Raw genomic sequence first — 144,179 nt, 5'->3', positions numbered from 1 at the left:
ATTCCAGGGATCATCCAATGAATCTCCGCTGGACACGCTCCAGGGCTAGTATGTCCTTCCTGAGGTGTGGGGCCCAAAAATTGGACACAGTATTCTAAATGGGGCATAACTAGAGCTTTATAAAGCCTCAGAAGCACATTGCTGCTTTTATATTCCAACCCTCTTGAGATAAACGACAACATTACATTCGCTTTCTTAATCACAGACTCTATCTGCAAGTTAACCTTTAGTGAATCCTGGACCAACACTCCCAGATCCCTTTGTACTTCTGCTTTGCGAATTTTCTCACCATTTTGAAAATAGTCCATGCCTGTATTCTTTTTTCCCAAAGTGCAAAACCTCTCATTTACTCACATTGAAATTCATCAGCCATTTCCTGGACCACTCTCCTAGACTGTCTAAATCTTTCTGCGGCTTCCCCACCTCCTCAGTACTACCTGCCTGTCCACCTATCTTCATATCATCAGCAAACTTTGCCAGAATGCCCCCAGTCCCTTCATCCAGATCATTAATATACAAGGTGAACAGCTGTGGCCCCAACACTGAACCCTGTGGACACCACTCGTCACCAGTTGCCATTCTGAGAAAGAGCCTTTTATCCCAACTCTCTGCCTTCTGTCAGACAGCCAATCCTCAATCCAAGCCAGTAGCTCACCTCGAACACCATGGGCCCTCACCTTGCTCAGCAGCCTCCCGTGAGGCACTGTATCAAAGGTCTTTTGGAAGTCTAGGTAGATAACATCTACTGGGTTTCCCTGGTCTACCATACTTGTTACCTCTTCAAAGAATTCTAACAGGTTTGTCAGGCATGACCTCACCTTACTAAAAGCATGCTGACTTGTTTTAATCTGACCCTGCACTACCAGGAATTTAGAAATCTCATCCTTGACAATGGATTCTAGAATTTTACCAACTACCGAGGTTAGGCTAATCGGCCTATAATTTTCCATCTTTTGCCTTGATCCTTTCTTAAAGAAGGGAGTTACAACAGCAATTTTCCAATCATCTGGGACTTTCCCTGACTCCAGTGACCTTTTGAAAGATCACGACCAAAGCCTCCACTATTTCCTCAGCCACCTCCCTCAGAACTCTATGATGTAGCCCATTGGGGCCAGGAGATTTATCAATTTTTAGACCATTTAAGCTTTTCTAGCACTCTCTCTTTTGTAATGCCTACCGTACTCAACTCTGCCCCCGGCTCTCCTAATTGTTGGCATACTACTCATGTCTTCCACTGTGAAGACTGATGCAAAGTACTTAAGTTCTTCAGCTATTTCCTTGTCTCCCATCACTAGCCTTCCAGCATCAATTTGGAGTGGCCCAATATCTACTTTTGCCTCTCATTTGTTTCTTATGTATTACTATCATTTCTAATATTACTAGCTAGCCTACCTTCATATTTGATCCTCTCCTTCCTCATTGCTCTCTTTGTTATCCTGTCTGTTTTTGTAGCCTTCCCAATCTTCTGATTTCCCAGTGCTCTTGGCCACTTTATAGGCTGTCTCTTTTTCTTTGATATATTTCCTGACTTCCTTTGTCAGCCATGGCTGTCTAATCCCACCCCGGATAATCTCTTTTCCTTGGGATGAACCCCTGTACTGTGTCCTCAATTACACCCAGAAACTCCTGCCAGTGTTGGTCTACTGTCTTCCCCACTAGGCTCTGCTTCCAGTCTGGTAAAGCTTCACTTCTCTCATGCTATAGCAACAATATTCTCTCAGAAGAAAAAAGGCCAAAACTACACATTATATTCAAGGTGTGGTCTCTCCTCGCCCCTCTGTAACTGCAGTAAAATATTCCTGTTCCTTTACTCGAATCCACTAACTATGAAGGTAACGGATCTTCCTTACCACCTCTTGTTCTTGGTGACTTTGATTGAACCTCCCTCAGGTGGCCAGACTCTCAGCCCTTCGAAATGTTTTGAGGTCGACATGTGATTCCTTAAAAAGGAAAAAAAATTTTTGGGCTCCTTCCATGATTCTAGGAGTCCAAATTAAATCTTCTGCTGGTTGCCCCTTGACCAGCTGGTCACCCACAGATTAATGTTTCAACAACTGTATGGTTCTGGACTAGCTATTCTCTTGGAACTGGTGTGACTCCTTTTGTGTTCTTAAGAAAGCTACGGATAACATGAGTGTTGATTGTGAATCATAAAACATTTTTCAACTCTGGCATTCCTTGGTTGCAGAGAAACTTGTAGTGTCAGTGTTCTTCAAAGTCATTCCCCCTACGCCATGTAGTCTCATCTCTGTAGGCTGTGGCTGTTTTCCCTCCAGCCACCATCAACTGGTGTGAGAGTACAGTGACCTTAGTATTTGTATCGATCTTAAAATCTAACAGGATGTCCATTAACACAAGTTCTGTAAAATCTTGGTTCATGGAGTTCACCAAATCCTCTTCCAAATCCAGTTGGTTATCTTTCCTAAAAAAAAAAGGAGATTGCTATGCCATATTAAGGTCTTTGTAACTCTTTAAAACTGTGCGCTACCTCTGCACTTCGCAGCTGATTGAGACAAAGCTGTATCTTAAGAACAGTCATCTCCGCACTGTCAAAATTTTGTATTTTGCAAAGTCCATCTCCAACTTTCAATCTGCTAGTATTCAATATGGTCTTTTTCCATTTATTCTAAATGTGAAGAATCTTATTACTGTCAACTTGTTTAAAATCTGTATCATTGCAGGATTGTTTGTAATCGGCTAGTCCTTGAGCATGATTATGTAATGCTATCTTAGATTGAATTATTGTAAAGTTTGTTGATTTCTGTACAAGAACATTGTTGCAGAATTTGCCAGTTATTTTGTTAAAAACTTTGTATTTCTGAGATACTGTATTGAATTATCCTGAAAAGCTACTTCAACTTTTTTTTTGAAAAGGTTTTTTATAATATGGTACCTCTGCTCACTGGGATTTTCCACCTTCACTAACAATTAAATAGTGACTACCACCACTTCCAGGGATTCCCAGAAGTTGCGAGAGTGTTTTCTTGCATCTGCCCTGGTTAGAATAAAGGCTGTTCTCCCACCTTTCATGGTCTAAAATACCAAGCATTTTCTTCTGTATTTCTAAATAAAGTTCTCTGGCTGCAGCTTGTAGAATAATTAAGCATGATTTTGATGGGCATACAGAGTCATTGTCCTTCCAAATCTTTTTTCTCCTTTGAGTTTTGATCTTCTGATAGATACGTCCACAAAACGTTTCCTTAAATGTTCTTGTTTTCAGGTTAGAATTAATTCTGAGGCCTTGCTGTTTCTGCAGCTCTAGCCTAAAAGATATCAATACGTACAACTAAATTCAGTCAGGTTATAAAATTACTTTAGGCAGATAGAACAGATTAGTAGGACTTTGACTGCAATTGTGTTATCGATAGGATTTGTGGGGCCAGTTGACATCAACATAACCTTTTCAGGATGACTGCCTTCAATAACAAAGCAGTTTGTACACCTTCCCAAGTGAGAGTTGAAGTGGACAATATGGCTGATGTGGACAGCACTGAAATTCAGTGTTGCTCTTTAGAACAAGCCAGCAGCTCAGGCCTCCTACCCTCTGTAGGCCTCATCTCCAACTGCTGCCACGATCGCCTCAACCTCTCCAACCTCCTCCCCGACAGAACGTCCAGCCCTCAGCTCCAACCCTAACCTCATTACCAAACCAGCGGACAAGGGAGGTGCAGTTGTGGTGTGGCGCACTGATGTTTACATCGCTGAGGCACCAGCTGTCCGACACCTCCTCCTACCGCCCCCTTGATCATGACCACCAAAACATCTCCTAGACCATCTGTAACCTTATCACCTCAGGCTCCCACCCACTGCCTCCAACCTCATCATTCCCTAACCCCGCACTGCCCACTTCTATCTCTTTCCCAAAATCCACAAACCCAATTGCCCTCGTTGGCACACTGTTTCTGCCTGCTCCTGCCCCACTGAATGTATCACCACTTATCTCGATTCAATTTTCTCCCTCCTTCCCCTCCCGTCCAGGAACTCCCACCTACATCTGGGACACCAGCCACGTCCTCTACCTCCTCGAAGACTTCCAATTCCCTGGTCCCCAACACCTCATCTTCATTATGGATGTCCAATCCCTGTACACTTGCATTCCCCAGACAGATGGCCTAAAGTGCCCTCTGCTTCTTCCTCTCCCGCAGTCCCAACCAGTCCCTCTAGACAGACATCATCATCCACTTGACTGAACTCGTCCTTACCCTTAACCTCTCCTCCTTCAATTCCTCCCACTTCTTACAGACAAAGAGGGTGGCCACTGGTACCCACATGGGCCCAAGCTATGCCTGCTTCTTCGTAGGATACATGGAACAGTCCCTCTTCTGCAGGGAAGATAACAGTGTGGGGTTGGATGAACACAGCAGGCCGAGCAGCATCTCAGGAGCACAAAAGCTGACGTTTCGGGCCTAGACCCTTCCCTCACCTCTTTCTCCACTACATCAATGACTGCATCGGCGCTGCCTCATGCTCCCACAATGGAGCTCGAACAGTTCATCAACTTTACCAACACCTTTCACCCAAACCTTAAATTAACCTGGACCATCGCCGATTCCTCTCCCCACTTCCTGGACCCCTGTTTCCATCTCTGGTAACCACCTGGAAACTGAAATCCACTTCAAGCCCACTGACTCCCACAGCTACCTAGAATATACCTTCTCTCACCCACTTTCCTGCAAGAAGGCCATCCCCGATTCCCAAATCCTCCATCCCCGCCGCATCCTCTCCCAAGATGACGTGTTCCACTCCCGGACATCCCAATTTCCCCTCCACGGCGGTCAAAAACACCCTCCACTGCATCTCTTGCGTTTCCTGCACCTCAGCCCTCACAGCCCCTCCCTGCAATAAAAACAAAAAGATGGGAATTCCCCTTGTCCTCACATACCACCCCATTAACCTCTGAATTCAACCCCTCACTTTTTGCCCACCTGCAATCCGAGCCCCACTAGGAAGGATGTTATGCCTTCCAGAGGCAGTGCTCTCTCCGCAACTCCCTGGTCTGGTCCACACTCCCCACTAGCCCCACCACCCCGGTACCTTTCCCTGCAACTGTAGGAAGTGCTACACCTGCCCCTACACCTCCCCCCTCACCTCCATCCCAGGCCCCAGGTAAACCTTCCAAATTAAACAGATGTTCATTTGCACATCTGCTACTGTGGTGTATTGTATCCGCTGTTCCTGATGTGGCCTCCTCTACATCAGGGAGAACAAGTGAAGGCTCAGAGATCGTTTTGTGGAACACCTATGCTTGGTTTGCGACAAACGACACCACCTCCCAGTCGTGAACCACTTCAACACCCCCTCCCACTCCTTGGATGACATGTCCATCCTGGGCCTCCTCCAGTGACACAATGATGCCATCTGAAAACTAGAGGAACAGCACCTCATTCTGCCTTGGAACCCTACAACTAAATAGTCTCAATGTGGATTTTGTGAACTTCAAAGTCTCTCCAACCCCAGCCTCATCCCAAGACCAGCATCCCCTCATCCCCACCTTCTTGACCTGTCCATCTTCTCTCCCACCTATCTGCTCCTCCCACCTCACTGACTAACCCCCACCTCCACTAGCTTCATCCCCACCTCCTTGATCTCTGTTGTCTCTCCACCTAGCTGCTCCACTATTCACAGTCTAACCTGTTCCACCCCCGCCCCGCAATTTATTTCAGAGCCCCCTTGCCCTCCCCCATTTCTGAAGGGACCACACCCAAAACGTCAGCTTTCCTGCTCCTCTGATGCTGCCTGGCCTGCTGTGTTCATCCAGCTCTACACAGTGTTATCTCAGACTCCAGCGTTGGCAGTTCCCACTTATCCCTGAGCAGCTAAGACGGTCTGTGCAGCAGCATTCTACTATGGGCACAGGAACAGACAGACACAATCTGCTCTCAGTTTGGACTAGGCTGTAGCTCATTGAGCAAGATGAAAACGTGTCAGTAGATTTAGTGTTGGTGCAAGTGGAGGAAAAAGTGATGAGATACCCTGACTAATTCAGTGGGCAGCACAGAGACCATGCAGGTTTGTGGTGTGGGGTGATTTGGGTGGGGTGAGGGAATATATTGACTCCAAAGTGGTAGAGTATAAGCTTTGATGAAATCCATGTGTGTGGTGGCAGAGATTTAGTGGGTATGTGGTAGCAGAAAAATAAATAGTGGCTGCTACCCTGGCAGAGTGGTGATGGTCATTAAAAACTTTCCTCCTACACAGCTAAGTGATCCTTCTTATGGCCGAGATCACATCCAGCCTCAGGCCAGGCTCTCAAGAGTCTGGTGCTGTGATGTCAGGTTCTGAATCATTGCAAAGAGGACATCCCTCCACAGCATCACTCCACCTACCAAACCTCCAGGAGCCTGTCTCCAAAGTGGGGTATCAACTTCACCTTATCTGCACACCCAGAGCAAAATATCATGATCCATGTAGGGCGGCTGTGAATGAACCGAGTAATTCACTAGGCACAGTGGCCTTTTAAAGATGGTATCAATGAGAATACCAATACATCCTGGGACATCCCAGCAGTGGTCAGCAGGAGAATTGTGATAGCCTTTTGACAAGACAGCACAAATAAGGTTGAAGGTAAATAGTTAATGATATCAGCTTGGGAAGATCCAATGGCAAAAAAAACTCAGGCTCCGCAGAGAAAAATCCTTCATGAAACTGAATAAAATGACTCTTTGGCAAAATACAGTAACATTCAGCCCATTATATTCATATCTGGATCAATTCTTACTGAGGAATCATTTGCATATTTGTCAGCATGCCTCAATTTTTAAAAATGTACAGTTTTGCATTTTAATCATTTATCATTTGCTTCTTCACATTTTTGTTATATCCTGTAGCCATGACAACGAGCCATAATCCAGACTTCTACATTTCACATACCATTGGTCACCATATTTTCAGCCTCCTCAGCCCCAAGTTCCATAATTCTTTCCCAAAATCCAATCCCTCTTTAATATCCTTTAAAAAAAGTGTTTGGCCCAGATTTAACCCAAATCATCTAATGCTGCTGTTTTGTCTCAGCACTTTTTGATTATGTATCTTCAGGACATTTGACAGTTATATAAAAATGCAAAACCCTGATGATTAAGGGAGGCTTAATTTGTTATTGGGATTACATTGCTGGATTTTAGATGTTACTGACTTTAAGAAGCCCAGAAATTCATGAATAGTGTGAAGAATTGGCAATTATGTGGGTTGACGGACTCGCAGGAAGAATTGTTTCCTGTTAATATAGTGGTACCTATAAGCCAACCTGACAATTACACCCTTTTATTGGTGGGAAGTACAGTTCATGTATTTTAGAAAAAAAAAATCACACCAATGGATGATTTTTCTTTTAATGTGCTGCTTATTAGAAAAACTGTTAGTCAGTTTTACATTTTTCTAAAATGACGGATTGTATACTGCAAGGTTTTCACTGTTTTTAAGTTTCTAAGAAAGAAATAATTTCTCTCTTACGACATGGACCATTCCCCAGAGGAGGGCAGGACAGAAAAGTCTATACCAAAGCCTGAACTAATGCTTCTCCTAAACAAAACGAATGATCCCAAAGAACAACGCAAGTTGATTTGCCTTCCTCTCACCCTATCGTCCTCTTCCTTATGGGTGGAAGGGCTCAACTTTACAAGCAAGCCAAACAGCTCGCTGAGATCAGGATTTTGCTTTATGAGTAAGGATGAGGTGTGAAGAGTCCATGTTTCATGATCCAACTACCTTCAAAGCACATTGCCATTTGTTTACTATTAGTGCGCCAAAATCCTGGAACTCCCTCCCTCACACAGCACTGTGGGTAGTCCTACACATTGTGGACTGCAACAGTTCAAGGCTGCAACTCACCCCCAACTTATCAAGGGCAACTAGAGAGGGACAATAAATGCCTGCCTAGCCAGTGACAACCACATCCCATGCATAAATAAAACAGATATACATTCTTCATTTGACTCCTAAGAATTTGGAGAAAGAATGGGTCATTGGAGTTTGACTCGGCTCTCGCCATTCTATACGATCATGGCTGGTTTAACAGTGCCTGAACTTGCTTTTCAGTCTGGCCTTTATAACTTGTGAGCTATAGAAAAACATACAACTCTGGCCAATGCAGCAGCTTCATATCTCAGAGATAGTAGAACTGCAGATGCTGGAGTCAGAGACAACAGTGTGGAGCTGGAGGAACACAGCAGGCCTGGCAAAATCTCAGAAGGAAAATTGACATTTCAGGTCGGGACCTTTCTTCAGGAAAAAAGAACACCACAGTATGGCAGCATCTGTGGAGAGAAATCAGAGTTAAATGTTTTGGGACCAGTGACCTTTTCTCAGAACTGCATGGATGTTGCCAGACCTGTTGAGCATTTCTAGCAATTTCTATTTTTGCCTCTGATTTACCGCATCCACAAGTTCTTCTAGTTTTTAAATCTTGTATTTTGGTGCCTGTCTGAGAAACATCCAAGATCAGTAACCCACATGACTTTTCTGAAACATCCAATCCGCACATCTGTACTGTCCATCTATCATTTAATTGCATCCAAATGCACACCACACACAAAAAAAAAATAAAGACTTGGAGAGCTTTGATGCCAACAGAAAGTAAGTGAGCAAGAATACTTCCTACATTCAATGGTTTTTATTTTTAAACTTGTGGGATATATTCTTTTGACTTGATTTTGACAGCAAGGGGAGACATTGTCCAAGTTTCCTCACGAGTTACTGAGTAGATGTTGAGATCTCTGCTGCCATAAACATGTGAATTAACTAGCAATGCTCATAGCATTTTTTTTTAAAGCTATCAACATCAAGCATCCCAGTACCTTTTTATACTTGGCAACACCACTTCAAGGGTGACTGAATATTTATAATCCTTATAAATTATTATTTGGATTATTTCAAATTAAACAAAATGTTAATGACCAAAAATAAAACATGTTAAAAAGGTGCTAAGTTTATAGCTATGTCTCGGATATATACATCTTACATGGTTCATGTTCACCCAGAAACATTAACTGAAAAGATGCTAAAGATTTTTGGTGATATTACACAATGGAGTTATCGAAGGACAAACAAACAGACTTTAGACTGAGAGCAGGTTTCTGAGGTCATTAATATAACAAAGAACTTGTAAAGGACCTGATAGAGAGCTCGGGGGAACATTAATGCCAATCATATTTATGTTAGTGCAGTAATCTACTCTATGTAAATCTTTGACACTAACCCATTAGATAAGATTGAAGTAATTCACATCATTATTTGATAAGACAATTTCTTGTCGTTCGTCACAACATGAAAAGTTCTTGACAATGTCAAAGCCTTTTTCAGTAAAGAAACATTGCCTCTCATATGTTATCTTTATCAGTGTTGTAAATTTGGTGAATAACTTCAAGTGAGCTGTACAAGTAATATATCTATTTGAAATCCTGACCCTTGGCCATCATTAAATTCATGATGTATTTGGTACAGTAATGAGGTCCAACATTTACAATTCATTAAACTTTAGAACAATGATTTATACTGCTTTGGATGGTAGTTGCTGAGCTTGGGGAAAACAAACAGTCTAATCTCTAAATTGCAAAAAAGTGGCAGCTTTAGAAAAACAGCAAAAACAAGACACTGATGAACCATATGACTCCCTTGGTTTATTGCATTGCTGCAGTATGAGCTATTTAACACCGGTTATTATACAGCCTATCATAACTTTCTAAGTGGATTAAACTATTTTGTCTCAAAAGAAAGAGGTGCCTAGTTGCTATTACTAGATTTTAATTTTAAAAACTTGGGTTATTATACAATGAATATAAGCAGACCTAATAAAACAGGAAAACAAAAGAAAGGATGTAATTGGACACCAGTAGAGATGATAACAGGCAAGATAAAAGATACTTTGGAAAATGAACCATTAAAAAAAGTGTATATGATAATAGTTGACATAGCATTTGTCAAGTGAAGTTTCTCTCACTTCCCATTACCAATAAAGGATTAAATTTCACTACCTACTTCAGTCAAGAGGTAGTGTTACGACTAAGATGGGAAGAGTTCACTGTTTGTTTAGTCCCACAACTCCAAAGCTTCCAACATAAAATGTCATTGTTTTACCCTGTTCCTGATATGGCCAACCACATGTTTTATTAACTTTGGATCGTCTTATAAGAAGATCAAATCAACCAAACTTTAAAAAACCACAATAGGCAGAGCCTTATTAGCAATGTTGGCTATGGTCCCTGCAATGCGACTGCCTTTCAATGCCAGGAACCAATGTGGTTTGCATGGATGATGGTCTTGAGATTTGGGAAGATTTTGGATGCAATACCCATGTGAGAGAGGTGCCTGCAAATTGTACCCGGAGATCTATTTGGTGATGAGTAACTTCAGGTTGTAGCTCGCAGCGATATGAATTCACCAGTTACCTGCTCTAGGTTTCGTGTTGAATTTTCTCCATAGAAAGCTGAATATTAATGAGGTGTACTGTTAATGAGGATTTATGGTGGCTACGGTGGGTTTTATGGTAGAAGTACATGAGGAATCCAGCGAGGCCCATCGGAATGTCAGGAGCATCTTTAATGCATTTGTTTACGGATGAGGAGAGATTCTGACTAGACAGCACTGAGTTGCTAATTGACGGATTAAAAGCTTGTTAAATCCTCATTAACAGTGGCATCCTCATTAAAATGATTGGGAGGGAAAAGCAGAGGCAATAGTTCAGGTGAGAACAAATGCAATAACGAGAAGTTATATGCAGGATACGCAGAACGTCAGCGGACATGGTAGGCTATGGTGTGGGGGTGGGAGTTAGTAGCAATTACTATCACTGTAGCCTCAAATGGGTGGGGGGCATATAGAGGAAGAGGGTGGATATCATTAAGAATCAATGTAGGGACTCAGGGGCAGGGAGACACACAGTCAGAGATGAAATTGGATGTGGTGGGTCTCCACATGGGGAAAATAGGCCAAATGGACATTGTCCTTTGCACTAAAGGGACATGGCTACAATAATGCAAGACACACATTTGGAAAATGACTGTTAACATTCATTTGGGGAAGGCAGCATTGGCTGGTTAGGCAAAAGAATGGGTTCCTTGTCTCCTGAATGCTGGGATACAATTAGGCCAAATACATGAAGCAGGCACTTGCACACACCAGCTATCTTTAATTTGCACATGGGCACTGAAATCATTGTAATGCAGTGCGAATGGAATTACGGTTTGAATACTGATTGGAGGCAAGTGCATTGGTCATTGCAAACTGAACATTTGCTACAAGCTGCAGTGAGATGCCATGACTTCAAAAAAAAGACAGATGCAGGCTGATGGTGAGCCATTACAAGAGGCCCCTCAAGGACACTGAGATGGAGATCTTCACGTAATCGTGCGAGTATGATGGTTTGTGCTGGATACAAAGAGAAGAAGTTGAGCAATTGATGTGGGTCTAGGATGGGAAGTGGTTTGGTGCTCAGCAGGCACTTCCTTTTCTGATGTAATGTGTTACTCATTCAGCCAGCATCGCACCTTCAAGTTAGTGCACATGTTGAGGTTGAAGCAGCGAGAATGATGGAGACATGATTTGTGTTATTGGGGTACTGCATGTTGCACTGGGTGGAATGTGAGCAGCCCTCAACTGCAGGGTTTGCCTGTTGAAGGATTTCTTTGTTATGTGTGTTCAGCAGAGGTCACTTCCACTAAGAGAGACTTGTAACCAGCCAGTGGGATGCTGGTCACGGTGGCCGGTGGTAAAACAAGGACAACCTTAGATTCTATGGTCAGGAGGCCTCACGGAAGCTAAAGAACAACCAGATGATGTAGAAGTGGCAACCACAAGGCACTTGATGGTTCGGGGTAGGAGGAGGTCCCAGGTTTTTTTTCCCAACCTAGACTCAGCTTCCAGCAGATGAGTGGGTTGCAGTTTCAGTGCATGTTGTGTATGCTCCAAGACACTGACAGAACTGTATTGGATGCAGGAGCACAGCAAGGGGGCAGACAGATTGGGAGACCTTCCTATCCTGGTGGACATGAAGGTGACTACTGTTCTGAATTTCTGTATAACTGGCTCATTCCAGAGACTGACAAGTGATTTCTGTGGGATCTCTCATTCATGCTCCCACAAACACAGTAGGACAGTGACCAATACCATCTGCACAAGATCACAAGTGATTTATTTCCTTTCCCTGTGAAAAAGGTCATAAAGCCATTCCACAACATGCCAAATACATCAATAAAAGAGAGTTTCCAATCGATTCATGTCCAGGAGATCTATAAGCTTACAAGTTGGGTTAGTGGGGGGAGGAGAGTTAATCCATTACAGCCTAGGCTTATGATACCACTGTAAAAGTCCCCAACTAAAGCAAATGACAGATACAATGCTGCCCACATGTTGACAAGTGCCTCTGATGGAACAGACAGTTGAGCTGCCGAGGATATCGTTCCACTGGCCACAAGACCAGTTCAAGCAAAAGGGAACTGGGTTGGGATGTTGGTGGGGTGGGGGAAAACAGCAGTCTTTCCAAAATTATCCAGGAGTATGCTGCATCATCCTGGCATGCTGTGCTCCCCACAAATTGGATATAGCAAAAAGAAAAAATTGCTGAGAAGCTGGGAGAAAATAGGAGCGGACTTCTAATGAGGAAGACCAGGATACCAGGAAGGATGAAGCTCAGCTTGTCTATGGTAGAGCTCAGCTGTGTCAGAGGCTGCAAGTCAGACAGGACCTGATTGAAACTCAATTCAATTTCAATAAGTGGTCTGCTGCATCAGCTCTCATTGTGGACTGTACAATTGGTGATGAAGATGCTAACATTTGCATTAAAAATTTTGGCAAGAAGTGCTGCCTCAATTCATCTTGTTTGTATTTATTTCTGCTGACTGCTTATAAATAAGCAAGTTTGGAATTGTCTGCTTGCTTGCCTGAATGTGATGAACTCCTACTGCACAAATGACAAGGTACAATGGGGATAGTAGTGGTGACTTATAAAGGGGGTTTAGACGGGGCTAGGATAAGGACAAGAATGTGACATGGTTATTAAGCAAAACCTAAGACATGAGAATGGATTGCGTAAGGGAGTACAGCCATGCTGGCTATGTGCCACAAATATTTCAGTTTTGTGGCTGCTATACATCACATTTCCGGTGAGGAGCAACAGTTTGCCAATGTTCATCTGGGCGTATGGCAGCCTCTTCAAAGAGATCATGTGACAAAGTCAGGGCAGTGAGCTTAGGAATGCCTAATCATGAGTGTGCATACAACTCGACTGGAGTACAGCATTGATGACCTTTCTGATGTTTTAGAAGGAAACTCTTCTTGCATCTTCAATAGGTTACACTGCTAATGAGTTTGCTTTACATTTCTTAACTAGCTATATCATACAATGGTTATAGGTTTGGATTCCAATGCTTCTGATTTAATTATGGGACATGGATCTGAATATTATGCAAACTGGTGGTGAAATTCATTAGATCCTGTGGGGACTTAGACACCAGGAAGATGTTTCTACTTGTGGAGAAGACTAAAACCAGTGAACAGAGATTTTTAAAATAAGAGATCTCCCTTTGAAGATGGAGATTGTTATGATAGACAGTTAAGTGGAGTTGAAACCACAATCAACTCAGCGCTGCAGTTTTATTGAATGATAGAACAAGCTGAAAAAGAGCAAAGGGCCTGCCCATGCCTCAAGTCCTATGATGCTTATGAATACTGTTTTCGTTTTCTTGGTTATGAAAACCCTACGAGATTATTTCAGGCAGTTCAATCAAACTCAAATTTAGATCACTGATTAAAGATTGGAACCAATTGGCATGAAATGATCATTCTCAATTCAAGAGGTATTAAAAGGCAATTAGCACTGAAATATCATGCTGGTCATACAGAGGGAACAGATTTTGTTATTACTGAGATGAAGTAGAAAGAGAGAGTTGATCAATGACTAACGCAAAGGAAATGTCACCTGAATGTGCACACATGGGTACAAAAAGATTCCCATGCTAGGATCCATGAAAAATTGACAAAAAAAAGTGTTCCATAAAGTAAACATAAATCTGGACACAATTTTCTTCAAAGTGGTTACAGAGCAGAAACTGAATGCCATAGCTTGTTATTACTCAAGTACTAGAGATTGAATTATAATTCCCAAAGCATCTGATTACAGGTTCAGACTGTCAGTTTGGTAAATCAGAAGTCTAAACCTGAATCACTAATCAAGTCAAATCCTGATAAATTCCAATGACTTCATCAACATGCTGAAGTCAACATTATGCTTGAATCAGGGTTTTCCTTATATCGCACGTTAAAAAGAAGAGGTTATGTTACAAAGATTGGCTAGTTTTATCATTCATTCGGCAATTTAGTCCAAAAATCTGTAAATACTTTGGAAATTAAATATTTCAATAAAGCAATGGAATATTCAGTAATTGAAACTAATACTTTCTTCACCAATATACCAATTTGTGATTCTTAGTAATTAGCGTGAATACAAATAGTTCAATTCATTATACACTTGGAGAGAAATAATGCTTATTTTTTTTGTGTGTTACTTTTTTCTTAGTTTTTGATGACTTAGTAATTGTAGCGACTAAACTTGGATTGTTTATCAAGGTGAGCAATATTTCTGCTGAGAAAGAATACTTTTTTTTGATCAAGGAATTCAGCACCAGCAAGGAGCATGAGGATACAGGATAAACTTCCTCCAAAAGAACAATATCCCAGCTTACACAAGTGGAATCTTTTCTATTTTATCCATCAATGCTTTGGACTTATTTTAATTAAAATCACTGTCAATTCTTTCAAAAGTTCATAATAGTCTAGCTACAATGGGTCCCCACACACAGAGATCACTTGAAAGGCATTACTTTCATCTCCCAGTGTGATTGCTGTTATGGAAGTTGCTATCCATATTGACTAAGTCCGTGTAAGGTGCAGCCACTGTGATAATGAAGAGACAGTCAAAGATTGCCATTCTCTGCTGCTATCACGTCTGCACCTTTGTTTTGGTTACAAAAGCCAAAATAAACGTTTGGTAATACAGAACCTGAGTATTGTTGAAATAAAAAAAAGAGACATATCATTGAAGCCTTTCATCTTGCACTTATTAGGACAAAGATCCACATTCAAAGGGAAAAGTAAGATTTACACCACATGAGAGGGGAGTTCTGTGGCTTGGCAAATGGACTCAATAGTTAAGGACTTGCCACGGAGAGTACACTAATTAAATGACTGGCAGTTAACTCTCAGGCTGTTTTAAGAACTTCAAATTAATTAGAGTCAAGCCACCTGGTTTGTCAGGACATTGCCCACAGGAATGAACAAGCAAATAGTTATCACCTGTTGTGGAGTTGAAAAAGACAGTGTCTGCACGAGTCCTTCTGGTCCGCAAAGAACAGGTCCCTGTGCATTAACACGTCTGCATTAGAAGCTGCATAAGTAACTGTCAGCCGGATTGAATCATAAATAGGTTGTGTCAGTGTAATTCTTTGTAAAGTCAGGATTATCCATATCAGAATCACATCTAATGTTGAGTGTACCCAAATGACTCACATTTGCAACAGTCAGCACATTGATTGTTGCGAATCGCTGGACAGACATGCTGTTTGATATGATCCATCAGTCTTAGGGATGAATGACTTACATACCTGCCATTGTACAAATAAACCACATTAGCCATCTGTGATGGGCAGAACACATTTTTAAGCTGAATGACAGCAACCTATTAGTTGTGAACACTCGTCACTGTACAGTAGCATGAGACAGCTAGCTTAATAATATTCCCCTTCAGCATTCAAAATTTTTACGATGATTTTCCTTTAGCTCTTAAAATATATTGCATTTCTAGTCATGCCTCCAATATCAATTATTCTGAGCGTTCCCAATAGTATAATGTAACGCATTAACAAAAGTCTATACTAAGGCAATATGTAAGTATTCCACAGGCAGGCAGAAGGGATTACTTTAATTTGCTGTCATGTTCCGCACCACATTAGTGGGGCAAATGGCTTGTTGTGTCATCTCTCCTTCTGTGTTTGTCTTGTATTGTATGTGGCTATGGAGTCGTTCTGATACTGTGCTATCAGGTGCTGTTATATTTGGAAAGAGTTAAAACTATATCATTCCCAAAATGTCTTTTCTTAATGATGTAAACCAGCAAGCTCTCACTGACTAAATGCAGAGTTTTGAGTAGTACAGGTGGCAATGCTGTTGGGATTTTCTTATATAAAAGTGAAATGCCAACAATTCTAGTGAAACAAATAACTGATGAAGAGAGTGGTATTACTGCACAAGCTTGAAAAAGAATGTGTGGAGCTGGATGAACACAGCAGGCCAAGCAGCATCTCAGGAGCACAAATGCTGACGTTTCAGGCCTAGACCCATCAGAGAGGGGGATGGGGAGAGGGTTCTGGAATAAATAGGGAGAGAGGAGGAGGCGGACCGAAGATGGAGAGAAAAGAAGATAGGTGGAGAGGAGAGTATAGGTGGGGGAGGTAGGGAGGGGATAGGTCAGTCCAGGGAAGACGGACAGGTCAAGGAGGTGGGATAAGGTTAGTAGGTGGGAAATGGAGGTGCGGCTTGAGATGGGAAGAAGGGATGGGTGAGAGGAAGAACAGGTTAGGGAGGCAGAGACAGGCTGGGCTGGTTTTGGGATGCAGTGGAGGGAGGGGACGAACTGGGCTGGTTGTGGGATGCGGTGGGGGAAGGGGAGATTTTGAAGCTGGTGGAGTCCACGTTGATACCATTGGGCTGCAGAGTTCCCAAGCGGAATATGAGTTGCTGTTCCTGCAACCTTTGGGTGGCATCATTGTGGCACTGCAGGAGGCCCATGATGGACAGGTCATCTGAAGAATGGGGGGGGGGGGTGCGTGGTGGGGGCGGGGGAGGAGGGGAGTTAAAATGGTTCGCGACTGGGAGGTGCAGTTTATTGAGAACCGAGCAGAGGTGTTCTGCAAAGCGGTCCCCAAGCCTCCGCTTGGTTTCCCCAATGTAGAGGAATCTTGGATTCTCCAGCATCTGCAGTTCCCATTATCTCTTAACTTTGAAAAAGAATGTTATTACTTTACAGCTCCCTTACTATTTTTACTGATTTTACTTTCTCTGCATTATTTTTGATCATTTTGTGTATATCTTATTCTTTGAGGGTCACTAAGATTTAATGATAGTATCTGTTTTCTATCTTGGGAATGCATAATGATTGCTTTGTAGCAATTCCTATTTAGAGCCAACCTAATATGGAACTAATTGATATTTTAAACAGAACATTTGTATCCTCATCAACACAAAGTATTCCTCTGAACAAACATTCAAGGATAAATCATTGCAACATTGAAAAATCAATCCCAGATCTACACAAAATGACTGACTTTGTGATAATTCATACAAGCACTGTTGAATCAGCTGCCTTTTATGTATTTCTCACCATTAACATTTCCACTAAGCAGGCAGGCAGTACTGCCCATTGTACATTGGCACAAAGTTAAAACTACCCCCATGTTGTTTAGTATACATTTGAACCATCCAGTCTTCTAAAATGAAGAAAGAAAGACTGTATTTATAAAGCACCTTTTTACAACCTTAGGACAGCTCAAACCACACTGTAGTCAATCATATACTTTTGGGGAGTGCAGTCAGTCACTGTTGTAATGTAGGTAACATGGCAGCCAAATTGCCCACAGCAAGTTCGCATAAACTTTGTTTTTTGAGACATTGATTGAGGAATAAATATGGACCTAGATTGAGAGAGCCTGGGGGTGGGGAGGGGTGTGATGCATATAATTCCCCTGTTTTACTTCAAAATAGTGCCACTGGATCTTCAACACCTACGCAAGAGAACAATTAAGGCTCTAGATTAACATGTCACTTCAAACATCGAGGGCTAAAGGGCCTGTTCTGTGCTGTATTCTTCTATGTTCTATGTTCTAAAAGATGACACCTCCATATTCCAAACACTTGTTCAAAGCCGCACAAGAAATATCAGCCTAGGTTTTGGTGTTCAAGTCCTGAACTGACAGTGAAGAGATAAGAACTGTGCTTTGCCTCTTATCAAACATTGCGGCTTTTGGGTTACATAAAGCTATTCTTATGCGAAAAAGAGCTAAGATAAAAAGAACATTGCTTAAAGTTCCCCCTTGAAACAAATCTCAGAACATGACGACGAAACCACACTCTTCCAAACCAAACATTGAAAGTTTGGAATAGTTTGGTAAAAGATTAAGATAGGCCGCGTTAAAATTAAGGAAATGCGGAAGTTCCAATTGACGTCTAAAGTGAGATAGTAAGGCCAAAAAAAAATTGGTCAGACTGCGAGACATAAATAAACTGTGTCTGTCTTTAAAGAATTTAAATAAGGTTATTTGTACTTCATACAAATCAATGTTTACACTTCCTTCTCCAAAAGGAAGTTTCAGAGAATTTGGCTGAAAATTCCTGAAGTTCTTCTATTGGTTGTATGTGCTATATTACATAAAGCCTAAGGACTCAAACTATCGCAAGTAATTTATGCAATTAAAGTCTGGTGCAGTTTAATGCTTTGCCACTAGATGTCACATGCACATTTAAAAACTCAAACACCAAATTTGCAAAATAAGCTAATGTATCTGGGGAGCAAATCATCCCAATATTGCTGACTCTTTGAGGTAGACAAAGGTTGGCAAAGTAAGATTGAGCAGTCAGTTTCTGAATTGCAATTTTTCCTATTTGGTTTCAAAAACCGAAATGGACACATTTATCCCCTCAGTACCTCAAACTTCTGAGGTTTCTGAAATTGGCATTAAATCCTATCAAATTCTAATGGTCATCAAACGTTACATGGTATCTTAACTCTTCAAGAAATTAATAAAATTAATTCTGATTTGTAAACATAAATTCATTTTATGACTCCCAATACAAAGACATTCTGATCCAAGTACAAAATGTTCCTTCAGCATTCCCAGTCATTTAGTATGTAGCTGTCCTGATTCAAACATGAAGTAAGTAGTTTTGCTTTTATCAGACTTTACTTGTACAGGGACATTACAACAAGTAACTAATTTGAAAATATTTTAGAATAGCATTTTTTGGGGGCAAATTCAGGCTGCTCAAGTTCACAATCTGAGCATGTTGGATCCACTTCAATAATCCAAGACATCATTGAAAAATTAGAAGTAAAATAAATGCTGATTACAGAACCAAAGAAATGTTCCAGTGATTTTAAAATTCATCCCAAGTTTTGTTACATACCTCTGGTATTAGAACAGAACACTGGTTACACAACACAAACTGAGATTCCTCTCAGGTAAAGACGATAATTTTTGTGAAATTGTAAATTTGTCTGGGTATGAGGTTTTTCCACTGTGCAAAATATAACAACTTTATAAATGAACAATATTTGTATTGTTACTGGTGTCCACATAAAAAGGAGGTGGTGAGGATTTTAATCCCATCCTCCTCATGGAAATCTTTCCTTCTTTGCTGGCTGTCACCTACAGTTCCAATTCATACCTTTTCAGGTACTTGCTGACCTGGAGCACCTAGTGGATACTTGGAGGCACAAATAACTGGTCTTCATGCTGCAGATAGCGGATTGGGGTTGGGTGGTGGAAAAGAGGGGGAATCTCATGGAGCAATTTGTTGTGAGGCAGAACAGACAGGGATGCATGTGACATTGGACTAAATCCCCTGCTATAGGCTTTGGGATGATTTTGTTCAGTGGTCAGTTCATATCACTTAATTAAAAAGTCTAATGATCAGTGAACAAAACCCTGGCATTTCACTTCTCATACATATGCAAGTGAATCTCTTTCAGTTGACAGTCCTAAGTGTTATTAATTTGTGCAGCTGCAATCCAGTTCCCAGTGACCATGAGAACACAGCACATAACTGAGTAGAATTCACGAGCTACCTCCTTCATTCTCAATTGGCTATCAAATATTCCTGCCAAGTTGTTTTTCCACACTAGGTTGTGTATAGATGCAAGAGTAGAAATACTGTATTAACTCCTAAAACAACTATTCCATGTCACTTCAGGATTTTCATTGACCAAATCCTGAAAGCAAGAAGAGGATTTTCCCTAATATTCTCTGATTAAGCTTTGGATTTTAGTGAGTCAACAACAGCACCTGTACAGTTTCCCACACATTTTACAGCATAACAGGAGCTGCTCTGATTAAAAAGTGCGCTAGCCTTAATTTGACCTTTCAGCCTTCAGTGCTGAAGTAGCACATTATCAAAATAACAAAACCTTTAATACTACTGTTAGAATTTGCCTAAAAATAATTTACATTTTTGCATTTTTTTTTAAGTCTAGGCAACAAGAATTTACACATCTACATTCCAATTGGATTGGATAGCTCATATAGCAATTTTTAAAAAGCTTTTAAAAATAGTTCAAACTATACCTATTTACTGCCGTTTTAATTTCTATTGCAGTGGGCAACATACTTAAAGATGGCAAGTTTAAAAAGACTTCTAACGTATGCCAAAACCATGACCTGCCCCTAAACATTAGCCTAAAAAAACCAAATTTAAAAAAGGAAGAATCAAATGCCACACGTTTAACACCTAATAAGATTAAAGGATAATCCCAACTGCCAGCCTATCACTCCCTTCACCATAACATCAGCACACTTACTAAGAGATAGAAGGAACTCTAAGGTTTGGGGGTAGACTTGGAGCTCAGGTTGTGGGCGATGATGTTGGTTGGCTCGCCGAGCTGGTTTGTTGTTCCGTAGACATTTCATTACCCTGCTGGGTAACATCCTCAGTCAGCCTCCGGTGAAGTGTCGGTGTGTTTTCCCACCTGGTTTTTTAACCCTGGACTCTTGAGCTTCCAATTTTCTTTCGTAATGGAATGTATTAGGGGGTCGACCTATGTGTTTATTAATGGCTTTCTTCATGGAGTGCCAGACTTCTAGGAATTCCCTTGCCCGTCTCTGCTTAGCTTGTCTCAGGATTTTGGTGTTGTCCCAGTCAAATTGGTCCCACATCAACCCTATGACAACTGCCCAGCTGAACTAAAGACCCACTCCCTGCCATGGACAGGACCAAAGTCATCTACAAGATCCCCTGCAGAGACTGAGAATTACTACAAAAATTGGACAAACAGGAAGGAAACTAACAACAAGAGTACGTGAACACCAACTGGCTACAAAAAGACACAACCAATACTCACTCATCTCAATCCACATGGACAAGGAGAACCACCATTTCAACTGGCACAACACCAAAATCTTGCACAGGCTAGGCAGAGACAGGCACGGGAATTCCTAGAAACCTGGCACTCCATGAAGAAAGCCATTAATAAACACATAGAAGTCGACCCCATATACACTCCACAACAAAGGAAAACCGGAAGTGAGGCAATCCAGCTCAACGGACCCTAGAGTTTAAAAACCAGGCAGGAAAAAAAAACGCATACTGACGCTTCATCTGAGGCAGCACTGAGGATATAACCCAACAGGGTAACAAAACATCTGCTGAACAAACCAGCTCAGCAAGCCAGCCAACCTCAATAGTAAGAACGGCCGATGCTGGAGAATCTGAGATAAATAAGTGTAGACCTGTATGAACACAACAGGCCAGGCAGCGTCAGAGTAGCAGGAAAGCTCATGTGTCAGAGCTGGACTCTTCTTCAGACATTCTGAAGAAGGGTCACCTTTTCTGCTCCTTTGATGCTGCCTTTACTGCAGCTACTAAATTGCTCAACTGTCCTGTCACCTCAAACTTTGATGCTACTAAAATAATTACACACTGGTCATCTCTGCTTCCTTTCCCCAGTGCACACTGTCTTCTTAAAACCTCCTCCTCCGTCTCCTTCATTTTTATTTCTAACAATAATGAATGTAAGGAGTGCAGAGTTCTTTGTCACTCAAACTGAAGTCCCTCAGTCAACTGCCTCTGCTACTCTCTTCCTAGCCCCATACCAACACAGCCAAGTTTCCTACAATTGTTCAACCAGCCTGAGTCGTTATCTTTAGTTTATCCGCCCATCCCTCCCTAATTCTGAGCTTATCTTCTCTATGGGACAAAACTCCCGCTCCAGACCTTAACTGCCAGCAATCCAACTTCTCTCCTTGTTATATGATATTGTTAACAGTTCTTTCATCTGGTGCTGTTCTCCTCTCAAGTTTCCTGCTATCACCTCTCTTCAAAAATAAGCCTTCGTCTCACCACCATTCTTGCAAATGTCCACTCATCTCTAACTTCACATCCTCTCCCAAATCCTTCAACATGTTGTCATCTCACACTTTTGGCCATTTCTCTCAGAGTTCCATTTGAATCCTTTCATTTTGCCCTGCCACTCTACCAGTGCTGAAATGCCTGCTCCCTCATGTTTCTAAACTTGCCCACAACCTTCGGCATGCTGACTACATCATCCTCCACCAACTCCTCTACACTGTAGTCCAACTGGGTAAGACTGCACTTGTAATCTTATATCTTGTATGAGGTGAGGGACGCCATTAGTGTCCCATCCAGATACATCTGCAGGAAGTGCACCCAACTCTTGCTCCTCCAAGACCACGTTAGGGAACTGGAGCGGGAGCTGGATGAACTTCAGATCATTCAGGAGGCAGAGTCAGTGATAGACAAGAGTTTCAGGGAAGTAGTACCTGCTAAGCAGGAAGAAAGCTGGGTAACTGTTAGAAGGGGGAAGAAGCAGTCAGTGCAGGGATCCCCTGTGGTCGTTCCCCTGAAAAACAAGTATGCCGTTTTGGATACTATGGGGGGGTGGGGACGACTTACCAGGGGCATGCAGTAGGGTGCAGGTCTCTGGCACAGAGTTTGTCCCTTTTGCACAGAAAGGAAGGGGGGATAGGAAGAGAGTGATAGTCATTGGGGACTAATAGTTAGAGGGACTGATAGAAGGTTTGCCGGGAACGAAAGAGACTCACGATTGGTGTGTTGCCTCCCAGGTGCCAGGGTCCGTGATGTCTCGGATCGTGTCTTTGGGGTCCTGAGGGGAGAGGGTGACCAGCCCCAAGTCGTGGTTCACATAGGCACCAACGACATAGGTAGAAAGAGGGCAGGATTTCAGGGAGCTAGGGTGGAAGTTGAGAGCTAGAACAAACAGAGTGGTTATCTCTGGTTTGTTACCCGTGCCACGTGATAGCGAGGCAAAGAACAGGGAGAGATTTCAGCTGAACACGTGGCTGCAGGGATGGTGCAGGAGGGAGGGCTTCAGGTACATGGACAGTTGGGGCTCATTCTGGGGATGGTGGGACCTCTACAAACAGGACGGTCTCCACTTGAACCAGAGGGGGACTAATATCCTGGGTGGGAAATTTGCTAGTGCTATTTGGGTGGATTTAAACTAGCTCAGAAGGGGGATGGGAAACTGAGGTGTAGTCCTAATACACAGGAGGATGAGCGTAGGGAGGACATGGTCAGGACCTCACTGTCACAGGAGTGTGCTGGCAGACAGCAAGCTGGATTGAAGTGTTTCTACTTTAATGCAAGGAGTATCCGGAATAAGGTAGGTGAACTTGCAGCTTGGATAGGTACCTGGGACTTTGATGTTGTGACTATTTCGGAGACATGGATAGGCCAGGGTCAGGAATGGATATTGCAGGTTCCAGGATCTAGATCTTTCATAAAGGTCAGGGAAGGTGGTAAAAGAGGGGGAGGTGTGGCTTTGTTGGTCAAGGACAGCATAACGGTGGCTGAAAGAACCTTTGATGAGGACTCGTATACTGAGGTGGTATGGGCTGAGGTTGCCGAGGAAAGTTTATCGACTGAGTCAGTATGGGTGGAAGTTAGGAACAGCAAGGGAGCAGTCACCTCACTGGGAGTTTTCTACAGACCCCCAAATAGCAGTAGAGAGATCGAAGAACTCATAGGCCGGCAGATTGTTGAAAGGTGCAAACGTAGCAGGGTTGTTGTTATGGGTGACTTCAACTTTCCCAACATAGATTGGAACCTCCTTAGTGCAGATGGTTTGGATGGAGCCGTTTTTGTCAGGTGTGTTTGAGGGTTTCCTTACTCAGTATGTGGACAGGCCGATGAGGGGAGAGGTCATTTTGGATTTGGTGCTCGGCAATGAGCCAGGACAGGTGTCAGATCTCATGGTGGGAGAACATTTTGGCGACAGTGACCACAACAGCCTCACATTTACCATAGCCATGGAAAGGGAAAGGAGCAGTTATCAGGGGAAGATATTTAACTGGGGTAAAGGAAACTATGACGCTATCAGACAGGAGTTGTGAAGTACAGATTGGGAACAATTGTTCCACAGAAAGGGCACAGCAGACATGTGGAGGCTGTTTAAGAAGCAGTTGTTGCGAGTGATGTATAAATTTGTTCCTCTAAGACAGGTAAGAAGGGGTAAGATTAAGGAGCCTTGGATGACAGGTACAGAGGTGCTTCTTGTCAAAAAGAAAAAGGCAGCATACGTAACGTGGAGGAAACAAGGGTCTAGCACAGCTTTAGACGATTACAGGCTTGCTCAGAAGGAGCTCAAAAGTGGACTGAGGAGGGCCAAGAGGGGGCACAAAATCGGCTTGGCAGGAAGGATTAGGGAGAACCCGAAGGCATTTTACTCAGACGTGAGGAATAAGAGAATGATCAGGGAGAAGGTAGGGCCGATCAGGGATAGTGTAGGGAACTTGTGCGTGGAGTCTGAGCAGATAGGGGAAGCCCTAAATGAGTTTTTTGCTTCGGTTTTCACTAAGGAAAGGGACCTTGTTGTGAATGAGAACTTTGAGGAGCAGGAAAACAGGCTTGAACAGATTGAGATTGAGGAAGTTGATGTGCTGGAAATTTTGGCAAACATTAGGATTGGTAAGTCCCCAGGGCCAGACCAGATTTATCCTAGGTTTCTCCGGGAAGCGAGAAAGGAGGTTGCTAAGCCGCTGGCGAAGATCTTTGCTTCCTTACTCTCCACGGGAGTCATACCGGAAGATTGGAGGGAGGCAAATGTTGCTCCTCTTTTCAAGAAAGGGAATAGGGAAATCCCTGGAAATTACAGAGCAGCCAGTCTTACGTCTGTGGTCAGCAAACTTTTGGAAAGAATTCTGAGGTATAGGGTTTATGACTATTTGGAAAAGCATAGCATGATTAAAGGGAGTCAGCATGGCTTTGAGAGGGGCAGGTCATGCCTTATAAATCTTATTGAGTTCTTTGAGGAAGTCACGAGACAGGTTGACAAGGGTCGAGCAGTGGATGTGGTGTACATGGACTTCAGCAAGGCATTTGATAAGGTTGCTCATGGCAAGCTCATTCATAAAGTCAGGAGGTATGGGATACAGGGAGATTTGGCTGTCTGGATTCAGAATTGGTTGGCTGACAGGAGGCAGAGAGTGGTTGTAGATGGTAAGTATTCTGTCTGGAGGTCAATGCTGAGTGGTGTCCCGCAGGGCTCTGTTCTTGGGCCTCTGCTCTTTTAGTTTTTATAAATGACTTGGATGAGAAGGTTGAGGGGTAGGTTAGTATGTTTGCTGATGACACAAAGGTTGGAGGTGCCGTTGATAGTATCAAGGGCTATTGCAGGCTTCAGCGAGACATTGACAGAATGCAGAGCTGGGCTGAGAAATGGCAGATGGAGTTCAACTTGGATAAACGCAAAGTGATGCATTTGGAAGGTCGAAATTAAATGCTGAATACAGGACTAAAGGCAGGATTCTTGGCAGTGTGGAGGAACAGCGGGATCTTGGTTTTCAAGTGCATAGCTCCCTCAAAGTTGCCACCCAAGTGGATAAGGTTGTTAAGAAAGCATATGTTGTTTTGGCTTTCATTAACGTGGGGAATCGAGTTTAAGAGCCGCGAGGTTTTGCTGCAGCTCTACAAAACCCTGGTGAGACTACACTTGGAATATTGTGTCCAGTTCTGGTTGCCCCATTATAGGAATGATGTGGAGGCTTTGGAGAGGGTGCAAAGGAGGTTTACCAGGATGCTGCCTGGACTGGAGGGCATGTCTTACAAGGAGCGGTTGACTGAGCTCAGACTTCTCTCTGGAGAGAAGGAGGAAGAGAGGTGACCTGATCGAGGTGTACAAGGTAATGAGAGGCATGGATAGACTCAATAGCCAGAGACTTTTCCCCAGGGCAGGATTGACTGCCCTGAGGGGTCATAGTTTTAAAGGTGTTAGGAGGAAGGTTCTTCACCCAGAGTTGTGAGCGCATGGAATAGTTTACCAGTGGTAGTCGTGGAAGCGGAGTCATTAGTGACATTTAAGTGACTGCTGGACATGCACATGGCCAGCAGTGAATTGAGGGGAATGTAGGTTAGGTTATTTTATTTTTGAATTAGGAATACTCCACAGCACAACATAGTGGGCCGAAGGGCCTGTACTGTGCTGTACTTTTCTATGTTCTAAGTTCAATATCTAATTATCACTAAAAAGATCATTGATAATTACCTACACATGCACCATTAGCTCTGCTGTCCCCAAACAATCTATTCCTGCTTTTCTTCCATTTCTCATTTATAATGCTCCCTCTTGGTGCCATCACCTGAAAAGGCAGGTCAACTTTCATTGGTAATCTTCTGACATCCAAGTTAACTTTACCATTATCAATCTGTTTGTCCAACATCCAGTACTGAGTAAGCAAACAAATTCCTCCAATTAAAATTATTGGAAAGAGAGAAATGTCCACTACAAATTTAAATCCCCCAACTACTGACTCCACTTTTTATAACAGGCTAAATCTGAGCCAGATTGAATAAAGATTATTCACACACATGGGATAGAAGTGGAAGTGAGCTAGGGCTAAACTTCTCAACCTTAGCTGGTGTCGATTTTCCTACTTCAATCCAAACCCTCGCCATTTTTCTGACAGCTGAATTGTTGGCAGTTAGCTATTCTGCCCAAGCAGTGGTCTACTTATTAAATCAAAAGGCCAATTAAGGTAAGTGATCAGACAGACTTGTAGTTTCATAGCATATTTCATCAAGATGGCAGTTAAGAGTCAACCATCTGTGGAGTCACACATCTATGGTGTCATTAAGGTGGCCAAATGTCATTCCTTAATATTGCCAAATTCCTTCCCTGCTTCAGGTTATCTACTGTTCATCCAGAAATGTAATGACAGGACTTTTGTCTCCAAGAACTGTGTGACAGTCTCTTCTACTAACATTGCCATAGACTGTTGCCTCTGACAGATAGATTGGTAAGGATGAGGTCGGTTGGTTTTTCCCTCTTTGATTCCCTTACCACTTGCTGCAGAGCTAGTACTTCAGCTCTGCTCTTCAAGATTCTGCATCTCAGTCAGTAGTAATGTTACCATTTTTGCTGTTGGACACTGAAGTCCAATACCTATATTACATTTTTTGCCCCTGCTCCTCTGTCTCCCTCCACTCCCCCCATCCTTGGTTTCCTTGCCCACATTTGACTTGATGCCATGAAAACTTTTTTTTTCCAAAAAAAAGTGGGGGGGTCAGCAGTAAATGTTAAAATGACTTGCATGGTAACGCCTTCCCAGCTATGACACAATAAGTCCTGTGCCATGGGATGGCAGGAGTTCTAATTCTGCAAGTAGAACAATGAGAGGCTGATGCTCGACTAGTCTGTGGAACATGGAGTCTTCTACTAAAATGTGGCAACAAGTGCTTGTAAAGAGGACTTTGCAGGGTAGGTCGTCTTATTTGCCAATATCGTTTGCCTGTTGTTTCTGGTGCCTAATTTAATGCCAAATAGCCCATTTGGTTTAAGTTTTAACACAACTGATGTCTCTGCTTTAATGAAAAATAACATTAAATTGTGTGGGCTTCACTGGCTGAGTAATTTGTTATTTACATTATTTATTTAACCCTAACTGCCCAGATGGCAGTTAAGAGTCGACCATCTGTGGAGTCATATGTAGACCAGATCAGGTAAGGATGGCAGATCTCCCCTCCCTAAGAAAAGGGGCATTGGTGAACCACAGTTATTCCAGAATTCAAGTTTGAACATGCCACAGTTAGAATCCATGTAATCCTCAGGAAGATTACCCCAAGGCATTATCACTACATCATTGTTTCCTCTTAACGCCTGCATTCTTCTTTTGGCAGTATTGTTTTCAGTACATTTCTGATAGCCAGTTGATCAGGGAAGAATTCAACTTCAGTCCTTACATGGGGTGTATATATTCATAGGTTGAATAAACTTCCCAATTTTACTCAGTTCCAGCGTCAAAAGCATCTCTTTATGGAATTTTTATGACATACCTCTGGGGCATATGGGACTTGAACTGATCTTCTGACCCAGAGGTCAGGGCACTTACGTAGCCAATCATCCAGCCCACCACTTGCATGTTTTTTTTTCTTTTATAAAAGTTCAAATTCAACTTCTAAACGCAATTTTACAAACCAGAGTCCATAGAACCCAGGGGTCCCCTTAGACATTCCAAGGGATCCATGATGCAGGGCAAGTGTATTTTTGTTTTTATTCACTCAATGTGGGCATCACTGACTGGGTCAGCATTATTGCCCCTCTCTAGCTACCCTTGAGATGGTCATGGGGAGCTGATGGCAAAGGGGAAGTACGAGATCTAGGTGTTCTTGTACATCAGTCAATGAAAGCAAGCATGCAGGTACAGCAGGCAGTGAAGAAAGCTAATAGCATGCTGGCTTTCATCAGAAGAGGAATTGAGTATAGGAGCAAAGAGGTCCTTCTGCAGCTGTACAGGGCCCTGGTGAGACCGCACCTGGAGTATTGTGTGCAGTTTTGATCTCCAGATTTGAGGAAGGACATTCTTGCTATTGAGGGAGTGCAGTGTAGGTTCACAAGGTCAATTCCCAGAATGGTGGGACTATCATATGTTGAAAGACTGGAGCGACTGAGCTTGTATCCACTTGAATTTAGAAGGATTAGAGGGGATCTGATTGAGACGTATAAAGACTATTAAGGGATTGGACACTCTGGAGGCAGGAAGCATGTTTCCGCTGACGGGCGAGTCCAGAACCAGAGGACACAGTTTAAAAATTAGGGGTAGGCCATTTAGAACAGAGTTGAGGAAAAGCTTCTTCACCCAGAGAGTGCTGGATATATGGAATGCTCTGCCCCAGAAGGCAGTAGAGGCCAACTCTCTGGATACTTTCAAGAAAGAGATGGATAGAGCTCTCAAAGATAGTGGAATCAAGGGTTATGGGGATAAGGCAGGAACAGGATACTGATTGTGGATGATCAGCCATGTTCATAATGAATAGCAGTGCTGTCTCGAAGGGACGAATGGCCTACTCCTACACCTATTGTCTATTGAATTCTTGAACCGCTGTGGCCCATGCAACAAGCTGCAAGTCGACCCACATTGCCATAAGAGAGGGAGTTCTGGGATTTTGGTGTTATATTTCCAAGTCAGGATGGTGACTGGCTTGCATGTGATCTTGCAGATTGTGGTATTCCCATGTACCTTTGGTGAATTTCTATCATGTACCTTGCATATAGTACGTACTGCTGCTATTGAGCTTAGTTGGTGGAAAGAGTGAATGTTTGTGGATGTTGTGCAATCAAGAGGTCAACTTTGTCTGGATGGTGTCAAGCTTAAGTGTTGTTGGAGTTCCACTCATCCAGGAAATAGACAGTATTCCATACGACTCCAGATTTGAGCTGTGTAGGTGGTGGACAAGCTCTGGGGAGTCAGCAGGTGAGCGTTTGTTGAATGTCAAAGGGGTGATGGTCAGACTCGCTCATGTTGGAAATGGTCATTGCCTGGCATTTGTGGCACAGATATTTCTGTCCACTTGTCATCCCAAGTCTTGTCACATTTGGGCACAGACTGCTTCAATATCTGAAGAGTTGCAAATGGTGCTGAACATTCTACAGTCATCACCAAATATCTTCACCTCTGACCTTATGAAGGAGGGAGGGTCAGTGGATAATGCATTGGGCAGCACAGTGGCTCAGTGGTTAGCACTGCTGCCTCACAGCAAAGGTACCCGGGCTTGATTCCAGCCTCAGACGACTGTCTGAGTGGAGTTTGCACATTCTCCCTGTGTCTGCATGGGTTTCCTCCAGGTGCTCCGGTTTCCTCCCATAGTCCAAAGATGTGCAGGGTAGGTGGATTGGCTATGCCAAATTGCTCAGAGTGTTCAGAGAGGTGTAGATTAGGGGGATGGGTCTAGGTGGCATGCTCTGAGGTTCAGTGTGGACTTCTAGGGCTGAAGGACCTGTTTCCACACTGTAGGGATTCTATTCTAAATGTTGGTGACAGGAGTAAGTCAGCAGACTGTTCTTCGCCTACAGACTGTGTTCCAGCTCTCAGTCCCTCATGCTTTCTCTGGGATCTTTCTCTCCCCTGTTTCTTAGGGTGCCATGTCTGTGCTCCCGCTGTCTCATTCACCTTTGGTACTCACTGTGACCCTATTCTTTCCATAATCCTTCTCTTGCCCTGTTCTTCTGTTCTGTCTCCGCTCTGGTCTTCATTCTCATTCTGAGTTCCTGCTGTCTCCTTGTCTGTGCATGTGCTTTGCTCACCACAAATCATTGGCTTTGTGTTTTCCCATTGTATAAATTCTTCTGCTCTGCCTCCAGCAATCTCTGTGCTTTGCTCTCTCCATGCCCTGCCTGAAGCAAAAACTCTACAGTGAGAAACAGGCACACTCACTTTGCCCTTAACTGTAAATAAATACCCATTACCTTGGAAGCAATACGAAAGCACTCTAAAAATAGCATGTTCATGTTATGGAAATTATACAGCATTTCAATTTAAATCAGGAGTTGATGATTACTTATTAAATTAAGGGGGTCCTCATCCAAAGAGTGTAAGAACCATTGTTCAAGTACACACTCTACCTCAAGTGCCTTTTTAAAATCATTGTATTTCGGAATGTTTTGCACTTCTTCCTTGTTTCAGTTTGGTTTCAACACCTGAGTTTCTGTTTTATCTGTGCTGGCCATTATATTGTAGTCATTTCTAAGTATCAAGCTGTACATAGTCAACACAATATTCACTCAGCTGCTTTCTAGAGGTTAGCCATTATCCTTTTGGAAAAGAATAAGAGGTGTACAGTCTATACAGCATGTTTTGTGCTCTACATCTATAGCAACAACAACAAAACTGAGCACAAACAATAGGGATAGTGGATGGGAAGCAGTCACAATCTGTAATTATAGAAGCAGCTACAATTTATAATGATCTTAACCCCATACCCACCACAGAAACAGCCTTGAGTCCACAAAGATTTATTTGAGCTTGGCATGGGAATCTAAACATCTGGCACTCCTGATATCTGTGCAGGATTTCAGGAAGCTAGCCTTTCCAAAACCCTCACCCTTAAGTCACAGGGATAGTTCCCTGTGCAGTTCATAAATTGAGACTCACAATCGGATAAAATTAGAGGAGTGAAACAAAAGTAGTCAGTCAATTTGTAAACTGACTTATAAATTTAAAGATTTTTGTCCGCTTATAGAAAGTTGTTAAAGAATTGTGCTTAGTCTTTCATTTTCTGGTTTTATAATATTGTGTCTTAGCTCTTTCACCAAGATAAACTGACAGACAAAATGATCTTCAGCAGCAAAAACCATTTCGTGTTTGGATTTTAATTATGCTCTTTGAAAAAAAGAACCAATGCAACATGTTAATTATTATAATGAAAAAGTAAATTTATCATAACCAACTTTCTCCCACCCCAGCCCCCAATTTATGTATGCCAATAGTTTGTTGCGTCTCCCTTCACTCCTTGATAACTGCTTACTAGAAGATACTTGTGCTGGCTCTTGAATAGAGGACAATGCAGTCCAGTTTCATTTATTAACACCTTCCTGCTCGCACGAATATTTGCTTAAAATGTACATTTTCTGAACTTTTTTGTCTACACTGCCTCCTTGCATAAACCATTCTACAAATTCTTCATCTTGTGTAAATAGCTAAAATGTTTTAAATAAGTATTTTAACATTTATGAAAAATTATGAATTTCCATTCAAGTTTACTTAAACTGGTGAAGTTTCTCTCTTCTAGACTAAACAATCCTCAACTCTTCTACCACTTCACAGAGGCATCATAAGTTGGTTATCATTCTATTTCTATTGTTGATAAGGCTGCTCAAATAATTACATTTACTGTGCTGGTTAATTTAAGTAATGTCTCACCATACAAAATTAGGATGCCTCATTATAGCATCTTACAGAATGCCTTCTAATATTTCTTCAGCAGACGTTGATCCCACCAGATCTATAATTTCCTTGATCATCCAAATGCCTCCTAAAGATTGGAAATTAGCTAAATAAAACCAGCCATTAGGCAGTGTTGACATTTTTATTGTTCCTCTATGGATAGGCACAATTTTATAATTTCCTCCATATCTTATTTTCATTTACATTTCTCAGTGATCACTGCATTTAATTTTTATTTCACTTAATTTCCCATTACCTCTGAAAATGCAACCTCAGGTGTTGGGAACAACTCTAGTTCCAGGGACAACAGAAGAATCACAAAAATGACCCAGAGTTTACTTTATGAACACAAAAATTATATTTGCTAACGTTTGGTCATTTGATGTTGAATATTCAAAATCCTGTAATTGTCTCCCATTTAACTGAACATTTAGGAAAGAAAACATTTATGGAAGTCTTTAATTTCCACTGCTAGTCTAGTCAATTTTTAGGTCTTGGCCCTTCTGATTAGGTTTTTCATCCTGATTTTATCCTATATTGGGTTCATTTCTCCATAAAATTTATACCAATTTTTTTGTTTTATACTTACTTCCCACATTCATCTATTTCCATCAACGTTGCCTTTTCCTTCTTTTACTCTTGCTCCCTTATGGCCTGCAATGCTCTGCATCTCCATGCTGTCCATCTCTTCCCTGCTTATCTCATCTAACAGAGCTGGTTGGTCAAGTTTCCTCAGTGCAAGTTTCAATGCCTCAAAAATATGACTTGCTAGAGTCCAATAATCTTGTCTTCCAGCTTAAACTAGCAAGGTCTAGTACACAGTCAAGATTGACCAGATTTTGACTTCTATCTGCTATACCTTCACTGTATGCACAAGTCCATTAGTTAATAAACTTATTTCAGCAAGTGGGCCAATTTCTCCATGAAACAATTCAACTGTAAACAGGGTTTATGGTTTCACTCAAGGCACCTTTTAAAAAAATTCCCAGTGCATCCCATTTGAAGTCACCAGTACCAACTCAACCAACTTAAATTCTTCCTTTACTTGCCCATTCAAATCTTGCACCAATCCTTTGCCTATCACATAGCCTCACAGCTCATTTCTTTCCTTGATTTATTTCATCCACAATGCACTCATCATTCTAACACCCGGACATCTCACCTCACGTTGATCAAGCCCACCTTCACATACAGGAAAAGATTCAGCAAGCGATCAGGAGCTCAGTGCTGTCTGTCTCTGGCAGCCTTCACACCAGCCAGCACTGTGTCATGTAGGGTTGGGGATCATGGAAATAATTATTAATTCTTTCACAGGATGTGGGTGTCACTGGGCAGTCTTTTGAACTAGACCTACATGATGTTACATCAAACCTTCTGCTCCAAGTGGTTTTCTTCCCCCCCACCCAAGTTTCCCTTGACGTCCCGGTTTCCCTAGGAATGAGTCTTTGACAACAGATTCTGTCATGAAAGAAGCCTCTTCAAAAAAAAAAGGCAGCCCCAAAGCTTTACTGTGTGGCACACATGCAGCTTCTCTCCTTATGGAAGTCTTCAATCCAGCCAGTCCTCTGTTTTTCCCACACCGCCCCACCCTCGCATTCATTTTTCGTGAGTTAGTACCACCGTTTCCAATGGCACCCTGGCAGTCCACCATTGCAGTCCTCCTCCCGACTTTATTTGCCACCACCTTCCTCAATGGCAATTAAGGATGGGCAATAAATGCTGGCCTTTCCGATGACTCCCACATTCCATGAAAGAATTAAGAAATATTGTGTTCCTCCACCCTACATGGCACAGCACTGGTTCTCACAAAGGCTTCTGGAGACAGCCACTGAGGTCCTCTTTGCTTGCTGAATCCTTTAACCAAGCAGTGCTATAAAGCTCTGTTGTCCCGTCTTAATTAAAAGTCTCCAAAATTTGTAGCAATTACCTCAACACCTTAGTTGCTGCTCTATCACCTCAATGTGCAAAGTCCAACCTTCGGAAGAATATAAATGAATTGAACTGCATTCCAATTTTGAAGACCTCCCCACTGCCTCCAAACCCATCCCAAGAGTCCTGTAAAATTTCAACCCTAACTTCTGCATCCTTTCCACACCTGTTGACTATGTTTTCTGAATATGCTCAGTATGCTGATCCCACATCTTACTAGTCTAAATCATCCCAACACTTCAGGTTTGCTTGCTTCCGAAGCCTTTTCACCCCATGCATAATGTTTCTTGTCCTGGATTCTGGGATTAGCCCATTGTCATGACTAGGAATCCTGAAAGCAATAAAACAGACTCACTCTCTCATTTCAGAACTATTAACTACCACTGCCCAGTTCTCTTGGTCAGGACCATATTTTCTCTGTGGGTAACCCATTGCTTGGCGTTCAGATGTTTCACTTCGAATACTACCCCATGCATCACTGTCCTTGTCCTCATTACAAGTATTTATAATTGGATGAAAAACTTGGGCAAGTCACAGATGCATGTTTTGTTTTTGTACTGGTTGCCGCAGTTTCTTCTGCAGATGGGACCTTTCATTCTCTCCTCCACTATTTCTTTGTTTCAGAGTGGTAACTCCCTTCTGTGACATATTTTTAGAAAGTTTTTGCTTCCTGTATACGTTTTGGCTGTAACCAGTTTATCCACAAATTCAGTATTTTTCTGCTTAAGAAACATAACTTTCTGATCCTTCACATATAATCCATGCCTCTTGGAAACTCACAATGAGGATTTCCCACGTCTCCACCCACTCCTTTGATTATGAGCTAATTAGCATGAGAGCTATTTTCATTAATTAGTTACCTACCTGATTGATGTTTGCTTCTAGACACATCTAAATAACTCTTCTTCAGGCCAAGCTTGTTTTCCTAACTTCTGAAAGCAAATATTTTCCATGACCGACAGTTAATTCAGTTCACATCAATGCGGTTGACTCTTAGCTGCCCTCTGGGCAATATGCTACCTAGCCAGCTATGTCCTCATTCCATAATTGAATAAAGGAGAGCAAGATTGATATGTTTGCTGGAGAAATATCTTATCCTTGCTTAGTGAATCATCTGAGACAGCGAATTCATTCCGAATACTGCAACACAGTATCTAATGGTTCACGCTACTACTCCCCAACATCTAGCATACAGGTACACTGATTCATTGTGCTTTTGGGCTGCCTTGTAGGTTTGAACAGCATTGAGTGAATGAAGTACACATATGGAAGGAAATGTTCAATGTAAAATAAAACAAAAACAACCCTTTCCATGGAGGATAAAAAAAGGAACAAAAATGAAATTCAAACAGAACTGTTATATTGCAATACGTACACCATTAGGCCCGCTAGAGTAAAGAAAGAAAGAAAAAGAAAATATGATAAAAAGAGCTATGAAAATGAATGCAAGAAAACTAAGTTACGGAAGGCTCCAAGATGTATTTCCTGAACTAGAAATTGCACAATGATAAGTACATTGACTGTCATGTAGCTTTCTAGCGTGTTTGCACTTCAGTGTTGATTGTTGTTACTCTTAACATACAAATTAAAAATGTTAAAATATGACTGTTCCTACTTTTATTATGATCCCACCTCTATACCAGACCAGTCAGTCAGTCACATTCCATGGTGAAACCAGGTATTTTTTGACCACATGTTCAGTCATTTGGTACGGTAAAAATTTTAAAAATGTTACGTTTCATTGGATCATTCTTTAAACTACTAACTGGAAGCTCAAATCCCTTCTTTCAAAAAAGGTTGCGGTCACTGTGGAGATTGTAATATATTATGCAAAAGATCTTGATAAAAAAAATGAAGGCTCAGCTGATACTAAACTTTCACTTAAATTTCAAAGAAATTTATCAAATGAGCATTGTTAATGCTCAATGGTACAAGTATTTCACAAAAATAATCCACAAAATTTTATTTACTAATTTCTGTAGGCAGTTCTGAGGTACAAATATATGCAATTTCAAATATAGATCTGAACCAGACTATCTGCCAGTTTACACTTACAGAACCTCACTGAGCTTGCTGTATTATCACTTTCACACTGACAATTATAATCAAATTTTTAAAAAGGCACTTGCAGCGATTTAGTGCTTTGTCGACATCATTAGGGGTTAGCATTTATTGGAGTCATTGTAACATATTACAACAACATTCTTCAGAACTGCTGATCCACACGGGAAAGAACTTACGTGTTTCTGCCAGGCAGCTTTGTGCACAGAGACACCCACATACATTGTGCATCTTATGGCTTTTGGTCAGTTAACAGTGCTGTCAGTCAAGGCACTCATCTGATTATAGTCCAGCTGCTTAGCCTTAGTACACAATCTTACCAGATTCCAGAGATCTGTGGCCTTGGGACTGGGTCATGATCAGGTCCGAGAGGTCAGTGCAATCAATCAGGGGACACAGGTAGATCAGTTGGTGCTCTGTAGACAGCCAACAGAGCAATCATTTATAAGTGCTAGAGTAAACCTCATTGAAACCCACATCCAGGATGAAAAAGGTAATAAAATGTGAGGCTGGATGAACACAGCAGGCCAAGCAGCATCTCAGGAGCACAAAAGCTGACGTCTCGGGCCTGGACCCTTCATCAATAACCACCCGCTTCCCCACCGCTCCCCCCCCCCCCCCCCACAGTACCTATGGTAGTTATTATTCTTTGCAATTCTTGAACTTTACTTTTACTGATTAAATGTTTTTAGCCATATCATTGAAATGCTTGATATCTACAGCTGGGAGGGAGACTGCTCTGTAGTTAGTCCTGTTGGCTTGAAAGACTTGGCTGGTTGTCACTGGAGGTATCTGGATCTGGAGAGGCCATGCCTGCTAAGGGCATCCTGCCAGATGCAGGGTTACATTCTCAGCTTGGACTTTTTACTGGGTTTGCTGTCACAGGAAGTGGGTAGGTGCTGAGCACCTCTGAAGGGTCATGGTCCTGTGCGCAGCTTCTCGTCCCACTGGGTACAGGTTTGCACCATACTGACTCAGATAGAAGGGGTACCTGGAGTGAGGTTTGAGGTCTCACATCCCTCTCTTGCCTAACCACTGACGCCAAGCACCAATGGTGGTAACTATGGAGTTCAGGTTCATGTCCATATCTGGCCAATGCAGAGCATGCTGGACTTGGATTGACACAGTAGGAAACAACTTGTCCACAAAGGCAACCAGATGCACACACGCCAGATCACATACTGATGTGGTTGGAGGATTCCTCCATCCTCTAATCAGCTTGCATAAATTCTCATAGAAAATCACCTTTTGCTCCATGCCTGCCTGTGCATTTGGTGGTAAAGACCATGGGATTGTCTTCTGCATGAGGCTGGGCAGGTGAGTGTCAGAGACCTAAAGCATTTCTTCCTCCATCAGCTATGAAATCTTGGGGTGGGGAGCAGGGGTGTTAAAAAATGTTAGCAAGCTGCTCATCAGATTGTGTTCCAGAGTCTAATTTAGACAGAAAAATCCACTGGGGTCAAAGTCTGAGCTGTTGGAAGCATCCTCTCAAAGTTCAATGTCAGAAATGCAGGTCACCTAACGGTCTGTGATGCTGGCCTCGAAAACGTTTCACAGGGATACTAGTGAAGCCTCAAAATGGATTTAGTTGCTCAAAAGGGATAAAAGCCTGTGCAGATTAGGGCACAGTGCTAACCACTCTGCCACCTTGCAGCACCAGGGACCTGGGTTTGATTCCAGCCGCAAGTGATTATCTGTCCAATGTGTGGAGGTTACCCATTTTGTGTCTGCCTGAGTTTCCACCAGGTGCTCTGGTTTTTTGCCCCATAGCGCCCATGGATGTTTGGGTTCGCCATACCGAAAAAACCCACACAGGATATTGGGGTCTGGGTGAAATTCTTTTCGGGAGGGTGGGTGCAGACTCAAATGGCCTCCCTCTGCACTATGGGGATTCAACGAATTAGAGAGATCAAGCGGCACAAATATGGTTTCACATCTAGATGTGCAATGGTTGAATCAATGGGAATGGCAGTCCTACAAGTGTTAAGCAGCAGAAGGAAATAGAGACACTTATCCTTGCAGAGTGGGGAAGATTTTTGATTTAAAATGGAGTTGGTTGTCTGTGAAGGTCTCTGCATTCCAACAAGTCTTCTCTGGCCAAAGCCAACATTTTCTCTTTGTATGGTGTAAGGGGCTTTGTGAAACCACGCAACACCCCCCACCTTGTAGTCCAACAACTCAGCTGCACACCAACCCTCTGAACAGCATCCCACCCAGACCCACCCCATCCCCATACACTACTGGCCATGCTAAATTGCACACCCAATTAACACTTCACATCTTCTGATGGTGGGAAGAAACCCAAGCACGCGGAGGGAACCCATGCAGACATGGGGAACGTGCGAACTCCACACAGACAGAGATACGGAGTCACTTGAGGCTGGAATCGAACCCAGGTCCCTGGTCCTGCAAGGCAGCAGTGACCACTGAGCCACTGTGCCACCCTAGAAGACAGACAGAGTTGCTGTCCATGAGCCTTGTTGACAAGGTGTGCAATGGCAGAGTTAGTGTGAATGGCAGCTCTTCTATCTTGAAGTAGAGAGAGGAAATAGTGACGCTTACAACTTGGAGTGCAGAGGATCATTCAACACCATCCTGCACTGCTATGCATTTCGCTTAGCCTGGGACAATATACTGAGTGAACCACTATCGTGGTCAAGGCTGGTTGAGTCTGGTGGTGTGTGCTCTTTTGCTAGACAGTAGAAAACAAATAGCACTGCCCTCTTCTCCAACCTAGCACCTCCAGGTCCCTTTTGGTGAAGCAGGGTACCAACATCTCTTTCTGAGCCAGATCACTAACGATGATAGTCAAACACCACAGGGTGAGGGGCAGTTCCTAGCTTTCAGCATCTGAAAGAGTGTGCAGCTGGGATTAAAATCCAACAGCCCTGGTAGTAGCAAGTGATTATCCTGGCACATGATTCAACAAGATGGGCACAAAGACACTGATCACATAGAACAGAAAATTCCAAGATAACAGTCAGTATTGATCATGACAGAATGAGCATCATGTATCTCACTCAAAAATGGGAAAATTAACCCCAACTGCAGTTTAAATAGTGGTTCTGTGTCTAGTACAATTGTTTTCTGCCTTCTAATTAGAAATTTGATTGAGGCTCAAGATGTAATTTTTCAGACCAGTGGCCCCCCCACTGAAAATGCAAGGACACGATTAGTCTGGGCTGTGATAGTTTGCCAATCAATCCTGATGAAGCTGAGAACTTGAATAATTAGATTAGATTAGATTCCCTATAGTGTGGAAACAGGCCCTTCAGCCCAACAAGTCCATACCACCCCTTGAAGCACCCCACACACCCCTGAACACTCTGGGCAATTTAGCATGGCCGATCCACCTAACCTGCACATCTTCGGACTGTGGGAGGAAACCAGATCACCCGGAGGAAACCCAGACAGGCACAGGGAGAATGTGCAAACTCCGCACAGACAGTCGCCCAAGACTGGAATCAAACTAGGGTCCCTGGCGCCTTGAGGCTAATGGCTAATGGTTAATCAATGCACAAAGTAATAAACAGCACCCAGCTCCCCAGGTGAGGAAGCAGAACAACTGAAGAACTATACGAAGCGTTGCAGATTTAACCTTAACTTACTTTCCAGCATCTTAGCAATTAAGTAGCTTATGATGTCTCTTGCAAAAAAATCAAAGAGAGTGTCTATTGGGCTATGCAAGTACACAAGACCTGAGAAAGCCCATTCAGTCTGATTTACATTTTGTGACACAGTCCTATCTTTCAGCCCCAATGGCTATGGTAAATAAATTAAAGCAAATAAGCTTTCAGGCAAAGCCCATGTTTACCTCAAAATTTATGGACTAGGAAAATATATTATTGACAAGGATATTACCTTCTGACTATATGTCTCTTGGTCTGTTTTATCAAAACTGTCAACAGGGTATTTGTTTTCTGTGATAGAATCTGTTAAGTGGCTACATGACATACACTAATTTAGCTTTGAGCCAAGATGAGCATTTCCTCTCAGTGAGTACATTGTTACTGCAGGTTAAAGGTTACTGAGCCATACTTGTAGGCTGTATTTTAAGATCGGTAAGGTAGTCAGTAGGTGTCAGTAATTATGACTAGGTAATGAAAATTCCTGGTGGACTTTTCCCCCAGAGAGGAGTCATTGCAAAGCTAATTTTTGCCATTTTTTACCTCCATTCCACATTTGAATTAGCTGGTGTATATTTTGTGTGGGAAGATTGCAAATAATTTATTGCATAACATAACCATCCATCTAAAAGATTTCAAAAGATAAAACAGTACAAGAATTTTGCTATCAGCACAAAAATTATATCTTAATATGCAGTTATATTTCTGCTATGGTTCTGCTTCTTTTTGTATTAATTTCTTTCTTTAACTTAAGGATAGAAAGATAGATCAGGAACATTAAATATTTGGAATAGAAGCAGAAATATTAACAATCATCATAAATTCATGTCTTTAAGATTCTGGCTGATTTCCCACACATTTCTAATACAATTCTCTTTCTATTAAAGAGAAAATAATCATTGGAACTAGATTAATGGTTAAATCTTACATGCAAAATTTCTGTTTACTATAACGTTTAAAAAAAAAGTAATGGCTCCAATAAGTTACCAGAAAAGATCTTTATGTTAAGCATTTATGCTCTAACAAGATGAACAGTACTTTTCAACCAAACAGTTTATAACAATATCACAAGTCAGTCAACAACTGTGACCTTGAAATTACTTAGTGCTGTATTAGCAGCCAGAAATGCCTGAACAAGGAAATTACAGTTTAGGCCTCAGCAACACACTCAATTGTCACATGTCCTCACAAACCAAAACACTCCTGCTCCTTCTTGCACCACAGAAAAAGGATTTTTAAAATGAAATCCCATACCTCATTGTTTATTCAGGGTTGTTGAAGGCTTGTGAACAGTGCAGGACCAGCACCTACTTCATTTATCATCAGCAAGCTTTAGAAACAGGTCCTTCAACAGCTTTAAGTTTATAATCAACATAAGACATGTTTTAGGCTTCCAACAGAGCACTCAAAGAAAACAATCAACAATTTTAAAAGTCAAATCAATACCTGCGTAGAGTAGGCATGGCTTATGTCATTGTTTCTATCCTTGTACTTAGTAAATCACCTTCCTTCTTTCAGCTGATAGCTATGTAGTAGGGATAATTGTATAAATGCGTACACCTGACTAAGAACCACACTGCCAGAATCACGGATCAGTTTTTTAGGTTATGTTCTCTATAATTTTTCATTCATGTATGTTGCTTTGATGTTCTTGTATTTTAATATACAGAACACATCATAGTTTACAAGTTATGATCTTGATAGACAATGATGTTCCCAGATGTATGTTCCACTAATACCACGCAATGCTTAAACCATCGCTCTCAGATCTTTTGCACTGTTTCCTGCTAAAATCAATTCAACGTTATTCATTAATGAGGAAGTAGAATAAGATTGTGAACCTTCTTTTTCACTGGAATTGAGACCATCTGTCTTTGCCCCAGTAACTGCACCTACTGCTTCCATTAAGTGGCTCTAATGCTTCTCACTCATCAAACTCAATCCCTCAAAACCCTTCCAATCACCAGCACCATCATCTCCAATCTGCCCTAGCTGTGAACTCATACGCTTCTATGGCATTCATCCTATCTAAAATTTGATATTCTTTCCATATCTCTCAGTCAGGCTGAAACAGAGAGATCACAAGCCATATATCATCTTATATATTCACTCCTCCTATTCCTGGTACACTGTTGCAGCCGTGTGTATCAACTGCAAAATACTTTGCAGCAACTTGCCAATCCTTTAGTAGCACCTTCCACCCCATGACCCACCTAGAGGAGCAAGTTGCAACTGTCACATGGGAACACTACCAAGTGTAAGTTCCCCTCCAAGCCACATACCATCTAACTTGGAACTACTGCATTCCTTCACTGTCATTTGGTCAAAATTCTGTAACTCTCACCCTAACAGCACAGTAATCCATACCTCCATCTGATGGACTGTAGTTTTTCTAAAAGGTACTCAGCACCATCTTTCTAAGGGCAATTAGGAATGGGTAATCAATGCTGTGTCTTGCCAGTAATACTCACATCCAATGAAGAAATATAGAAAAAAAAAGTGTTGATCCTATGTGGTCATAATCTCACCTGTTAACTACATTTGTTCTCCACCTGGAGGTTTAACTATCCCCATCCCCTTAACATTGTCTACGTCCATCTCTGGAACACTGCCTAACTCAGTTCTTCTGTCACTGAAAACCTCATCTATATCTTTGTCATTTTCAAATTTGGCTATTTTAATGTCACTCTGACCTGCCTCCGTCGTAAACATAAACTCATTAAAAAAAAGTCCTGCATAATCCTACTAACTCGTTGCCTTGTTCTGACCTACGTTAGTTCTTGATTATTCAACATGTCAAATTTAAACTCCTTGTTATTGTGCTTAGGTCCATTCATGTCCTTACCTTTCCTACCTCTGTAATCCCTTATAGCTTGACACCCATCACAATGAGCTCATTGGCTTTGACATTCTAGATCACATATTCCTTCAACCATTATTGGTGGCCATTTACTGTTCAGTTCTAACACACTGGCATTCCTTCCCTAAACTCTTCTGCTTCCTGAACTTTATGACCCATGTTAAAACTCACTAATTTCGGCAAGATTTAGCCACATCTCCTTGTACTTCATTCTTTATCCCAGTGCTCATTTTGGTTACATTTTTGTATGATTTCACAGCAAAGCCAAATTGGAGATGATGGTGTTGGTGATTGGAGAGGTTGGGAGGGGCTAAGTTTGATGAGTGATGGGAAGCAGTAGAGCCAATTACGCAGATTGTCTCAATCCCAGTGAAAAAGAAGGTTCACAAGCTTTTGGTTACAATTTTTAACTGCTATAATTCTATCCATTTGTAATTTTGTTCCATACTCTTGAAGCTCATTGGATATTATATGCCACCTGACTCCAATGTCTGCAGTCTGGTTATCATTTATGAATCTGATCAATTTGCATTGTATTCCTGAATCCATGTCATTCAAAATATTAGGTGTTACAGCACTCATCCACTCTGCTTAACATGTCTTCCACTTTAGCATTGCTCTCTTAAAGAAAAACGTACTGAAATTCGGATTTTTAAAATTCATTCATTGGAATGGAGGCCTCACAGGCTAGGCCAACATTTTTGTCTGTTCCTAAGTGCCCAGAAGGTGGTTAAGATTTAACTACATTGTTGTGAGTTGGGAGTCACATTTGGGCCAGACCAAGTAAGGACAGTACACAACAATAACAACACACCGGACCTGAAACGTTAACTCTGTTTCTTCCTTCACAGATGCTGCCAGACCTGCTGAGCGTTTCCAGCAACTTTGTTTTTGTCCCTGATTTACAGCACCGCAGTTCTTTCAGTTTTTATCAAGTAAGGGAGGTAGTTTGCGTTGCTACAGGACATTACTGAACAAGATGGTATTTTTCCCAACAATCAAGTCATCATTAGACTCTGAATTTTCCAGATTGTTTTTAATGAATTCAAATTCCACCATATGCCATGGCAGGATTTGTACTTGGCTTCCCAGAACATTACCTTGGTCCCTGGATTAATAGTCAAGTGATAATACTGCAAGAACATCGCCTCTCAATGTTCATAGCAATGAGATTTTCTCATGTGAGAAATACTATTGAGGAATTTTGCCCTCCCTGATAGTGGCAGGTTAGGTGGCAGGAAGGACAAATAATCAGGCAGGTTATTTCTGGCACCTTTGGACGTCCTTGGGAAATCTTCCTGACCCACCAAATAAGACCTGGAAGTGTTCAATTATTGGCCACTGATGGGCCTTAGTCTGACACTGGCCAAACTACCTGACTTTCCAGCAGGTGAGAAAGTACCTGCTTCCCCAACATGAAAACCAGTGTGGCCTACCTGGCCAGGTTAGAGTACATCCAATTGCTCCAATCTTTGGTCAGTGGAGGTAAGGGTGGGATTCCAGGAGGTGGAGACTGAAAGCCACTGACCCTCTTTCACCCTCCCCCTTCAAAAAACACTATGTCCAGATCAGCTCTCCATGGCTGTACAAGCTGACCTCCACCACCCACTCTGGCTCCTAGTGGCTGCTGGCCTCTCATTCGCCAGCAACTTCAGGCAAGGCAGGGCTTTACTGGCAAGATACCCTTTAGAATGAGAAGTCAATGAAGTCACCACTTAAGTGTCTGACTGGCACAATCCTGAGGGTTTTCTCATTGGTTGGGAAGGGGGATTAGACCCCTTGAAGGGGACTTAGTACAGAAGAAGCTCAATCTAGCCCAACGAATGTGCTATAACCTTGAACATTCCACCAACCTTACAGTATTCTCTGCACAGCCAGGGAGACCCACTGAATTGAAACATCTCATATCATTTCGGGTACTTCCAGAAAATATACTGTCACTTGTGTTACAATATGTACTTCTTTCTGATTCAACTCAACAAAATATTCAAACTCATACAGCACTTGCAATTTAAAAATTAGTTTCACAGCTATGATGCTTCTAAAAATCCCAAAGCCTTAGAGCCTGAATAACCCCATATGCAGTAGCCTTCCTTAAACATTACTTATGTGGAATATTATAATTTCACGGGCCACTTGTTCTGCTACTGCTCTTCAACTCTCTGCCTTTTTTTTAAAAGACATCTATACTGTTAGTACTTTGGAATATGATAATGGCCTAGTTGTAAACATCAGTTTTGCTATTGGGTCAATAACACTTTGCAGCACATACCATCAGTTATAAGTAAATTTTACAATGTCTGACAAGATTGTCCTTTGTGCAGCAAATCTCTTAATATGAGCACACAAGGAAACTTAAGCATGGGAAAAGTCTCTTTGTCCCAGCAAGACTGCTTCATTTTACTTGAATACAAATTCATCTTCCTGCAAGTTTGAATCATACAAAGATGTTTCCTGCACCAATAATTTTGTCAAGGTCACTTCTCAAAATAACCATGCCTTGGTCACCTCAATACTTGACTTCCCAGGGTCTTGATGGGTGGTCTTCTGATTTTAAACCACGACAGAGATCAAATTTCACTGTCCACGTACCATTCGATATGAAGTCCTTCATAGATAAATGTCAAAATTTCCACTTGTCTCCTACTACCAATGTAATTGATTAAAAGTTCTCATTCGCTTTTACAAACCCTTCCATGATTCTTTTCAGACACATATCTTTGTAAATGTCTTACAACACAATGCTTTGGCACACAATTGTTGTTTTTCTGAGCCTAGACCGCAGAGTATTTCTCCCCATTAACTTCCAGCCTTCCATTGGTGGAAAGCCTTTAACCCTTTTGGAAGAGCATTCTGTTAGTCTCTTCTCAAACATGCTGCCTGACTGAACCTCCCAGATTTTCAAAAGCTTCATCAACACTTTATTTTAAATCAAATCTTTGGTTACCTCTCTTAAATCTCCCAACATTAGCATCACATCAAAACTATCCTTTGCTGAAGTGTTTGAGAGTTTCATTGTATTAAAGGTACAAGTGCAAGTCATTTTTGCTGTTCCTTTAATACTTTTTGGTTTGACTAATGCCATAGTAAAACCTGATAGATATTCAAAATAACTAACCGGCTCTCAGTTCCTATTTGCTACAGCAACCATAATGCATTTTCATCATAACTTTATTGGCCTTCATCGTCCTAAAAGCAAATATCAGTTCCTGAATAAATTTGCTAAATAGTTAATATGAATTTACACAAATTGCTATCCAAAAAGCTTTTCAGGTTTAGAGGATTTGTACACTAATTGTACATTAATTTCAATGGGAAATCCTCTTGGCACGCATAATTCATTATGAAACTAGTTGAAGACACAAATCTATGCTGAAAAGAGACAATTAACCATTTAAAGAAGGAAGTCCATTAAGTCCTCATTCAGAGGCCTTCTTTACATTTCATGATGAAAAATTCTTTCATTCATTCCCTCTCCACTAGTCTTGGTTAATTATTTCTTCTGTATTATCTGTGTTATAAAAAAAACCTTATCTGTCATTCTGTCAGTTTGTAATGAGGATTTCTTATCATCTTCTCTGAGGTCACCTGACCAGAAGAACCAATCAAATGTCAAGAACAAGATCCTATTTCTCTGATTAGCCCCCATCATGATCTGTCTTGTGCAGTTTACAGCAGCATTGACACACATCCTGATCAGAGTTCAGTAACCAGCCTACCACCTTAGTTTTCCAACTCATTTGATTTTTTTTTAATTGGATAAAATTTAAAACTAGGCCAGAGGTAACGCTGTTTGGAGTGGATTCCTTTAAAGGAGTAATGTCTGGTAGTTCTTCTTTGGTTCCTCCTGGCAGTTCCATCAAACAAACTACTCCAGAGACATGTAAGTATTTTCAAACATTTATAAAGGTGGATCTGTTGCATGTTAGTTTTAAAACGCCATAAGGTGTTTTAAATAAACAAGTTCATTGTACTGCATTTGATTATAAAATTGCACTTCAGCAACGTACTATCTTTGAATTCAAAGTTTATTGAAAGTGCAACTGAGATTTCGAATCAGTGGTTTAGGATGTTGACAAACTCATAAAAATTATTTGTTTGTAAGTTATCATCACAATAGTTCATATGCATCATAAAGATACTCCAGATATGTTGCCAGAAAATGCAAACAAAAGTAAATAAAACCAAACCTGAAGCATTTATTTCATTCTTACCTGGAAAAATGTAAGATACATCTAAAAAGACGTAGACTTTTTTTAAAAAAATGAGCAGTAATGGAAAATTTGAACAATCCAGCTATGTTTTCAAGAGCGTACATGTTATCAAAAAATTAGGTTTTAAGTTGGGAACTATGGGACATAAGTTGTAGATACACAAATTGACAGTGTTCAAAGTATCTAATTTATCAATAGATCTTACAAAGTAGAATTGTAGTTCACGTTATTTTATAAGTTAGTTTGAAATATAGCTTGAAACTTTATACACATAATCTTTGCTTTACATTTATTTAATAGTGTTGTGAAAAATGTTATACTGCATCTAAATCTTAGTCTATCTAAATTAAAAAAAAGACTTTTGCAGACGCAGGCAATGCTCAGAATGTCTTACCGGGTCCTTTAAAAGAAAACTGCAGTTTTTTTAATATAATGCCCTGGCACTTTGTATTAATAAGCAATTACACGTGTTTGCTACTCATTTGTTCTGTTAAGAAAGAAAATTACATTGTGATAGTAGTAGCAAAAATGATTCAATAGAAAACACATTACATTCCAGGGAAGGAAAAGCATTAACAGTGTACATTTTTAAAGGAACTACACGTACCGCAGCGAGAATTAACATACTTTATACAAAGTAGTCATAAAAGTCTAATTATATTGTTTAACAAGCATTTTGTTACAATATAGTGCTTCAAATGGATATTTAAAATTATATTAAATTCTATATTAAAATTAATCAGGTAAATAAATAGTTTTATTTTGTTGGAGATATTCAAACAGCAACCAGAAAGATGAAATACAACTGATTACATGGCTGAGAAACAGATGATATTGATGCTAAATTATTGTCAAATTACTTCAAGGCATTTATACTTCAGGAACTCGTGTTTTTTTTTCTAAATTTCTTTTGTTTCAAAGAAATAATTTGGAACATTAATTTGAGAAATTGTCATTTGTCATGAACTACCAGGTAAAATAGAATTCACATGTCAAGGAAATCCTTTAAAATATATTAATGCCCTATATGCTTTATTTATTGTTCATAAAGATTTCTGAAGTAAAAATGTTTACTCTAGTTAAATACAGCCTCACAGATCTAAATGCATATTTATATTTGAAATAACATTTAGTTAGTTACTTGTTAAGAAAATTATAGCACTCCAAAGATATTGTGTAACTATGTTGAATTCTAACTCTCTTAGGTATTGTTTACCTTGTGTCTTTTTATTGAAGGGAACGGGGTAGGGGAAGTAATTTGCTGTGATATTCAACATTAGTATGCACACAATACATCATAAGTTAAGGTGGAAAAATACATCTTAAATTTGATCAAATTCCATTTCTTTATTTTGAATTTAAATATCTGTGATTTCATTTACAATCAGAAATGGATAAATTTTATTCAATAAAATGTCTCACATTCTAATTACAGTTCACAACTAAACCAAATACATATATTTAATGTTGAAGAAAAATGTCAGCTTTTTTTTTCAGAATATGTTTTAAAGTAGTGTTATCAGTTTATCCTCAAGTAAGCATGAATGTATATTTATAAACTTTATTTAGAATTTAATTTTTTCAAGACTGATATAGACTGAACGAACAGCTTTTTCCTTATATATTTGAAAAATCATAGTGAATTGGAAAATAATGGTCGATATTTAAATAAAATTGGAAAGGTAACTGCATTGAACTTTCTAACAATGTTTTTGTATTCCCTGAGGGATATGAGTTTTGAATGAAACATCAGCAAGTCACATTGAAAAGAAAACAGTGTACTTAATTCAAACAACTAACAGCTGATTACCATTTCAGCATTCATTGGGATAAAAGATTTTAGTTTTGCAATAATCCCTACATCAATGTATCTTATTTTTCATGCTATAACACCAGTGATATTTTTTACCAGTGTGGGAATTTGCAATAAAGAAAGAAAGATTTACTTATGAGTTACTAATAGTAGTTACATTTCATGACCTTAGTAAACTAAAGTACTTTACATAATATTTTTAATGTACACATATGATAATAACACTGTTGTTTCATCATGCTTACATTCTGCTATTCCAACTTTTGTACAAATGAATGAGTAATGCACATTGACAATATTTTTCATTTAATACAAGATTTGTTGTATGAAGAGCTTTGTGGGTTTAACTTAAATTTAATTACTCTTATTTCATTTGCCTTTTTTCTATATACAGGAGAGTATGAAATGAGAGGTAGTTCCTGCTTACTGATGAGGTCATGTTTTACAAGATCTCTGAAATCACCCTCTGCCACTGACATGCATTAAGTGATGGTTTTAGGGAAAAAGACTTAAATTATCAGCATATATTCTGATAAATCTTCGACTGTTTGAAACAGTATGGCTTATGTTTCTTTCAATGATATTTAAAACATGTTGCACTGAGCTGTTGTTTCTGTTCTATATGATGCACCCATCACTGATCGTATGTATATTCTACTATTTTACACAAAAACTTAAAATTATGTTATTGCAGATAATGTCCGATTCAACATTCCTGCTTTTCCCGGTACCTTCAAAATAACCCAAAATAAATAGTAACTTTTGACTTTTTTTAATAAAAGATACTTCAATAGGGATGAGAACAACAACAGCTGTCGGAATGCTGCAGTGGTAACATTCATGTTTCTGTGCTGGTGAACTATACTCAAGGCCTGTAGTTCCTAAGGACAGATTTGGGAGACAAAGACAGACAGAGGAAAGAAGACTATTGGGACAGATCCAGAAACAAAACAAAGCAGCATCCAGACATTTCAGGGATACAGCTAGAAGATAGAGCAGGACAAAGCTCAGGACATTACAGAGTCAGCAAAATTTTTTTAAAAATGTACATAAAGGCACAAAGCTTGATTGAAAGTGAATCCGAAATAAAGAGGAAAAAGAATAAAGCAGAGAAGAATATAGAAGTCATAAAAATAGGAAAAAAATCAAAAGCCCATGCCACATGATAATCAAAAAAGAGAATAAAAAGATAAATATAGAATACCTGAGAGATAAAGTGTGAGCAACGTGGGAAACAAAAGAGTGCACACAAGAACAAATATTCAGAACTAAGTAATGAGGTGAAAGGAGAAAAATAGAAGACTGAAACATCTTTAAAATTTCCTATCATGGAAAGGGATAAATTGATTTGGCAGCCACAGTTTTTGTTAAAAAGGATAAGCCAGGTTTTAAATACTTAAAAAATGTTTAAAATGTTTCCTTTACCCTTTCTTGTTCATAATAAAATGATTAACGTGATATGAACAGCAGATAAGTACCTAACTTAAATTATATCTGTTGGCTTTTTAAAATCTAGATTTTATTTTATTGAAATGTAGAAATGTAATAAATCCCTCTGAAAGAATTGCATTTTGCAGTAAAGATGTCAAGCACAGTTGAAATTACAAAATAGAAAATATAATTTTACATTTGAATTGTAATATCTACTGACCATAACAAATCTTATGAATTAGCATATTCAGGATCAGTTTCATTTTATCAGTATTAAAAGCATTATTTGTACCTGGTTAAAAGTCAAGATAAATCACTGGCAATGTTAAAAGCAAACTGGACTGAAGAGGTCAAATCATTCAGAAAAAAAACTTTCCTTAAGAAAACACAAGTGATAAAAAGAAACCAGTTTTGAAAGGTCATATGAGTTAGTATTTTAGTAATTAGTTTTGAATTGACATAGATACTCATGCCATAGTTCTCCATCAATCCATGACCTTTACTTCAGTATGGCATTAGTCCTGCTCTCTCCTTATGGCCAGATGATGCTTCAATAAAGATTTCCAAAATAATCTGGGGAGAAATTGGTGTTTGTAAAAGTGACTATGAAACTGTCAGATGGTCATTAAAAATCCAACCTGTTATGTGGCTTTTAGGAAAGGAAAGCTGCTCTGTGTGAAATTAGATCTAAACCAATCCAGTTGACTCCTAACCACCAGCTATAGTCATCTGGCAAGATACCCAGTCATCAAAAAGAAGCCACCTCACCATTTTCTTGGTGCAATCAGTTAAAGGCAATTAATGCCGGCTGGGCTGGCGATGCTTACAACTCAAGAACCTAGAAAAAAGTGATATTTACGAAGGAAAAAAAGATTCAGAGGGAATGTACGAGTAGCTAATCATATCAGATATGTCACGAACAGTGATGGTAACGTAACAACGATCAGCACCAGACGTCAAGAAGTAAATGTTAGATTGACCATCTTGCATCCTTCCTCAGTTCAATACTGGTGACAAAAACTAGGGGAATTAAAACCAACTTTTAACATCGCCCAGCCCTCACCTCGCCGCACCGTCTGGTCCCCGGCGCTCAATCACACCCAGCCGGCAGGTGGCGCACACGCGGCTGTCCAGCCGCTCCTCGCTGATTGGTCCCACCGTGTATCAGTCAGTAACTCAGCAGCTGATTGTCTCATGGCCTTGTCACTAGGACCATGTCGCAGCCATGGACCTGCCTACTCCATGCGCGCTTTTTACTTCGGCGCCTGGTTCACTCCCTGGCCCAATGTGGGATGTGAGAGTCAATGTAAAGTCGTTCCCGAGGCTGAAGGTATTGATCAGTCTGGGGGAAAGGCAGGTTGCCAAATATTATTATTTTAATGTTATTTATGAAAGGGTAAACCTCGTAAGCTCTGTCAAAGGATTTTTAAAAGTGTAAAAGAAACCATCCTAACTGCGGCTCCTTATAACCAAATCCCTCCCTGGAAATGCTTTATTTTCTTACCAGAGGAATCAAGTTACTGTGAGGGCCTGGGGCAAGCAATGTTGGTTGACCTTTCAGAAATATCAATAATAATTCAACTCTAGAGCAAAACGACTCCAATTTCCTAGTAAAAATCCAAAGTTTGCAATGAATTTTGTCTTTAAAAAGCCTCTTACTTCAATTCTTCTACGTTATTTTCTGGAATAATGATGATATTAATTAAAATCTAAACTGAGGTGGTAGCTGATGGCAGTGAGGCTTCACAGTGGCTGGTGATTGCCTGGATCTGTATTTTGACAGGTAGTAATTTGAGGCGATTCTCGTCTGAGGTATCGTTAAACTATATCCAATGTTGAACACAGAAATTGTACTCAGAATAAATAAAGAGTTTGGTGAAATGTTCAGTCCACGAATTCAGCCAGTTTGTGTAGCCTGTTATGGCTTAATAAAGTAACTTTAGAATTCGGCCTGATCTTTATTCACGGCCGTGCTCTGATTTCAGAGAATAAAGCCTGTGTTTGTGGATTTCTGAACTGATACAAACATTGGTGGACAGGTGTTTTTGTAACCGAACGCAAAGATATCAGTTTGATTTTTTTCTCATAAATTATGCGAGACAGGAATATTTCACTCGCGGGGCTACTTCGAATTTGACGAATTAAACTCTACTAATATATATCTCTAAAAATGCATTTAACACGTTTGCAATTGTTTGGGACTTATGTGCATTGTTCTTTAAAATTTCTGCACGGAATTGCCCCGTAAGTGCACAGAAGAATTTTGAATGTATTTAATGCCTCCCGGTTCGTTTAAGAACGATTTTTTTTCTGCCCTGTTTGGTCCTGATCTTTACAAAACTGAATTACCCTTGGATGATTATTCTACTTATAAATAAATGTTTCTTGTCCGGGGCCTACGTAGCTGAACATATTTCCCGTCAGCGCCAAATAAAATGTATTTTGTTCAACTTTCCCATTGATGTATTTTAATATGTTTAACATGATCATATTTCTTTTTTGCTATTCTACAAGACTTTTTTTTAGTAAGCAGTATAGGCGTTCCGCTTCACGTCGAAGCCACAAGTCACATAACCCGTGAGAACGACGGGCCTTACAATGCACCGTTGTAGACTCGGAAGCATTCTAATAATCTTCTTCCTATTCAAAAACGATGGAGGGGAGAAACCTCCCTTTTTTATTGAATTATCCAAATTTTCGCCCGTAAACTTTGAATCAACAAGAATATTCGAAGTAAACTTCCGCTTCGTCCTCTTTAAACTCAAGCGATGCATATGTTGATTCGACGAAAGGTGACACTTGTAACGTGGTTTTAGATAAATTGCCCAATTACAGAAACTTTTGGTTTTAAAATGAAAGGTCAATTCCAACGGATCGTGATGATTGAAGCGGACACGCAACTATGTTAATGTCTCACTATCCTAAAATGACACGAACATGAAAATTTGTTAACAATTTTTGGTTCGACTATTTAATATTTCCTGCATGCCAGTATTGCAATATTTAAGTATTAATAACATTTCGAAGGACAGTTGCTGTTCAAAGGTTGAACTAATGAAACATCCGCGATATTTTACGCATATACAATACAAAACGTTATACCATTTACTCGGGATCCACCAAACAAAAAGGGTGTCTGTTAAAACGAGATACTTTTCCTACGTTGATCTTGCGTTATTCGTTAAGACCTCATCTCAGCACAGGCTTTAATGTGACTCAAATTTTCATCAGTAATAAGAATCGATTCGCAGACTTTCAGAAACACCTTGACAATCAGATTTTCTTTTCTGAAATAGGTATATATCCGTTAAAGCTGGTTATGCCTCTCGCGGTCCATTACCAATTACAGGAGTAACATGGTTCATTAACCGAATATTGAATAGTACCTGACACAGGCAATTAATTTTCTTGATAATTGGGGAGCGGGGGAGGATATAATTCAACTTTTTCCAGAGGAATGTTTAGTTAGTAAGAAAAATAAGCCCCTCTCAATTCAAATAAACTATTTGGAGGAGGTCTTAGCTGTCTTTCTTGCTCTGTACGTTCAAAATTATAGCTTGTTTCGTGATTTTGAGTTTTTTTTGGTGTTTGTCTTCCTGATCATACAATTGAATTGAAGCCTGCGTCTCGAAGTATGAATCTTTGAGAGCCGCACTTTTCCTTTCATCCAGTGCATTGTCTTTTCCATTTCAGGATAAACAGGATTTTAAAGTTTAGCGATGTATAGGTTGGCAGACAGAATGAAGATTTTATTAACTTATTTTTCCCTGTGATTGGAAGCTTATTGAATGTGTAGAACATAAATCATGTGTTAAATTTAAGTGCCACCGATTGGCATTAATCCAATCATAGCTTGTGGGATCAAATACCGGGAAGAGCGGGACTGTATTACAATCTTTGTTAATGTTAAATACTATTTTCCCTAACAATGTTGTGGGACACACGTAATTTTTAAAACCTTGTGAAAATAAATTGAATATTCACTTGCTGAATAAACGAGATATTCGGGTTTCAGTTTTCGTGTAATTTTTTTTTATAAATGTGAAATGGAAGTACATCAGTGGAACTGCACAGAACCTCAAATAATCATTTGTTATTGATGCTTCGATAGGAGCATCTCTCAGTTACGTCTGTGGGCAGGTCAACGTCTCCATGGCAAACTGATGTGTGATTTGTGAGCTTTCTATAAATTACTGCCTTCAGAGAGCGTCAGAAGCAAAAGGCATTTCTTAATATCCCGTTACCTCTGAACTTCGGTGAAGCCAGGGACCACCCGGCTCGAGCCCCTTTTGTGTGTGTGTGTGTGTGTGTGTGTGTGTGTGTGTGAGAGAGAGAGAGAGAGAGAGAGTGAGAGAGTTACAGCAAAAAAAATCACTGCCAGCCTAATTTTTATTTCTTCTGTTCAGCCCGTCAGTTCAAGGTGATGGACTACGTTTATGATGATGACCTGGATGAACTGTGTCCAGTCTGTGGAGATAAAGTGTCCGGTTATCATTACGGTCTGCTGACCTGTGAGAGTTGCAAGGTGAGCTGAACGGTACCCGCCGTGTGAATTCTAAAGATGTGTTTTTCTTCCCCAAGTGATGGGGTTTTGGTTGTTTCTAAAACCCCTTTGCTCAATGACAGTGTCCGTTCAGATGGCATCAGGTAGAAACTGAAATGAAGCCCGATCGAGCGAACGAGGAAACCCAATTAACCAGTTCACCATTAAATCAAAACCATTACATATGTACACTCAGAGATGCCAAACGTCGATTGTTGGGCGGGTTTATTTGTGGGAATGTCTGGAAAGAACGCAAGTGATCGATTTGCGTTTAGTTTTGCTGCATTTATTCATTTTTCTATGTTAAGTAACTTTCAAACTTCTTCCCTTAGGGGTTTTTCAAAAGAACTGTTCAGAACAGCAAGCGCTATACTTGCACCGAGAATCAGAATTGCAAAATAGATAAAACTCAGAGAAAGAGATGTCCGTATTGCCGATTTCAGAAATGCCTGACCGTGGGAATGAGGTTAGAAGGTAAGCTGTGAATTGTTGTTTTAGCTGTTTTGAAATGATTTAATTTAGATCGTAAGATCGGGTTTTCACTGATGAATCATATTCGGGTGTGTATTTGGAACCTGACTGTCATTAAGGTGACAGTTATGTAAAGGACAACCGGGGATCCGCAGCAAAATGCTGGGTTACTCAGCGCCGCTCCCATCGATACAAACAAGTTTGTTTTAACTTATTTTTAAAAGTGAGATTTGATCACATTCATGTTAACGGAAAATATGAGGTGTTAATAAGGTTAAACAAAGATCACCTCGATTAGACTTCCCCTCAAAATTCTCAGGTCCGAGAGTGGAGTTTCTTAGCGGATTTTTCAATTTTACCGAGCTGTTGATGAAATGGAATTTTTCACAGCAACATTTATGCATCAGTATATACTATTAGGCATTGATAATATTATATTTATACTGCAAACTCATGACCAGATCTGGTAGGCCTTTCAGAAAATGGAAACAGACATGATGAGTAATGTGTCCCAGATGTTCACTTTGAGCACACAGAATATTCAGCATTTATACTGTGCTGAAGTTCCGTTTGATATGGAAGCACACATCATGGTGAGAATTGGCTCACTGGACTGAGTTGGGATTAGTATTTGATTCATTTATGTATTTTCCAAAAAGTTGCTTTTTAAAACGGACCGTGAATTGCATGCAACTCTCTGACAATTGTAAGAGTCGTGGCTTTTCACAATGAGAGAGAGTGTGAAAAATGGTCCAGGTGAACAATAAAAAAAAGTGGAATAATTAGCAATAATCTCCAGATCAGCATAAAATCACTGACAATGGGAATTTTCTGAAAAGTATTTTAAACATTTTAATATAGGGCAAGTGCAAATGAAATAACTCATGCTAATAATAATACGTACCTGACGAAGTCTTAAAATTAAACTTGGATGGAACCATACTGTATAATTTAAAATAACTACAACTTAATGGAGAAAATTGAATTTTGACCATAATATTAGACCTGCTTTATTATATTTTATTTAAAAATATGTTTAATGACAATTGCACTAAAATATAGCTCCTATGTATAATAAATATAAAATCAAAAAATACATATGCAGAATCCCTACATGTGCTCAATCACATGCACACTTGAACATTTTTAATGAAAAATAATTTAAGATCTCCCTTGCTATGAGGAATTTTAAGGAGTAATTTGAGTGCATTGACACATTTGTAGTTTTATTGAAGTGATATTTCAATAACATGTGTGAAATGCTCAAATTGGATTTGCATTTTCACCCCCTAATATTTAAATTATAACAAAATCCTTCTTGCATTATTTTTTCTGTTTGATAATGACAGGTTTGAACTATTTTCCTTGGTCATTTCTGTATAAATTCTGAGGGCCGCATGCATGTAAACTATACAGACAACTCTCAGTAAAATCATGTTGGAAAACAAACTGTGAGAATTTTCCAAGATACTATTTTGGAGAAATATTTGATTTAAGAATTGGCCTTTCATTACGTTTTATCTGAATTTTTCCACATCTCCTGCAACTCCAGGAGCAAATTTCGTTATAGCAGCCGGATCTCGATGCAAACTAGGAAAGTGAACTAAGGAACCACGAGAAACTGTAGTGGAAGGATGGTGGAAATGTTTTTGTAAAAGTTTGTTAACTAATGCCTAAAAGCATTTATTCATCTCAATCAATCCAATGCACTTGGTGCCTTATGCCAAAAATAGTGAAATTTCACTTTTATGTAAGACTGACCTCCATGTTAAAATTAATTAATATCCCATGCATCTATTCTGTTCCTGAATTATGCAACAGTAAACAATACTGTATAAATGATATTTGGGACCATTTTCAGAAGAATGAAGTTGCATTTTAAGTATTACGTAGTAAAACATTTGTAGTAGTGTAAGTGTGCATTGGTGGGATGGCAATAAAGCAGAAGACTGGCAGTAGGTAATGAGGTTCATTTGAACAGCTGTTACAGGCAGGATGGGTTGAATAGCCTCTCTGTACACTATCATAGTTCTGTGATAATATTAAATCCTTAGTCATGAGGAAAGCGGTGTGTTTAAAGTTTAACTGCCAGAATTATGTGGATGCAATGGCTGGAATTTTTAAAAACTTTTATTTCATGATACTCAGTAGCAGCAATGTGTACCATCTACAAGATGCAGTGCCAAAGTTCACCAAAGATTCTCAAACAGTACCTTCCAAACACATAACCACCACCATCAGAAGGACAAGCTGCAGATACATGGCAACACCACTACCTGCAAGTTCCCCTCCAACCCACTCACCATCCTGTCTTGGGAAAATATCACCATTCCTTCACTATTGTTAAGTCAAAATCCTGGAATTCCCTCCACAAGGGTGTTATGGATAAACCTGCAGCAGTGGATTGCAGTGGTTCAAGAAAGCAAGGAAAACTAGGGATGGGCAATAAATGCAGGATATCCACATCCCACAAGTGGATTTTTAAAAAAATGCTGGTCAAGGAGACTATCTAATCAAAGATTAACGCATACAAAGGGAAAAATAAGTGGTATTCCTGGAAATATTTCAGAAACCAGCAGCAAATGACTAAAATGTTAATAATAATGAAGAAAATTGATAAAAATAAACTGACAAGAAATTAACAAAACAAAGAACATGTACTTCTATGATTATTTAAAAGGACAACAAGTAGCTAAAGTAAATGTGGGGCCTTTAGAGACTGCAATTCATGAATTGATAATGGGAAACAAGGAAGTGGCAGACAATTTAATTCAATATTTGATATCAGTCTTCATGGTGGAGGACACTATAAATATTGCAAAGATGACAGATAACCAAGGCGCTAATGGGAGGAAAAAATCTGGTAACAGCCTCTATCATGTTGGTGGGGGCAAAATATTTGACAAACTAGTGGAACTATAGGCAGATAAGTCAACAGGACCCAATTATCTGAACCAAAGGGATATAAAAGAAATGGCTGCAGGGACAGTGGAGGCATTGGTTGAAATATTCCAGAACTCACTGGGAAATTTTCAGTGGATTGGAAAACTGTTAGTGTGATGCCCTTGTTCAAGGAAGGAGGGAGTCAGAAGGCAGGAAACTATATATCAGTTAGTCTAACACCTGTTATTGGGAAAATGCTGGAGTCCAATATTAAGGAAGAAATAGCAAGCCATTGAGAAAAGCTTCACTTGATCAAAAAGATTTTTTTTTGAAAGGGATATATTGTTTGACATTTTGCTAGAGTTGTTTGAGGATATAGTAAGTACAGTTGATAAAGGAGAATTGGTAGAAGTAGTGTATTTGGATTTTGAGAAGACATTTGATAACATTCCACACGAAAGGTTATTGCACAACATGGGAGCTCATTGTATTGGGTTAAGTATTAGCATGCATTGAGGATTGGTAAATACACAGAAAACAGACAGTTGGGTTTAATTGATCATTTTTCAAATTAGAGAGACAGAAAAGGTGGAATGCCACAAAGATTGGTCTGAGGGCCTCAATTATTTACTGTCTATATTTGTGACTTACAGAAGGGCACAGAGTGTAATGTGTCCAAGTTGAGTGACAATACAAAAAATAGGTGGGAAGGCACATTGTGATAAGGAGTCTGTAAGAGTATATAACTAGGTTGAGTGCATAGGCAGAAATCTCACAGTTGGAGTTTAATGTAGGAAACTGAGAGTTCATGCACTTTGATAGGAAGAATCAAATAGCAGACTTATTCAAAATGGAGAGAAACTCCAAAAAAGTGTAATGCAGAGGAGCTTACGTAATTGTGTGCATGTAACATAATAAGTTAGGATGTAGGTGCAATAGGTAATTATAGAGGCAAATAGAAGTTTGAACTTTATTGCTAGGGGGTTAAAGTTTAAAAACAGGGATATATAGGGTGCTGACTGAGACACACGTAAAGAATTATGTACCATTTTTATCCCCATATTTTAAAAAAGTACTATACTGGTGTTGGAAGCTGTTGAAACAAAATCCAGTAATTTAGTTCCTAAGGTTAAGAGGTTGACTTATTAAGAATGGTTAAACAGGTTAGGCCTTCAGTCATTAGAGTTTAAAAGAATGAGAGGTGATCTTGTTGAAGCATGTAAGATTCTGGGTTAGGGACATGTGCTTGACAGGGTAGATGTTGAACAGATGTTTCCACTAGTGAGGAAATCTTGAATTAGATCACATAGTTACTAAGTTAGGGACTGCTCATTTAAAATTAAGATGAGTAGGAATTTCTTCTCTGAAAGGATAGTGAATTTCTGAAATTTTCTGTTCCAGAGCATTGTGGAGGCTAGATCACTGCAAGTATTTCAAGAAGAGGTAGATTTTTGAAGTAACAGGGAGTTGATGACAATGTTGAGCTGGCATTTAAGAGGAGCTGAGGCTTGGACTGATTAGCCATTATGTTGTTGATTGATGGGGCAGGTTTGAGGGGCCAAAGGGTCTAGTCCTGCCCCTATTTTTTGCATTCTTTTGTTTTAATATTCTACATTAAGTTGTAGAAAAATTATCACAATATATCTCAGTTGCTTAATTTCTCATTTTTAGTTTAAATTTATGATTGAATAGTTGCTTGAAACAGGAAAATATCCATATCAATTATACTGGTTATCAAAAGAACTTGGTTAACTTGTAACTTTGAGTGAGTGAGGAATTTGAAGTAGTTCCACACATAATTCAGTTTACCGTGCAAAGTTGCAACAATAAGAGGCAGCAGACTGAGCGGCACAAAGTTTATTGCAAGTATTTTATTTAAATGAACTCCAAGTAAAGGAGAAATTTTATTTTTAAGGGTCACTTCTTGAAATGGTAACAAGGTATTGAATAAATAATTACAGAAAGTTAAAACTTAAGGTGTATTTTAATTATATTGAGAAAACACAGTCTGAATCAAAACACTGCAAAGAGCTGGCCAAATGTTGCAGACAATGGAGAACTTTGCAGAAAATACTGGGATTGATGCAATGTAGGTGAAATGGCCCACAGAGGATATCTAGCCCATTTTGCCTTATTGAAATAGACCTCCTTTTGTTCAGTTATCAAGTTGGATCAATAATGGCTGGTAATTTGTTCTAGCTGATGTATTCCTTCCTGCAGGCCAGAGTACCAAGTATGGTGATGGGAAAGCTTTGAAATGGAGAAGGTGAAGGTTGATAGGGTTGTAAATAATATTAAAATGCAAGTGCAATCATATATTATGGATGCAGACTTGCAAGTAAATTTGGACACATTGTTGTATGCTACAGTCTGACTTCTCCCCTGTTACAAAGACAAAACGTTATTGAATAGTACACATGTACAATTCCAAAGTACAAAACATTGTAAGGTTTTCGAGAAGGACATTCAACACATTCATAATATAAACTGAGACATTTCACCACTTTTTTTTGGCTCCAGAAGTATTGAAGAAAGCTATCTGATTGAGAAAGAAAAACATCTCTGTTTTTCAGCTGGGGTACAGAAGCATTTGTGACCATAGGAACATAGTAAATAGGAGCAGGAAGCTCTTGAGCTTACTTTTCCATCAATAAGATCATGGCAGTTTTTTTATAGTAAGATCATATTTAATCAAATCTTAATGTGCCTACACATTAACCAGTTTCAAATGAAGCTGCAACATAGCTAAGGAGGCCAATATGTAACTGATTTGCCTACAATCATGCTCTACGTCAAAAAAAAATGAAAACAGTGCTGTTGTAAATATATGAAAAATATTTTTATTTATCAATTTGCTCACATCCCTGATAGTGGCCAGATCATGTACTAAATAACAGTGAAAATAGAAAGATGAAGATGGTTATGAATCAGAAAAAAGCAAGTAGGAAAGACAGGGAAGATCAAGCCCAAGAATGAAGAATATTTATTTCAATGCAAGAGGTCTTACAAATGGGGCTGATGAATTCAGGGTATATATGGGAACATGTGACTGGGACATCGTCGCCATTACAGAAACTGATGCGTGGATAGGACTGGCAGCTGAATGTTCCAGGTTTTAGGTGTTATTGGAAGGATAGAGAGAGAGGCAGGAAAGGATAGGGAGTGACATTTTTGATTAAGGAAAACATTACAGTAATTAGAGAAGATATTTCTGAGAGATCATATAGTGAAAATACATGGGTTGAAATTAGAAGTAAGGAAGTGATGATCACCTTGACTAGTTTGTATTATAGGCCCTCCAATAGAGACAATCAAGAGAAATTAGGTAAATGTGTTCAGAATCATGAATGAATATGATTATGGTGAAGTAGGGAAAAATGTTTCCAGTTCCAGAAGTTGCGGTAACCAAAGGGATCAGATTTCTGATTAGCAAAAGAACAAGAGGTGGCACAGGAAAACAATTTATTTTACATTGTCTGTTTTGATCTGGGAAGCACTGCCTGAGAGTTAGAATGTCTTCGTCAAGATTGAAAAGGTAATTGGAGAAATACTTGAGAAGAAAATAACTGAGCTGTCAGAATGAGCAGGTAGTGAGATTAATTGGATTGCACAACCAATGAGCTGGCACAGGGTTGATGGGCCATATGGCCTCTTTCTGTGTTATATCATTCATTGATTACTGAGATAGTATGGAATGAATCTATTCATCCCATGAAAGCTATTCATAGTCTGCATTGTTGGCATAGTCTAGAGGATACTTATTCACAGTGTGCATGATTGGAATGGCATAGAAATATAGAAATAGCACTATTTCACTAATTGAATTAATGGGATAGAACGGACAGAATCCATTCACTTTGTGTATTTTGGTGATTGGAAGGAAGGACTCCATTCACCTTCTGAATTATAAGGATAGTTTAGAGGGGATCTAATCAGTGTGTTAGTTTTAGGATAGTATAGTGGAAGTCTTGTGTATTGTTGGAATAATGTGGGGGAATCTATTCATCTTCAATTTGAAAGTCTAGTAGGATTCTATTCACTGCACATATTATTAGAATTAACTACAGCACATCTTCCATTTCATCCGCTGTTAGGATAATATTGTGGGAATATATTTACACATCATCTAATATTTGATGTTGACAGTGGGTATAAAATTGGAAAATATTGACAAATCTCATTGTGCTGAGTGCAAAACATGCATATATTTTGGGGCTGAATTTCCCTTGTCTAACCTGTTTTTCTACCATTTCTATGGCTTGTCCTAAACTTACAGCAGATACTTAAAATACTGAAAGTAATTAATGGTGAATAGTAAATGTAAAGTTATATTTCGAGTTGCTATCTCTTAATAAGGTCCTAATAGCTTCATCTCTGTACTATTGTCCATGAACCTGCTGCTAAAAAACAAATTATAAATAATTAGAAGTTGAAAGAAATGAATTTTTTGAGCAGTTTTGTTCATAGTTATATCTTATGACCAATTAGAACACAGTTATAAATCCAAAAGAAACAAGATATAAATAAAGGATTTGTTTTGGTCAGCTAGATATTTGATAAGCTCGACCATAAATAAAAGTTTCCAAATAAAGCTTCTCTAAGTTTCACTTAGCCTGTTACAGAATAAATACTCATGAAGATACCAAAGCCAGCAAAATTTAGGCTCGGGTTGGGTTGTCTGCAATAAATGACTGATTTATTTTCAATTCCTTGTCATTAAGCATGATGACATCTCATGACCAACTTGACTCCAAACTATTCATGCTTATGTTCACTGCTAAGGAGCAGTCATGAGCTTGTCATTAGACAACTGGAACATAGAAACCTCAGTAGGTCAGCAATAGGTATTAAGTGCATATCTCCCTGAATTACGTATGTACTCACAGTGACATTCCTGACAACAGTGGGGAATACATGTACACTCATTGAACACTTCTTCTATCTGAAGGTGGAACTGCACCATTAACTGCTTACTTCCCTGTTATTAGGCCAAGAAGGTCAATGAGTCTTGGACATTCAAAGAGGTATTGCACAATTTTCAATCATTCAATGAATTACAAAATGTGACATCTCAAGCTCAAAGATTCTGCATGAACTATTTACTGGACAACTAATGTCACTGTGGTAGAAAAACCTGCGCAGATAGCTTGCAATGTGTGCATTGATATTCAATATACAAAAATCAAATGGTGTGTGCTAGATTTAAATATCACCATTGATTAAAAATGTGGAAGGAGCTGTGACAAGTACACATTGCATTGTGAGATTTACTCCACCTTTTAAGGTATTAAATGCTTCAGTTTTGGTTTTACTATTGGAAGATAATTGCAAAATTAAACGTGAGGTTACCAATGTATGCAATTAAAACTCTATTATACTATTATTATAATGCACTGTGATACACTCGTGAAAAAGAGAAATTTTTTATTATGGAATATACATTTGTCAAAGCTGTATTAGCTAGATCAAACACAAGGCATTGGAGCATTGCATAAAAGCTACATCTTGTGCTTTTCTCTTTAGACCCATAATGTACTATTCTAAACATACTGTACAGCTGACCAAATTCTGTTACACTGTAGAAGTGTATATAACATTGCACACAAAATCCTGACTGCAGTTGAGGCCAACTATAATTTTAATGTTCCAACTTCAATCCTGGTTCTGGACTTCAAGTTTTAATATAATTTTATTACGAACCCACCATAATCCCATGACCGATGCTGGTTCAAATTTGCAAGGTAAGGAGAAGGACTCTTCACTTTCACCGACCAGTTATGATGCCATTGCCACAAGCCTGGCATTTCTGGTTCCCTATTAACCCTGAGGCTGCTAGTTATGTTCATAGTTTGCTGTGTCCAGAATTTACCACTCGAGTTGGAACTCCCTAGGAACATTTTCAAACTGCTTTCATCAGCCCCCCGCTAAGATTTGACAGGCATCTGGAGACAAGGGATGCAGGTGTCCTGCTGCTTAAAGTCTGGCTGTCCATCCTCAATTCTATGCTGGTTAGCCTTGTAAAGAGCTGGCTGAGCCTGCCTTTTCCTCTCACTATGATGTGCAACATCTCTGAAGTGTCCAAGCAGTGATCCATCAATGTTTTATTCCATTAAATAGATTAATTTTGAACTAATGCTACTCTAGAGTTAGGTTGCCAAATATTAGGCAAAACTTTTAATCAAACATATAGTTCTTGTTTTATTTGTACTCCAGACTTTACCAGATTTTCTGCCAAAATATGCAGTTCAAATGAGCTTTCATAGCTATACAATATGGTAGAGAGTAGCTCAAGTAAAACTTCCGTCACTTGGAATAAATGATAGAAAAACAATTATCACAAGGAAAGAGGAAGTAGCAGAGTAATTGAACAAATATCTTATCTGTCTTCACTACCCAAGTGACAAATTTATTACTAGAAATAACCTGTGGCTGAATAGAATGAGAAAAATTAAGACACTGATGTCAGGAAGAAGGTGTTAAAAACATTTAAGTGGGTAAAATCCAACAAATCTTTTGGACCTGATTACCTACAACCTAGGGTTCTAAAGGAGACAGCTGCAGAGATTTTTGATGCACTGCACTGCTAACAATTTTACAAAATTCCTTCAACTTGGGACTGGACCCTACATACTGCAAGTTTGCAAATTTAGCAATGTTTTCAAGAAAGGAGGGAGAGAGAAAAGAAAGAAGTACAGGTCGTATGAACAAGGGGCAGGATAAATCCATTCAACCCCTTGAGTCTGCTCTCCCATTTACTAAGATCATACCTGAGCCATTGGAAAAATGCTGGGTTCTATTACCAAGAGAGTTTTAGCAATGTACTTAGGAAGATATACCAGTATTGGAACAAATCAACATGATTTTACAAAAGGAAAATCCTGTTTCACATATTTATTAACGTTGTTTAAGGATTTAAGTTATAGGATCGATGAATGGGATCCAGTAGATGTAATCTCTAGATTCCCAAAAAGCATATGATCACAAAATTACATACATGTTGTGGTGCAACATGAGGCAAATCAGCCCATTGTGTCTTGTCTTGTTCTCAGAGAATTTTAACTTAGAGCCAATCTCCTGTCTATTCCCATAACTGTATATTGTTTATATTTAAATAATTATCCAATACCCTCTCGAATGCCTCAATTAAACCAACTTTTCACCACATTTCCAGGCGGGCAGTGCATTCCAGATCATACTTATTCACTGTGTGAAAAGATATTTCTTGCCTCGCATTTGTTGTTTTACAAACAGTTAATAACTGTGCCCTCTGATTCTCAATCTGTTTACAAGTGGGAATAGTTTCTCCCTATTCACTCTGTCCAGACCCCTCAAGATTTTGAAAACTTCTATCAAATCTCCTCTTAGCCTTCTCCTCTCCAAACGAAATGGTCCCAACTTCTCCAATCTTTCCTCGTAGCTGAAATGTTTCACCTTGGAACCATTCTCATAAACGTTTCCTGCATTCTCTCTAATGTGTCCATATCCTTTATATAATGTGACACCCGAAGCTGGACACAGTATTCCAGCTGATGTCTATCTAGTGTCTCATAAGTTTATCATGACTTCCAAAGAAGTGTCACTGGACTTGAAATGTTAACTGTGTTTTCTCTCCACAGATGCTGACAGACCTGCTGAGTTCCTCCAGCAATTTCTGCTTTTGTGTAATGCAGATTTCCAGCATCCATGGTTCTTTGTTTAATACATTATTCGAGGCAGTAAAGTTATGATCAATGATTCACTAACGGTTCCTGCTATCTGCTCTGCCACCTGTAATAGCTAATCTACATATACAACCAAGTATCTTTGCTCCTGCACACCCTTTAGAATAGCCTTTATTCTATACCATCAACGTGATAAGATACCACCCAAAAGGCTAATAAGCAAGATTAGAGTTCCTGAAATTAGGAGAATATATTAGCTTGAAGAGAGGAGTGTTTAATGGACAGCAGTTGAAGAATGGGCACCAAAAGGGCATCTTCAAGTTGGCATGCTATATGTAGTGGAATGCTGACCACATTTGACCTTTTCACCTAGCTGTTGTCATTACTTATAGTTCTCTCTGTCTCTTCATCTAAGTCAGTATATTAATATACTGAAGGGGAGGGCCAGTTTGCAAATAGATTTAGACAGGTCAAGTGAGTAGGCAACAAATAGCAGAAGGGGTATAATAAATGAAAGTATGAAATCATCATAACAGTAAAAACCTGTTAAGTTTCAGAGAGACTTTAGTGTGCTTTTATAGGGAATACAGAAAGTTGGCATGTAGGTACTAACAAAAAACATCTTGTGTTGGCTTGTATTGCAAGGGTATTGGATTATGGGAATTGAGAACTCTTGCTAATATTGTACAGGGCTTTGGTGAGACCACTACCTGTAATATTGTGATTAATTTTGATCTTTTTTAAAGAAGGATATGCTCACATTGGAAGCTATACAAGAAAACTTCACTAAAATGGTTTCTGGGTTGAGAGGGTTGTCCCTTGAGAAGAGGCTTAGTAGATTAGGCCTATATTCTCTCGGGTTTACAAAAATAAGAGATGATCTCATTGATATATAGGTGTTTTTGAAGGAGCTTGATACGGTAAGTGATAAAAAAATTGTTTCGACTGCTCAGGCAATCAAAAACATGGGGACACAATCTCTGGAGAGGGTATGATCATTATTGACTTAGATGAAAAATTACTTCATTTAAATAGATATGAATCTTTGGAATTTGCTTTCCCACAGAGTTGCGGATGTTCCACTGTCCACCTATATGAGATAAGACAGATTTTTGCAGTCTTATGAATCAAGGGACACAAAAACTGGGCTTGGAAAATGAGGTTGATCCCCAAGATCAATTGTATTCATAGTGAGTGGCAGAGCACATTCAGTAGCCTGAATGGTCTACTCCTGTACCTTTTCTTTGTGTTTGTTTTTCTTTTCTTATGGATCAATATTTCACAAAATCATATTACTGAGTTACAATTAATTAATGCATGAATGGCAGTAAGCAGTTTATGGTTCAGAATTTCCTTTCTCTTTTACATTTCAGTACAAATCAAGGAAAAGGTACCCAAAGAACATTCAGACCAAATAGATCTTAACTCATCCATTCTTCTCGTCTAGCATGGTGATAACATTCCCCTGGTATAGACATGCCACATTCATCTGAAGGAACCTGGCATAGCATTAACAGGCAGCATCAGGCCTCCTTTGGCTGGTGTCCATAAATGGCAAGCTGAAGATCTTCCAACACTTCTCCCCCAATTTCTAACTTCACTTGTCTAAAGTTGGAAGCGATTTCTCATAGAATCTGTACAGTGTGGAAGGCCATTTGATACATTGAGTCTACGCCAACCCTCTGAAGAGCATCCCTCGCAGACTCAACCCCACACCCTATCCCTGTAACCCAGCATATCCCATCGTTAGTCCACCCAGCCTGCACATCCCTGAACACTATAGGCAATTTATCATGCCTGACCCACCTAACCTACACCTTTTTGGACTATGGGTGGAAACTGGCACACCCAACAGAAACCTATGCAGGCACAGGGAAAATACACAAACTCCACACAGACCTGAGGGTGGAATCAAACCCGGCTCCCTGGTATTGCGCTAACCACTGAGCCACTGTGTTGCCCAGGTAGCTCCTTCACAGATAATCCAACCTGGGTGTAATCTTTAAGGTTCATTTTTGATGAGTTAACTGACAGGAGGGAGGGAGTAAGGATAAATAATGTGGGGTTTGAGCATTGAAAATGGTCTTGGCAGCATCAGGCCATTTACACTGAAGGGTATCCTTCAGTTTCCAAAAACTAGAATTTTTAAATTGCATTCAATCAGAAGTGCTATTGCTTAAAGTAACTGTTTTAAAGAAGTACTTTATGAATTATATTTCTAAGTGTTAGAAAATGAATGAGATGTCATTACCTGCTGATAGTTAGTAATACCACAAAGTGGAATCTAGGAGATAATAATGATCTCCCTTTCCTCTTATTTAAAATTAAATGTCAAATGTAAAACCCTTTCCAAGCAAAATCATACCAGTAATACAAAACAGATCTCCAAACTTTGTCAGGATACATCATTTGTTTCACAATCAATATTCTGAAAAAGGTTTGTTAGAAGCCAAGTACAACTAAGTCAAAGTAATAGATTGTGTGAATCTTCAAGATCACAGCCTATCCCACTGTTCCAGATATTTATTAAGTTCATATTCAAAACTCCCCTTCTGTGCCATCTCCTAGTACAGAATAAAACAATGAAAATGCACTGTACATAAACATAACATCTGTAGAAGGTTGAAGCTATTTCAAAATCCTGTTTTTGTACAGAAATGATGTATACAGCAGCCTGAGCTGCACTGTATTTATACCACAAATCTTTTTTTTCAAAAATGGTATCTACAGCTATCTGTCTCCAATCCTAGACTATGTGCAATCATATAATTAACAGCTCACATCCTGGTCTTTTCTCCCCCCCCCCCCCGGTTTATCATTTAATAATTCTTAACATTTTTGAGCCTCCAGTATCAGTGAAATCTTTGAATTTTCTAATGAGGAGCAGCTCTGAGAAAGTCCTGCCCAGATAATACAGTCCACATACTGGTGACAAAAATGAAGAGAAGGCTTTCTAAATATTATAATGATCTAACTAGAGTTTGCCTGGAGACACTTTACACCAAGCACAACATACCTTCCTGAGAGCACATTCCCAATTGTTCTAGAGGTTTGCAGAGGACGTTGTGTAACAGTGAAGCAGGTCCTCAATGATGTTCATCCTACTGTGAATTCTGGTTGTAATCAGTGTAGCTTTGCTTTTTCAAGTATAATGCAGTGGGATAAGCACAGTAACTCAGCAGGTGTGTTTGCTAACCAAGCTACTCACAGCATATTTTCAAAACCAGTAACCCTCCTCCATGCAGCTCTGGACTGTAGCCATTCAGAGCTATATTGAGGCATTTTGGTGCCTTTCTTGGAATTGATGGTCCATGCCTATGAGTCTGAGACAACTTCTCCAGGTAACAGATCATGAAACATTATTGAATGGTACTTTCTGATCTTGAAAGTATGTAAGAGAAATTTATATTAGAGTTTTCTGCAAGTGTACTTATTAGTATTTGAGAAACAGTTTATCTGTAACTGAATTGTGCAGAATATCGGCTTAAGTGCTAAGTGTGTGTGCATTATAATTGTTCTGGTGAACTACGTCAGGCTGCTGTGAGTACAGTTACATGTGTCTTATTTTCATACAAGTAAGTTTTTTTTAAACTTTTGTATACTGCAAACACATTTCTAATTGTCCAGTAAAATATGTTCTTCTGAATACAGTATCAATAAGATGTCCTCTCACTGATTCCATAAAACCCAGTGGACTGAGCTGTGAAAGTGCCATTAAGCATAATCCCTATACAAACATTGGGGTTGCCACCTGTGGAATTTTTGGGGTCAGGATTATCTGGACAAGGTTCAGCCAGGCTAAATTGTGGGCTTCCGATCGTTAGTTCGTTTCAGTGATCAACATTCTTGCTTCAGACTAGATTGAGTGCCAACAGCCTATTGGCTATGAATTCTCTTTAGTTGGTTTTCTCCTTGCTCAAGTTTGACAATAAGCACCTTCCAACAATAGTTCCTGTAGTCATCAGGAGCAGTATCAACTTTGTCTACCTTGAGGTACACCAAGGCTATTGTAACAACTTGCCATCATTGGCTAGGGAACTACTGATTGACTCTTTGATTTTTATCGCTTAGATGATTCAGTCCCATGGCTGAATCATTGGGAGAGCTGGTTCGTTAATGATGTTGATTAATGTTTTTTGAGCTCACCATGGTTAAAGTGGTTAACCATGTAAACCATGTAACCAAGTAAAACGTGGTTACTTGGTTAACGTTAATAGATTGGGCAGGTTCAGATTCAAAGCAATAATTCTTCAAAATAGCAAAGAAAGCTATCACAATTATCAGAATATAGTTATGTTGTCACATGATCTGTTCTCTACCATAAATGCTCAAAACAAAACTCAACTTATTGCATCAACACAGAGTGAGATTATTTAAACACAAACACGCAAAAGAAAGAACTGCAAATGCTGGATATCAGAAACAGAAATTGCTGGAAAATCTCAACAGGTCTGGCAGCATCTGTGGAGAGAAATCAGAGTTAACCTTTCGGGTCCAGTGATCCTTCTTCAGAATTAAATTTTTCAGCAATTTTTATGTTTGATTCTGAAATTATTCAAAGATCTTCAGCTTGTTGATGTATTTACTTTGTTTCCCTTCTAAGCTATGTTGTTCCTTATGTAATATCCCAAACTTCTAATATTTTTAGAATTAGTATATGAATGCACTTATGTAACTTTAATGATTCTTTCTCAAGTCAATCATTGTTGGATACTACATAAAAGAATTCATTTTTATCAATCATTAACTTCAAAACTCATGACTAATAATTTACAAATTAAGGCCTTTGGCATTTTCTATTGAACATACGGTGAAACAATGAACAACTCGTGAAGATTATTACTATAGCTAGCGATGAGCCATTTACTGGCATGCTTTCTAATGGGCTCTCAATTTCATAATTGAGTTATTTTTGACAATCTGTTAACAAGGTTTATCATTAAATAACCTCAAGTCACACATTCCAATCGCTGTTTTATTAGGGGTCCATCAGCCAATCAAACAATATAACTTGAAGCAGCTGCCAGCACAACACTTTCTTGCGAATCACATATGAAGAAATCTAAAGACAGAGAAGCAAAATAACAAGGTTCAGAAGCCTTGCCAAAAAAAGTTGAAAGGTTGAAAAAAAATTGCTTTATCTTAGCTTTAGAGGAAAACAATATTTTTCTCTTTTTGATACTAATTTTCCTTCATCCCTATTCAGAGATTAGTTGATGAATTTAATAATAAATATTTGCATGTCAAACAACTTCATAAGGTTTTGTTGACTTGTGAACTTATGAATCTTTGAAGATTCAGGCTGGTACATTCCTAATATCTTGTGTTTGAAATAGTTGACTATCTTAATTCTTTCTGCCCAGGTCGAGTTGATGAGTATTCTTTTTGCTTTCTTAACTAGCTGTCCGTGCAGACAGAATGAGAGGAGGAAGAAACAAATTTGGGCCAATGTACAAGCGTGACCGAGCTTTAAAACAGCAAAAGAAAGCCCTGATACGAGCAAATGGCTTTAAGCTAGAGACTGTGCCTCAAACAGTATCATCTGGGCAGACTGACTATTCACTCTCAACTGCCATACACAATATACATTCTTTATCCAAAGGCATGCCACAAAACCCAGCTGCTTTACCAGCCACAGATTATGACAGAAACCTTTACGGAGCGCCACCAATTGGCATGTCTGTGCCAAACCATGGAGCACTGCCAAACTATCAGTACACATCGTTTCATAACCGAACAATCAAGTCTGAGTACCCAGACCACTACGCAAGTTCACCAGAATCTCTGGTTGGTTATCCCTATCCAGACACCTATCAATCCAATTCTCCTCCTACAGTCCCACAACTGATCCTAGAGCTCTTACGGTGTGAACCTGATGAACTTCAAGTCCAAACTAAGATTTTGACGTATCTACAACAGGAACAGGCCAATAGGGGAAAACATGAAAAACTTAGCACCTTTGGTCTCATGTGCAAAATGGCTGACCAGACCCTCTTTTCCATAGTTGAATGGGCACGCAGTTGTATATTCTTCAGAGAACTGAAGGTAAGACGATCTTCAATTTTATTTAGTAAGTTTTGCAGAGGAACATCAATCATATTGTTTAGTATCTGACTAATTGTGCTGAGTGTTATTTTCAACATTTACTTTACCAACTAACATTACACAATTGCAGTAGGGAGAGCAGAATCAGCCATGGTTCCATGGCTATTGTTCTTAATTGTCCCATATTTTGCTTTCTGTGTTAATTGAAGTCTGATTGTGCTGCCAACTTTCTTGTCACATATACAGAAGGTTTGCTTTCTGTGTTGGTGTCATTTCACCTTTACAGAAATTATTTGCAAATGCTTTATTCATTCATGGGTAGAGGGCGTCACTGGCTAGGCACTATTTATTGCCCATCCCTCATTGCCTAGAGGACAGTTAAGAGTCAACCACATTGCTGTGGGTCTGGTGCCACATATAGGCCAGACCAGGTAAGGTGGGCAGTTTCCTTCCCTGAAGGATATATGAACCAGATGGGTTTTTCCAACAATTGACAATGGATTCACAGTCATCATTACATTCTTAATTCCAGATATTTATTGAATTCAAATTCCATCATCTGCCATGCAAACCCTTGTCCCCAGATGTTAGCTGGCTCTGTGGATTATCAGTCCAGCAATAATACCACTAGGCCATCGCCTCCCCTTCCAAATACATGATATTGTTTAGATTCTCTGCATCTAAAAGCTTTCAGTGCTTCATTTGATGCACTAATGTGACCAGTATCAAGTGTTACCTTTTTTTAATTTTATTTTAGGATTTGATTTTACATTATTATTTTTATGTACTGTTCCATCCAGCCTTTTGGAAAAATTAGTAATTTTAAGATGTTTTGATGAGTCAATGTGAAATATGGGAAGAGGTGGACTTTGAAACCAAGATTCAGCTTTAACATTCATATTTAAAATATATTATGTTAAAATAAACCCTTCATATTCTTGGAAAGTATAGAGAAAATTTTAAAATGTTTTAGTTTTTTTGTGGCTGCTATTGATTAAAGAGCTTTTCTTTGTTTGAAAGTAGAGTGGAATCTTTACTTTCACTCAAGTTCACCAGATCAACCAGAATCTACTAATGATTCCATTCCTGATGATTTGTTTTATTTTTTAGATGACCATTTAAAAAAAAATCAGGTTACTTTTGTGAATTTTGAAGTGAGTAGCTAAGCTGCCTGAAGAAGACACTAGCTGATATTTCTTTCACACAAGTGAAAAATCAGAAATAGAAATTACCATTGTGGCAAATTAAAGAAGATACAAACTGATATCTCAAAACAAATACCTGACATTGCCAAAAAGGTAGTATAATTACTTCAATTAGTTCCAGCAATAAGACCTGTATATCTTAAACGTTTGAACATTTAAATTCAAATTTGCTTGCCTTTCAAAAACTGATTAACAAGATAATTGGGGTTAATTTCTTAGAAAATGAAACAGGATATTTTTATTCAAAGATAAAGTACAGCATTGTAATAGCTGCTCTATAGTTTGATCTGATTCTAAACTCAGACTTACTTAATTGAGCTTGGTGAGCATCATTGGTAAATTGGCTCATATAATCAAATACAGAACAATTTAACTTAACAAGAGGTTATTCTTCTGAGTTACTTTCCAAAGGCTCAACCCATCAACCAGAGTGAAACCTCCTTGTGGCATGGTTGGAATTTGGGTGTAAAAATATGGATTTTTTTTGTAAAATTGATGGAATGGACATGATGAACTTATAGCTTCCTGCTGTGCAGAAACTTATAAATTTTTTTTCTATGAAGTTGTCAGGTTGCCTTGTGAACACAAATTGTGCATTAATATTCCTTAAGAAATATTAATCATTCTTACCTGCTAACTCTAGTCCCTTATCAAAGTGGTTGACTCATACGTGAATAGCAAAAGAGTCGAAGGAAAAATGAAAAAAGACATTTGTACAAAGCAACCTTAGGATCTCCAGTGCTTGTGAGTGTGGAGGAGACAAATTCTACTATAACTTTCAAAAAGAAATTGGATAACTATTCAAAGGAAAATAAAAAAAAAACAAAGCTACAGGGAAGCAGTGAAGGAGTGGCCTGTGCTTCTCTCACAAAAAGCAGATGAGACACAATGGGCTGATGACCTCCTTCAGTGCTGCAACTCTTCTATGATTCCATCAATGATGTAGTTTACTTAAAGTGACATATCAAACCATCAGCACGAACAGTACACATTTATAAAAGGTGCTTCACAGATCAATATTAAACAAAATTTGACATTGCCACATAAAGCCTATTAGGACATTGACCAAAACATCTACCAAACAGTTAGACCTGCAAGAGGTTACTGCGGTGGGAAGAGATGAGGCCAAGGAAGGATTTGAAAGTAAGGATGCTAATTTTATAATTCAAGTGTTGCTAGACAGGGACCTATTGCTGTCAGCGAATGGGGATTGATGCAACTTAGGATATAAGTGGTTTGGCTTTCAATGAGCTTAAGTTTTTTTCAAAACAGAGGAAGAGAAGCTATCTAAAAGAACATTGGAATTGTCAGGCCTGCAAATGACAAAAGCATGGATGAGAGTTTTAGCAGCAGATGAGCTAAGACAGGGTGAAAACCAAAGCTTTGTGGAGTTGGAAGTGAAGATGCAGTTCCAGACGGCTACCAGTACTGGCACTATGGGCTTTAAAGCTGAAGTCCAGAGGTGAGAGTGACTGTCCTTGACATCAAGGCAGCATTTGCCTGAGTATGGCATCAATAGGCTGTGGCAAAATCAGTTATTGGGAATTGGAGAAAACTCTCACTGGCTATGTAGCTTAAAAGAAGATGGTTGAGTTTCTGGACGTCAAAAGAGGGCTCTTGCACCCCAGTGGTAATGTCATAATGTCTGAACAGGTTGATTAGGAAGCATCTATAATTCGTTTCAGGAATTCAGCAATACCTGATGGAAATGAATATGTACAGTGACTGTTTCAGGACAACAGAGACTGGGTATCATACCAATTGAGGGGAATGTAGGTTAGGTTATTTTATTTTTGGATGAGAATTATTCCACGGCACAACATTGTGGGCCGAAGGGCCTGTACTGTGCTGTACTTTTCTATGTTCTATGTTCTAATAATCTCAGCCCCAAAATATCATATTATGAGTTTCTCAGTGTGGTGTCCAAGATTTGACCATCTTCAGCTGCCAATGGCATTCCCTCCATCATATGGTCAGAAGTCAGAATGTTTGCTGATGGTTGCATGATGTTCAGCATCATTTGCAACTTCTCTGATATATACGGAGCGTGACTTGGGCAATGTTCAGGAGTAAGCTGACAAGTGGCATGTAATATTTGTGCTACAGTAATGAGCCAGACAATGACCATCTCTACAAGAGACCATCTCTAAGAGTCGCCACTTAACGTTTAATGGCATTTCCATCCTGAATTCCTGAGCATCAGTATTCTGGGAGGTTGCCATTGACCAGAAACTGAACTGCACCAGCCATAAAAAGACTGTGCCTGCAAGAGCAGGTCAGAGGTTTGGAAATTTGTGGTCAGTTAGTTACCTCCTGATTTCTCAAACATAGTACATGATACACCGGGCATAAGACTCCCCATTTGTCTGGATGTGCACAGCTCGTACAACACTTGGGCTTGACATCTTTCAGGAAAAATCAGCCTGCTTGATTGCCATCCAATTTACTGTCTTAAACATTCAACCCCCCTGGCTATCATGCTTGGGAATACTATCACCTGTAAATCACACCATCCTGACTTGAAACTATATGATTGCTCCTTTGTTGCCACTGGGTTAAAATCCTGGAACTCTCTTCCAAACTGTGGATGTACTTACACCACATGGACTGCAGCAGTTCTGGGTGTCAGCTCACCATTACTTTCTCCAAGGCAATTAGGGGTGGGCAACAAGTGCTTGCCATGCCAGCAGACCCTACGTACAAATAAGAAAATAATCTTTTTAAAAAACTGCCTTCATTAAACAACTAGAGGAGCAGTACATACATATCTTGCATCAATTCCACACACCAAGAATAAAAGTCTGACAATGAAATGAGCTCTATTAATTCAGCAGATAAAACAGGTTGTTCTAACATTATTTAATGATTTAAGTTAATCGAAGTAATACTAAACCAAGCATTTTAAAACCCACAGTGTATTTATCCAAAGCTGCTTAAAATCCCTGTCACTTTCCTTGCTATCAAGACATGTGACCTCATTTATGTTAATATAAATTTTAACAACAACAGGTGAAACAAATAGGTTTCCAGCTCTTTTCTAATTTCCAAGTGATCATTTCCTTCCTACGCCCTGCTTTAATGACAGCCTTTTGGTCAAAGTCTCAGCCAACATTGCTCACAATTTCCCCTAAGGATGACCTAACAATCACAATCTGGCACTCTATATCTCATTTATGAATGGGATGTTATAATGATATTGAATCCTCACTGATGATCACACCATGGTTTTCTAGTACCTGACATTCCAGGCATGTCCTTACTGATGCTGCGTGTATCACCAGCCATACCTTCTAAACTGCCTTCATTGGCTGCATTAAACATCGCAGCACTGGGGCTGCTAGCCTTCTGAAACTGATGACGTGGAGTGTTTCACAGCAAATGCCCCTAAATGACTGGAAACGTACAGACAGATGGCATTCCTGATGAAAATGTTGGGCTTATCTGAAAGGTTCTGTACATTGTGTAGATAATATATTTAAGAAACATTCCTATGTGTTTGTCTTGTTTGATTCTGTCATTGCAAGGGATAGAGGGAAATCCAATAGCATTTTAGATTTCTTTAGAAAAAAATAAACCCAAGTTGTTCTGTTTGTCTTCCTTATTGTTTGATTTCTGGCAATACTCCTAGATGTGGCAATTGTTCTAGGTAAATTCATTTAACAGCTGCTGGCTGGAATTTAATGCATTGCTAGAGCAAATTGTGGAGATTTTTTTTACCAACTCTGAAGTGGAAACAACGAAGCTGAAGAACAATCAAAGTGACAAAATAATCTTGCCAATCTCCTTTTGGATAATGATTTAAAATACATCACTTGTCAAAGGATTCACATCGATGCAATAACTAGCAGTGTGAAGCATGGTGTCAAGTGGAAAACATAATTGAAAGATGTCATATTGAGAAATTACAGTTGAGAAAATTCTATCTGCGGTCTCTAGGAGAAAATCAATACTGTCATATAAGGGCCACATTAGCACTGGACAGGGCAGGCAAGGTCACCTCCATGTTTGTCAGATTCAATGCGCAGTTCAAGTTGTTGCCATCCTTCATCAAACCTCTTGATAAAGAACTATAGCTGGAAATTTAATCTTGGCAGCAGTGGAAATTCACTTTAAAATAAATAACTTCAATGTAAACAATAGTGACAGGAAGTAATATTTTCACAATGGACTTCTGTAGAGATGCCCCTGTTTTAAAAGCGAATATGATTGTACAAAGTTAATTTTGGTAACTAGGTAAGTGAGATAATCTAAACAATTGAGAAACTCTGCTCCATACTCCATTTCCCTTATTCTACTTGACTGTTGTACTGTGATAACTGTATTTCTATGCTTCTGCTTCCTGTATTAAAAAGAGTACCTACTCTTTTAGGGGAATCTCAACTAAAATAAAATACTTCAGTGCATCCTGTGCTGTGAAAAAGATAGCTCAGCATCTCATTCTTCCAGTAAGTTGTGAAGTCTGAAGTGCTCGGTTGTTACCATGTGCGTACAAGTATATCAAACACCATAAACTTGCTAATTGTGGATTTAAGGAACAATGAAGGAACAGGATGTTGTGTGACTTTGAGGTAATGGCGTTGCCACATAATTTATCCTGTCATGTTTATTGGCAGAATTGCAGGACTGGGTCATGCATTCAATCTGATTTTTTAATGTTACAAAATCTATTTGTGAGTTGCTAAATATTGTTTAATTATTTTTGGTGCATGGATAACTTTGGCAAGGCTGCATTCCTGGTTATCGAGGAGGTAGAGGTGTACTACCTTCCTGAGCTGTAGCCTTGCTTATAAATGAGAATATTCCCATAATGATGTAAGGTAGGAAATTCCGGGAACTTAATGCATCCACAGTGATGAAATAGAGACATCTCTTGTGGTCAAGATGAGTTGAAGTCTACATTGAAGACATTTGTAACTCCATGATAATTGCTGTTTTTGTTTTATAAAGAGAGAGATAATTCTCCACCACAAATAACTCTGAGTTGGACAGCATCCTGCTCTTGTAGAATCCAGCTGCACTGTTGTGATATTGAGCCCTTTAGGGACAGGACATCCTGCCCTAGAAATCACCAGTGGTTGAGGTGGCCACTATTGGATTGCAAACAGTCCCCACAAAGAAGTGAAAATGACTCTGCTCACCTGATAGGTCTGGGGATTTGGACAAGCATGGCTGGGAGGTGGTGGGGGAGTTGGATTAGAGAGGCTGGGAAGGGGATACATGTACAAATAAATGAACTGAAACAGGAGAAGGCTCATTCAATGAGATCATGGATATATGATCATAATCTCAGTTCCACATTCTCATCTACCCTGATAAACACTGACTCCATAACATATCAAGAATCTATCTACTCAGCTTTGGAAATGTTCAATGACCCTATCTCTATCAGTCTTTTGGGAAAAAAGTTTCAAAGACTCAACACTTTGGGCGAAAAAGTTTGTCCTTCTCTCTATTTTAAATGAGAGACTCCTTTTTCAAAAAAAAACCTTGTCACCTGGTTCTAAGTCACTTGCATAAGGAAATGTCATCTTCCGCCTTGTTAAGTCTTTACAAATCTTGTGTGTCTTAATAAGATCACGTCTCATTATAAACTTAATGCATACAAGTCCAGTGTATCCAAACTTTCCTCATAAGACACTATTTGGTGGGAGAGGGATATTCCTGATGGGCATCTGGGATATCTCCAAAGGAGATATGTCACCCTTAACCTCATTTGTGGCCCTATAGCTACCTACATCATCGATGCTGCCTGCCTCACCTCTGTTTTTCCCGCAGATAGAAAAAGTCTGATGACGGTGGCAAGTTGCCCCAGAGTACTTAGATAACAAGGTGTAGAGCTGGATGAACACAGCAGGCCAAGCAGCATCAGAGGAGCAGGAGGGCTGACGTTTGAGACATCAGCCCTCCTGCTCCTCTGATGCTGCTTGCCCTGCTGTGTTCATCCAGCTCTACACCTTGTTATCTCGGATTCTCCAGCATCGGCAGTTCCTACTATCTCTTAAAAGTATTTAACTGTCCACTAGAGAAACTCACTAGACAAGGGCAGGCAGCTTGTCTGATGCCTTTCCTACTCTGCCTCCCACAAAATATGAGAGAAGGGTCAAGAGTAAGTGGGAAGGTGACTGGTTATTTAATATGGCTTCATCATATTTACCAACAGTCTCTAAAATTAGCTCCTGAGTTTCAGTTATATTTTGACTTAATTTGTGGAGTCTGAGGCAGAATTCTGATGTAGAAAGAGCATTTTCATGTTAAGTATAAGATTTGCTCGTACTAAGGATTGGATCATCAGAAATTCAAGTCAATATCTCCATCTCAAAATCAGAAATCAAATGAAGCTTTTGCACAAAATGGAATTTTTGTAAATTATGAATAAGTGTAAAATTATAAAGTTAAATAATAAATAAATTCTGCTTTGGAGAAGTATACACGCTACAGTTTCCTTTTAGATTTTATGATGTATCATTGATGAGTTTAAAAATTGTGAATTACTCATGTTTGATGGATTTCCCAGTGCATCTTGTAGATTATACACTGAGCATTGGTGGAGGAGTGGTTGCTTGTGATGTGGTGCCAGTCAGGCAAGCTGCTTCTTCCTGGAGGGTATCAAGCTTCTTGAATTGTTGGAACTGCATCCATCCATGCAAATGGGGAGCTTCTGGTCAATCTACAGGATGCACTGCATAAATTCACCAAAGATCCTTAGACAGCACCTTCCAAAAGGGGCGGCATGGTGGCTCAGTGGTCAGCACTGCAGCCTCTCAGAGCCAGGGACCCTGGTTTGATTCCAGCCTCGGGCAACTGTCTGTGTGGAGTTTGCACCTTCTCCCCGTGCTCCGGTTTCCTCTCACAGTCCAAAGATGTGCAGGCTAGGTGGATTGGCCTTGCTAAATTGCCCGTAGTGTTTAGGGGTGTGTGGGTTATAGGGAGATGGGCTTGGGTGGGATGCTCCAAGGGGCAGTGTGGACTTGTTGGGCCGTTTCCGCACTGTAGGGAATTTAATCTGAAAGATCTAATCAATTCCGTCACAGTCCTGACTTGTGCCTTGTAGATAGTGGTCAAGTTTTGGGGAGCCAGGAGGTGAATTACTTGTTGCCATATTCCTAGCCTCTGACCTGCTCTTGTATGAACTGAACTTATGGCAAGTCCAGTTGAGTTTCTGGTCAATCTACAAGATGCACTGCATAAATTCACCAGAGATCCTTAGACAGTACCTTCCAAACCGATGACCACCTCTAGAAGGTCAAGGGTAGTAGATAAATAGGAGCACCATTACCTGCATGTTCCCCTCTGAGCCACTCATCATTTTGACTTGGAAGTATATTGCTGTTCCTTCACTGTGACGGGGTCAAAGTCCTGGAATTCCCTCCTTAATGGCTTTGTGGGTCAACCTACAGCATATGGATTGCACCGGTTCAAGAAAGCAGCTCAACACTACCTTCTCAAGGGAAACCAGGGACTGGGACAACAAATGCTGGCCCAGCCAGTGACACCCATGTCTATCAAATGAATAAAAAGAAACTGTTTAATATTTTTCAATTTAATTTCCACTACCAATTTTACACACAATTCTTTCTTTGCTTAGCATCAGAGATCAAGTTTGTAGAGTCTCTCCGTGATGCAACACCATTCTGTCACTGTTGTTACCCCTAATCCAAAGAATTTCAGGATATGATAGTTATGTAAGATGGTGTCATACCTCCCAAATCGCTTTATTAGAAACATGCCCAATAAGATACTGGCTAGATTGGAATTTTTTTTTGTAAACTAGTCTACACCAGACATTGTAGGGCAGTGCAGAACTTTTGTTTTACCAAATGAAACATTGATGTTGTAAAATTGAAATAGAAACCAATCCTTGTTTAACAGTTCTGCTTTGTGTTGATAAATGTGAAAAATGAAACGGTGTTGGTTAAACTAATAAAGGGATTAGAGCAACTATTTTAAAATTGGCCAAAATGTAATGTTCTACAATGTAACATTCTATCTTGATGTGATTATTTATCACTGCCATACACAAAACTGCATGTGATTGGCTTTCACACTGCATTGCATCATGAAAACTTACCAAAGAGAGACAATTGTAGGTTTGCCTATGTGAAACTCCTTTTCAATAAAGTCATGATTACTGACAAGATATCAAGAGGAGGTACTGTTATAGGGCTGTCAGAAAAATCAGAGACCAAGGTCACTGAAGCGCTCTTCCATGTTTCTTGCAACTTGCTGCAACACATCGTCAACTAGGTGTGGCATGTTGATTTGAAGGTATTAAAGCTGAAGATGTGAATGATGCACTACCTTATAATTTAAGTTCCACTTTACCTGCATGTGAATAGAATGGATCATTCTCCCGTAGTATTAAGAATCTTGCATTGAAATAGATGGAGAGTTAGGGTGAACAGCACTAAAGTTTCAATCTTTAATTTGTTACTAAATTGTCAGCTTGTCCAAGAAAGACCATGAGTTAAAAGATGGAAAGTGAAAACAACATTGTGGGGCAAACTTGATAAGTGTCAAATGTTGATATGAACAGAGAAGCTTTGCATTGCATGTGGTGCAAATCATAGTAATTTATGAATGATCAATCCTTGCAGCAAATTTGGTGTAAGTCTACCATTACACCTGGATGTCCTCACACACGGAAACATGTTTAATGTAGAAGGTGCCTTGGTGAATTTCTGCAGTGTTCCCTGTAGATGGTACACACTGCTGCCACTATGTGTTTGTGATGGAGTAAGTGAATGTTTTGATGATGTGTTTCCAGTTAAGCAGACTGCTTTGTCCTGCAGTGAGAATTTTTGGACCTGCAGCATCCAGGTAAGTGGAGAGTACTCCATCACATACCTGACTTTGCACCTTATAGATTGGAGATAGGCTTTGGAGAGTCAGGAGCTGAGTTGCTCACTGCAAGATCCCTCGCCTCTGACCTGCTCTTGTAGCTACAGTATGTGGCTAGTTCAGTTCAGTATTTAGTCAATGGTAACCCCCAGGATATTATGGCCAATGTTACATTGCAGGTTAATGACACAAAGAATTGTAAATGCTCGAGATCTGAAACAAAACAGCTGCTTTTAGTTCTGAAGAAGGATCATAAGACTTGAAAGATTAACTCTATTTTCTGTGTACAGATGCTGTCAGCCCCACTGAGTTTCTCCAGCATTTTCTGTTTTGTTACATTGTAGCTGAATAAACTACATACTGACACTCAAACACTTGAGGCTTTGCTGGTCACATTGTGCTGACCAGAGATAGCTTTATGTATGTTCTGGTTGTTTACAATTGTTTAATTTCTTATACGCATAGTGAGCTGTAAGCGTATTTATTGACTGCAGTTTGAATTGCGCATATGCCTACATTCTTGCAGCCTAGCTTGAATGCGTGGAGTTTACAAATCCATTATATTGCAACGTGTTTAAAAAGTCACGGCTGTAAAAGGATATGTGGCAGATATTTTTGTTGATACTGGCTTCATACAATTGTTTCCTTTTAAAGTCACATTTTATCAGTCAGTGCAATTAAACAAAAAGAAATCTTGTGAGACGTAATATTGTAAACATATTTTGTTTTGCTTATGGCTGAAGTTGAAATAACTGGATGAAATCTTGCTAAATTTCAGAGATAAATATCAATATGATATTCAAGGTAGTGGTGAAACATTCTCAATGTCAGGTTTTATAAGCAAGGCTTTTGTACATCATTGCTGTAATATGCTTGAGATTAATTAATGACCAGTACATATAGTGTGCAAGATTTTAACTCACTTGAGTCTTATGTAAAAAATTAAAGTTAAACCCAGAGATATTGGGGAACTATTTCTTCTATGTATGGACAATGTTGCAGTTTAAGTTAGAATGTTTGATAAATATTGTGATAGTTTTGATCATCAAAGTTAAAATGGCTCACTGTCTATAATATTTTTTTACAATCTCATTTACATTAAGAATGTAAGATGGATTCTTTGGAGAATATTATCAGTGTGCTAAAGTAATCTGCTTCCAGACTTATTTTATGCTTGTGCTATACATTTATTTTTGTTGGAGACAGTGTATATTTAATAATGATGATATTTTTGCATCAATTAATATCAGGAAACTAACCTTAAGCCTTTGGGGATTATGTTCAGTTTGGGTCACTCTGACCTGAACCTAACATGATCTGTATCACTGGAAGCTTGTAAACAGTTCTTTTGAGACCAGTGTGATGTGACTGGCATCATCATCTGAAGGGTTTTTATAATCAACAGTTAGAACACCTGAAATGCTTTCAGTTGAAGTTTTAAGGAGCAAATTGTCATTTTTATTTTAGCTTGACAAAATTTCCGTCTTTTTCCTGTTTGTGAAAATTAGAGCAGGTAAAAAATATTCTGTGGCCAATGATTCATTTGTCAGATTGAGAGGATTTCTATTTGCGTGATTCAATATCTCTTAAAAGATGTGACTATATTTTCTGGCTGACAGTTGCAGTAAGTTCCCATTTAAAATGTATTGTTTCCAGTCAATTTTTGATGGTTTCCTTTCTCCACCTTGTGACCTGTGTTTAAAGATGATCAATCCTGGTTTCTTCCTCTATTGACAAGTGAGTAATCAAACCTTGAGATCACATGAGAGCAGTCCAGTCGAACAAATGGCCACACAAGGTAATTTTTTTTAATGGGAACTGAACACAGTTTTATGTGGGGAGGAACTCACCAGCAGATCTCACATTTATTGAGCCAAATACGCTGAGTTTATTAGCTAGATTAAAAAAAGCTTGGTTCTTACCATGCTACTTAAATGTTCAAGTGTTTAACAGATATACACATTCTGTACTTCCTGATCTTTATTCCATACATGAAGCTGAATGTTGTTATCCTCATGAATGAAATGGTAAATTACAATTATAAAACATCAGTTCTTTCATTGAAGCTCAATAATCTATTGACTCCAAAGAAGGGACTAAATGATACACAGATCCTCACCTTGCTTTAAAAATAATGGTGTGCTCGCAATACACTGTTGTCAGTGCACAACTCAGTTACAAATCCTCAGAATTTCCTTCTTGGTTTATATTACTGTTTGTTTGCACATAAGTACCTTTTTAATAATGACACATTTTCCAATCAAACTCTTTAGCCCAGAAAGAGAACAATTTTGTTGTGGAGTCTGATATGGGGTCATTTTAATCAAATGATCTTTTTCAGTGGAAAACTGATAGGACCAGAATAGGCTTCCCATTTTACATGCATTGGGTTTTACTCCCCATTGACTTTTATGAAAGTTAGCTGTGGCTAGAATTTAAATGGAAGGAGTGTTTAAAATAGTGTCTGATGCATTCTTGTCAGCTTCTCCCTCTCCTCTTGTTTAAATCCTCTCATGGCTTTTTGCCCTCTTATCTTGAAATCATTATTCTGCTCTTCCCATCTGCAGCTATCATTTTGTTCCTGTATCTAATTCCAGTTTTTCAGTATTGGCTAATGTTTCACCTTCAGGTACCTTGTTCTCACTTCCTAAGACTTTCTGCTATTAATTCCTTCACCTCTTTTGAGATCTCCTGAACAGGCAGCTTTTTGACAAATTTTTAGCAATCCAACATAATCTCTCGTTTGACTTGGTGACATTTCTGTGGAGCACCTGAATTTTCTGTTACAGGTAATTTATAAATACAAGTTTGTTATTATTTGTTCCCCCAGGCTTAACATCAGACCATGTGTCTTCAGGTCCTTCCTCAATCATTGTACCTGTACAGACATTGAAGAGGTCCAGTACTGAGTTACAAGCTTGTCAAATTCCTCTGCCAGTTGTATGTGGTTCTCACTCCCCATTGGCTAATCTCGCTCTTGTTGTTTGTCCCATGTACAAATTTCTAATGAGTCACGTAACTCTCCAGTCTACTTCAGTGTTGTATAGCTCTGTGGAAGAGTTTCATCTAGTCATTCCAATTGAATGCTTTCTGAAAAAGAATCCACAAAACAAACATATAATTTTTTCCAAGTTCTAAACTATATTCAGTCATTAATCTTATTATGCTGATCACTTCCCTTGTCCTTCCTCCTTACTGGAATCCAAACCATCTCCAATGCAGGTTTGTGCATTCCCACCTGTTCTGATTGTACCTCTCGAAATGACCTGACACAGGTAGGAAATGAAATAAAGACATGTATTTATATAGTACATTTGATGACCTAAAGACATTGCAAAGCATTTTACAGGTAATGAGCTACTTTGGAGTGTAGACACTGTTGTAATTTAGGCAACACTGCTGCCAGTTACCAGATCAGTTAGCAATAAGTTGAAGACTCAACTGTCAATGTTAGTGAGATAACAAAGTGTGGAGCTGGATGAACACAGCAGGCCAGGCAGCATCAGAGGAGCTGTCAATGTTAGTGACATTGGCTGAGGGCTGACACCATATGAATTAATTGAATCAAATTTTGGGTTGCAGGGTTCAATTCCAATATTCTGGTATTGTTGAGTAAGGCATATTCCATGTACAATCGGTCCACTGACACCAGACATACAGAGCTTCCAACAATTGATCCTTAAGGATGTAAAGCTTTTACAAAACTAAGGCGATACCTTTGGTACCTCTTTGTTTTGGTGAGTTGCCTGCTTGCACGTAGGTCCCAACCATGAAAACAGTTTGGGCCTTTTGACGGTGACCAAATATTTGGACATGACAAGAACTGAAAATAACAGTGAACTCTTTAATGACATTTTAATTCCAACAGGAGAAGATTGGAATTAGCATCTTTTGAAAGAAGCCATGAATGTTGAATTCTTTCATTTTCAAAATCTGCCTTCCTTTCTTCCTATTTTCCTATCTTCAATTATTCAGATATGCTTCAATAATCAGTTTTAGCTTTGTCACTTTGTCTAGAATTCATAAGAAAACAGTTTCATTTACTTGTGGTCAAAAAGATTCGTTTTACTGTTTGTCTAATTTTATCAAACTAAATCAGCACGACATTTCAGTGTGATATTCTGGCAACTTCTTACCTTAGTTACTGTCTGTCTCATAATCTGCTTGATGGTTTTAATGATGTACACAGAATTGTATAGGAAACAGGGTGTTCAGTCCAAAAGTCCACGTCACTTGAGAATCCCTCTCATCTTCTCCCTCTAAATTTACAAGGATAACCACCTCTTCTTTCCCCTTTGATGCTTGCCTGGCTTCCCTGAAATGCATCTATTTCACTCGCACCTTGTGATAGTGAATTCCAGTTTCATACTACTCTTTCAGTAGAGAAATTTCTTCTGAAGCCACTAAAATATCCTCTAGTGAATGTCCTCAATTGATATTGTGTATGCTTTTCCACAAAAGCAGAAAAATTCTCTGTGTTCAAAACCCTTCAGATTTTAAATACTTTAACTAGGTAATTTCTTGGTTGTCTTTTTTCAAGAGAAAAGAGAGCCAACCTGTTAATCCTTTCCTGGTATGCTGACAAATTTCTGGTATTGTCAATGTAAATCTTCTCAGTAGCCTTTCCAGTATCTCCCTATCCTTTTGAATAATATGGCAAGCCGGCTGTGTATGGTATTCTTGAATATGTTCAAACTAAAGTTAGAAATGGATTTAACATATCGTCTGCTTTTCAGTTGTATCCCTTGAGAAACATGGTTTGCTTCTTCTGACCTTGCTCATAAGTGGCACAGTTTTTAGTGTTTGGTGTAATTACACACCAAGATGACTTTGTTCACCTACCCCACCCTAGACTTTCATCCTCCAAATAATGTGACATTCTGATTCTTCCCACCAAAATGCACCAGCTCATGTTTATATACATAGAACATAATTTCCTATTACTTGCACGTTCTGCAAATTTATTAACTTGCTACAGTCCTACTCAGTATTGACTATATTGTTCCCTTCTTCGTCTGATTTTTGATGTCATCCACCAACTAGAAAATAGTGTTTTTGATTCCAATCTCCAAATCATTAATGCAGATTATGAACATCAGTGGTCTCAGCACTGATTCTTGACAAATTCTGCTACTTTGAGCCCTTTCCATTATTGCTCACTCACTGCTTTCTTTCCTGAAACTAGCTAGTGATCTGTCTTGTTACTCATCCCTACAGTCCATATTGTCTGATCTTATTCATTAGTCCGTACGGCGCAACTTGCTGAAAACCTATGAAATTCTAGGTAAATTTCATTTACTGGGTCATTAGATTACAGTGACATTACCATTCCATTGCCATTTCCTCCTTAAGTTTATTCTTGTGATTAGTTTATTCAATTTGTCTATTTTATTTTAAATGCATTTATCTCATTACACATCTCATCATTCAATATCATTTCTATCTGTTTAACCTCCCTGGCAAAATAATAAAGCTAAGCAATTAATACAGCACTTCTGCTATCTCTCTGTCAGGACATCAGTGTTATTCTGTCCATTCATTAGTAGTTTTATTCTCAATTGTTGTACCTAGTAAATTATTTTACTATTTTGTGTTATGTTCCTTAGTAATTTAATTCCATGGCTCCTCTTTACCTTCTTTAGTCCTAATCTTTTTATATTTTCTCCCTGTTGCTAATGCTGTCTTCTGTTGTCGGCTTTTATAATGCCTAGCTCTTTCCCAACCCTCAAACACTTCCTTGTATTTTTATTCCTCAGTGGTGAACACTAGCGTTTTATTTGTACTTTCTTTTTAAAAGAATATATTTTTCAAGCACTCTGTCAAACACCACTTTAAATGTTTCCCGTCATTGTTCTACATTGTTATTTGCCAGTATTGCTGCCCATTTTGTTTTCCCAAGTTCTGTTGTCAGCCTCTGTCAGTGGTTTTCTTCAATCTGTTCAATTGCTTTCATTATAGTTCTGTCATTCTTGATCATTATCTTAAAGCACATTATGTTGTGGTCTCTATTGCTCATAAAGTAATACTCTTCTTTACCTCTGACTTATTTTGATTCATTTTCTAATACAAGTCAATCTTCCTGCCTTGGGCTTTTACACTTTGGGTTAGAAAGGTGTGCTCATATTATAGGAATTCCATTCCCTTATCCCATTTATTCATTCCTTTTCTGTACAATTAATATCAGGGTAGTTGAAACTCACATTGGTATTATTCTGTCCTTTACTAAATGCCCTAATTTATATGCATACTTCTTACTCCACCTCTGTTTCACTATTGTGCTGTACTCTATACTTATAATTGTGATAAATTAGCTCATTAAATTATCCTAATGATATTGCACAAGCAGCTAGAGTGGAGATACATTGTCCCATGTGGTGCAGAGCTGGGTAGACCAAAAAGGTCTCAGATTTTATCCCAAGTTAGCTGGCGTAGGTAAGATTTTCATTTGGGTTTTGAGCTAGTGTAAAACAGTCGCTCAGGTGGTAGGATGTTAGTTGAGCACATTTTGGTCTCAGTGATAGAACTCTCTATATACCAAAACCTTGTAATCTGTTTCTCTTGGGCCTACCAGGAGTTTGGATTGACATTCACGGTGGAGTTTCACGAGCCATGTTCAGTCCAAAAATGACATGTAACCTGGCTGCAGTCCATCATCTTCTGAGAATATTTCATCAATTCTACAAATAACATAGATGCGGTATCGGATTACTAAGTTTGAAAATGGCACAAAGATTGGTCAGGTGTTTAAGTGAGGTTGAGTATCTTGTGCTATAAGAAGATATGGATGGGGTGGGTCAAATAGGCAGATAAATGACAGATGGAATATAATCCTGAAAAGTGTGTGGTGATACACTTTGGGGGGTGTAATTTGACAAGGAAGTATTCAATAAATGGCATGAAACTAGGAAGTTCTTTGAAACAAATGTTTCTTGGAGAATCCGTCCATAGATTTCTGAAGGGAGGAGGACACATTGGCAGGGTGGTGAAAAAGGATATGGGACAGAGTCAGTACAGTGTATAGCTGGAGGAACAGAGCAGGTCAGACGGCATTAGAGTGGCAGGTGAGTTGACATTTCGGGTCAGGGCCGTTTATCAGGACTGAAGTAAATTGGATCCTGACCCAGAACATGGACTCTGCTGCTCCTGAAATGCAGCCTGACCTGCTGTATTCTTTCAGTTCCACATTGTATTGACTCTGACTCCAGCATCTTCAGTTTTTCCTATCTCCGAAGAATATGGGATACTTCCGTTTATCAATAGAGGCATAGATTACAAAAGCAGGGGAGTCATGATGGATTGCCCAGCTGAAGTACTGTGTGCAGTTCTGGTCACCATGTAATAGAAGAATGTGATTGCACTGAAGGGAGTTCTGAGGAGATTCGCCAGGATTCTGCTTGGGATGGAAAAATTAAGTTATGTGGAAAGTTTGGATAGGCTTGGATTGTGTTTGTTTTGAGCAGAGAAGACTGAGAGGTGATCTGGTTGGAGTATAGAAGATTATGAGGGACATGTACAGATTGGGTAAGGAGCAATTTTTGCTGGTAGTTGAACAGTTGGTCATGAGGGGGCATAGGATCAAGGCGAGGGGTCGGAGGTTTGGGGGTGAGCGCAATGTAAGGAAAAACCTTTTTACCCAGAGAGTGGTAATGGTCCAGAATGTGCTGTCTGGGAGAGCGGTAGAGGTAAATTGACTCCCATCCTTTAAAAAGTAGCTGAATGAGCACTTGGCACAGCATACCATTCAAGGCTATGGGCTACGTGCTGGTAAATGGGATTAGGTTGAAGATTGGGTGCTTCCCATGTTTTGGTGCAAACTTGATGGGCTGAAGGGCCTGTTCTGCACTGTATGATTCTATGATCCTAAGATAAGAGAAACCTGGAGTGAAGTATATCAGGAGTAACTAATTTGAAATGAAACTATTCGTGAAGCCCGAAGAACTAACTAAGAATGACACTACTCCAGGAGTTACCAATCTAGAGTTGCACCACTTCAGCAGGAGTAACTAAAATGTATTACTGCCCCAGGAGCAACTAACTTAGTCTGGAACTGCCCCACGAGTATCGAATCTGGAGATGGACTTCATTCGGATTAGCTAATCCAGAGTGTAATTTCTCCAGCAGGATTAGAAGGCCTAGATTGGAGAACCTGCAGCAGTAGCAACTCATCCAGAGCAGCTCCTGTAATGTGATTTTCAGCCTTAAGCAAAGGTGACAAAAAAATGGATAAAAATTATTGCTGTAGCAACTTGGGAAAGAATTTCCTTTCAGTGATTTGTGGGGTTTTTAAATTTCAATTTATTCTGATTACCAATGTGTTAAACTGACAAGGAACTACTTCTCAAGGGTCTGCTGTACATTTTACACTACCCAGTTTCTCCATCTGAGATTAGCAGTGGTTCAGTGTGTTAGAAATTGACAAATGTACAGGAGTAAGTATCTCAACCCTGAAGGACAGGATAAGTAATGTTCATGTCAATTATCCTTCTGACACTAACTCACAGCCAGTGCTGAGACCTAGATATACAATTTTTTTTAAAAAGATTGGAACAGATTTAACTTCTTGGGATATATTGTTTCATTTAAGGGACAGTAATGCTGTCACTCTACAACTGACAAATGAGCAAATAAGACTAACAGCAAGTGTTCACCCAATGTCATACATTTGAGAATAACTGAATGAACTGGCCGTCAGTAAAGAGGCTGAACAATAAAGATTTGGAGCATGTCTGCACTTACTGGATATGCAATAGCAAATCCACACATGAATAAGAAATAGAACACAAACTTAAATGCTGATGTGTCATTGTGGGATTTACAGTCTACACACTCCACAAAAATACAGAATAGGTGTCTTACGCTTCTATGAAATATTAAATCCATTTGTGTGTTTTGTATCTTATGGACAAAACTTCTTTGCCTTTTATACTGATAACTGTGATATTGTGATTAATTCCAAGAGGTTAATACCAACCGTGCCAATGCAAAATCATTGCACACAGATGGGGTAGCTTTGTCCATGCTTCAAAATTCTTCATTCAGTGAGTTGAGCTTTGGTGCAGTGTTTCTGGTAGATTCACTGTTGCTTTCCTACAACTGACCAAATCATCAGGAAAATGCAAGATTTTAATAGCAAATTACATCTGACACAGATTGCATTTCCACAATCTTTTGCATTGATTTAAAAAACACTGAGATTGAAATTAGCCATGCCCCAAAACTGATCATGTTCCCACCCTGAAGCAATCGCCATTGAGATGTTCCATTTGGTACAAGTAGCAGTTTGCAGGCTGTGAAGAGGCTCTGGAAATTGAGTTGGTTGTTTTGGGCACAAAGACACAAAAGTCTTTGATTTGTGTTGCTTTTAGTTTACTTTTTTGCCCTTGGACGGGGAAGTTCAAAACTGAGGGGCATACTTTTAAGGTGAGTGGAGGAACTTTTAAAAAGGACAAGAGGGGAAACTCTTTCTTTATTTTATGGAGCGGTTCACGTGTGGAATGAACTGCCAGAGGCAGTGGTGCAGCTCCAGTGACAATGTTTAAAAGACATTTGGACAATTACATGAATTAGAAAGGCATGTACGGATATGGGTCAAATGCAGGCAAGTGAGACTAGTTTAGTTTGGGGACTTGGCCAGCATGGACTCGTTGAACTGAAGAATCTGTTTCTGTGTTGTATGATTCTATGAATAAGTTTTGTACATCAATACAAATAACAGACAATTCTGTAAAGTTTTTAAACTTGTTTTCAGTTATTGAATATTTTTCTGTTTTCAGCCGTTTTAATAAGGCTGCACCAATGTATCACGCTTAAATATATCAAGGATTACATTTTAAAACAAAAGAGTATGTAACTCTTTTGTCCTTATTGTTCAGGCTTAAGGCAAATTTTAGTTTTGACAGTATACAAATGATTTTGAATGGAAGCTTAAGATGATAGAAATTCTCAAAGCTAGTGCAAATGTGTCCAGATTGTTAATCACATTCACATATGGAGCTCTAGCCCACGAACTGGACAACATTGTTTCACTTTGTTTGTTCTCATGATGTAGGGTGAATGGTTTGACTTAAAGTAATGCCATCCATAACAGGAACTAAATCAGGACCGTATCAGTTTTTTACTTCTACCACAGATGAGGGCATTATTCAGACAGCATTTGTCATCTTTTCCTAATTGCTCTTGAGAGGGTGGTGGGAAGCAGTGTTCCAGAGCTACTATGGTCCAACCAATACTGGAATACCCGTAATGTAGGAACAGTCACCAAATTAGGATAATAAGTGGCTTGGAGAGGATATTGTAAGATGATTTCGTGAAATATACATGTTATAGTCCCTACAATATAAAATATCCTAATATTGTACCCCAGATGAAGGATAATGGTTAGTGCTGAGATTGGAAGCCATTTACGAAGTACTATTTCATGCACTAACTGCTGAAGTATTTTAAATTAAAAATTTGGATTCTGTATTCGTGAAAAAAATTGACACTGCATAGAAAAACATTCTAATGGAAAACGTACAAACTATGGGAGGCAGTTCTTATACAATCAAATTTGAGACCATTTAGATTGGATTTTCTGGCATAACCCTGACTAAAAATGGATTATTAACTGAAAACACTGTTACGATCAAACAGTCAAGCCTTGTGTCCCTTTTTCCTGGGCTGTCATTTCCACTTTAGTTTCGTATAGCCGATGTGCTTGACAGCAAATTTCAAAGCAGAATTTTGGAAGGATTTTCTAAGCTTGTGCTTGTAAACATTTTTTAGCTCTTTGTCGTTTAATTCTAAGAAATTCTAAGCACTGACTAGCAACATAACATGAGCATAATTAAAATTCGTAGCTGGGGGGAGGCACTAATAGCGATCTCAATGAGTTGGAAATAAGCCCGTTAATACTTCAAAAGGCAAAGCTGGATATTCTCCTCAAGTAGGGTTTTCCAGACATTATGCAGAGTGTTTGGCTTGTCAGAATGTGATGTCCCTTGATTCTCCCTCTCCAGATACGTTGACCTGCTTGTAGAAGATGCAGGGTGGCTGGTTAACACTTGTAAAATCTCTGGCTGACTGGTTAAGAGCCACAACTTAAAGTAATTGCTGAGGTAAAATAAACTGGATTTCTTCAGGCTTAAGGTGGTTTCTGTTAAAACATTCACACCACCAAGCTCTTCAGCTGCCCAGGAGCCAACAACATAGTTGCTGACAGGCAGAAGGCCTTTGTCATTAATAACTGGTCACTGATTCAAAACCCAATAAGCTGCTCATATGAACAGAGCTTTGGCTAACAACATACATTTGGATCCAGCTTGTCTACAAATTAGACTTCCATTACAGCTTGAACAAACAAATGTGTATACACTACTTGCAATGAATGGCAGGTTATTTGCTTTTAAAAAGTGTAGAAATTCTTTGACAATCTTGTTTTATAAAGCAGAGGAAAATGAAAAGCTATGGGCTTTATGCCAAAGGTACTGGCAAAGGAAAATATGCACTCAATACCTGATATGATCCAAGTTGATGGTAAGAATTGATAAGTCAGATCCCAGAGTGAAACCTGGCTTGCTAGATGATTAGCATTTTGCAATCAGAGACCATGCTAGTTAATCATTGAACATGATGCTGCCTATGTTCTTTAACAAAAGGCCATGAGATTGTTATGTAGGGGATTAAAAATAATTGAAGCAATATATATGTATAATCGAGCAGTTTCAAAGAATCTTAATGTAAACAGCAAAGCAATGTTTCAATATTATTTGCTTTTAAGAATTCCAGTGAAGTGTCATTTCTATCGTAACTCTTTAATCACTTGGTTATTCTCTTTTCAGTTAATGGTCTAGAAACTTCTTTCCACTTCTGATGACCTGAATTCGTTTTCGGTTTATTTGGCCTAAACCATTTCAGTTCTGACAGCTTGAAAACTTTGACACAAACTCTTTCAGCTTGGAGCCTTCACGGAGCTAATTTTGCTCGAAACTGGCTTACTAAACTGAAACCTCCTTCTGAATGGAGCTCCAACTACCAGTAGCCCATTGCATGTCTCCTCTGCATGTCATAAAAGTTCAGCTTGTAAATAGTTAAGAATTTGCATCACTGGTATCCTGTCATGCACTTAAATGAAGTCTTGTGCTTTCTTGAAAATTATCCTTACTTCACTGTTCCTAATGACTTTCTGACCTTCTTAAAAAAAATGCCTTCCCAGATCTGAAATCACACATCTATTTTACCTTTTTTTAAGAGCTAACCTCCCAGATGGTAATAAAATGCTCTACATCTTTATCACAATGCTAAAAGATGATGACATAACTATATTTGCCACAAACATAAACACTGTGGCAAGATTTGAGAGTTTAAAATTATTCAGAAAGGAGACCAAAAGAAGAAGTGGCCTTGTAAATATGAATTCAAATTCAAATTAGTGGAAGACCACGGAATCAGGAGGAATTAATAATGGTAAAAGAGAAAGTCATCCAGTTCCTGTCTTCTGAACCTCTGCGTGAATTTAGTGACCTTGATGTGAATTATACTCTGCATGTTGTGGTAAGTTTTTAGCATCCTGTTTTGTATGTTTGACAATTACACAGTTGAACTATAAATATGTTACTTCCCTAAACGTAATAATTGTATCACTTAGTCTAAACTGCTACTTATTACACAACAATGTACAATAGTTTTTATCTGGTGAGGAAGTGAAGATTGTGAAAGTAGAGTGATGTACTTCTAACTTTAATTTTTTTTTCTCATCTACAGGGGTTCTTGGTCCATTTGTAGCTAACCCACATTCAGAAATCAGCAACTAGCACCTGCACTACTATCAGTATCTGCAACACAGCTCAATTGACTAGAGCGTTATAACTTCACCAGAAAGACTGGCTGGCTTTCCTGTATAAGGAAAGATCTCAGCAAGTCTGGTGAGGAAGTTGAAATGTGCTGCCCCATTTCACGTTTGGGTATTGTACACAGTGGTCACAAGAGCAGTAGAATGTGGATTGAGATATAGATGAGCAAACCTCAGAGTAGCACCATCACTGGGTTCACAATTCCATGCAGGAGGAATAAATGCTATTTCACAATCTCTGTTTAAGTAGGGTGGAGCGTTTGAGACTTGAATTGATATAATGCCTCAATACAATAATTGCTATGGTATATTCCTCTGACTGGTAATAAAACATGGCATGGAATCAGATGAGGGGGAAAACCTGACACATCTCAGGAGTGAAAGACATGGCTAATGACTCGTTATATTCGCTATCTCTGAGACCTTAAAATACATCTTGCAGACAATTTGAACATTTTGCTCAAACAACTGACAGGGTTAGGGAATTATTTACAATACTGGACATGTCCTTCCTTCATGCCTCATCTGTCTTCAGCAGGTGTGTACCAGCATACTATAGAATTGTAAAACTATTTTTAAAAATGCCAAATATTTAATATTTTATTTCAGGTGCTCAGTGCTTCCATGGAATGAAAATGGTGTTTATGAAAAATTAACTTGTCTCTGTATTTGGAGCATAAACTCTGTAATAACAACTTCAGAGACAATGAGTTTCTATGTGAGAGTAATGAGTGACCTTTGATCACAGGAACAATTACTTGTTCAAAATAGACTTTAACACTTTTGTCACGGTGTTCTATTGTGCAGCTATTTAATAATCCTTAAAGTTGACATCTTTTGCTATGTCCAATATTTGCACCTTTTTATTCTGCATTATTTCAGAAAAACATGTTTCCATATACTTCTAACACTGAACATTGCTGAGCAGCATTACATACATGCATAGTTTGCAGACCATAGCTCAATTCACAGAACCCTTCCAGACGTGTAACAGCGTGTAGTCTTCATTTTTTTCTCAGTGTGTTAAAATGCTGCTGTGGTCCTGATAGTCCAGTCAAGGCCACAACAGCAGGAAAATTATAATAAGTGCTCTTTTCTTTTCCTTTTTCTATTGAGCTGCAGTTTATATTTGTCTTTTTTCTGTAATTTTGTTTGAAAGCATTGAATAGGAAAAATATTTCAATTTAAGGTAGACTTAGACTCAGTGTCTTATTGATGCAGCCGCAGGTGCAAGAGACAATTGAGAAATAAAAGAGGAACTGCTGCCTGCCACATATTCTGCTGCCTTTGTTGTTAAAACGAATCCATTATCTGCAGGCATTGTGTAGATGGAATGTATGGAAGGAAGGAGGGGAACAGACAGGGAAAGCAGGTGAGAAACCATTGGTCGAGAATGGAATAAACAGATAATCAGAAAAAAAACTGTAAATTCCTTTTTACAATACAATTTTGCAGTTTATGATCTTCAACTTGAATCATGCTTATTGATATTATTCAAGAGGGAAAATTTGAAATTGATGCAGGGCATTTGTGGAATTGTGTAGTTCTTCCAAATTATTCAACTTGCCTGTCAACCCTGCAAACAATATGGGCTCCCAGATATACTAACTGTTCCAAATACATTGATTGCTGTCATGCAGCTGGATTGGCGTCTCACCCCATCTGTTTATTGGCACCATCCCACTTCTGATCAGTACCAGATGCTGCCCCTTGATCCCCACTAACTTCCTGGTCACTTCTAAGGATTTACCAGAGTACCACTGTTAACATTATAGCAGCCCAATCCTCAGCTCTCTTCTGTCTCAAAATTCCCAAAAGGAAACTGGTGCGTCTGCCTCCAGCATTTAAATCACCAGTGACTGGGAATTCTGCTGCATCAAAGGTGTATCTTTCCCGAGATAAGCAAACCATTCCCACAGCAGAGAATTCAATCAGAGGGGTGGGGTGAGGGAGGTGGGCAGAAGGAAATCATGGTTAGTAACTCCATCGATTTTTGGTCCGAAGGACCTTTTTCTGTGCTGTATTACTCTGACTCTATGACTATTCAGTCACGTGGTGTGATAGTAATATCCCTGGAGTAATGGTCCAGAGGGTAATGTTGTGGGCATATAAATTCAATCTGACCAGCTAATTAAACTTAAATTTGATTTGTTTAAAACCAGAAATTGAAAACCACTCTCAGTAACAGTGAACGTGAAACTGACGTTGACTGTTGTAAAAGTCAATCTGGTTCACTAATGTCCTTTAGGGAAAAAAAGTTGCTATCCTTAGCTGGTCTGGCCTACATGTGACTTCATGCCCACGGTAGTGTGTGTGTGTGTGTTTTAATTTCTTTTGAAGTATGTGGGTTTCACTGGCAAGGTCAGAATTTATTGTCAATCACTCTTGAGTTGAATGGCTTTCTAAGCCATTTTTGAGTCAACCACATGAATAAGACTAAGCTTTACATTCCAGATTTTATTTTAAATCAAAATTTTCAGGCATGTTATGACACTCCTCTGGAACAGATGGGAGCTGGATTTATTGTTGATTGGATTTAAGCCCTACCAGCTGACACCTTGGGATTTGAGCTCATAACGATCTTTTGTCTGTGCCTCTAGATTACTAATCCAGTGACATTACCACTATGTCACCATCTCCCCACAACTGAACTGCCATCAGAAATAGCCTAACAGACCAGTCAGTTCAGAGGTAATTAGGGCAAGTTTGCTTTGTCAGTGAAACCTGCATAACATTGTTTAAAGAAAATCAAGCTCTGTGAATGAGTAAGCATAGATGGAATATACAACCAAGGTGGTGCAATAAATTAGAGGCTGGTCTTGCATCTCTGGAACCTGACTAGGGTGGATGGTGTGACAGGGCCAGGGCCATGGGGAAGAAGTTGCGTGGTTCAGCAAACCAGGGAATGTCGGAGTTCTGCAGGCCTTAGAGTTGGAGTATGAGGGGGTGGAGTGGGCATGGAAGACAGCAATCTTAAGGAGGATGGTGGAACATGGCTAACTGAAGGTGGAAAACATTCTGTTTCTAAGCACTAACTTCATGAAGTGGACACAAAATTCATAACAAAAGGAAAAGAAATAGAACTTCTAAAAATAATTCTTTTAATTGAATCTGCCAATGTTCATTTATGCCATGCTTGTGAAGAATATTAAAGATTAAACAGTAGCAACTTAAAATGATGAGTTTTCCATAACAAAGCATCGTGTGCCTTTAGAAATTCTGTGGGATATTTATATACCAACCATAAAATGGTATAGCATAGAAGGCCATTTGGTCTATGATGGCTGTGTCAGCTCCCTGAAAGAGTTATCTGATTAATTCTACTTCCTTTCTTATTCCTTTTGCGGGTTTGTTGGCCCAGGTAGCTGGACAACTGGTTTGTGATGTAGATTGAAGCGAACAACGTGGCACTATTTCTCATACCAACTGAGGCCACCATGAAGGCTTTGTTTGAGATGTGGTGATCCAAGAGTTAAACACACCACCAGTCAACTTTCAGAAAGAAAGAAAGATGCCTTTGATCTTCTGGGACCAAGGCAACTATCACATACTTTGGGACTATCTTCAACAAATACTTTAGATGATTTAAGAGGTGAGGACTGGCCAAGGTGTGGACTTAAGCTGAAACATAGTCTAAACCAATGTTGAGCACAACATGTTGCCTTGATAAAGGAATTGAAGAATGTACTAACACCAACAACTGAGAAGTTTGATCAACAGCTGATTGCTACTAAAAATTCCTGCGAGTGCTTATTAAGTAGGCTGCAAGATATTTTAGTGACTACTTCTTCTACTAACACCTTCTGAGAGGAACCAGCTTTTTGGGAGTAAACATGGCACTGGTGTTTATATAAATAATTATTTAGAGATGTACTTAGCATGTCATGATTAGTGCTGCTGAAGGGGCTCTTATGGCACAGTGGTAGTGTCCCTAACTCTGAGTTGGAGGTGTGGGTTCAAGTACAATTTCCCATTCTGTGCATCACAACATGTTTAAACAGGTTGATTTAAAAACTTGAAGCTGTGAAGCATACATTCCAACCATACCATGAAACCACCTGAGATGATTTCTCAATACCTCACCCGTACTCATTTATCCTGGATCAGTAACTATTAAGTCTCGACGTCTGAAAGGAGTCATTGGGAAGAAGGGAGAGCTTGGTGATGGGCTTCTTGTTTGGGCTTCCCTTCAGTCTGGATAAGGAACAGAAGAAGGACATTGAGGCACTGGCTGCTGCAGGAGAGAAGCACTTGATAGTAGGGTGGTGCCATTGTCCTGCAGATTCAGAGCATACCTCCTCAGCGTCTGCTACTGGAATCTTTACTTCAGCGTTCTGTCCCGTGGCCCCTCAATATATCTGAATGCTACTTCTACATGTCAGCCAGCCCACTCCAAACCTTCAGTGGGATGCTCCTCAAGAACTGCGTCTCATCAACAGTCATGTGCTAAGCCTGTAGCTTTCAGCTTAAGGCATACAGACATGTTCATATTCATCAGCGAGCCTGAACATCATAGGCTAAATCTGAACCTTCAAACAAATGTTTCTTGTTAACACAGTGCCTGTTCTCACCATATGGCTAAAATAAGCCCTTTTCTTTTTAAATATGTGTATGCTTCTTGAAAATGATTAATGCATCTGCTTGCAGCACCTTTACAGGTAATGCGCTTCAAATCATACTTGGTCAGTAAAAAATTTATCATCTTATCCTCAGCTTTGTTTTAACCAGTTACTTTTTTCTCAATCCTCCTCATGTTACTAACCACGCTGGCAATGAAAGCAGTTTCTTCTATCTACTGTTATCAAAACCCCTCATGATTTGAAATGTTCTTTGTCTGCATAGTGACATGGTTGAAATATATGTTGACAATGGAATGCTGCATCAATGTGTATGCGTTTAGGTGGATTGCAGAGGAGAAGGGAGGATTTTGTGATTGTAGTTTCTTCAAATGAAAACTAGTAATGTAATTAGAATTCATCCCTTCAGATGCATTATCTTGAGCAATATTCCTTTCAAAGCATAGATTTTAAGGGTTCTTTTAACACATTGAAAGTGTTCACATATCTGGGCCAGAAGACCTGAGTTCAGATTCCACCTACTGCAGAGATGTGTTGAAATATCTCTGAATGGGTTGATTAAAAATACTTACAAAACATAGATTTATTGTAAATAGCAAAGAAACCCTAAGTTTTGTTTTGAGCACCGTTTCTTCTTGCTGATCTATCTGGGATCTCATAACTATTTCTAGCTATTAATGATTCTGATCAGTAAATGATTTTTTGATTGATTTATTTTTGTCACATATACTAAGATAGGGTGAAAAGTGTTGTTTTGCGTCTATACAGGCAGATTGTGCAATACAAAGTGCATCAGGGAGCAGATTAGGGCACAGAATAAGTGTACAACTTTAGAAAGAGTGCAGAGAGAAAGATCAAAATTAACATTTGAGAGGTCCATTCAAAAGTCTGATAATAGTAGGGAAGAAGCTTTCTTGAATTTATTTGTATGTTTGTACAAACTTTTATATCTTTTGCCTGACAGAAGAGTATAACCAGGGTGGGAGGGGTCTTTGATTATGTTGGTTGCTCTCCCAAGGAAGCAGCAAGTATAGATATAGTGAATGGATGGAAGACTAGTTTGTGTGATGGCCTGGGCTGTGTTCATGACTCTCTGTAGTTCTTGTGGTCCCGAGAAGAGCAGTTGTCGAACCACACTGTGGTGCATCCAGATAGGATGTTTTCTACAGTGCAACTTTAAAAATTGGTAAGAGTCTTCGTGGACATTCTGAATTTCCTTAGCTTCCTGAGGAAGTAGAGATGTTGTTGTGTTTTCTTGACCATTGCATTGATAGGGGTGGATCAGGACAGATTGTAGGTGATGGTCACTCCCAGGAACTTGACATTTTCAACAATCTCCATCTCAGCAGCATTGATGCAGATAGGGGCATGCCCTCTACATCGCTTCCTAAAGTCAATGACCAGCTGCTTCATTTTGCTGATGTGGATGGAGAGATTGTTGTCTTTACGCCATGACGCTAAGCACGCAATATCCATTCATACCCATTTGTAATTCACTTGATAATTGCGTTGTGTATACTTTCGAGCTCAGCAAATCTCAAATATTGTTAAGACAGCATGGGACAGAGAATTTTCAGGCCAGTTCCAGCAGTATTAGTTGTTAGGGCAGGTTCACTTCATTAACATGTGGTGAATGTGTACCTGTGACAACATAAACCTCTATCCAGAGTAGCTGAGGCAGGGAAAGCATCTCCTGAGTAAGCCAGTCAGCCAGTTTAGCAGCTTTCAGCACCAGTTAATAAGATTGTCTTTCATTCATCCCCAACAAAGCTGATATAAACAAAGGAGTCAGAATTGTTATGGGGTCTAGACATCATTGCCCTCCATTGAACACTGGGAGCCTCCCACATTCAGGGCACTCAGCTGTTGGGAGGCCAGTGCTGAGGAAATTCACTCGGCATCATGGGTTGGATGGACATAAATCCTGCCAGCCCCCAACTCCTACATGAATCTCTACTTTGATGGATTGCAGCTGGAGCCTTGCCTCCCCACTCACCCTCCCCCTCAATTCTCTATTTGTAAGAGAGTAAGTGGGTCAAACAGAACAGCAGGGGGAAGAAATGGAAACTTCATCTGTTGAAAACACTTGCATTAACTGTTGATGCACTGAGTCAGTTTCCTTACCCAGACAAAATGGACTCTGCAGCTGGTCCCTATTGATACAACAGGATGGTTCCATGGAAGGTTGACACTTATAAAGGCCAACAACTTCCTCAACAGATAAAATTTAAGGCTGTCTTTCAGGAGCTTTCCTGTTTTTAAAAAACGTTAAGAGACAATCTCCAAAGGAGTTCTGATCCATTTGCTTTCTGGAACATTATGAAGGAAGAGAGGGAAAAGTAATATTACCGAAAGAAATGTATTAACTTATGATGTCATAATTCATGAACAAAAAGTTGCTGGAAAAGCTCAACAGGTCTGGAAGCATCTGTGAAGGATGGGTCACTGGACCTGAAACGTTAACTCTGTTTTTTCCTTCACAGATGCTGCCAGACCTTCTGAGCTTTTGCAGCAACTTTTTGTTCCTGACTTGCAACATCTACAGCTCTTTCAGTTTTTACTATGTCATAATTCATGTTCCTTCTGCAAAATCATTTCTATGCTGCAAAATGTATACATCTGCAAGTTTCTACGGAATTATCGAGCATTTTGCAGCTGTATTATTGAATGAATGTATGAATGAATTTAAAATCTGTATAACGGTATTGGAGGGGAGTTTCTATGGTTAAAATTAAATGGCTACCATAAGACTACAAGAACAGAATTTAAAAAGTTAAATTACAAGAACAGAAGAATCTTTTTATTATTTGTTTTGGTATGAACTTCAGAGACACACATTGTGTTACATGCAGGTGGCATAGGGAGAAACTTGGCAAATCCCCATGTCTGCGCAAAGCATATATGCCACAGGAATGAAAGCTGCTTTCTTTGCCCTCTTTAATTGGATACTGTTGTCTTATCAATAAAGCAGCTCCCCTAAAACTCAGCACACACAATTCATACAGGCAGCAACCAGAGTCCCACAGCATCCTTTCCAGTTATTATCAGAAAGTGGTGGGAGTTTGATGAAAATGTTGGAAAACCTGTGAAAAGGGAATTTTTCTCAGATGCCAAATGAAAAAAAATATTGTTTGCATGGCTATCGCTAACACAATGTATCATTCAGTTGCTGCAATGATAGCTGTGCTGTCGAGAACAGAATAGTTATTAGCACAAGTGATAGGGGCACAAAATAAACTTGCTGGTGATTAAAAAAGAATTGCACTATTGGCAAAGACAAGTTTATGTAGGGCAATAATGGTTAATGACTGTTTTATATATTGGCATGAAGACAGACTATTATACTGTGTGCTCGTAATGCTGCATTGACAGTTTGGAGTGAATTGCTTTCATTTTTTTTCTTGTTTACAAGCCCCCACCTTGGCACATGTACCTTTATTTTAAAGTTAAATATGAGAAAGGATTACAAGTCACTTTGAACTGGACACTAGAGTTTGTTTACAAAGACAAAGGACTGAAGAGTAAGGCAAGGCCTCCCTTATTCAGTCAACAGCATTTATGGGTGCATTTACCAGGCAACAGCAAACGCCATTAAAGCTTTTCAATAATGAGACTAAGAAAATGCTTCAAAAGAAACGGGATTTTTAGAGTGCCGTTGTAAAGAAGTATTGCTAAATGCCAAAATATTTGCATCATTTGTAAATTAGATCTCCCTTTTGAATCCACATAAATTTCTGAAAAACTTAATTTTAATTGAGTTTTTTTTCGGGTGCATAAGCACAGACACTTTTTCTCTTGCAGCCTTTAAACTAACTATTCTGAGTTATGAGCTGCATGTCAGATAATTTCTTACCCCTGCCACAAAAGTGCAGAAGCTTTTCACCATTCTTTCAGCTGGTTATTTCCCATTCCTGATGCACTTCTACTTCTGTAGATACCATATTCCAATTATAGCAAAGGTGAGTTGTTGCACCATATTAGAGAGATTTCCAGAGTGAGGTATTATGTTAAAACAATCACTTGCAGAAGAGCTGCTGCAGCTAATGGACCAGAAACTATGAAACACAATACTGCTGTCAATACTTTGTATTGAGAATAAACAAATCCTTGTTTACACACACAAAGATTTTCTTAAAGTGACGGCTTTTAATGTCAAATCTCCTGAACTAAGGCAAAATTCATTTTTTTAAATGAAGCTATTAAAATCATCAGAGTTCAGCTCCTATGACCTCAGAAAACCTCACAGCTCAAATACAAGGAATGCCAAAGAGAGAAAACTTCAGACCAGGCCAGCCCAACCTTCCTCAAGACCACATCCAAAACCAATACCTCCCTCATCCACTCAGGGAACAGAGTTGTCTGGCAAGGGCAAGACTAAGCCCCACCCTTAAATCCGAATCCCTAAACTGGTTCCCACTTTTACAATAGCTCCTGTTGTTGTGATTACTCAATGTTTGTCAGTAATACTATCTATGAATTGGACTCAGTTGGTAGCTCCTGTATTCAGTGGACTTCATGTTGACAGGCACAGGATGTGTAGGTTGTGAGGATGCTGAGGGAGAATATCTGGAATAAATTCAGAGGTTTGTGCTTCCCCACCTACTGAGGGCTGTTGACTCCTCCAAGTGTGTGTAATCTTGCTTTGATAGGTTTGGCACTGATGTGAGTCTGATTGACAGGCTTAGCTTCAAATTAGATAGAAAGCAGTCCAGTTGTGGGGGTGGGAATCCCAGTGCCTAAGGGTGGGGCTTAATCTTGCCCTTGGCAGACAACTCTGTTCCCTGAGTGGATGAGGGAGGTGTTGATTTTGGATGTGGTCTTGAGGAAGGTTGGGCTGGTCTGAAGTTTTCTCCCTTTGGCATTGGTTGTATTTGAGCTGTGAGGTTTTCTGAGGTCAGGGAAATGGCTCTCAATTGACCAACCTGCCTCAGTTGACCACTGGGTCTGCTCGTCCTTTGTCCAACCTTCATCAAAGCCTGGAAGTGGGTGAGCTGGGAGTTGGAATCTCAGACTTCTGTTTGTTGAACAGTCTACCTGAGACCAAATGACCACTTCTGGGAATTAAGATTCAGCCTTGTGCATTTATAACTGAAATCAAATGAACATAAGATATGAGAGTTAGTAGGAGCTGCAGATGCTGGAGAATCTGAGATAACAAGGTGTAGAGCTGGATGAACACAGCAGGCCAAGTAGCATCAAAGGAGCAGAATTAGGCCATTCAGTCCATTGGAGTCTACTTCACCATTCGATCACAGCTAATACGTTTCTCAATCCCAATTTCCTGCCCTGTCTCCATAACTTTTGATCTCCTTATTCATCAAGAACCTATCTAAAAATGTCTTAAGTACACTCAATGACTTGGCCTCCAGAGCCTTCTACTCCACAGATTCATCATGCTCTGGATAAAGAAATTCCTCCACGTCCTTCTACAGAACCATCCCCAGACAAAGATGAACCAGGGTAACTGTTCCAGGTCCTGCACATTGCAGGTGCTGTGCTGGGACCAAAGGCAGTTTGGAGGATCTGGAACCTGGGCTGGCGGTGCCTTTTGAATAGGCTAAAGTGGGAGAGTTTGTTGAATGGAAATCCAGGAAGGTGGATTTCAGAGTGTAGGTTACACAGACCTGATTGTGTTTTTTTTAAATTATTGAACCTTATTTTAATTATACAGAAGCAAAAGGGGACAGCAAAGTTAAAGATGTGAGTCTGATTGACAGGCTTAGCTTCAAATTAGATAGAAAGCAGTCCAGTTGTGGGGGTGGGAATCCCAGTGCCTAAGGGTGGGGCTTAATCTTGCCCTTGGCAGGATTTCTTAGTTCATGGAATGGAAATAAAAGCTGGAGAACAACAGGGAATGGGCCCACACAGTGTGATTTTACCTGGGAAGGGAGGACGCATGCTGTGATTTCCCTGGGGGAGGCAGGTTGGGGAGGAGTGAGATCATAGAATCCCTGCAGTTTGGAAACAGGCCATTTAGCCCATTGAGTCCACACCGACCCTCTGAAGAGCTTCCCAATTATCCTACCCTGTAACACTGCATTTCCCATGACTAATCCACCTAGCCTGCACATCTCTGGACTGTGGTATGAAACTGGAGCACCTGAAAGAAACCTACACAGACTTAGGGAGTGTGTACAAACTGCACACAAATAGCCACCCCGGGGTGGAATTGAACCCAGGTTGCTGGCGCTGTGAAACAGCAGCCTTTCCTCGATAGTGTGGGGTGCAGCACAGTTATTTAACCCCATCCCCACATTGTCCTCAGGTTCAGCTCTGACCACAGAGTTTCACTGCACTTAAATTCCAGTGACTTTAATGGAGAAGAATATTGGAGTGGAGGAAATCAGTTCCTATTCTCTCATACAGTTTGCATGACTGGTATTAGATTAGATTACCTACAGTGTGGAAACACGTTCTTCTGCCCAGCAAGTCCAACCGTTCCTTGGAGCATCCCACCCAGACCCATCCCCCTATAACCCACACACCCCTGAACACTGCAGGCAATTTAGCATGGCCGATCCACCTAGCCTGCACATCTTTGGACTGTGGGGGGAAACCGGAGCACCCGGAGGAAACCCACGCAGACACAGGGAGAATGCGCAAACTCCGCACAGATAATTACCCAAGACTGGAATCAAACCCAGGTCCCTGGTGCTGTGAGTCTGCAGTGCTAACCACTGAGCCACCATGCTGCCCGTGGTATAGTTCAGTTTAACCCCCTATGTTTCTAAAGATTGATTAGCTTAATGCTGAAATAGAACAAAGAACTGTGAACAAAGAACAAAGAAATTTGAAACGAAAGCAGAAATAGCTAGAGAAACTCAATCGGTCTGGCAGCTCTGAAGAAGGGTCACTGGAAACATTACCTCTGCTTTCTGTCCACAGATGCTGCCAGACCTGCTGAGTTTTTCCAACAATTTCTGCTTTTGTTTGATTTTAATGCTGATCTTTTTTCCCTTCATTTATTAGCTATCAGAGATTGTTCTGAACCATATATGCATTAAATGTAACATTAAAAATGCAACAAGATAACATGTCGAAAAACTGCAAAAGGAGGAGTAAACTTGCAGCAAAGTTGGACCCCAGATATTCCAAGATAATTATTGGAGCTGTGCAGATTGAAGCTGTGCACCTGATCCTTACAGAATCCCCTACATTGTTGGCTACATATGGTGGAGGGAGTGAATGTTTGTGGATGTGGTGTCTATCAAGTGGGCTGCTTTGTCTTGGATGATGTCAACATTCTTGAGTGTCATTGGAGCTCCATTCATCCAGACAAGTGGGAAGTATTCCATTACACTCCTGACTTGTACCTTATAGATGGTGGATGGGCTCTGGGGAGGTAAGTTACTTGCTGCAGAGTTTCTGGCCTCTGACCTGCACTGCAGCATCTGTATTTATGATTAGAGCATACCTAGTCCACTTCAGCTTCTGGTCAATGGTAATCCCCAGGATGTTTTTAATGGCATTTTGGTGATGGAATACTCCCCACTTGCCTGGATAGGTGCAGATCCAACAAGATTCGAGGAGCATGACACCATCCAGGACAAAGCAGCCCAATTGATTAGCACTACACCCCTGTTTTGGAAATGGGTAGCTAACACTCTTTTCATTTAGATATTTTCAGTATCACGTGCCATAGTTTGAGTGGGAATTCCTGGCTTTCAGCATCTAACATTGTGTGTATCTAAACTTAAATATCGTGCCAGAGGCACGTTGACTTTCAAGTCCAGTAGTGGTGAGCACTTCTACCTCTGTGACCACATGATTCCCTAAGAAATGCGCTCAACAACGCTGCTGCATAATTAATGAGGTGAAAAGTGGTAGATCCTGTGAGAAAATTTGATGTGTGCCGTAGATGCCTTGAAGCTCACTCATTACCAGATTTTAACTGCAAAAGGAAAACAAATCATCACAGTATTCATCAACATTCAATTTTGAGCTTTTCTGTGCAAGCTTTGTAAATGTTGGATTAAAATTATGTTCTACAGCTTCTGTGCAATAATAGTGTGAGGAAAAAGTGTCATGAATGATCTTGTTAGTTTGTATGCTGTCCTTCCTAATGTCGTTCAACATTTTCATTTGTGTTCTATCTTCTGTGGTCAAAAAGTAAGCATGTGATCTAAGGTGGATACAATTAATCTTGCCCTGTATATATTTTCTAATTTAACTGAATTTATTCCACATCAAACTCCCACTGTTCAGCCTGGACCTATAATTGTACGTGAGGATATGCTTCTAACCCAAACAGACATATTCCCTTTACTGAATCTTCCACAGCAGAACTATCAAAAACTTTTGAATGTCAGTGAGTCTTCATTCACCATTCCCCGTATTACACAAATATCCACCTCCTTGGAGCAATGTCTGGCTGCAAGCAACTATTCAGTAAAAGCCAAAGCTAGACTGTGCGAATCCCAATGAAACCTGCATCTGACCACATTCTTCATGCGCCTTAAAATTCAGGGGTCAGTGGGGTGTGTCGGCTGGTGAGGCTCACTCTCTCATCAGAAGTCAGAGACCAGTGAAGACATTTTCTTTGGCTTTGCAAAGTTACAGTTAACCTAATCCAGAACAAATATACTTTTCTTAAATAATATGAAATTAAAAATCACAATTAGCTGGTAACATTCAATGAATCAGATGGCGTCCCAAAATGTTCTGCTTTTAATTCTGGACCTTGTAATTTCTGATGGAGATGTCAATCTGTATTTTTAACTTTTGTGAAGACTTGCGTGTCATAGATATGTATTGGGAATTTCAGTTCATATTGGAGTCAGTGAGAAAGGAACTCATAGAAATGTAGCTTGCACAAAGATTTTGTGTGGATGAGGTAGGCTGATATTTGTGTTGAGGATAGAGGTGAATGTTTCTTCAGTCATTTAACTTGGATGTTGCAATTAGAGCTAGCTAGAGACTTGCCATTGTAAACAACCACTTGTTCAAGTGCTTACCAACACCGTGAACAACCTCCCAGAGTAAAACCTACACCAACAACAATCACTGAACTATTCAATGAAAGGAAAGAAAGGGGCTAAATTGGAGGGAGCCTTGGAAGAAAGATGTAATATGTGATTCACCTGCATCTATTGCTTGCAGTGTAGGCCGCCACTAACTTTGTGTTGCCTATTCAATAGATGGTTGTGCATGAAGGTAGTATTAACTACTGGCTTCACACATCAACAGGGGGCCCAAAACCAGAACCAAGCATTTCTTAAAGGGGTGGCAGTGGTGCATTGTGAGTGAAACAGAGGGTTGTTACTGTGGGGGAGGGGAACAGTAAAGATTGGCAAATTGAGAGAGCAGGCACCAAGATTTCCAGCCAGTGCGCTGGTGGCTGAGATAAAAAAAGCAGGAATGATATCCTACATTAACAGGAAGCCCTCCAGACACAAGTTGAAAAAGTGTTGGGAATAGAAAGCCATGAGAGCTCAAGACTCCTGCTCCTCGATTCAATGTCACAAGAGTTTAATAACCTCACACCAATGGTCAAGGTCAGTAAATTAATCCTTAAATATCATATCCTAACAACTGGATCTCAAATATTTCTCAATCAATGATACCCCAATTGCTCACCTACCAACAATCTCTAGCAATCAGGACATGTATCTAGCACAACCCTGGTTTTACCCACCCTGTCCCAGGCCCTGGGTGTGCCTGCATAGCTGAACCCCTACAGAAGTGGCTGTGCTGCCAATTATCAGGAAGGCCATTGCTAGGCCTGTAGTCAACAGTGAGGCTGAAACCATTGAGGATTACGTGGTATCATATCTATTTGTACTCTCACATATTACTTCTCCTTCTCCTTTATTATCCACTCTCTTCTGATTGCAAATGTACAAGGACCATCCTCCTTAAATTCACTCCTCCCTTCACCACAGCATTATCATTTTACCATTTTTCCTTTTCGATAGATACATAGGGCTACAACCAACCATAGTGCAGGATCACCAAGAAGAAATAATGATAGAGACACACTCACGATTGTGCAGTCACAACCGACAGCTGAGATTGACACTGCTTGAACTGGAGAGGATAGCATCAAGAAGGACTCTACACATGTTGAGATGCTGCACATCAGTGAGCCTAAGGCCAGGATAACGGAATTGCATTAAAATGAATTGAATTAGCTTTATTGTCACACTTACACAAATGAGTACAGTGAAAAGTTTATGACACCACTTATAGCACCATCTTAGGCACAAAGGTACCTAGGTATTGCTTCTTCAGTTAAAAGATTGGTTACAGTGCACTTACTGCAATGGGCAGGGATAGTGACAATGCCTGCTTACTGGAGGGCCAGTTGCATACAGATTCTGCAGAGGACCTCCATGGACCAGGTTACAAAGCAAGGCTAATGAAACAGGTACTTGGCACAGTGCCAGATCTGCCAGAAGCCAAGAATGTATTGTCAGGAAACATTGAGTAGTAGGCAAAACATATTACAGAGAGCTTGAAGCCAAAACCTCAGAGTGGAAGTGATGGCCAACTCCATTGGCAAATATGTGGAGGCATCCATATTGTTGTGCCTGATAGCCAATGTCTTGGCCTTCATGGCAGAATAAACACCTTCCACAGACGTCTGAGTGTTGCAGTTTAACTCAGACTGAGGTCATACAGTTACAACATGTGGCCATACAGGCTCAGACTGCTGCCATCATGGCTGCACATACCAGTGCTCAAAGGGGCTTGCAAGATGTTTTAGCTGTCCTGCAATCTGTCCACCATCAGACTACTCGCAGAGCTGGAGCACCATTCAGGCAATGGCTAGTGGCTCCCTGCAATATCAATTTCTCTCAGGATGCCACTCCTAAAACCTACCATTGTTCTGACATTGCCTGTCTGTCAGCCTGTCCTGATTAATTTTTACCTATGCCACGATAGTGTGGTTGGAAGCCAAGCCTACTCAGCACACAGCTGCTAGGGGTTGTCCCCAAAAGTCACCAGCATTGAATTCCACTGAAAGTTGCCAGCCTTTCACTAGCAGAGATTGGGGTAGCACACCAGAGGAGGCTGATGACAAATAAAGGCACCAGGAAGAAGTGAGTGCACAAGGTGGATTTAATTCATGTTTGTATGGGATATGGCATGGTTTAATTTAAAAATTTGGCTCATTTTGTAGTGGCTTTTATGCTTATATTGAGGCCAACACAGTGATGCGATGGCCATGAGAGAGGGAATGTAAAGAGTTGGTACATGGTAAATTTAAATTATGGTAACACTCAAAATCGTTCTTAATTTATGGCTTTGGCAAAAAAAGAGGTTGCCACCTCCTTCCCTCTTGATCCTTCTCCTCCCTCCCCTAGCAGCTTGTCCTGCTTGGTCTGGCTCTGCTTAATCTCCCAGCCGTGCTGTAGTCCAAAGAGTGGTCTACCAGCACACCCTGGCAAAAAAATGGTTTACACAGAAAATATAGAAAAACAGTGTGTATATAGAAATATGGATTAAGCATATTCAGTAGCTATAAAATGAACAGTGAAGAGTAAAATTGCCATTGCCAGACGACCATAAGGCTTGTTCTCTCTTTAGAGAGGGAGACATGATTGCAGGTGGTTAGACCTGAGGGGCACCAGGCCTCAGGTGAGAGGTGAGGTTGAGAAGGAGAATCCTTTATGGAAACCTCAGCTGGTGCAGGAGCTGAGCCCACACTGATGAAATCAGTCTGCATCACAAACCAGCCATCCAACCAACTGAGCTAAACAATTAACCACGAGGAAAAGCAGGAATATTAAAGGAGTTTGTGAAAGGGCTGATAATTGAAGGCAAGGCCTGAAGAAGGACAGAGGGGAGGCCAGAGGCAAAGAGAAGGCTTTCTACAGCGACAGGGAGTGTGTTCTCTACCTGTAGAGGGTCACAATCAGACTAAAAAACAAATCAAACTAAAAATCAATATCCACTATTTTTCTCTTTATCAGCTTGCAAAGGAAGGCCTCACAGAAAATAAGCAGTACAACGGCTGTGGTATAAGATCCGTTTGCATGTGTTACCGCACAACGCAAACACAGCCAATTGAATGAAACAGGAACTGAAAAATCCTCTTGTGCATGCAGGCAGTTAAGGTTTTTGCACTGAAGGGAAGCATTGCAGAGCAAAGCTGAATAAGCTCCACTGGCCCTCAATGGAATATTTGATTCTTTTCTCTTTAAACCATTAAGAGTTTGTGTTTTTCCAATAATACCAAGTTAATTTGTTTCCTTTGCACTAGTGACCTCCTGTTCAGTTTTCTCTTTAGAGCATTAAAATAGAGTAATGAAGGATTGCAGAGGGTTGAACTGATATGGCTCAGACCAACATTTGCAAATGTCTGATATTCATCTATCACTGAATTGGAGAGGGGTTTAAATATCCTGACTGACTCCTGAAACTTCAACATTTCACTTACATTCCTGCCTCCCAGAAGGTATTGTCATCCCTAAGGCCAGCAGGGAATGTTAGCCTCTGTGCTCCTTGCTACTTTGACAGCCATGACTGAGCTTCAGGAAGCCTGGTGACTACTTTGCCAGGTTGTCTCAGATAATTTTGGTGGGTGCCTTCTGGTTGAATGAGGCATAGAGGCTTCCAGCCCGATGGGGATTTCGTGCATAGGTTGCAGGTATAACCTCTTGGGCCTGACATGATGCTAGTGTTTGGGTCCTTGGCAGATGGAGGGATGGTGTAGTAGTGTACCTCTGGAGTGTGCTGTGATGACAGTACTTGGATCTGCCTGTCACTCCTCCTCTCTGTATCAATGCACAATGGCCCTCCTTCACACCTTGAGTGAATGAAGCACTAAGAAGGAGGTCAAGGTCCCCCCTCCCTCTCTTGCCTAGCTAATGAATGAATGCATCCTTGTGTTAAGTAAAGAGTCTCACACTCATCTAGCAGATTGTGATTGTTCTGCTGTACCTGGCTCTCCACAGCAGCAGCCACCCAGACAATGGAGGCAGCCATATGGTCATCAGACAGAACTTGGGCGGAGGCCTCTGCTCTGCTTTTAACTCCAAATGTACCTGCTCTGGTACCTCATAGAATCACTGCAGTGTGGAAATAGGCCGTTTAGCCCAACATGTCCACACCACCCAGACCCAAACCCCCACCCTATCCCTGTAATCCTGCATTTCCCATGGTTAATCCACCTAGCTTGCACATCACTGAACACTATGGTCAATTTGGCATGGCCATTCTACTGACTTGCACATCTTTGAACTGTGAGAGGAATCTGAAACACTGGGAGGAAACCCAGCAGACACAGGGAGAATGTGCAAACTCTACACAGACAGTTGCCTGAGGGTGGAATTAAATCTGGATCCCTGACACTGTGAGGCAGCAGTGCTAACCACTGAGCCACCAAACTGCTACCCACTGCCAGACATTACCTATATCCATTTGCATCACCATCAGTTCCGTAATAGCTGAGTCTAGAGGCTCATTATCTGTGCTGGGGCTGTTTCCGATGAGTGTCAGAGACCATAGCCATTTTTCTTGCTACAACAGCAGATCTGTCACTGTTGTGCTCACCAGAACGTGACCCTGAGCCTCCCATATACATTACTGACTAACTTGAACGTCTACGTTGGTGGGAGGATGGGGCGTCTTAATTGTGCAACCTTTGAGACATTCATGTGTCACCCAAGAGTATGAATTGTTTTCCTCTGTCCTGGCTTGGGAAGGGGATGCAGAGGATGTACAGAAAAACACAAACAGCGTTGAGAGCAACCATCTTGACCCAAGATTTTTTGAAGAGGTTGATGTTTAAAGAGCTGAGAACAGCAAATTGGAGGCTTGCTGGCCAGATGGTGCTGGATGTTCAATCTCCCCTTCACCACGGTCACAAGCCCCTCGCTGTCCTGCCAACTCAATGGTCTGCTTCTCAAAGGCAAGGAGTCTAATGTCAGAACTCCACAAACCCCACCCCCACCTGGCTTGTACATATTCATGTTTGTTTCGTATGTTCTTGCAGAAGGTGAGAAACATTATGATACATCAACATGAGTATACGACCACTTTGCCTGTATTTTGAGATGCAAATAGAAATTTCAGCCCCTAAGCTGTGATTGTCCATGTACATTACCAGTAAATTGTATATGGTTTCTCATGAAGGAAATTACAAGTTAAGGGTTCTGAATGAAATATGGTACAATGTTGTCAAAGAAGATAGTTGGCGAAAATCAATATATTACTGTATTATGTGTGCTTGAGCTTTCCGTAATGTGATCACCCCAAGCAATCTCTTGTGGTTGTGTCCTTGTTTCATGTAGGCCTTTGCTATAAAGCTATCAGAACGTGCACATTTGTTTTCACTGAGATGAAAGATCAGTGAGATGATGGTGTGTGAGCTGCTGCGTGTTGTTTTAAGTGTGAACCCAGGCAGAGTGTTCATACATTAGCAACTGCATTGCAGTGAAGACACAAGGCATCAGATTGAGGCGGTTGGCACGCAGTCTTGAGTGACTGTGTTGTGCAGTGGCATTCTTACAGCGTTAACTGACACTAATGAAGGCATGAAACATTATATAGGCATTGGTGCATATCCTGGCAGAGGTCAGAAAATCGTTCATCCTCTTGTAGCACAAGAGCTACCTTCTCATTAGTGACTCAAGGATACTGACATTCCCAGACACTTCTCTCGGGCTACTTTCATCAGTCGAGATGGCCTCTTGTTAGAGGGAAAAAAAGTTTCCCTTTTCTCCTGGACAATCTTAAGGGGAATCTCTATACAGTCATCGTTAAAGCACAGTGCAAATTTTTGCTGGTTTCTGACATTTCCAGGGGCGTGTGGGATGGCGGGAAAAGATTGGAAACCTAGAAAAATTGCACAAAGAGTGAATCGGTGGCCTTTTACAAGTGGTGCCTGCAGGTTGGAGCCCTAAAGGTGGTGGAGGGCAGAATGTCTTGCCCTCCCACCCATAAAACTTGGACATTTTATCTATTGCTGCATATGTAATGAGCTTTAGAAGAACATAATTGTGCAAAACAAATTGACAGACGCTGAAATATCACCTGTTTGTAGGCCTGTCTCTACATCTGGTCTCAAACAAACATGATTCCACCCTGAGAGCTGACGACTCTTAAAAGACTGTTTGTGTATCAGCTGAAATTCTAACCTGACAATGCAATGTGTTGAATTGTAGGTGGATGATCAAATGAAACTACTGCAAAACTGCTGGAGTGAGTTGTTGGTACTGGACCATATCTGTAGACAAGTACACCATGGGAAGGAAAACAGTCTTCTTCTGGTGACAGGCCAAGAGGTAATGAATTTTACAATGGTTCCATAGTAGAATAGTGTCGGACTCATTATTCAATAAAAATACAATGTTTGAGGGAGCATACACAGTAAATTTCAGTATTAATAAAGGATTACATCTACTAAACCTTTGGTGCTTTATAGCAAGGAATAATTTTCATTTACATATCTCCTTCCTGGACGACAGGATCATAAGATCATAAGAATTAAGAACAGGAGTAGTTCATTTGGCTCCTTGAGCCTGGTTCCCCCCCCCCCACCTCCCTCTTGTAAGGTCCTTTATGGCCTGTGAAAAGTTTCTGGAGTGCAGCCAAAATTGTATTGTTCGCAAACTAAGCCAGTTGTTGGTTTTAATTACAAAACCCAACCTAAGGTGTTTTCTACCCTTCTTCCATATCTACCCAAAGCTTTTCTGACACACTTTCTTTGGCCAAGCAGCTGTTTGGGCATCAACAGAGGTGCAGTGCAGGCACATGCAGTCCAAAGGACTTGCTTCTTCCTTGAGTTAACTTGGTGGAGATTGCACAAGTCCATTCTCAAGGAATTTCTTAAGGAAGTTCTATTTTCGGTAAATTCAGCCACTCATTTAATAATAACTATTTTAAAACCATCAGGTGTATTCTTTTTTGGTGAGCTTGATATTTTGGGGGTGGAGCAGAGTTGTCCAGCTTGTCAGCTCCATACAATTGAGGAAAGAATTGGGAGCAGGTTCTTTACGTTGTTTTGCTATCCCCAGTCTAGGCTGAAAAAAATCTAGGTGTGGATTCTTGTTGATTGAGAACCAGTGACTATCTGACTGCAGACAACTTATGAAAACTAGATCAGATTTGGCCAGCAGTCAAAGATTTGCATGTACTTTAAAAAGTTTTGACTATTCAGAACCCAAACAAACCATAGTCTCATACTTCTTTTATAAATAGACCATCATTATGTTTTAAATTAACTTGAAATGAAGTGTCACTGCACTTCTGTAATTTTTTGTTTTTTCACATTTATATTTATTACAGTTTATTTTGCTGTTTTAATATGAACACATATCATTGCATTTCAGACATGTTGACTCGCAAAAATGGTACAACGTCGACAAAATAAAACTCTTTTAGCAGACGCAAAATAGTCAAGTAATTCTTTGTAAATTCCTTATGTGTTGGACTGTCTTTGTTTCTGTATCAGAGAAAAACACTGATCGACAGATAGACTAAATGTGGCCACAAGTCATAGTCAAAAGCATTTGAGATAGCTTTTCAGCAAACCTCAGTGCACTGCAATAACTTTAAGTCCATAGTTTCCCACACAAAAGTTCGATTTGGTGTTCATGTTTATAGTAGTTAGTTTGGGAAACAGTCACCACTAGGTAGACAATATAAATTGCTGTTAATTTTAGTTGAAAATGATCAGCATTCTGTTTTAAGCATAAAAGTAACAAAGGCTAGAATTAACACATGAATCCATTTAATTGTATTCCTAAACCTGTGAGAGTTCTGCTACTTATGGTTTGTAAAGCTTATTAATTGTTTTAAAACTTCCAAAGCTTTAAAGTTAAAAATTCTCAAAATAAAATGGAGGTCTATAAGGAATAAAAACCAAAAGAACCGCGGATGCTGTAAATCAGGAACAAAAACAAAGTTGCTGGAAAAGCTCAGCAGGTCTGGCCGCATCAGTGGAGGAGAAAACAGAGTTAACGTTTTAGGTCTGGTGACCCTGCATCAGAACAGGGTCTGAAGCAGGGTCACCAGACCCGAAATGTTAACCCTGTTTTCTCTGGCACAGATACTGCCAGACCTGCTGAGCTTTTCCAGCAACTTATGAGTAATGTCCAGATGTCTGGCAATGCTAGTTTTCAGCAGATCAGTAAATGACAAACAAATGTTGACTCTACCCCACCACCATTACTTTTCTTTTGCATTTTCTTGCAAAATGCAACCCAAGATAAATGTCTCTTGCTTTATATGCACAATCCTTTCTTTGGCAGAATTAATGAAATGAGAAATATAAAATTCTTAACAAAAACTGAAAGAACTGTGGATGCTATAAATCAGGAACAAAAACAGAAGCTGTTGGAAAAGCTCAGCAGCTCTGGCTGTATCCGAAGAAAGAAATCAGTTAACATTTCAGGTCCAGTGACCCTTCCTTAGAACTGATGGTCGCTCGTAAAACCTTGGTTTATATGCAGAAAAATAGGGCGGGATATGGGGTAGGGAGTAAACTATAGGCTAGAGCCTGAAGAGAGAGATCATTTGGATAGACAAAGGAATTGATAACAATCTGGCTAGGAGGGTGAATAGTCGTTAGTGGGGACTGTTAGTGACTCATAATAGGTAGTGTGTCATGGCAGGCTATTGATAACAAGGCCTGGTGTGTGGCATAGGAGGCTGAGACATGGGAGAGTTTAGGCCCTAAAATTGAACTGAAAATTAATTTTAGGGCCTAAACTCTTCCATATCTTAGCCCCCTACCCCACACTCTAAGCCTTGCTATCAATAGCCTGACATTACACACTACCTATTATGAGTCACTAACAGTCCTCATTAACAACTATTCACCCTCCGAGCCAGATTGTTATCAATTCCTTTGTCTATCCAAGTGATCTTCTCTCTCTTCAGGCTCTATCTGAACATTTATTCCCTCCCCCATATCCCACTACTTTCTGCATATAAGCCGATGTTTTATGAGGTACCATCGGTTCTGAGGAAGGGTCATTGGACCTGAAATGTTAACTCATATAAAATTCTTAGTTAATATTTATTAGAGATAATTCTAACTTTGCACAATAACAGACCAGGCCCACAGTGAATAGTTTTTCAGCTGTCCACAGATGTAATATTTAGAGCAGGAGGGCGCAGGAAATCTGTAAGGCAGACTTGCCAGAAAATTCTCCCACCAACCCCTTTTCCCAGGAGCACACTGAATGCAATGCCAGCAACCTGGAAAACAATTGAGGTTGTCCAGGAAGTAATTAGCAGTTGGAATTTTACCTGTAGTGTATGGGACCTTTGCAATGTCTGTATTCTGTAACTAGCCAACTCCCAAGAAGCGAATGTACTACAGAGGTCAAGAATGAAAGCGAAACAAGCTGAAGTTTAAATGGTGATAATGGCAAGCTAAAGGCCATTTGTAAACAGAGGCTGACAATTAAATTACTATCTCAGTGAGACTGCTGTCGGTCAGCGCTCAGGATGAAGAAATATTGGCCAGCTCCTTCATCATCATCAGCAACACTCTGAATGCACCAGCTGCTCTGGCCGCTTGCACTCCCCCGCCCCCGCCACCCGTGTGGCGATTTACCCTCCCATTTCTTTAAGCTGCTTGCAGTCCTTTGTTGAATGGTAGCCTTGGAGGCAGGCTCTGAGTTTGATACCTTCTGGAAAATTGAATGGGAAACATTCAGTCCATTAGTACATCTTGGTTTACTTCCTGAGAGAATTCTTCAATGTAATTGGCCACTCGTTCTCTTTGATGAGATCACAGTTGCTGGAAACTCCTTTGACTTGGCAAAAGATTCTCTGTATTATCTCTCCTCCTCTAATAATTGTTAATATTAATATCTCTCTTGAGTTTAAAAAGCAAAGAGTTACTTCCCCCGAGTTCAAATATAGTTGCCTCTGCAAAAGTCAGGATGGAGCTAGGAATAGGGTGAATGTCACAATGGGGAAGGGATACCCCAGTGGTGGGAGTGGATGGAGGAAGAGAAGGAGTGGGGTTTTGTTGGAGAGGTGAGGGGAGGAGGCAGACTGCGGTGACTTGGGAAAGGAGTGCAGCCATTGGCATTCTCACAGTCAGGGAAGGGGCCTGGGAAGGACATTCCAAGCAGGCTATCCTGCTGGCCTTCAATCGGCAAGCCCCAACCCTCATTATCAAAATTGAAGCCACCCCATGAAACCTGGGAGGTCTGTAGAATGGCCAATGAGTGTGAGAATACAATGAACAGGGAACTATAAATCATGGGGACAGGTAATAAGACAAGTTTAGAAAAATAGCAGGAGAAAATGCCAGAGGGCTCACTGAGAGAAATCCTGAATGAAATTTGCCAAAATTGACACTTAAGAGTATTTTTGGTAAAATTCACCATAATATTATCCTTCCTGTAAGAAAAGCAGGATTTCAGGCAGTGCCATCTGGATGCATCTTCTATCAAGGAGTGTGTTACTTGATCCAGTGTATGAAAATGTTCAGTTTTTTAGCAGTACAATTCTGTACAGCAACAAGCACAATAAACTGCAAAAACTTTTCTCATTTAGGTTGAGTTATCCACAATTGCCAACCAAGCTGGAGCAACTCTCATTAACTTGGTATTGAGAGCTCAGGAACTGGCAGCTAAACTGCAGTCTTTACAGGTCGATAGAAGGGATATTGTCTGCTTTAAGTTTCTCCTCTTATTTAGTCCTGGTAAGCAACATACTTTAATCTTATTATTAAACCGTGAAATAGAACAACTGTATGCTTGCATATTATCTGGTCAGTTATAGGAAATTATATTCAGTATGGCATAAAGTCATTGAACCAAACTTCCCCAAAAGGAAAACATTCAGTTTGAGCTGACCATCCATTTTGCACTGGTATGCTTTTCTTCTTCATTGACATTTACCCAGGACTAATATTGAACAGGTAGAAAGCTGGTGTTCTGTTGGATATTATCAGCTACCTGCTGGGTGAATTAAGTTATTATTTCTCCCATACATTTGCTGAAATCCTAGTAGTAATGTCACTGGCCTAGTATTCACTGACACAGGCAAATGCCTGAGGAAAATGGGTTCAAATTCCAACTGGGGGGAATTTAAATTGATTAAAAGATCCAGAAGTGAACATTCATCTCAATTATGAATAACCATGAAACTATCACTGATTGCTGTAAAATCTCATCTGGTTCATTAATGTCTTTTAGGGAGGGAAAAGCTGCTGTCCTTATGTGGCCTGTGTGTGACTCCAAACCCAGAGTGATATGATTGAGTCTTAACTTTCCTTCAAAATGGCCTGGAAAGTTATCAGGTTCAGAGGCAGTTTGGAATGGGTAATAAATGGCATAGGAAACCCATATCCCATGAATGAATTATTTAAAAAGAATAAAATATCATGAGTTACAGAATATCAATAGGTAGTTGATATCAATTGTAGACACCCCTGCCCTATCAACTCAACAAAAATATTTTATTTACAGATTTGATCTGAGACCATTTACCTGTGGAGTAATTTAATGCTTAGAGTAGCTGTTACTGTATTTAATGAATCATAAGAAGCTCCTGAACAATGTTAATTATTTAAACAAACTATCTTTTTAAAAAGTTATAAAACACAACAAATGTGGAAATTACCTTTTGGATTTTGAAATAAAAATATTTCGAATATTTTCAATGTTAAAACCCAATATTTTATGACTTCAGGCTGTTACAAGATGAGGTGATAGCTATAATGCAAGTTTTCTCTTTCAAAGTAGACAGTGGTAGTGGAACCAGCCATGTTTCGGCTTAGTACAATCAGGATGATTATGTCTGTTCTAATGTGCGTCAGCTGGATGACTTTTCCAAACCCGTCATGTCTTTGGGTTGCAGATGTTTGCCTTTTAACGGCCAGAAAGTCTCTGGTAAAACCAGCTTTGTCTTTGTGCACATACCTATTCCTCTTAGACAAAACAAATATAACTGCTACTCAGAGATAACAAGGTGTAGAGCTGGATGAACACAGCAGGCCAAGCAGCATCATAGGAGCAGGAAAGCTGATGTTTCAGGCCTAGACCCTTTATCAGAATGTTTCACTTGATTTTGAGCTAAATTTAGGCAGTCCTGAGGGTGTCAAGGCACAACAAAATTAATTAAAGTATGATCGAATTAAAGGTACAAAGTGAAATCTTGCATTTATTTAGATAGGAACAAGAATGTAGAAATAATATGAAGTGTCGCAGTACCTTCCTATTTGGAATAGGTGGTATCCATAGATGCATTCGACAAATATTCCACTTTCCTTTCAGTAACCATAATGAGACAAACATTAATTTTTTAATCACTAATGCTGTGGAAGTAGCACAGAGATTGAATTGTATTCCCAGATACTGTCCTTTTAATGTTTGTGAAGTCTAACTTGTCCATTTTGGATTTATAAATATTTGGCTTTGAGCACTAATTTGTACTCAAACTTAACTGAATTTTTAACTGAAGAGGCATACAAACCTCTGTGATTTTGCTGAGATTGGAAATTGTGTGTGCATCTGTGTGACGTCTGAGTATTTCTGCTACATTTTCAACAAATATGATGAGCAGCTTCTCTCAGCAGTCTGTTAGAAATGACTGTCCCTACATGCATGAAATAGAAGCCTTGACTTTGAGTGAACTACAGACTGTTAAATCTTGTTGGCTTGGGAGAAGAGATACAGGTTATTATTGAGGTAATGTCTAAAAGTTATATTGAGAAAGTAATGATAAGTCCTAGAATGTGGCAGTACAAATTGTTCTTCTCAATACTGTATCTTAGTTTAAAAAGTGGTGCTCACTATGCTGCCTTTTTATCATACCCTTGATAAGTGCCTCTCCTGCTGGTCAAGCACAAGGTTGGGTTAAAAGGTTTGCAGCCCGTTACTCCCAAAGCAAGTCAACATGGATAAAATAAAAAAAACTGTAAAATAAAGTTAAAGTCATCCATCCCTTCCTCCCACCTCAAGCTGCACCTCCATTTCCTACCTACCACCTCATCCTGCCTCCTTGACCTGTCCATCTTCCCTGGACTGACCTATCCCCTCCCTACCTCCCCACCTATACTCTCCTCTCTACCTATCTTGTTTTCTCTCCATCTTCGGTCCGCCTCCCTCTCTCTCCCTATTTATTCCAGTTCCCTCTCCCCATCCCCCTCTCTGATGAAGGGTCTAGGCCCGAAACATCAGCTTGTGTGCTCCTGAGATGCTGCTTGGCCTGCAGAAGTAGACCAGTTGGCCCTTTTGAGTTTGCTTCACCATTCAATTATAATGGTGGTTGATCCTCAATCTCAATCATCCCACCACCCATTCCCCTTCTTGCCTTTAAAATCCAAAGAAAATCTGTTGAATATTTTGAGTGACCTGGTTTCCACATCCTTTTATAGTAAGAATTCCACATGTTCACTGCTCTCTCAGTGGAGAAATTGTCCTTATCTCCATCCTAAATCAACCCTGTATCCTGAGTCTGTGACCCCTGGTTCTCGACACCCCACCCATGGAAATGTCTCCCTGCATCTAGTTTGTTCAGCTATAGACATCAGAACTCTTCTCATGATTCTAAACACTAACTACAGAGCCACTCAAGCCAATTTCTCCTCAGAGAACAGTCCTGCAATCTCTGCTATCAGCTTTGTGAATCTATGCTGCACTCCCTGTGTGGCAAGTATGTTCTCTCTTGGGTAGAGAGACCAAACTGCATGTATCACTCCAGATGTAGGGTAAGTGGATCTGAGTCCATGAAAAGATCAGCCATGATCTTATTGAATGGCGGAGCAGGCTCAAAGGGCCGAATGGCATACTCCTGCTCCTAGTTCTTATGTTCTTATGTTCTCTTGTGGTCTCACCAAGACCCTATAATTACTGCAGTAAGACATTCCTTCTTTTGAACTCAAATTCTCTTGCGATGAAAAGCAATTTTTTGTGAGAGGTCAAGAGAAAACTCACCTCTTCAGTCACTTCTGCATGGCAGGGGTCAACAATAGCTGTTGTTTGATCCTGTGCGTACTTTGTGACAGGACTCCCATGGAGGTGGAAAGTGTTCCTCAGCCAAACTCCCAAAAGTGACATTGAGGCAGATTATACAAATGTAATTGATGGTCACTTAGCTCAGTTGGCTGGGGAGTCCAAATGGAGAGCAGAGGCCTTTCCCCATTTCAATATTATAAATGTGTCGTGTGAGTTCTGTTAACCAGTCTGGCTAAGTGAATCCCTTTCCCTCTTACCCCATTTGTCTGGACTTCAGTACCAGTGTGAACAATTTAGGATAGATTGGGACTGAAAATCTTTGGCAGGGACACAAGACAGGGGATTGAAACTCAGCTGTTCATACGTATTTTGGCTGATTTTGCTTTCTATTGGCTTACTTTGCAGAGCTCCCTTACTTCCACTTGTAAGATCAGTCATATATCTATCAATATATCTATCAATACTGGATATCAGTGGAAAGGAAGTTGGATGGAAAGATGGCTGATCTGCTAGTACCTATTGTATTCTCTTGTCCAAATTGGATTTTACTCATGCCCCCTTCTTTTAGGTATTACTTCTTTAGTGACGATGTGTGGTCTCCATTTCTCTCTTTCGATCCGAATTGGGTGTATGTCTGCAACAAAAACAGGAAGTGCTGGAGCAATTCATCGAATTGGTAGCATCTGTAAAGAGATAAACACAGCTACATTTTCGAGTCCAGTAATCCTTTGTCAGAATTGAGAAAAGCTGGAAAAGGTGGTATTTATGCTGATGATAGGGCGGGGTATGGGTTCGGAAGTGAATGTGGTATGAAATGGTGCCCAGAGGAAGAGAGAAAAAGAAATAGGTAAAGAAAGACATTTGTTCCCAGTTTTTTGGAGGATTCTGTATTATTATGGAGAATATTTGAATTCTACATATACGTAACCATTAGTTTGTTTTAAGATAGCCAAAGAACTTTCACTCAAACTTCTGCCATTATTGCCAGGTGACTGTCTGACCAGTTTCTTTAGATTTGGACATCTTGTAGGAAAAAGGGGAACTGACACAAACCTCATTAGCTTATCTGTCAGACATTATTTCGAATTACCACAACCCACTCTACAATTGTCTCAAGCACCACAAATAAGACAGAATTTTATTTGGTAATTATGTTCTGCATATACTTCGGCTTTGCTATGAATCAGTGCAACCACCTTTCTCTCCTGAACTGCCAGGGAAGAGTGATTGTGTTCTATACATGTAAGTTGCATTTCATCAGCCCTTTTAGCCAATAAGTGCAGAATGTCATCAAAAACCAGAAACATTCAAGAAAACAAGGTGTAGAGCTGGATGAACACAGCAGGCCAAGCAGCATCAGAGGAGCAGGAAGGCTGAGGTTTCAGGCCTATCCCTTCTTCAGAAATGGGGGAGGGAAAGGGGGTTCTGAAAAAAATAGGGATAGAGGAGAAGATAGGTGGAGAGGAGACAGACAGGTCAAAGAGGTGGGGATGGAGCCAGTAAAGATGAGTGTAGTTGTGGAGTTAGGGAGGAAATATGTCAGTCCAGGGAGGACGGACAGGTCAAGGGGGTGGGATAAGGTTAGTAGGTAGGAGATGAGGGTGGGGCTTGAGATGGGAGGAGGGACAGATTAGGGAGGTGTGGAAGAACTGGGCTGGTTTTGGAATATGGTAGTGGGAGAGGAGATTTTGAAGCTTGTGAAATCCAGATTGGTACCATTGGGTTGCAGGGTTCCCAAGCGGAATATAAGTTGTTGTTCCTGCAACCTTCGGGTGGCATCATTGTGGCACTGCAGGAGGCCCAGGGTGGACATGTCATATGAGGAATGGGAGGGGGAGTTGAAATGGTTTGCGACTGGGAGGTGCAATTGTTTAGTGCAAACCGAGATTAGATGTTCTGCAAAGCAGTCCCCAAGCCTCCGCTTGGTTTCCCCGATGTAGAGAAAGCCACAACGGGTACAGCGGATGCAGTATACCACATTGGCAGATGTGCAGGTGAACATCTGCTTGATGTGGAAAGTCTTCTTGGGGCCTGGGATGAGGTTGAGGGGGAAGGTGTGGGGGCAAGTGTAGCACTTCCTGCGGTTGCAGGGAAAAGTGCCGCGTGTGGTGGGGCTGGAGGGGACAAGGGAGTCACGGAGAGAGTAGTCCCTCCGGAAAGCTGATAAGGGTGGGGTGGGAAAAATGTCTTTGGTGATGGGGTTGGATTGCAGATGGTGGAAGTGTTGGAGGATGATGCGTTGGATCCGGAGGTTGGTGGGGTGGTACGTGAGGACGAGGGGAATTCTGTTTTGGTTGTTATTGCGGGGAGGGGGTGTGAGGGAAGAGTTGTAGGAAACGTGGGTGACACGGTTGAGGGCATTCTCGACCACTGATGGGGGGAAGTTGTTGTCCTTGAAAACCAAGGGCATCTGAGATGTACGGGAGTGGAATGCCTCATCCTGGGAGCAGATGTGGCAGAGGCGAAGGAATTACGAATAGGGATGGCATTTTTGCAGGAAGGTGTGTGGGAGGAGGTGTATTCTAGGTAGCTAGGTAGAATGCCCTCAACCGTGTCTCCCGCACTTCCTGCAACTCAACCTTCACACCCCCTCCCTGCAATAGCAACCAAAACAGAATCCCCCTCATCCTCACGTACCACCCCAACAACCTCTGGATCCAACGTATCATCCTCCGACACCTCCGCCATCTGCAATCCGACCCCATCACCAAAGACATTTTTCCCTCCCCACCCTTGTCTGCTTTCCAGAGAGACTACACTCTCCGCGACTCCCTTGTCCGCTTCACACTCCCCTCCAGCCCCACCACACCCGGCACCTTCCCCTGCAACCGCAGGAACTGCTATACCTGCCCCTTCACCTCCCCCCTCACCCCTATCCCAGGCCCCAAGCAGACTTTCCACATCAAGCAGATGTTCACCTGCACATCTGCCAATGTGATATACTGCATCTGCTGTTCCCGTTGTGGGCTCCTCTACATTGGGGAAACCAAGCAGAGGCTTGGGGACCACTTTGCAGAACACCTACACTCAGTTCGCACTAAACAACTGCACCTCCCAGTCGCAAACCATTTCAACTCCCCCTCCCATTCCTCATACGACATGTCCATCCTGGGCCTCCTGCAGTGCCACAATGATGCCACCAGAAGGTTGCAGGAACAGCAACTCATATTCCGCTTGGGAGCCTTGCAGCCCAATGGTATCAATGTGGACTTCACAAGCTTCAAAAGCTCCCCTCCTCCTCCCACATCCCAAAACCAGCCCAGCTCGTCCCCGCCTCCCTAACCTGTTCTTCCTCTCACCTAACCCCTCCTCCCACCTCAAGCCCCACCCCCATCTCCTCCCTACCAGCCTCATCCTGCCCCCTTGAACTGTCCATCCTCCATGGACTGACATATCTCCTCTCTAACTCCACACCTACACTCATCTTTACTGGCTCCATCCCCACCTCTTTGACCTGTCTGTCTCCTCTCCACCTATCTTCTCCTCTATCCATCTTCTGTCCACCTCCCCCTCTCTCCCTATTTTTTTCAGAACCCCCTTTCCCTCCCCCATTTCTGAAGAAGGGTCTAGGCCTGAAACATCAGCTTTCCTGCTCCTCTGATGCTGCTCGGCCTGCTGTGTTCTTCCCGCTCTACACCTTGTTATCTCAGATTCTCCAGCATCGGCAGTTCCTACTATCTCTGAAACATTCAATTCCCTTTTTATCATATTAGTTAGAAAAAAATGACGAGTCTATAACAATGAATGACTATGACACCAGAAACAGTTTCGGACACTCTGGAGGAGTTGAATTCCTGCTTGCAAAATCCGAGATATGTTGCAGTCCTTCCCACTTCCTAGTGTTGACACACTGGCTTAAGGGGAGAAGAGGATCTTTTCCTAAAAGTGCAAAGCATGCCAGTAAAACTATTGAAGATTGCTCTGAAATTTGTCTGATTATAGCCCTTCTGCTTCATTTTTATGTCAAAATTATTTCCTTTGCTTCTGAGTCATCCCCATGATTTGTCCACTGCATAGTTAATAATGTGAGAGAACTGTTCCCAAGTGCCTGCTGATGGCAAGTTGAAAGTGCAAAGTGATGACCAGTGTGATTTGCTTTCTGAACACCCTGCCCCTGCAGACAGCGGTGTCTATTGCCATGGAAATGGAGTCAAATATTTCTTCTTAACAAGCTTCCTGAAGTGAGGTGAAATTTTGCCCATGGTGAAGTCTTTAAAGCTCTATCTCTGTGTGATCTCTTTGCTAATGTTGTTAGCAATGTTACAAATATTGTTGTTAATGGAACAATTCCAAATAAGAGTATAAGGACAAATTGATTTTGTATTTACCTGTATGGAAATGTGGTTTGTAAAACCTGTCTTTTGAAAGTTAAGTGAGTGCTTGATTTTCCACTTCCGGGTGTGGGAAGGATAGTGGTGAGCACAATCAGACGAGAGTCCAAAAATCAGCTTCTCAGCATTGACATAAACATTTGCAAATAAGTCCACCCTCCTTAGGCGGCAGTGAGAAGGCTATCTGCATGTAATTGCATCTCTTTAATTACCCTACTGTCAGAAAGAAGATTCCTTTCCCAATTAATGTCTTCCTAATCAAGAGGGAACATGGGAGAACTTTGTACCTGCTTTTTTGAAATGGGGTGGAATTCATAACTGGAATGTGAGGTCACCCAGATTCAGCTGATTACAGAATGCATATACATCTGCCTTCACTATTGAACAGAACATTCTTCACACCATCCATTAAAAATACTATTTTCTTTTCTCATATCATCCATATCAACATGTTCTTGTGATGCACTGGTAGTGTCTGTACCTGCGATAGGGTTAGGGTTAGCACAATATTGTTAATTGGCATAGTGTTTTCCTCATACTGTCCAATTTTGACTTCATTTTGTGACAGACTGAGTGAGAGCACATTGTGCTCTGATTAACTTTGGAGTTCACACCAAGGTGCCAATAGTCAGTAGAGATAGGCACATTCACTCAAAACCTATTGGTCAAGATACATTTTCTGGCATTGTAAAACGTCGCATTGCAGCTGCCATAACATGTATAGGGTATTGGGAGAGGGATCCTCTGCTAGGCTTAGGAGGAAGAGAGGAGGGGAGGAGGGAGTGTCCACCTGGCAGTGGCTCCATTCCAAGGCGACATGGTCACTTCCTCAGGTCAACTTCCACAAGGTCAAGATGACTGCTGTAGCATGGGATTAAATATAGTCAGGCTTGAAGGTAATCCTGTGGCAGGAGATATCTCCAAGCTTCTGTGGTGTTGGTGACACGAAGCATTCCCTTCAAATATATTAAAACAGGATCATGTGGAGTGCGTGCTGCTTGATTGGGTGGAATGCTATCCTCTGTGAGGCATAACCTGGAGCTTCATGGGGAAGGATGCCCCTTTGTTAAGACTGTATACTTTCACTTGCTACACTTGGAGATAAGCTGCACTTGAGAAGGCAGCTCAGTCTAGCAGTTCTTCTAATGGTCTCACTGCAAAGGAGCTGCTGAAGAAGACACGAGAGACAACAATGGTTCTGCACAGCCTCCAGGGGGAGCACCTGCAGCTCTTGTACAGATTACGATATCCATAAGGCTCAGCTATCTAAAAATGAGAGATATGCAGTGCAGAAGATGACTAAGCATGTCCCAAGTCATTGTCACATGAATGCCAGCTGCTGAACAAGGATCTATAGTCACAGCGAATGGGTGACAAACCTTCAACAGGTTTCCTAAAGGTATCAGCTGCCCTTCATTTCTTTGCCAGCTGATTGTTCCAGGGAGTGACGGGGAGCTCTGTGGCATTTCACAGCTATCCACTGATCACTGCATCCAGAATGGTACTGTTGCTGTCCTCACAAGGGCTGCCAATTAATCTAATTCGCATCCCCCCCCCTCCACCGATGTGTGGAGGCCAACAGACAATGGCATTTGGGTTCTCAGTCAGTGCTGGCTTCTTGTAGGTCTAGCATGTAATTGGTTGCACCCACGCTATAATCAGAGCACCTTATGATGAACCAGCACTCTTCATGAAAACCTGAAAGGGATTCCACTTCTCTTTAATGTTCAATTCACTTGTGATCAAAGCAGCCCGATAATGCAACGCTGCATTAGATTTCCAGGGAATGCCACAACTCATGCATCTGGGAGTGGTTCAGGATGTCAGCTTCTTTCAGAGGCCCTCAATATAAGGATGGTTGCTAGACAACATGGGATATCCCTCTGCATTTAGCTGATTGAACTGCTAAGAAACCTTCAAACCACTGCCATGCTTTGACCAGGACCATTGAAGAACAGGCCTCTTGAAGATGAGATTTCAACACTGGGACCGGTCAGCATGTGCCATGCAGTATACCCCCTGATAGGATGTCTCTGCACCCTCCACAGTCTCAGTCACCACAAGGGGTATGTGTTGGCTGAGGTGGCGAAGGGGTGAGAGGAAATCTCAAACAAGGCAGATGAGGGTGAGGAATCTCAAAGTGGGGGCCAGGAGGGTTGTTAAAGAGCAATGATCCAATGAGAGATCAGAGAGAATCTTATTGCCACCTGCTTCAAAGATGTTTGAGCTGTGTAGAGGCGTTTTCCTTTCTTGTCATTATTTCATTCAGACAATAGCTGTCAGTTATCTGCCAAATACCACATTCCTCAAGTATTGACTTGTATAGATACATTAAACATAAAAATAATAAAGTATTTTGTTTCCCTGTCAGCTGGCTCTGATAGCCTCACCTCAGTGAAAAGTAACATGTATGCACAAACCATACCCTATACAAACATTGATGCAAAAACAGTAGTGATACAGTGGGCAATTCCATTACGTCACACACTTGGATGTGTGAGTTAAGATTGTCCTTGTATTAAAAACATGAGATTCACATCAGGGAGTCCACACCCTGGTGAATACCACAGAGTTATTCTACATCCTGAGACTGCTCCTTAAGTGCCTTACACCCTCACTATTCCTGCACTACTGCAGAATTCAATCACTGTTCACCAAACCTTTGCAATGCAGATGCCAAGAGTGCTGATTGGTATGTACATAGCTTCCAGCAGTGGCATAGTGAGAATGTTACTGCTAATGCTTCTAATACTGGGGGCTATAAAGTAAGGATCTGTCCCCTCATTTCATCTTACATCCATCTTCCACAACTTTGCCCATTCACCTAATCTATCAATATCCTGTTGTAACTTTATGCTAAATAAATTCGGAAGAACTGTGGATGCCGTAAATCAGGAACAAAAACAAAGTTGCAGGAAAAGCTCAGCAGGCCTGGCAGCATCTGTGAAGTTAAAAACAGAGTTAACCTGGGACTCGAAAAGTTAACTCTGATTTTTCCTTCACAGATGCTGCCAGAACTGCTGAGCTTTCCCAGCAACTTTGTTTTTGTTCCTGTTGTCATTGCAATTTCATGCTGTTGCTAACAATCTATAATGCTGCCTAACTTTGTGTTGAAGCAAAATCAGATACTTGACTTTTAATGCCACTATCTATGTATTTAATGAATATAGTGAATAACAGAGGACCCAACACAGATCCCTACGGGGACACCACTAGTTACTTCCTGTCAATGCGAGTACTTGCCCACGATTCCAACTCTTTGTTTCTTGCCACTCAACCAAACTCCTATCCGTAACACCATTGGATATGGGAGCAGAATTAAGCCATGACTGTGCTATTTTCTGCGTCGGTAGATTGTTAAGATGCAAAGATGGCCTTAACTAGAGTGTCAGACATGGGTGATTAATGAGAATTACTGATCATTATGTCTGCAGGAAGAGTGTTTAGTTGCAAATCCTATCAGATCACTTGGATTGGTTGCAGCAGCAGTTAGAGGCAATGAGGAATTTACAGGAGCTGGGGGAGTGATGGATAGGAGTTGCAGGAAGGGAAATAAACTGAAAATACAGACAAATAGATGGGTGACCTCCAGGAAAGGTAGGATAGGGAGGCAGATAGTGAAGGAGTCTCCTGTGGCTATCCCCATCTCAAACAAGTATACTGTTTTGGAAAATATAGGGGGTAGTGGACTCTTCGGGGAATGTAGCACCGATAGCCAGGTTTCTGGTACCGAGACTGGCTCTAACGTAATGAACGATACACCAGATTCCAAGTGGTCAATTATGATAGGGGACTGTCTAGTCAGGCAGCTCAGACAGATGTTTCAGTGGACGACAGTGAGACAGCAGAATGGTGTGGTGCCAGGGTCAAGAATATCTCAGAGAGGATGCAGAATAGTTTTAAAAGGGGAGAGAGACCAGCGGGAGGTTATTCTACACATTGGAATAATGACATACAAGAAGAAAAGGACAAGATTCTGATAAGAGAATATAGGAAGTTAGGTAGGAATTTAAAAATTAGGTCCTTGAGGGTAGTACTATCCGGATTGCTCCCAGTGCCACGAGCTAGTGAGGGTGGGAACAGGAGGACTGCGCAGTTGAGTGCGTGGTTGAGCAGCCGGTGCAGGGGAGAAGGATTCACATTTTTGGATCATTGGAATTTCTCCTGGGGTAGAAGTGACCCTGTATAAGATGAATTACACCTAAATTGAAAGGGGACTAATTAACTGGTGGAGAGATTTGCTAAATCTGCTCGGGAGGATTTAAACTAGTAAGGGGGAGGAGGTGTGGTGGTTGGGACCCAGGGAGACAGTGAAGAAAGACTGGTGCAGTTGGGAAAAGGAACAAGTCAAACAGTCAGGGCAGGCAGGAACAAAACAGGGAACGAGGTACGACTGATAAATTAAACTGCATTTATTTCAATGCAGGAAGCCTAAGCCAGCGAGGCAGATGAACTGAGGGCTTGGCTGGGAACATGGGACTGGGATATCATAGCAATTACAGATGTGGCTCAGGGACGGACAGGATTGACAGCTTAATGTTCCACGGTGTAAATGCTTTAGAAAGATAGACAGGGAGGCAAGAGAGAAGGGGGATTGACGTTTTGATCCGGAATAACATTCCAGCTGTACTTACAGAGGATATTCCTGGGAATATGTCCAGAGAAGTTATTTGGGTGGAACTGAGAAAGAAGAAAGGGATGATCTCCTTATTGGAATTGTACTGCAGACACCACCTCCCCCCCACCTCCATAGTCAGCAGGAAATTGAGAAACAATTTTGTAAGCAGATCTCAGTTATCTGTAAAAATAATAGGGTGGTTATGGTCGGGAATGTTATCTTTCCAAACAGACACCGAGGCTGCGATAGTGTTAATAGCTTGGATGGAGAGGGAGTGATTGCTGAGATATTTGTATCATTGCTAGCCACAGGTGAGGTGCCAGAAGACTGAAGGTTGGCTAACATGGTGCCACCATTTAAGAAAGGTAGTAAGGAAGAGCCAGGGAATTATAGACTGGTGAGTCTGACATCAGTGGTTGGAAGGAATTCTGACGGACAGGATTTACATGTATTTGGCAAGATAAGGACATATTAGGGATATTCAACATGGTTTTGTGTGTGGGAAATCATGTGTCACTAACTGAATGGAGTTTTTTTAAAGAAGTAACAAAGAGGATTGTTGAGGTTAGAGTGGTGGCAGTTGGCTATATGGACTTCAGTAAGGCCATTTGGCAAGGTTCCTAATGGTAGACTGGTTAGCAATGTTAAATCATGTGGAATATAGGGAGAACTAGCCATTTGGGGACTGAACTAACTCGAAGGTAGGAGACAGAGGGTGGTGGTGGAGGGTTGCTTTTCAGACTGGAGGTCTGTGACCAGCCGTGTGCCATAAGGATTGGTGATGGGTCACTGCCTTTCAACATTTCTATAAATGATATGGATGTGTCCGTAGGAGCTATGGTTAGTAAGTTTGCAGATAACACCAAAATTGGAGGTGTAGTGGGCAGTGAAGAAGATTACCTCAGAGTACAATGGGATCTTGATCAGATGTGCCAATGGGCCGAGAAGTGGCAGATGGAGTTTAATCTAGGTAAATGTGAGATGCAGCAATTTGGAAAGCCAAATCAAGGCAGGACTTAGACACTTAATGGTAAGGTCCTGAGGAATGTTGCTGAACAAAGAGACCTTGGAGTGTAGGTTCATAGTTCTTTGGAAGTGGAGTCGCAGGTAGATAGAATAGTGAAGGTGGCATTTAGTATGCTTGCCTTTATTGGTCAGTACATTGAGGACAGGGGTTGAGATGTCATGTTGCGGCTATATAGGACATTGGATAGGCCAGTATTAGAACACTGCATTCAACTGTGGTCTCCCTGCTGTAGGAAGGACGTTGTGAAACTTAAGTGTTCAGAAAAGATTTAAAAGGATGTTGCCAGAGTTAGAGGGTTTGAGATATAGGGAAAAGCTGAATAAGCTGGGGCTATTTCCCCAGGTGCTGGCAAGTGGGACTAGATTTATTTAGGCTGGGTAGTTGGCATGGACAAGTTGGACTGCAAGGTCTGTTTCTATGCTGTACATCTCTGTGACCTTATGTCTTGGCCTCTACAGCCTTTTGCGCCAATAGCTCCTCAGCTTAATTACCCTATGTTTGAAGAAATTTCTCCTCATCTCTGTTCTAAATGGTCACCCCTTCACTCTGTGCCCTTGGGGTCTAATCTCTCCTAGTGGAAACATCTGCACCATGTTCACTCTATCTAGGCATCTCAGTATTTTGTAAATTTCAATCAATCCCCCCCTCAAACTTCTAAACTCCATTGAGTACAGACCCACCGTTCTCAACTGCTCCTCATATGACAAGCTTTATCTGGAATCATTCTTGTAAACCTGCTCTGGACCCCTCCAACTTCAGAACATCATTCCTTAGATACAGACCCCAAAATGCCTCACAACGTTCCAAAAATGGTCCGACTAAACCCTTTTATTATCTTGGATTCTCCAGCATCTGCAGTTCCCATTATCACTGACTAAACCCTTATACAGCCTCAACAGTACATCTCTGCTCTTGTATTCATGCCCACTTAAAATGAATGCCAGCATTGCATTTGCCTTCCTACTTGCCAACTGAAACTGCATGCTAACCTTAAGTGAAACTTGAACTAGGATTCCAAAGTCCCTTTGTGCTTCTGATTTCCAAAGCCTTTCCCCATTTTGAAAATAGTCCACGCTTTTACTCTTCCTACCAAAATGCATAATCTCACACTTTGCCACATTGTATTCCATCTGCCACTTGTTTGCTCACTCTCCTAGCCTGTCCAAGTTCTTCTGCAGCCTCCCCACTTCCTCAACACTACATGTCCCGCCACCTATATTTCTGTCATCTGCAAATTTAGCAACAATGCCGTCAGTCCTTTCATTTCAATTGTTAATACATTACATGAGTAGTTGTGGTCCCAATACAGATTGCTGTGGAATTCCACTAGTCACCAGCTGCCATCCTGAAAAAGACCCTTTAATTCCCCACTTTTTTTCTTCTGCCAGTCAGCTAATCCTCTATAGATGCCAGTACCCTGCCCCTAACCCTAAAGGGCTCTCATTGTATTTAGCACCTCTATAGCACCTTGTCAAAGGCTTTCTGGAAATCCAAATTGATCACATCAACTGGCTGTCTTTTTCTAACTTGCTTTACCTCCTCAAAGAATTCTAACAGATACGTCAGGCATGTTCTCCCCTAGATGAAACCATGCTGACTCAGTCCTATCTTACCACACATTTCCAAGTACTCTGCAATCTTATCCTTAATAATGGATTCTAAAATCATACCATCTTCCCCTCAGAATGTTTCTTCTTCCTTGAGATGGATTTCTGCTGCATCTCCTGAATTACCCCGAGAAACTTGTATCATTGCTGCTCCACTGTCTTCCCTGCTAGGCTGCCTTTCCTAACAACTCTGGACAGCACCTCCCTTGTGTCTTTGTAGTTATCTTTACTCAGCATTACATCTGATCCCAGCTTTTCCCTGTCAATCTGCAAGGTGAATCTATCTTATTATGATCACTGCCCCCTAGGGGTTCCTTCACCTTAAACTCCCTAAACAAGTCTGCCCCATTACACATCACCAAACCTGGAATTGCCTGTTCACTAGTCGGCTCTCCCACAAGCTGCTCCAATAAACATCTTGCAGACATTCCACGAGGTCTTCTTTTTCTGATTTTCCCAGTCTACCTGCATATTGAATCTTCCCATGATTATTATAATAGTACCTTTCTTACATGCCTTTTCTATCTCCTGATTTATTTTCTTCCTCACATCCTGAAACTGCTAGGAGGCTCACACACAATTTCTGTCAGGGTTTTTTTTCCCTTTGCGGTTTTTCCACACAGATTCTATGCCTCTGACTCTATATCACTTATTATTATCAATGTAATTTCATTTCCTTGTGACAAGGCAACCCTGCCCCTATTGCCCATCAGCCTGTTCCTTTGGTAGGACATGTATCCATGGATATTTAGTTCCCAGTCTTGATTCCTTTGCAGCAATTTCTCTGTGATACCCAAAACATTGTACCTGCTGATTTCAATCTGCACAGTAAGTTCATTTCCCTTGTTTTGTAGACTGCCTGTGTTTAAGTACCTCATCCTCAGTCCTGCGTAGACTACTGCCCCTTCTCATAACTATCTCCTTATCTAATGTGCCCAAAGTTAGATTCCTGAACCTTTCCATACTTCTCTCCTGCTACTTGTTCTGGAAACTTTTTAATAACCTCTGCTGAGCCCACCCTACACCTCCCGAATCCAATCTTAACCTTTTCCATAATTAGCGTAGAGCCCTAAACACAGCCCTTGTTATGCAAATCACCAGGTCTCTGTTCCCAGTATGGTTCAAGTCCAGCCCATCCCATCGGAACAGCTCCCATCTTGTCCAGTACTGGTGCCAATGTCCCATGAATTTGAACCTGTTTCTTCCACTCCAATCTTTGAGCCATGCATGTACTTCCTTAATCTTGTTGACTCTGTGCCAATTAGCTTGTGGCTCAAGTATTAATCCAGAGATTTTTTAACTCTTTGGTTCTGCTTTTTAATTTTGCCCCTAGCTGCTCAAATTCCCTCAGCAGCACCTGCTTCCTCCGTCAACCAACATTATTGGTACCTACGTGGACCATGTTGGATCTTTCCCCTCCCACTCCATGTTCCTCTAGATGAGATACCCTGAACCCAGGCAACAGGCAGATAATATATTCTTCAGGACTCTTGAGCCTGGCTACAGAGAACAGTGTCTATCCCCTTGACTATCTCCATTGACACCTACCTTTCTCTTTTCTCCCCACTCTTGAATGGCTCACTGTACCACAATGATATGGTTAGTTTGCCCACCCTCCATAAAGCCCCTCTCTCTTCTGCACAAGGAAGAAGAATCTCAAACCTGTTAGACAAGCTCAAGGGCTGAGGTTCTGTCAGCACAACCTCTTGGATCCCACTGTCTACCTCACTCACTCACTCATAATCACAGCTTCCTGCCCCTGACCACTTACCAAATTTGACAGTTAATTTAAGGGGTGTGACTGCCTCCTGACACACAGCAGCCAGTTGACTCTTACCCCTCCCTGACACATTACAGTGTTCAAAGCACAGACTGAAGCTCATCACCCCAGAGCCAGACTTCTTCAAGCACCCAATACTTGCTACAGCTATGGTCACTATCAACCACAATGGGGTCCACTGGCTCCCACATCATGCAGTTACAACACAATGCCTGCCAGGCATCTCAATTTTAATTACTTAGTTCTTAATTTGATTACTAAAAAATTCATTCTAGTCCTTTACTTTGTAGCCTGCAAGTCTTCCCCCTATTGAGGGTGCAGAGGAGGTTCACCAGGATGTTGCCTGGTATGGAGGGTGCTAGCTATGAAGAGAGGTTGAATAGATTAGGATTATTTTCATTAGAAAGGCGGAGATTGAGGGGGGACCTGATTGAGGTCTACAAAATCATGAGGGGTATAGACAGGGTGGATAGCAAAAAGCTTTTTCCCAAAGTGGGGGACTCAATTACTAGGGGTCATGAGTTCAAAGTGAGAGGAGGAAAGTTTAAGGGAGATATACGTGGAAAGTTCTTTACACAGAGGGTGGTGGGTGCCTGGAACGCGTTGCCAGCGGAGGTGGTAGACGCAGACACATTAGCGTCTTTTAAGATGTATCTGGACAGGTACATGGATGGGCGGGGAGCAAATGGACACAGACCATTAGACAATAGATGACAGGTTAGACAGAGGATCTTGATCAGCGCAGGCTCGGAGGGCCGAAGGGCCTGTTCCTGTGTTGTAGGTTTCTTTGTTTCTTTGTCTTTGTTTATCTTCAGTCTAAAAGTAACGTATAATAGCTGATAGTTTGACTATCACCAACCAATGAATTTAAGGTTTACCTGTGATGCCACTTTCTTGGGCTTCAATTTATCCTGTTTTTAAAAAAACTTTACAAACTATGACCCAAAAAAATAAGCTAAAAGCGTCTCTTTTCCCTCAAGGCCAACTTGCCACATTGCCTCTAAATTCTCTAAACTTTATACTCACTTGGGCTATGTCTCACTCTGGATGTCATCACGCCTTTCTAATCATGCTCCATGTCAGTAATTTTCCCTCAATTCTGTGGGCTTCCAGCTTAGCTAACAGTCTTTTGTATAGGACCTTTTCAAGATCCTTCTAGAAGATTGTATAAACAACGTCCATTGACTTACCTCAGTCCACCACCTTCATCACCTCCTCAAACAGCTCTGCTGTTTGTCAGGCATAACTGACCCTTCAGGAATCCATGCTGATTCTCCCTGATTAATTGATATCTTTGAGGTGACCAGTTACCCTATCCTTCATTATAGGCTCCAGTAATTTCCTCACCTCAGATGCTAGGCTAACTGTTCTGTAATTCACTGATTTCTGTTTCACCCTTCTTAAAGAGCAGAGTGACATGAAGAAACGTTCAACGCAGAAAATTCCTGAATCCAGGGAACTCTGATTCATTTTCGGTATGGCATCAGCTCTGACAACAAATTGACATGTGATGCACCCATTTCCCACCTCTCACTCTTAAATGTTATAGTGTGGCTTTAAGAACCCCAGATGTCGGATAGACCTTTTCCTCCTGGAGCTTGTGGGTACTCAACTGATTCCACCATACGCCCCTGGCTCTTCCCCTTGACCTTATTTTTCCCCTCGATCTTATTGTTCCCCTCGGTATCATCAGAGATTCATGTGTGACACCTGGACTGCAATCCCTACCTTCTAGGTGAGGGAGTTTGTTAACATGTGAGACTGTCTTCAGTCACTGACTTTGAGATTGTGACGGAGGATCCAAGGTGGGCATCTCAGCAATCAGAACAGGGATCTGAGCATTGTGTCTCTACCTCTGCTGATGCCACAGCAGTTGCAATATGTAGAACTGATGAAGACAGCAAGAGTAAAGATCTATAGTTGCAGAGAATGTGCACAAGTCTGTTCTCATTGTGAGATTAGTAAGCTTCTGCTTTACATTTGAGTCACAAAAATGTTATTTCTTTCCATTACTTTCTTATTTTGACTATTTTCAACCGAGTGCTAGAAGGTGGTCTTTTTATTTGCATGGAATGAAAAGACGTGAATTGACAACGGGCAATGGGAGTCCTTGAGGTGAATAACTGTTTGCAATACTGCTTTGTACTGGAGTAATGTGGGTGGGGAGTTATTTTTGCATCTGGTTGCCATGTGGATGGTCTAAGCAATGATGAGAGCCATCTGAGGCAGCAATAACACTGCTGCTGGCATGCCATTGGGTGCTGCATCACATGTTGCCTCATTCTAGTCAGAACAACCTGAAGAGGCCAATTGCTGTGGACTTTATTCTTGCACGTCCAAACCTAATTGTGTTGCGATGCTGTGTGTTGAGCAACATACTGATAGATTGCCCAGTGATGCAGTTGCTAGCCATACAGTTTCTACAGCATCCCTCCCAGTGATCAGGTTCCACAAGTATCATTGGCCACATTTTAAGTTGGTATCTCTTAGATCTAAGCAGCCAGTAAGTCTGCATCAAGAAGCAAGGAAATTGGGATTGCTGCAGGCTAAAAGCACCATTGTGGTTGGCCATGAATCTTCTGCACACCACCAAAAGGATCTCTATGTGGTTTAAAACCAGCTGCACTTTGATAGAATGGACGTCCTTGCAGTTATGAAAATTCAGGAGTGTTATGGTGATATTTTAGTTCCCACATGTTTGCAGTTGGTGGTACCCTGCCCCTGAGGAAATCCACAAGCCTGCTCATTCTGACTGATGTCATCACAGGAGAAGTTGATACAATTGTCTGCCTTGAGAAACAAGCCATCAGTCCAAATTTGTTAAAATAACCATGGCACCTGCTGTGCACAAAACCTTGCATAAAAGCAGGCCCAGAAGTAGCTGTGTGGAGTCGGTACTTGTTGGCATTCTTCCTAGTCTTTAGCATCCTCAATTCTTGCTTTCGCCTTCACTGGTGAATTCCAGGAAACTCATGGATCCCCAGTTAAATTGCAAAATACATGTCGATTTCACTGTCATTGACCTGTTAGTATATTGAAATTGACAATCTATTTCTCCTGAAAAGGTTCCTCTTGTGCAAATTGCTGTACTAAATGTGGAAGCTTATGGGTTGGAGTGGGTTACCAGTATGCAGTCAGTTTCCCCAGACCAGCTCCCAAACCCACATGTTCTTGGATGTAAGAATTCAGCCCATGTCGTTGCTTAGTTCTGTTGCCTGTGACAAAACCCAATGTTTAGGATAATATTAATATTATGAACCATCCTCTCAAAAAGAAACTATTATTGAAATACAACTAAGAAAATATATCTTCAAATGACATGTATGGCTTCTTCCAAACACAGTGAAATTAAAAACTTTGCACAGAAACATTTAATTTACGCAAAAGCATTTTTGATTGCAAAAAAATTTGAAGTTGGGTTCTTCTCCCATTCAGGGTCATTTTCACCAGATTTCATCCTTTTTTTATCTGAAAGCATTGTGTTGAGGTGTTTTGTATTTTCCATAGAATCAGCTGCAGAAGCAGGTTTTTTATGATGCTTGCAAAACATAATTACCTTCAACAGTGCACAGTTTTCACAATCAGCCTACCACAGCATTCACAAAGCAAAATATTTACAAAAGCGTGTGACATTTGTTGTCCACATTGATTTTTCTCCTAGGCAGGTAAGGAGATTTAATTAAAATTAGAATTTTACAAAAAGCAATATTTATGAAGAAGGTACATGTTGGCTTTGTTCTAAAGAAGCATTTAAAAGAGTCTTGACGAATTGATCTATCTTTCTATTTCCTGCCTTTCAATTGGGATGATCCTTTGCTGGAAAAGGCTTTTATAACACATTCTCTTAAGCGATTGCAATTTAGCAGCAGCCTCTTGTGAACAAAGACCGCACCAAATAATGCGAACAGCTAAAGAGAGAGAAATATTCCAAAGAATGTTGACAATTGTGAGGATGAGTTTTATATGACAGGGGAATCATTGCAATGACTTGCTTCGAGTTCATGCAATTTAGAAGCTTCTGTGAATTATTGTTTATTGTTACCATGGGAAGAATATTTGAATTTAAAATGTAAAGGTCTTATTTGCAATTATTGTTTTAACAAAATGGAATTAATTCACTGAGGTTATGTGATTTTGACCCACCCAAGGGCTCCCAAACTCTAAGGTTTTTGATTTTAGTTCTATTACAAACTTGGATGTTGAAAATTTGGATAGTTACTGAAACAAGCACAGGAATTGAGATGTCTGTATTAATGCCTGTTTGTTGCATGGAATGCAGGAAGCATGCCGTCTTTGTGCTGTCTGATTATGTAAATGTTTTCCGCTTGTGACCAGTGATAAATGCATAAATAGCCCTAACTCGCTAACATTACTGAAAGCCTGCGTCTCTCAAAGCAGAAGTGCATTGTGGATGGAATAGATGCTGACAGTCTTTTGAGAGCAAAATCTGAGGTTGACTGCGAAAGAGACTTGGCACCCATACTTTTTCTTGACGGTGCCGTATATGGTAAAAGAGATGGAAAGGCTTCCTTCTCCTGCAGGGAACAGAAGGCCCTCTAGATACACAGTTTCCTAACAGTGTGAGGAGTCAGCTATGGAAATCAATGCCATAATTTTAATGCCAAGGACCTGAATGCAGTGCTGTCGGTAACACACAGACCATATACAGGTGATCAAGATCAGTGAATGTGTCTTCAAATTCCATATGATAGTAACTGCACTTGTAGTCTCAGATACTACTAAATGCATTGGGAGACCTGCCAGGCAGTCTGTGGTCAACATCAATGAACATGGGGGACACCAAGGCTCTCCATTCTGGAACAGGTGCTCAAATTTAGACGAACAGACTCACTCATATTTTACATCACAACATAAGTGATTTTCACGAAAGGTATAAGTTATGCAGTGGGGTGAAGTGGTGAAGTTCAAACTGTTCCCATCTTGTACATGGATATCAATCTTCAAAGTGGTTTACAGAGTGTCACAAAACCCTAGCACTGTATTCTCCAAATGACTAGGATTGATGAGGGGAGTGTTGGATGAATGAGAGAAGCTAAGAGAGTGGAGCAATAGCTCCATGGATCAGAAGCCTGTTTGCCTCTTTCAGGACAATATCACTCTTCCTCTTCTCTGTCAATCTGCCCTTGCTGTTTCCTATTAGCCAGACTGTGGACACCGATGCTGAGCAGTATGGTCTGTGGCTGGACTTGTTCAGCCTATAGAGTTACTCGAGACTATCCTGCAAAGGATCTCCACACTTCTCAACTGAAAATATACAGCCTTCCAATAGCCACACTGCAAAGAATTCAACCAGCGTTCTTGGACAAGTAAAGGCGCATTGAGGACAAAGGCACGGAAGAGAATACACAAGTGCCACTTGATTTCGTTTGCTTTGCAATGTGGCAGGGTTACAGGATTCATTTTGATTATTTATTTTTGTAGTGGCCTTTACATTGCAGCCAAAGGGCATCCCCTTCAGAATGCCCTCAAGCCCATTTACATGATTGACGCTGGCACCCAGAAGGTAACATATCAACATGAAGGCACAATTCCAACTGCTAATGTGCCAATCTCCTACCACTACTGTTCTTCCACAAATCTTCCCTGTTCCCCCACCCCCCCCCGAGCAGCTTGACCACCCACAGTTCCATTTCCTGAGGTGTGGCTGGCCTCCACAGAGGAACTGTCTCTCTCCCAGTCTTGTAATTTAAAATCAACCATTCCCTGTCTAAGTGTACTTCCTTAAACTGCACAATGGCAGTGTCCTGACACAAGCTATTCGTGACCCTCTCAGTTTTAGGAATGCACTGAAGTGTCACAACTGCTGCTCACACACCCAACACCTAGAGCTCAAACTGTATCAGCCAGGGGCCCCTCCTGCACACACAGTCATTCAGATTGTCAGGAATGCATCCCAGATTCCCTACATAGTCCAGGATGCACAAACCATGGGCCACAGCTCCCAGGCATATTCTAACTAAACAGAACATGGATGCTATTTAAACAAAAAATTTTTAATCTATACTTAACGTTCTGACTCCCATTCAGGTCATCTATGCTTCTTTGCACTTCTCTGTGAAAGTCCTCACCTCACCCTCTCCTCTCCTCTCCTCTCAGTGACACTGACTGCCCATCACAGGGTCCTCACCTCACCCTCTCCTCTCCTCTCAGTGACACTGACTGCCCATCACAGGGTCCTCACCTCACCCTTTCCTCTCCTCTCCTCTCAGTGACACTGACGGCGCGTCACAGGTTCCTCTCCTCTCAGTGACATTGACTGCCCATCTCAGGGTCCTCACCTCACCCTCTCCTCTCCTTTCCTCTCAGTGACACTGACTGCCCGTCACTGCGTCCTCTCCTCTCAGTGACACTGACTGCCCATCACAGGGTCCTCACCTCACCCTCTCCTTTCCTCTCAGTGACACTGACTGCCTGTCACGGGGTCCTCACCATGCCCCCCTGCCTCAGTGACACTGACTGCCCGTCACTGGGTCCTCACCTTGCCTGCTCCGCTCTAATATATATAGAGAGCAGCAAAATAGAATTGTAGCAAAATCTTATCAAAATCTAACCTGTAAGATAGATCATGATCTCTTTAAATAAAGCTGCTCAGGGAACTCTTTTATCCTTCTTAAAGTGTTCACTCATAGAAGCATAAGAAGAGACACAGGCTGGAGCTATGAGCTCCAAAGTAACATCATTGATGAAGCAGTGTTGTTTGGTTTTTGACATTATGAGCTTCTTACTCAGCTTCCTTCCAACAGGGGTTACCTATGCACCAACACTTTCTGTTTTCCAGCATCTGCTGTTCTTCGTGTTTTTTTCCAATAACAGGACCCTGTGAGAAGGAAATATTGGCCTGAACATGGCAAGGCAACCATTGTGGGCTCACACTGAGAAAGGGGGAAGGGTCTGCACTTGACTGCTGGTGAGATCTCCCCCAGCTGGACTTGTTGAGGCTGCTCATCCTCCTAATGATCATGTCTGGACAGATGTGGAATTATAAACATAAAAAACACTCTGCCCTTTGAAACCTCTACCTCTCCATTAGGAATCAACTCCAACCGGGGCTGATGGGCTGTTGCTGGGACATCTTCTTGGGAGCTCCTGCCATTAATCGGCCTGGCCCTTTAAAACCTGTGTCAGCATGACTTGACCTGGCTCTGACTTTGGATTCCCAACCATGCACTTAAAATCCAGTCCCATGTTCCAACATGGCTTTAGCTTTGATTTGTGAAGTTTTACCATTACTGAGCTGTTCTTGTGTACACTGTGCCCTATCAATGAAACCTAAGATCCTGTACTTTTACAAAATTAGTAATTTTAAAGATTTGTTTGTGTGAATCCTTAAATCTCTCTTTCTCAAAATTTAACCATTTAGTAAATATATTTTCTTTTTGTTCATCCTCTCAAACTTTACCACCTTAAATTTCTGCACAGTAAATGCCATCTGTATCAATAAAAAAATGTATCAGATTCAAAAGTGCTACTGCAAAAACTGGAACAAAAATACAATGTTTCTTCCCCTGTAAGAATGCTATTCCCCATAGCCTCATGTCTGAACTTTCTTGAATAATGCTTCTCTGCACAGGCAGCATAAATATATGAAACAATTGTGTTTTGTATCACAGATTTTAAAGGGTAAAGGTGAACCCTTATATGGGGGAATTGTTCAATCTAATGATGTCTCTGACAGTTAAAGTTACAAATTGTCATTGGCATATTCTGGTCCAACTCACCTTTAGCTTAAGTACAACCACTGTGTGCATTTCTAAGTATCAATAGTTTTAATTGTATTTGACTTTGGGTTTGGCCTGAGTGTGGAAACTCAGAGTGCTTTCCTCTCGGGTGAAGCCCGGCAGGAAGAATATTGGGAAAATGAACTTAATGTGCAATGTTTATATACAACAGACTCTGTTGCATTGAACTTCAAAGACCTGGGTCTCCAATACAGTGAACTCTACAAAATAACAGTATCACTAATGTAGAGAAATTGAATGTTGTTAAAATCTAATGGATTTGGATCATTTTGCTAACTGAGAAACATAAGTAGGCTAGTAATGTTACCTTTCAAAAATTTGACACTAATATATCTTCACTCAAATAACCATGATACTAAGCTTGTGTTAAATCCTTTCTGTCCCTAACAGATGTCAAGGTTTTAGAGAACAGACATCTGATTGAAAGCGTTCAAGAACAGGTCCATGCTGCCCTCTTGGACTACACCATGTGCAACTACCCACAGCATGGGGACAAATTTGGACAGCTGTTGCTGAGGTTACCTGAAATCCGTGCAATAAGTATGCAGGCAGAGGAATACCTGTACTACAAACACTTGAGTGGAGAGGTGCCATGTAACAACTTACTGATTGAGATGCTTCATGCCAAGAGAGCTTAAGGCCTTGATCTATGAACTATATAACAGCCACAATTTTCCAAAGGAAGGTTGTTGATTCCTATATAAATATATAAATACGTATTATATTCCTTTATATTACAGAAATAATGTAATTAGAAAATAACAAATGATTTTTAAATATACAGAAGCTATGTAATCTTGGAATACATGCATAAATAGTATGTACAAAGTTTTTCAGATAAGAACTTCTTTCTTCCCCTTTCATGGTAAGAATTTTGATTTTATCTTAAAACAGGTTGTTTCTTTATAACCACAGTGCAGTCATTACTAGAGTCATTAGTAGTCATTAGTGTTTACTGCATCAATGAAACTGCAAACCAGCAAAAGAATGGCATCTGCATTTTAGAAAAACTGTACAACATGGCAACTTTTTGAACTGAGGTTACATGAAGCATATCCATTGGTAATGACTTAATGTAAGGGACTACAATTTCCACTTGTTTCTCTTGAAACAATAATGCACATTATTAAACAACACTTTCTTAAAAACTTCAAATTATCGTAAAGATGAATGTAAAATAATATGCAAAATTAAAGTCAGCACAGTGATATTTTTTGAGCCCTCAGCAACTGAAAGCTGAGAATATCAGG

The 144,179-nt window shown here is 40.4% G+C and overlaps 1 protein-coding gene across 1 annotated transcript; it reads left to right on the top strand.

The window, feature by feature from the left end:
* The first annotated feature begins 46,228 nt into the window (after positions 1-46,228).
* LOC125465451 (nuclear receptor subfamily 5 group A member 2-like) lies at positions 46,229-143,623 on the top strand. The gene is made up of 7 exons (XM_048558996.1): positions 46,229-46,308; positions 54,290-54,408; positions 54,759-54,900; positions 70,843-71,486; positions 114,046-114,165; positions 118,400-118,547; positions 143,320-143,623. Exons 1-7 carry the CDS (start codon positions 46,245-46,247, stop codon positions 143,565-143,567), a joined length of 1,485 nt encoding a protein of 494 aa, XP_048414953.1. The 5' UTR covers positions 46,229-46,244; the 3' UTR covers positions 143,568-143,623.
* The last annotated feature ends 556 nt before the right edge of the window (positions 143,624-144,179 follow it).

The sequence above is a fragment of the Stegostoma tigrinum genome, chromosome 29, assembly GCF_030684315.1.
Source record: "Stegostoma tigrinum isolate sSteTig4 chromosome 29, sSteTig4.hap1, whole genome shotgun sequence".
Lineage (NCBI taxonomy): Eukaryota > Metazoa > Chordata > Chondrichthyes > Orectolobiformes > Stegostomatidae > Stegostoma > Stegostoma tigrinum.
The sequence above is the reverse complement of the archived record's forward strand: the minus strand, read 5'-3'. Positions and strand labels throughout refer to the sequence as shown.

Excerpts from the sequence above, each read along its gene's own strand:
- LOC125465451 (XM_048558996.1), top strand. The coding sequence starts at position 46,245 with ATGTCTGGTAGTTCTTCTTTGGTTCCTCCTGGCAGTTCCATCAAACAA. Across the intron at positions 46,309-54,289 it reads ACAAACTACTCCAGAGACAT|CCCGTCAGTTCAAGGTGATG; the intron begins GTAAGTATTTTC and ends TCTTCTGTTCAG. Across the intron at positions 71,487-114,045 it reads TATTCTTCAGAGAACTGAAG|GTGGATGATCAAATGAAACT; the intron begins GTAAGACGATCT and ends GTTGAATTGTAG.